This window comes from Oncorhynchus mykiss, chromosome 15, assembly GCF_013265735.2.
Source record: "Oncorhynchus mykiss isolate Arlee chromosome 15, USDA_OmykA_1.1, whole genome shotgun sequence".
In the NCBI taxonomy this organism is placed as follows: domain Eukaryota; kingdom Metazoa; phylum Chordata; class Actinopteri; order Salmoniformes; family Salmonidae; genus Oncorhynchus; species Oncorhynchus mykiss.
In genome coordinates, this window is record NC_048579.1 from 45,839,893 (window position 1) to 45,984,071 (window position 144,179).

At 41.0% G+C, this 144,179-nt stretch overlaps 2 protein-coding genes across 2 annotated transcripts; one reads left to right on the top strand and one right to left on the bottom strand.

Annotated features, from left to right (window-relative positions):
• Window positions 1–228: 228 nt before the first annotated feature.
• Window positions 229–49,497, bottom strand: LOC110490153 (protein phosphatase 1H). Its single transcript, XM_021563362.2, has 10 exons — window positions 48,735–49,497; window positions 26,971–27,139; window positions 23,171–23,527; window positions 19,556–19,668; window positions 15,696–15,780; window positions 15,295–15,413; window positions 5,671–5,734; window positions 5,399–5,506; window positions 2,889–3,040; window positions 229–2,724 (listed from the first exon to the last, which is right to left on the bottom strand). The coding sequence occupies exons 1-10, from the start codon at window positions 48,962–48,964 to the stop codon at window positions 2,577–2,579; spliced, it is 1,545 nt and encodes a 514-aa protein (XP_021419037.2). The 5' UTR covers window positions 48,965–49,497; the 3' UTR covers window positions 229–2,576.
• Window positions 49,498–62,190: 12,693 nt separating this feature from the next.
• il17rel (interleukin 17 receptor E-like) lies at window positions 62,191–98,913 on the top strand. The gene is made up of 18 exons (XM_036944446.1): window positions 62,191–62,511; window positions 68,608–68,635; window positions 69,150–69,296; window positions 71,898–72,007; window positions 72,287–72,401; window positions 73,041–73,085; window positions 73,336–73,478; window positions 75,567–75,638; window positions 77,476–77,530; window positions 77,640–77,803; window positions 77,989–78,033; window positions 78,171–78,228; window positions 79,298–79,428; window positions 92,578–92,637; window positions 92,734–92,791; window positions 94,663–94,827; window positions 95,483–95,542; window positions 97,113–98,913. Exons 1-18 carry the CDS (start codon window positions 62,359–62,361, stop codon window positions 97,241–97,243), a joined length of 1,740 nt encoding a protein of 579 aa, XP_036800341.1. The 5' UTR covers window positions 62,191–62,358; the 3' UTR covers window positions 97,244–98,913.
• The last annotated feature ends 45,266 nt before the right edge of the window (window positions 98,914–144,179 follow it).

The following is a 144,179-nucleotide window of genomic DNA, read 5'->3' on the forward strand; positions in this document are numbered from 1 at the left end:
GAACAGCACAGCGTATCTGAACATTGTCACTGACCAAACCTGTTCACAGCATGAACGTACCACACGTGCCCACGTCCAATCTGCTGCAACTGCGTGGTGCTGTCGCGTCAGCATGGACCAACATCCCTGTGGAACATTTCCGACACCTTGTGGAATCCATGCCCTAAGGAATTCAAACTTCTGGAGGCAAAGGGTGGTCTGACCCGGGACTAGATGAGTGTATCTTTTTTCTTTTTACTGTCCGGGGAGTCAGGCAATGTCCATATAGCATGACTATTAACGATAGTTAGTTAACGATAGTTAGTTAATAGAGATGAATCTCCCGTTTGACATGTGTAATTACTTGAGTTTTGGGGAACCCTTCCCCCGCTTTTGTTCCATGCTAGCTGAAGACCGAGCTAGCCAGTTCCTAGCTAACACCAGACACAGATGAAAGTACAAACCGAAGTATATTTGCCTTAGATGAATAGGGGAAACCTCATTGTATTTGCAGACATGCTGCAGTCAAATTGTAGCACCACTAGACTAGCTACCTAAACCACTCCCCTCTGCGATATTGGTTACAAGGCGATACATATTTAAATTGGTGTATTAAAATGAGAGGATTTTGTAATGTCACAAAAAGCCCTTAATGATCCGCCTCCTGAATCCAAACGGGGGAATGGACCAGTAACTATATGATCAAACTTTTCATCAATGTAGAAGCAATAGTCATTTTTCATACTTTGGTCATCCTACTTTGATCTGGTTTCATCCAAATATCATCAAATTTCATAAACATGATTTTGACTGTGCAAGACCTTTCAGGCCTATTCAATCCGTTTCAGCGTAAACCTGCCATGACCGACAACTGCATAGCAATTTCCTTGCTTTTGTTTAGGTGATGTCAGAGGTGTAACTGCGTTGGAGCAGCTCTTCTCATCATGTCACCAAACCACACCTGTCTATACACCCCACCCGCATTAGAAGTTCAGAATGAGAAAGTGTAGGCTATATAGAAAGTGACACTCAAATTGAAACTCATTAAACAAATTAATAAGGCTTGATTTCAGCCTAATTGGGGTGTAGATTACAGCACACATTCCAATGTTTGAGCTTGAAACAACAAGGCTGCATGGGATTTATACTAATGCGACTTGTGCGTCCAATGGCAATGTCTGCGATAGGTATAATGCCGAGAGTCACTTGCTGATTTGACAGCTCCAACGATGTTACACCTCAAAAATAATCTAAATCTAAATAAAAACACAAACTGCTATGCAGTTGTCAGCTATCGTGGGTTAAGGCAGATCTGATTGGAAATAGCCCTAAACGTAGCACATTGTCTGATGGGTAGATAGCAGAGTCAAGAGCCAGAACTTAGTATCTTATGTTAGGAAACCATCTTCGAGCACGGCATCTGTGAAAACTTCATCCAGAACTTCAGCCACCATCAACAATACATCAAAGCTGACAATGTCACCAAAATGTAACATGTCGGAAATTATAGGGTATGTTTACATCAATTCATATGTTTTATCATGGTATGAGTGAAAAATAATAAAACAAAGGTGCAGTATGACGTAAGTGGATTACTGGCACTGAATTCAAGGATCAAGTGTGACAATACATCAGTCAGTATAAATAAATCCTCTTACAATATTGAAAAGTAAAATACGCATAGACTGGCACAAACTGAAGTGGCAATGGTGTAGGCCAACATACTTAATATTCCATTGAGTATATGAAACCCCAAAACGTCCTTCAGCAAAGACATCTCTTTTCTTTGGGCTCAGTCTGAACCACTATATCTCCATCAATTTCCCAAAGCAAGCAGCATTACATGCAAATAAACATCTTGAACATTATCAGCCTAAAATAATGATCTAACAGAAATAAATATACAGCTACATCATAAGATTTGTAACAGAACGTGGGTCTTGGTCTATGAATACATTATAAGATAGAACTCTTTAACTTATTGTTTTTTGAATGACTATGACCATTTTTACACCAATGAGAAAAAACAAGATCAAGTCATACACAAACAGTACCATAGTAAACTATTGCACCTTGCTCAGTCAGATTATGGTGAAGGATACAGAATCTTCATTATATAAGCTACATCAAGTCAAAAAATGTGATCTTCACTAAGTTCAGCCTCCCTTTCCAGTTGAGACGAGTGAGATGTTTTAGAAAACTACATACTACAAAACAACATACTTTTAGTAAAAACCACTTTCTGCCAGACAAACACCTGTCTGTACTCAACCTTGGTAGGTCTGAAAGAAACACTGTGCTTCAGGAAGTGACTCCTCTGAAGCCACACTGTGGCAAAGCAGGAAACAAAGCTGCACAGGTCAGCATCACATGACTGGGATCTCAGGTCACATACCACAATCTGAAGCTCATACCTGTTTAGGGAAGAAGGGAACATTGTAACATCTTGAAGGATTATCACTTATAGTACAGCACTGAGAGGCGGGTGACACAGAGAGAGAGAGAGAGTCAAAAAGAGAGGGGTACAGTACTGCTGGTTGAGGAGGGAGCCTGCCATAGAGATATGAGTCTGCTCCATTCATGGCCTGTAGGTGGTTCTAGGGTTGGCGGTTTCCGTACATCAGAGGGATGATGTAACAGGAGATGTCGTCTCCAGATCCCAGTCGTTCATTAGTGATCCGCCAGCCTCGGTCCTTCAGTACTCCCCGCGCTCTCATCACCAGATCCTGAGCAGCCATCGTGTACCTGGTCACAGACATGAAGTGGAGGGGTGTGTTGGCAAAAATGGTCCACTGTCAATAGTTGTATTTACTTTGTAAGATATTGGATGTTTACTCAATTTACAAAATTGCATAATACAAAAAAATGTACTTTTACACGCACGCAGGTCCACTTGCACACAGACACACCTGTATAAGTCGTCAGGGTCACAGTTGGCCAAGAAGGTGGAGACTGATTCGTTGACTTCCTTGTTGGAGAGGACGTCCCAAAGACCATCTGTTCCCATCACCAGGACGTCGTCAGCACCGTGCTCGTATTGGTTTAGGTTGTACACCGTCACCTAGAAAGAATAACAACAAAATGGGCCAGGTTGTGCACAATAACAACAATAGCAGACTGAGTTAGCACCATGCTCGTACTGAGACAGGTTGTACACCAGGGATCATCAACTAGATTCAGCCGTGGCCCGACTGCAAGAAGCCCGAACATTTATAAAACATAATCATTTCAAAACTTGCTTAAATTTGTATACAATCATGTGTATCTCTATTATACTTGGGAACACATTTCCCAAATTAAATCATCTGGAGCTAATTTCCTGGTGTTTTTGAAAGTCTTATGTCCAACAATAAAAATGGGAAAACTTGGCGGTGCCAGATAAAACCACCTGCGGCCTGCCCACCAGTTAGGGAACCCTATTGTACACCTTCACCTGTAACAAACAACAGGGTCTTATTCAGGAGAGAACACCAATTACATATATAATCGAATAGGATCTGTCTGATGTCAGACAACCTTGGTTTGACCATGACAGAGGAACTGTGGTACTGTATACCCTGAACCCGTAGTGTATGTGCTTTAGCCAACTCTTCTATCATCATACCATACAACTGTGTGGGAGCAGGCTACTGTAGCTATTCTCTCTACCTTTGATTTAAAGACGATAACACTATAATAATGGCACCATAATATGAGAGAGAGAGGTAGAGAGACCCTGGTTGAACTGCCTGTGTAATGAATAAAGAGCTTCAAATAATCAGACTGAATGAGACGGACTCAATGGATGGACTATGAGTGAGATGAAGAGCTGTGAAACTACCAGAGTCAGGTGGGCAAAAGTACTCCAGGAACCAAGCAAGGCCCAAAATATTATGCATCGCTCTTTCCTTCCTTGAACTATTTACGAGTCTGATAACTTTTGTCTTTACTCGCTGTTACAAACCCAGTTAGCCAATCCACTGAAAAAAACAACACTTTCACTCGGTCGAGCTACTTGGATCATAAACTGAGCTATAATGTGTGCACAAGGCGTGAGCTGGATAAAGTGGCTTGCAAAAGTATTCACCCCCCATGGAATTTTTCCTATTTCGTTGCCTTACAAACCCCCCAAAAATCTATTTTAATTCCAGGTTGTATCATTTGATTTACACAACATTCCTATCACTTTGAAGATTGTTTCACTCAAACAAGAAATAAGACCAAAAAAAATCTAACTTGAGCATGCATAACTATTCACCCCCCCAAAGTCAATACTTTGTAGAGCCACCTCTTGCAGCAATTACAGCTGCAAGTCTCTTGGGGTATGTCTCTATAAGCTTGGCACATCTAGCCACTGGGATTTTTGCCCATTCTACAAGGCAAAACTGCTCCAGCTCCTTCAAGTTGGATGGGTTCCGCTGGTGTACAGCAATCTTTAAGTCATACCACAGATTCTCAATTGGATTGAGGTCTGGGCTTTGACTAGGCCATTCCAAGACATTTAAATGTTTCCCCTTAAACCACTCGAGTGTTGCTTTAGCAGGATGCTTAGGATCATTGTCCTGCTAGAAGGTGAATCTCCGTCCCAGTCTCAAATCTCTGGAAGGCTGAAACAGGTTTCCCTCAAGAATATGCCTTTATTTAGCGCCATCCATCATTCCTTCAATTCTAACCAGTTTACCAGCCCCTGCCGATGAAAAACATCCCCACAGCATGATGCTGCCACCACTATGCTTTACTGTGGGGATGGTGTTCTCGGGGTGATGAGAGGTGTTGGGTTTGTGCCAGACATAGTGTTTTCCTTGATGGCCAAAAATGTTAGTCTCATCTGACCAGATACCTTCTTCCATGCGTTTGGGGAGTCTCACACATGCCTTTTGGAGAACATCAAATGTGTTTGCTTATTTTTTTCTTTAAGCAATGGCTTTTCTGGCCACTCTTTCTTAAAGCCCAGTTCTGTGGAGTGTACGGCTTAAAGTGGTCCTATGGACAGATACTCCAATCTCCTCTGGGGCCTTTCATAACAGGTGTATATATACTGAAATCATGTGACAGATCATGTGACACATATTGCACACAGGTGGACTTTATTTAACTAAAAATGTGACTTCTGAAGGTAATTTGTTGCACCAGATCTTATGTAGGGGCTTCATAGCAAAGGGGGTGAATACATATGCTCGCACCACTTTCCAGGCTTTTATTTTTTTGAGTTTTTTGAAACAAGTATTTTTTTTCATTTCACTTCACCAATTTGGACTATTTTGTGTATGTCCATTACATGAAATCCAAATAAAAATCAATTTAAATTACAGGTTGTAATGCAACAAAATAGTAAAAACGCCAAGGGGGATGAATACTTTTGCAAGGCACTGTACAAGATTGTGTGTGTGTGTGGAATGGTGCCAGGATGCTACACACAGTGCATCATAATTGGATTTACCTCTGGACAGCAGGACAGGAAAGGCTTGATGTAGATGTTGGAATCATGGACTTTAAGATCATGGTCACCCAGACCTCTGGTCACGCCTATGGTGGCCATTACTCTGGCCTGAGGAAGAGTTTTAAAGACACCAGTTAGTGTACTATTAAACTAAGATATACATACTTTTTTCCTATGTAATAAACTCTGTTATAAATTCTGTTCACATCCACATTTAAACACAGACACACACACTCTCTCGCATTCACGCACGTTACACACACACAAACAACCTTTTTCCCTTCGCCGTAGACAAGTGGGAACCTCAGGTCCTCATCTTCTATGGTTTTATATGCCCTGTGTGGAAAGAGGAGACAATGGGTTTGTATTTCAGCGTTTATAGCGCTGAGCATTACACACACTGTATTTGATGGTCCTCATTATACCTGTCGCTGAAGGGAGGAGAGGGAGAGCGAGGTGGAGAGAGAAAGCGAGAGATGGAGCGAGATGACGGAGAAAGAAACAGTAAAAATCAGCTGAGAACGAGGGAAGCAGATGGAGACCTCAGAGAGATATTTCAATTATGTTAGAGTTCATGTAGTTTTTCCTTCTTTGCTTTATAACAGGCCAGGGAGCCATTATGGTTCTTCAGAGCCACAGTCAGCAAGTTTAATCATGACCCTTCCTCTAGTTTCACATACACACACTGTGGTCTAAGGCACTGCATCTCAGTGCAAGAGGCATCACTACAGTCCCTGGTTCGTTTCCAGGCTGTATCACATCCGGCCATGATTGGGAGTCCCATAGGGCGGCGCACAATTGGCCCAGCGTCGTCCGGGTTTGTTCAGGGTAGGCCGTCATTGTAAATAAGAATTAGTTCTTCACTGACTTGCCTAGTTAAATAAAAGGTTAAAAAGGAGTTTCCGTGAATTTCACAGTAATTTCCAGGCGGCTCACTAGCAAGTAAGTTACTGTATTTCATATTGCAGTACACGTATTGTAATCTAAATACACTCAATGCAAGCACTGTGTAATGACACACATTACAATACCGTAGAATTGACTGTATTATGCTGTAAAAAGTAAATGTTACCATAATCCTACTAAATAAATGGATGAAATTGATAATACCCCAAACCAAATTGCGGGTAAAACATTTGATAATACCCCAAACCAAATCGCGTTTTTTTTTTCTTTTGTGATAAATGACAAACTTGCCCAAACTGGTTTTCGCACATGCTCTCTAGACAACAGTTCGCTGATAAAGTGGACATGGGATGGATAATTGTTTGTTAATGGCAGCTAAGCATCGATCATCATACAAATTAAGACCCTTGATATTTATTGGAAAGGAGCATTGAGCTCATCACCGTGCACTTTCACCAACCTGTAGCCTAAACTGTGCATGCTTTTTCAATTCGCACACAAAGGAATATCGCGTGACTGCAAATTTACCTTGAAATGATTGTGATTCTATGTACATTTCCTTATATTATTCATTTTACCTACACAAAAATATAATGTCGAACGAACAAATTGTCTGTCAACATTTATGAAATTGTACCGACACTTCCTGTTTCCATTACACGTCTTGTTTTTTTCTCTTATGTGCCAGGAATTTACTAGCATAAAAACTGTGGAGGAAATGTGGTTAGTGACTGGGAGACTGTTATGAAGGCTTGTTTACTACTGTGACTGGGACACAAAGAACATTGCAGTAGTACACAATACCAAAGATGGAATAGAAATAAAGAGAATCTCATTCTATTCCTCTATTCCTACACTGGAAGGGCAGATCATGTTGACTACTCTAATAATAACAATATAATAACAATAACAATATAATAAAATGTATTGTACAGTTTCTCTATGGGTCACAATGCAGAGCAATAGCTTCAAAAAATACCAGTACACATCCATATAATGGAGAGTGATACTGAACAAGTTCCCCCTCCTCGTCTAGCCAAAAAACTTAACTGTTGAGTTAAGGCATTCGTTCCGACTGGTTAATGTAAAGGTTAAGGTTTGGGATAGGGTTAAAACAGAAAAAATACAAACGAGGGCCTCGCACTGGGATTGAACCCGCAATCCTCTGAGCTGTAGCTCATGGTTTAGAGACGGTTAAAAGGGGGATTTCACCCTGGGGGACCATGGGTTTGTTTTGATCATGTCCGAGGGATTTCTAGGTCAGTGAGATGTTTCACAAATAAGTGTCCACAAACAATGCACCCTATGACAACTTTCAGTGTATTGGAAGGGGAGGTGCAAGATCTGAAAAATCTAGTCATGCTTGTGGCTATTTTATACTGATCGCACTGATTGCATGGTCATGTTAATGATATGAGAACTGAGGATGGATGAACAACATTGTAATTACTCCACAATACTAACCTAAATGACAGAGTGAAAAAAAGGAAGTCCATACCGAATAAAGATATTCCAAAACATGTATTCTGTTTGCAACAAGTCACTTAAGAAATACTGCAAAAAATATAAAACAAGTTGTCCACTATCGGCATTGTAAGTGACTGCGTAACTGGCGGCAGGGAAGTCAGGCACAGGAGAGAAACTGGGTAATCATCAGAGCAGTTTTATACATAAAACCACCGGAAACCAGAACAATAAACAAATGGGTACAAAACCCGTTGCGTACCAGAGAAAATGTGCACATGCACTTACAATAAACAATTCCGCACAAAGACATGGGGGGAACAGACGTTTAAATACACAACATGTAATGAGGGAAATAAAGACCAGGTGTGTGAGAAGACAAGACAAAACAAATGGAAAATGAAAAGTGGATAGGTGATGGCTAGGAGACCGGCGACACCGACTGCCGAGCACCGCCCGAACAAGGAGAGGAACCGACTTCGGCGGAAGTCGTGACAGGCATATTATTTATTATCGGCATCAAAATGTTAGCTGTTAAAATTAGATCCAACAATAATATTAAGAGATTAGAAAACTGTGGCTGTACGCTGATGATTCATGTTTTCTTTTAAAACCACAATTAGAATCCCTCCACAGCCTCAGAGGATCTAGATTATTTTGATAACCTCTCTGGATTAAAAGTGTACTATATTACTTATTAGATCACAAAAAAATTCAACTTTTACATTACTGTGTAGTTTACCAATAAAATGGTCTGACGGGGATGTGGACATACTCAGAAAGAAAGAAATGATCTCACTCCAATACATTTTTATAGAAAGTTAACAAAAATAGATAAGATCTTGCTACCATGGAAAGGAAAATACCTACAGTGCCTTGCGAAAGTATTCGGCCCCCTTGAACTTTGCGACCTTTTGCCACATTTCAGGCTTCAAACATAAAGATATAAAACTGTATTTTTTTGTGAAGAATCAACAACAAGTGGGACACAATTATGAAGTGGAACGACATTTATTGGATATTTCGAACTTTTTTAACAAATCAAAAACTGAAAAATTGGGCGTGCAAAATTATTCAGCCACCTTAAGTTAATACTTTGTAGCGCCACCTTTTGCTGAGATTACAGCTGTAAGTCGCTTGGGGTATGTTTCTATCAGTTTTGCACATCGAGAGACTGACATTTTTTCCCATTCCTCCTTGCAAAACAGCTCGAGCTCAGTGAGGTTGGATGGAGAGCATTTGTGAACAGCAGTTTTCAGTTCTTTCCACAGATTCTCGATTGGATTCAAGTCTGGACTTTGACTTGGCCATTCTAACACCTGGATATGTTTATTTTTGAACCATTCCATTGTAGATTTTGCTTTATGTTTTGGATCATTGTCTTGTTGGAAGACAAATCTCCGTCCCAGTCTCAGGTCTTTTGCAGACTCCATCAGGTTTTCTTCCAGACTGGTCCTGTATTTGGCTCCATCCATCTTCCCATCAATTTTAACCATCTTCCCTGTCCCTGCTGAAGAAAAGCAGGCCCAAACCATGATGCTGCCACCACCATGTTTGACAGTGGGAATGGTGTGTTCAGGGTGATGAGCTGTGTTGCTTTTACGCCAAACATAACGTTTTGCATTGTTGCCAAAAAGTTCAATTTTGGTTTCATCTGACCAGAGCACCTTCTTCCACATGTTTGGTGTGTCTCCCAGGTGGCTTGTGGCAAACTTTAAACGACACTTTTTATGGATATGTTTAAGAAATGGCTTTCTTCTTGCCACTCTTCCATAAAGGCCAGATTTGTGCAATATACGACTGATTGTTGTCCTATGGACAGAGTCTCCCACCTCAGCTGTAGATCTCTGCAGTTCATCCAGAGTGATCATGGGCCTCTTGGCTGTCTTCTCCTTGTATGAGCTGAAAGTTTAAAGGGACGGCCAGGTCTTGGTAGATTTGCAGTGGTCTGATACTCCTTCCATTTCAATATTATCGCTTGCACAGTGCTCCTTGGGATGTTTAAAGCTTGGGAAATCTTTTTGTATCCAAATCCGGCTTTAAACTTCTTCACAACAGTATCTCGGACCTGCCTGGTGTGTTCCTTGTTCTTCATGATGCTCTCTGCGCTTTTAACGGACCTCTGAGACTATCACAGTGCAGGTGCATTTATACGGAGACTTGATTACACACAGGTGGATTGTATTTATCATCATTAGTCATTTAGGTCAACATTGGATCATTCAGAGATCCTCACTGAACTTCTGGAGAGAGTTTGCTGCACTGAAAGTAAAGAGGCTGAATAATTTTGCACGCCCAATTTTTCAGTTTTTGATTTGTTAAAAAAGTTTGAAATATCCAATAAATGTCGTTCCACTTCATGATTGTGTCCCACTTGTTGTTGATTCTTCACAAAAAAATACAGTTTTATATCTTTATGTTTGAAGCCTGAAATGTGGCAAAAGGTCGCAAAGTTCAAGGGGGCCGAATACTTTCGCAAGGCACTGTATTTGTGGAAAAATCACCCTGATTAACTCTTTAGTCATATCACAGTTTACCTATTTGCGGATGGTTTTGCCTACACCTAAGTGACCTGCTTTTTAAATTATATGAACAAAAAATATCCAACTTTATTTGGAATGGCAAGCCAGACAAAATGAAAAGGGCCTATTCATATAACGAATATGAATTCGGAGGGCATAAATCATTAAATATTAAAGCATCTCACTAAAGGCATCAATCAAACAAAAGTTCTACTTAAATCTGAAATAGTTCTCTAGTAAATTAGTAAGAATGTCTCACCCCATGTTCAAGAATGGCCTCTTTCCTTTTGTTCAGATTACAACTGCTCACTTTCGGTTATTAGAAAACGAAATCTACAAAATATCGTTATTTTTAAACAAGCCTTAGAAAGTTGGTTGCAATTTCAATTTAATCCACCTGAAAAGACAGAACAAATATTACAACAAATATTGTGGGTAAACTCAAATATGCTAATTGATTTAAAAAAAAAGTATTTTTCAATCAAATTTTTTAAAAAGGTATCATTTTTGTAAATTTGATCATAAATAGGACTGGTGGAGTTATGCCACACATGCAGGTAACACAGACATATGGAAATGTCTGCTCTACCCAAAATTACAACCAATTAATTGCAGCATTACCACAAAAATGGAGGAGGCAAGTAGAAGGGGGAAAAGTAAGGAACTTGTCTGTCGGCCCTGCATTAAAGAAGATAAATGGTTAAAGAAAATTGTGATGAATAAAAATATATACCAATTTCATTTAAGGACCAAAAAATTGACAGCTGTGCCATATAAATTGCAAAACAGTTGGGAAGAGATTTTCAATGTACCGATTCCATGGCACATGGTTTATGAATTGACACGCAAAACAACAGCTGATTCAGAACTTCTTGCAACCAATAGAATGTTATATATATGGAGGATACAATCTTCCCAGCTCTGCAGATTTTGCTGCGAGGAGGCAGAGTCATTAGATCATTTATTTTGGTACTGTCCATATGTAGCTTGTTTTTCGTCACAGGTTCAGGAATGGCTGAAGAATTGCAACATTTACCTGGAGCTAACTCTGCAAATAGCACTGCTGGGTAATTTAAAAAGTCATAGTCAATCGATCAATAATATAATAATACTCTTAGCAAAACATTTTATTTTATTTACAATATGTAAAATCTGAGAATAGAAAGGTTCAGAACTTTTGTGAAACATCACAGAGCGGTTGAAAAATATATGGAAAATAGAAATCAAACATGAATGGTGTTCAGATATAGATGGGAGGGGGGTTGAATGGAGCTAAATGATGGCGCCGAAGGAGATGGTAGCATCGCGACTAGCTCTTAGGAAACTCTGCAGTATTTTGTTTGTTTATGTACTATTTTTACGTTCTTAGCTCAGGAATTGTTTTGTGTCATTACATACAGCCGGGAAGAACTATTGGACATTAGAACGGCTGTAACTCACCAGAACAAATGCTGGCATTACGACTTCCCTGCAGCAGATCATTTGATGCTCTCCCCAAAGCAATTTATCTTATTCCAGAGGCTGACCCAAAACAACACCGGCGGAGGAGAGATACTCGGGTCTTCTGGTCCAATTTAGGAAGCGTGCACATCACCCACCTAATATCCAATCTCTGGATAATAAAGTTGATAAGCTCAAGGTGAGTGTTGCTTTTCAGAGAGAAACCAGAGATTGTAACATACTCTGCTTCACGGAAACATGGCTCTCTCGAGACATACTGTCTGACTCTGTAAAGCCAGTTGGATTCTCAGTACATCGCGCCGACAGGAACAAACATCTCCCCGGGAAGCAGAAGGGTAGAGGTATGATTAATGACTTATGGTGTAACTGTGATAACATACAGGAACTCAAGTCCTTCTGTTCATCCGACCTAGAATATCTTCACAATCAAATGCCGACTTTACTATCTCCCGAGATAATTTTAGTCAATAATAGCCACAGTGGTCTATCTCCCCTCAAGCCGATACCACGGCGGCCTTCAAAGAACTTCACTGGACTTTATGCAAACTGGAAACCACATATCCTGAGGCTGCATGTATTATAGCTGGGGATTTTAACAATGCAAATTTGAGGAAAAGGCTCCCGAAATTCTATCAACATATCGATTGTTGTACTCACACTGCTAAAACTCTCAACCATTGTTATACTACCTTCCAGAATGCATATAAGGCCCTCCCCCACCCTCCATTCGGGAAATTGGACCACAATTCCATCTTGCTCCTCCCCTACTATAGGCAGAAACTCAAACAGGAAGCACCCATGGTAAGGACTATTCAACGCTGGTCTGACCAATCGGAATCCACGCTTCTAGATTGCGGACTGGGATTAGTTCAGAGTAGCTTCAGAAAATAATATATACCGATACAGTGAATGAGTTTATCAGGAAGTACATGGGAGATGTTGGGGGGACCTAGTGAATGACCTGCAGAGAGCTGGGACCAAAGTAACAAAGCCTACCTTCAGTAAACACACTACGCCGCCAGGGACTCAAATCCTGCAGTGCCAGACGTGTCCCCCTGCTTAAGCCAGTACATGTCCAGGCCCGTCTGAAGTTTGCTAGAGAGCATTTGGATGATCCAGAAGAAGATTGGGAGAATGTCATTTGGTCAGATGAAACCAAATTATAACTTTTTGGTAAAAACTCAACTTGTCGTGTTTGGAGGACAAAGAATGCTGAGTTGCATCCAAAGAACACCATACCTACTGTGAAGCATGGGGGTGGAAACATGCTTTGGGGCTGTTTTTCTGCAAAGGGACCAGGACGACTGATCCGTGTAAAGGAAAGAATGAATGGGGCCATGTATCGTGAGATTTTAAGGGAACACCTCCTTCCATCAGCAAGGGCATTGAGGATGAAACGTGGCTGGGTCTTTCAGCATGACAATGATCCCAAACACACCGCCCGGGCAACGAAGGAGTGGCTTCGTAAGAAGCATTTCAAGGTCCTGGAGTGGCCTAGCCAGTCTCCAGATCTCAACCCCATAGAAAATCTTTGGAGGGAGTTGAAAGTCCGTGTTGCCCAGCAACAGCCCCAAAACATCACTGCTCTAGAGGAGATCTGCATGGAGGAATGGGCCAAAATACCAGGAAGTGTGTGAAAACCTTGTGAAGACTTACAGAAAACGTTTTACCTCTGTCATTGCCAACAAAGGGTATATAACAAAGTATTGAGAAACTTTTGTTATTGACCAAATACTTATTTTCCACCATAATTTCCCAAAACATTCATAAAAAATCCTACAATGTGATTTTCTGGATTTTTTTTCTTCTCATTTTGTCGTCTGTCATAGTTGAAGTGTACCTATGATGAAAATTACAGGCCTCTCTCATCTTTTTAAGTGGGAGAACTTGCACAATTGGTGGCTGACTAAATACTTTTTTGCCCCACTGTATGTATCCAAAAGATAGCTATGCGATTTAACTGATGGCTTTCAGAGTTCAATATAGTACTGTAGCGAGCTAGCTAATTTAGTCCAGCTAGGCTAGCAAGCTAGCTAATCGTAGGTTACCATAAATTGAGAATCTTCTGTTTTGTTGTGAAGGAAAAAAAGTTGGCGTCGAAATGAATTCCCCATCAATTCAGCCTAAAAAAATCCCTCTGATAATCTTTGGTCACCGTAAACATCATTCCTCATAGCCACAAGCCACTGGAAGCATCAGGGTAAATCTCTGGTAGGTAGAACGGTGAAAGATAACTCATTTTTAATTAGCACAGAACACCACACTGGCATGATGACAAACGTTATCAAACGTTTCCCCAAGAAATCTGGTATAGAGAAGTACTGAGATTACTGTGTGTTCTTTCGAAGTAACAACACCATCTAAATCCAAGTTTGTGGCACGCCCCATCTACCTAGCGGAGCGGTATCTGCATTCGCTATGAATGTCGGACTTTGTGGTTCCATATGAGCAGACAAATACACAGGAAGTCAAAACTTCCTGACTACCAGTGAAATGCTTGTGGTATGGATCATTGTTTATGTTTATGACAAAAACTTAATGTTGTTAACATAGTAATGACTATATGCAGAGCCAGGGTGAAATGTCCCTTTTACGTTAAACATGAATTCAAACTGGATAAGGTAAGGGACAGGGTTAAAACAGAAAACATTTAAACGAGTGCCTAGCACCGGGATTGAACCCGCGATCCTCGGAGTCGTAGCGTGGTTTAAGCCATTCCTCCATGGTAATAGGTGCTTACGTTGCCCCTAGTGACCGGTATTGAAGGCATCTCCTGACATCCTGGGGACCCCGACACATGTTGAATACTGAAGTGGATTTGGTGTGACGCATTATGAGACATGGCCTGCTTCCCCACAGTGAGTTGTCTTGTCCATCCTGGTCCAAACTGAGCTGCATGCTGTGTCCCAGGAGAGCAGAGCTTCACCACTGTATAAAGGAGCTCCACACTGTAGCACCAGCCACATGCAGCCTCTCTCATCCTCTCCCCTACCCATGCATCTCTTTACCTCCCTCTGTCTCTCCCCCTGTTTCTCTCTTACCCCTTCCTCCACGGTTCATCTAAAGAACAAGGAGGAAGGGTGTCTGTACACGCACTAGGCACACACCATCCATCCCTTTAACACACTGCAGAGACACAAAACAGAGAGAGCACCGCCCATCCTGCCTGGTGGGCCTAGCAACCATGCTAGTACTGCACACAGCACCGTGCCTGACACACACACCAGGGGAGTAAAGGGGGGGATAGAGGGAGAGATACTTAGGGTGAATTACGATGGAGTGAAAAAGGGGAGCAATAGTGATAGATACTTGGTATGAATAAAGATGGAGAGGGAGAGAAAAAAGGAGGGTGATAAGTATGGCTATATAGGGTAGAGAGAACAGGCGCACAATAACTATAGGTAGGCCTACATACAGTACAGTGGATAAAGATGATGTAAAGATACCCATACAGAGACTGCTTTTAGAAGGCTGTATTGTTGAGTTTACATGTGTTTTGTAACAAATTGGGAGGATTCAATCTGGTAGATGAAGTGTACTGACCATCCATTCATTGTGAAGTCTCTGTAGAGCATCCTCTTGCCCACCTCCTTCCTCTGTACTCTCCTGGGGAACTCCAGATGGGTGAACTCTCCTCCCAATAGGTGAGGCTGCATGAAGCCCTGCACACAGACAGAAAAGGTTAAATTACATTAGGTAGGCTATGTTCAGACAGGGCCATCTATGCCCTGACAGCCAAGGCAATCTGTCAGACATTTCTAAAATATCCTTGAAGCTCTAAAGAAAAATCAACAAGGGAGTCTCATGATATTGTATAGAATCACACACTGTAACCTTTCATGCAGAGTCCAAGGTATCCTGACTTATAATCATAGCTAGCTATATATTATAAATGTAAATGACTGGTGTCCATGAAAAAAAGTGAGCCACGGTTCTCTTCTCACCAGGAACTGTAGCCGTTGTCTCTCTGACTCTGGAGTGAACTCTGTGGACATGGGTATGACCTTCCCGTCCCTTATAATGATCGCCCTGGGGATACACGCAAACGCATGAGCACACACACACACACACACACACACACACACACACACACACACACACACACAAAATAAAGATAACAATAAAAAATACAAGCAGAATGGTGAAAATCCACCAATTGGGGTACATTCTACCAGAATATAAACATCAAAAGAAAATACGGATTGTGCACATTTCCTTTCATTTTTTTATATGATTTTATTTAACGTTTATTTAACTAGGCAAGTCAGTTTCCCTAGCAGCCAACCTGCTTGAACCAAACCCTTGTAATCATAGTAAAATACAGAAATACAAACCCCTCTTCTCTTAAGGAAGCATTGACTTTTTTTTTTACAGTATAATAAAGTCAATTTTATGGTATTGTACTGTGTCATTACCCAGTACTTGCTTTGATACCGTATTTATATTACAGTAGGTGTACTGTAATATTAAATACTTAATTTTCCTTGCCACTGAGCTGCCTGTAAATTGCTGTCAAATTTGTGGTAACCCCTTTACAGTGTGCATGTAGGCAGTATATAGTACAGTATATACCTGGATTTGACTGGTTTCACTGAGCATAATATTATGTTCACTCCTGGGTGCGTACAGTACAGTGTCAGTGGACCCGAGGTATTTAGACATCCTGTAACTGCCAGGCTTCTCCACACATATATTATACTCTTTCATTTACAACACAATATATTATGGTGCCTTCAGCACTTAAGGGTACAATTAATAATGTACACACAGATATTCTTTCAGCAGGGGATGGCAAATGTAGCCAAAATGCATGAAAATGTAATTATGTAGGACCACCTGAAATAAAACGGATGAATGCCTCTGCACTGTAGGGCACTCATTCGCGCCACTGTTCACTCTGTTTGCTAAACATATACAGTACTAGTCAAAAGTTTGGACACACCTACTCATTCAAGGGTTTTCCTTTATTTTTACTATTTTCTAAATTGTAGAATAATAGTGAAGACATCAAAACTATGAAATAACACATATGGAATCATGTAGTAACCAAAAAAGTGTTAAAAAAAATCAAAATATATATTATATTTGAGAATCTTCAAAGTAGCCACCCTTTGCCTTGATGACAGCTTTGCACTAAGTCTTGTCATTATCTCCACCAGCTTCATGAGCTAGTCACCTGGAATACATTTCAATTAACAGGTGTGGCATGTTAAAAGTTAATTTGTGGAATTACTTTCCTTCTTAATGCGTTTGAGCCAATCAATTGTGTTGTGACAAGGTAGGGGTGGTATACAGAAGATAGCCCTATTTGGTAAATGACCAAGTCCATATTATGGCAAGAACAGCTCAAATAAGCAAAGAGTTACTTTAAGACATGAAGGTCAGTCAATTCTGGAAAATTTCAAGATCTTTCAAAGTTTCTTCAAGTGCAAAAACCATCAAGCACTATGATGAAACTGGCTCTCATGAAGACCGCCACAGGAAAGGAGTGTTAACTGCACCTCAGATTGCAGCCCAAATAAAATGCTTTACAGAGTTCAAGTAACAGACACATCTCAAGATCAACTGTCCAGAGGAGACTGAGTGAATCAGGTCTTCATGTTTGAATTGCTGCAAAGAAACCATTACTAAAGGACACCAATAATAATAAGAGATTTGCTTGGGCCAAGAAACACGAGCAATGGACATTAGACTGGTGAAAATCTGTAATTTGGTCTGATGAGTACAAATTTGAGATTTTTGGTTCCAACCAACGTTTCTTTGTGAGATCCAGAGAAGGTGAACGGATGATCTCCGCATGTGCGGTTCCCACTGTGAAGCATGGAGGAGGAGGTGTGATAGTGTCATCAGCAAAGCACCATCTGTGATTTATTTAGAATTCAAAGCACACTTAAACAGCACTGCTACTACAGCATTCTGCAGTGATACGCCATTTCATCTGGTTTGCGCTTAGTAGGACTATAATTAGTTTTTCAACAGGACAATGACCCAACACACCTCCAGGCTGTGTAAGGACTATTTGACCAAGAAGGAGAGTGATGGAGTGCCGCATCAGATGACCTGGTCTCCATAATCACCCGACCTCAACCCAATTGAGATGGTTTGAGATGAGTTGGACTGCAGAGTGAAGGAAAAACAGCGAACAAGTGCTCAGCATATGTGGAAACTCCTTCAAGACTGTTGGAAAAGCATTCCAGATGAAGCTGGTTGAGAGAATGCCAAGAGTGTGCAAAGCTTTCATCAAGGCAAAGGGTGGCTACTTTGAAGAATCTCCAATATAAAATATATTTTGATTTGTTTAACACTTTTTTGGTTGCTACATGATTCCATATGTGTTGTTTCAAAGTTTTGATGCCTTCAATATTTTTCTACAATGAAGAAAATAGTAAAAATAAATAAAAACTCTAGAATGAGTAGGTGTGTCTAAACTTTTGACTGGTACAGTATGTTGTAACCTGTCACTATGAATTTCCAAATTCATAGATAATTGCCAAAATCTTGCACTAAGTCGAGAGCTTGATCCTGAACTGCCTTGGCCCAAAAATACACAAACCTACTCATAACATACTGGCGGTACACTAGGCTAGTCTAAGATGTCAGTGTTTCCCTTACATTCACTTTTTCCTATATTTTAAAGGGATAGCACAATACTTTGTTTCTACTTACCAAGAGTCAGATTAACTCATGGATATCATTTTTATGTCTCTGTGTGCAGTTTGAAGGAAGTTGAAGGTAGTTTTGCGAGCCAATGCTACATAGCATTGGAAAAATGACTGGAAGTCTACAGAAACAGCTAACTTCCTTCAAAATGCATGCAGAAAGACATGAAAATGGTATCCATGAATTAATCTGACTCTGGGTAAGTAGAAACAAAATATTGTACTAACCCATTCAAGTCTAAGGCCTATCTAAACTGGGGTAGGGGGTTCTACTAAGCTACATGGAAGGTCATACCAAGGATCCTTTTGCTATTTGATTTTGAAGACTGCTTGAAGTATAAAAAAAAAGATACCAACAATTAGTTGCTGAATTTTTTGTATTAGCCCATACAAATGCAATTGCATAACAGATTCCATACATGGAACAACAGACAGTCCCCCCCCAAAAAAAATCTAGAGGACGTTTGTTCTGAAGTGTCTGTCCTATATCTGGAGTATATAAGATATATATATATATTTTTTTTCATGTATCCAACCGCTTATTTTGGCACTAAACTGTCTCCATATATACTTTCATAGATTTTTTTAACAGGTAGTGAGGACCTTCAGATGAGTCTTGTGAGGCCTGTGGGCATTAGCGTGTAGCCCAAACTGTTTTGGACCCAAGACGCTTGTGGGGGTGAGATTCTCACCTTTACATAGAGGGGTCATAATAGTTCGTAGTCCAAACCGTTCGGACACAACAGACGATTTTGTAAGAAGACAGATTTTTGGGATGTCTCATGGTCTGACAAACACTGCTCTAGCACTGTCACAGATCCATGGATTGAGACTCATCCAATCTGAAAAAAATCCAATATCTCCAGTTTAAACTGAGGGATTTTTATGTGGATTTTTGTATTGTGCTAATTCGATTTCCATGGGGGCGAGTACATTGACCTTAATTGCCAAAATCTCACACTTATCCCTTTAAAAAGAGCCTCTTGGAAGAAATATTAACAAAATGAAAAAAATGAATATAGGGGAAACACTGACATGTTAGATTAGCCTAGCATACCACCAATATGTTAAGAGTAGTTTTGCGTATTTTTGGGACAAAGCAGTTCAGGATCAAATCAGGATAGATACAACACACACACACTAACCTGCTGTCTCCTGCGTTTCCCACATATAGCTTTCCAAGCAGATAAACAACACACAGTGCTGTGCATCCTCCAGTGATGTTATACACCTGCTTCTCCCTCTCTATCTGGGCATCCTGAAAACACACGCACACACACATTAGTCAACCTGAAATTAGATGTGAATACAGTTAATAACATGTTGGCTTTTAATTTGACCCCCCAAAAAATCTTTGAAACTAATAGGTGACATAATACAAATATAACATGCAATTAACACCTAGTTAAAGCAATAAGACTTCCTTCAGAGGTTTCTAAGGAAGATAATAAACTAAAAGGCAAGAAACAGTGATCTGGGGCTAAGCAGATGCACTGAACTGTGAAAGGTGTGTGTGTTTGCTGTGTGTGCCGTCTGTGCAGAAGGTGTCTGGGCGGGAGAGAGGAGCTAGGTAGGGGTTTCTCTCCTACGCATTCTGCTTGGATGCTGATCGGCCATCTGATGACTCTGAACAGCACAGACGGGGCAGCTAAGGGCACTGCCATGATAATGCTCTCCCCGCCCACCAGACCGGAGTTCAAAGAGTACATAAATTTTTTGCTGGGAAATGCAGGACATTCTGAGACAAAGTAAAGATATGCAACAATAAATAGATCCTTTCAAACTCTGTGGGGGTTGGAAGTAGAGGTCGACCGATTAATCGGAATGGCCGATTAATCAGGGCCGATTTCAAGTTTTCATAACAATCGGAAATCGGTATTTTTGGGCACCGATACGCAGATTTTTATTTTATTTTAATTATTTTTTATACCTTTATTTAACTAGGCAAGTCAGTTAAGAACTCATTCTTATTTTCAATGACGGTCTAGGAACAGTGGGTTAACTGCCTCGTTCAGGGGCAGAACGACAGAGTTTCACTTTGTCAGCTCGGGGGATCCAATCTTGCAACCTTACAGTTAACTAGTCCAACGCAATAACGACCTGCCTCTCTCTCGTTGCACTCCACAAGGAGACTGCCTCTTACGTGAATGCAGTAAGCCAAGGTAAGTTGCTAGCTAGCATTAAACTTATCTTATAAAAAACAATCAATCATAATCACTAGTTAACTAGTACACATGGTTGATGATATTACTAGATATTATCTAACGTGTCCTGCGTTGCATATAATCTGACTGAGCATACAAGCATACAAGTATCTGACTGAGCGGTGGTAGGCAGAAGCAGGCGCGTAAACATGAATTCAAACAGCACTTTTGTGCGTTTTGCCAGCAGCTCTTCGTTGTGTGTCGAGCATTGCGCTCTTTATGACTTCAAGCCTATCAACTCCCGAGATGAGACTGGTGTAACCGAAGTGAAATGGCTAGCTAGTTAGCGTGTGCTAATAGTGTTTCAAACGTCACTCGCTCTGAGCCTTCTAGTAGTTGTTCCCCTTGCTCTGCATGGGTAATGCTGCTTCGATGGTGGCTGTTGTCATTGTGTTGCTGGTTCGAGCCCAGGGAGGAACGGAAGCTATATTGTTACACTGGCAATACTAAAGTGCCTATAAGAACATCCATTAGTCAAAGGTTAATGAAATACAAATGGTATAGAGAGAAATAGTCCTATAATTCCTATAATAACTACAACCTAAAACTTCTTACCTGGGAATATTGAAGACTCATGTTAAAAGGAAACACCAGCTTTCATATGTTCTCATGTTCTGAGCAAGGAACTGAAACGTTAGCTTTCTTACATAGCACATATTGCACTTTTACTTTCTTCTCCAACACTTTGTTTTTGCATTATTTAAACCAAATTGAACATGTTTCATTATTTATTTGAGGCTAAATTGATTTTATTGATGTATTATATTAAGTTAAAATAAGTGGTAATTCTGTATTGTTGTGATTGTCATTATTACAAATACATTTGAAAAAAATTGGCCGATTAATCCGTATCGGCTTTTTTGGCCCTCCAATAATCGGTATCGGCGGTGAAAAATCATAATTGGTCGACCTCTAGTTGGAAGACAGTTTAAGTCGGTATGAGTTTTTTTTTTAAACAGCCAACGCATACAGTAAGGTCAGCCGGAGTAAGCCTACCAGTGTACTCAGTCTAGAGAAAGGATATGTTCATATATTCATCTCCCATACTACTGTACTATACATCCTTTCTGCCCTGATGGATAGTTTAACTGAGCCCTGCAGCAGGTAATGCTCTTTAAAGGTTACAGTATCTTGCTCCTGGGTGATTGAGCCTCAGGCTCTTCAAAATGCAGGCAGTTTCACTGGCCTTAGCCTTACTAAATGTTAGGGGAACATGAGATGGGATAAGCTTGAGTAAGGCAGATTAAATTTACATGGGAAGAAGCTCAGGGTGGGAGACTTGAGAGCATCCTATATTAACTTATATTGCCATCTAGAGGCCATATACAGTATACCATTTCTGAGCGATGAGGAGCGTTGAGTCTGAATATAAAAAATACTATGAGTAAAGCCTAGCTTTACTATGAGGAAGCTGCCTAAAAAACAGCTGTTGGTAACTGACTGTAATCAGGGCTGGGTAAAAATTACAAAATACAATGACAAAATACCATTAAGATCATAGTCTCAAAATAAACTACAAAATACTTGTATTTTAAAATCTATTTAATAAAAAAATTAGGCAGCGTTGTGGACAGGAGCTGACGTGTGTCTAGAAATAGGGGTGGGGACAGGTAAATGTCACATGACAGGTAAATAACTATATACAAAACAAATCTACAACATTATCATGTCATGAAAAACATTAAAAATGAAGGCAACACGAAAAATAGCACACAGGAATGTATACAAAGGACATGGGTAAAAGATACTCTATCAGAGTTGCGTGCGTAAAAGACAGACTATGCACTGGTGCGTAAAATAAATTGTATAAAAACACACAGAAAGCACACCGTGGCGATAATCAGAAACTCAGCAGAACAAGGAATTACACAAAAGTGGTCAGTATAGGAAAAACGATGTATACTAGAAAAAACTGTTCAGCTCTAGTTGTTTGTTTAATCCGTAACGGTTACAGAAACGTCTTACTTGCTAGGACTGTGATATGTTGTTGTTTATCTACCTTAGTTGAATGTACTCTGGATAAGAGTGTCTGCTAAATGAACAAAATGTAAATGTGAAAATAAACATACTTCTATTGGCCACGTTTCAGGCGGTGTAATTCTGTGTGATTCTGTGTGTATTTCTGATTCAACTAGGGTTCATGCAGATAACCAAGTACTTACGACAATCAGAATGAGACCGATCGAGGTGACGATTAATAATTGACTGCTATTGATACAAAAGATCTTCAGAACTTTAAGAGAGTGGAATCAGGAGATAACAGCTCTATATAAATGAATGCTTCCGTGGTGCCCCAGGTTATTAATGGTTTAATTGTTGCAAGGTTTAATTAAATCACGTAATCAATTAAACGTTAGGTAAAGAAATGGGTGAAGGTGGTGGTGGGATGACGGGTCGGGGCTGAGGTGGAAGGGAGAGGTCTGTGAGGAAAAATACCTACAAGGTATCTAACCAGGACAGAGGCAACATCTCCACAACTCTGATATTCTCCCTCAAACAATAGCGTCTCACTGAGATGCACACAACGCAACAACAACAGCCATGGCAGATACTCACCATTTCCTTGAAGGCGTTCTCCATGGCTCCCATCACCAGGCTATCGTGCTGGATCTTCTTCTCTGTGAAGAACCTCTGTGGTGGAGGGGTGCAAGGGGAGCTGGGGGCGCCAGCGGCTCCACGGAGTGACGCGGCCCGAGTCAGGGTGGCCCGGTGGATCCCGGGGGTCATGTGGTGGTTAGACTCCTCACCGAAGATGGTGGGCGGTAAAACGGCATGGTTCCTTAGGACCTCGAGAACAGACTGGAGATGCTCGACGATGTGGTGTTGGAGGAGCTTGGAGGCTGCTACTGCAGCCCCGGAGCCGGCGTGGCCGTCAAACAATGCCCAGTAGTAGAATACCAGACTCTCTGAGTCCTGTAGTGTGTGTGGGTGGGGGACAATATAAATATGTTTGCTTAGAAATAGAATAGAATGGATACTTTGTAGTCTGTTTTTCAATAGCATTGATTTGCTATCAGAAAAAGAAATAAAAAATGTAACCTTTATTTAACTAGGCAAGTCAATTACAGTGATGGCCTACACTGGCCAAACCTGGACGACGCTGGGCCAATTGTGCGGCCACCCTATGGGACTCCCAATCACGGCCGGTTATGATACAGCCTGGATTCAAACCAGGGTGTATGTAGTGATGCGATGCAGTGCTTTAGACAGTGTCTTAGACCACTGCGCCACTCAGGAGGCTATTGCGTGTTTAATTTCATCAAATATTTTCCTGGAGGTGGCCGGCGGGAGCATATCAGATTAATATGCTTAATCTAATTTAAACTGATTATTTTCATGGTGTTTAATCACAGTTCATCCTTCATTTGGGAGGATTTCTAAATGGGTAATCAAACTACCGTAGTTATAACTGGCCAACTGTTGCTTTAATACAGTATGTACAAAATCTATCGTGCCAGTCAATGTAGTACCAGGCCCATGTGTTTCTGGCCAAGAGCCAAACCTGTCTGTTTGGCCCTAGAAGGGGATCAGAGGATAAGTGTATACACATTAAACTCTACATAATAAACCATCCCCACTCATTCACCCACACTAGTGTTTCAATGGACTTGCCTGCTATTATTAGATATATCAGCACAGCTTCTCAGAGAACTAAGTAATCAAATGGGAGAGAAAGAGTTGCTTGAATGACAAATTACCCCTGTTGAACATTCAGTACATAAGGGTTATTGAGTTCTGCTCTCTCGCTCTCTCGCTCTCTGTGTGTGTGTGTGTGTGTGTGCACACTGTGGGTTTGCAACAAGCCCCATTCAACAGCTGCGAAAAAAAGGTGAGGCAATTATATCAGAGTGGAGACAATTATGGCATCAAACAACTGGAGGTTACATGTGTACCCTGCTGCTTCAAATACAAAAGCATTGAAACTATGGCAGAAAAGATGAAGGGAATGTATTGCATGAGTGGATAAGAGCAATGAAAAACAAAGCTGAAATGTTGGTGTTAAGACATTTCGGTTTGTTTTGTAATTTTGTAGGAGTCATGTAACGAACTCGCTCTATAAGACAGCAATACTGGAGTAACGCATCATGACTCACTCTGACCAACCACATGTGTACGCTACAGAGGTCAAACCAATCACTGAGCAGCGCTGTGATGTGCCTGCTGGCACTGGATGAGTGACAGTCACCCCCGGCCTGCTCAGGGCAATAGGCAACACAGGAAGCAGTAGACCAGAGACCACTGACATCGTCTCTAGACAAGGTATAGGATTCTGAGAAAAAGAAAGGCCAGTGGATGTGCATGGCCTATTGGTTAAATCTCAACAGTATCATGGATTAAGGGAAAGAGACAACTGTGTCTATGTGCTTACGCATAGATAGAGAGAATGTGTGGAAGAGAGAGAGAGTGTCATGCCCTGACCTTAGAGAGCCTTTTTATTTCTCTATTTGGTTAGGTCAGGGTGTGATTAGGGTGGGCATTCTAGGTTTTCTGTTTCTATGTTGGTGTGTTTGTTTCCCAAGATATTAGTTGTCAGTTTCCTTTTGAGTTTTGTGGGATCATGTCTTTGTTTGTTGCTTTATGCACAACTAGTTTTACGTTCGGTTTGTGTTCATTGTTTTTTCCCGGTGTTACGTTTTCAAATAAAGAGAGAATGTGTGCCTACCACGCTGCACCTTGGTCTCCTTCTAACAACGGACGTAACAGAGTGTGTGTGTGTGTTTGTACACTGCATTCGGAAAGTATTCAGACCACTTGACTTTTTCAATATTTTGTTACGTTACAGCCTTATTTTAAAATTGACTAAATTGTTTCCCCCCCTTATTCTACACACAATGCCCCATAATGACAAAGCAAAAAAATGTTTTTTAGAAATGTCACATTTACATAAGTATTCAGACCCTTTACGCAGTACTTCAGTACTTTGTAATCGCTGCCAAAGGTGCTTCAACAATCTCGAGTCTTCTTGGATATGACGCTACAAACTTGGCACACCTGTATTTGAGGAGTTTCTCAAATGATTATCTGCAAATCCTCTCAAGCTCTGTCAGCTTGGATGGGGAGCGTCACAGCACAGCTATTTTCAGGTCTTTCCAAAGACGTTTGATCGTGGTTCAAGTCCGGGCTCTGGCTGGGCCACTCAAGGACATTAAGAGACTTGTCCCGAAGCCACTCCTGCATTGACTTGGCTTTGTTCTTAGGGTCTTTGGCTGTTGGAAGGTGAACCTTTGCCCCAGTCTTAGGTTCTGAGCACTCTGGAGCAAGTTTTCATCAAGGATCTCGCTGTACTATGCTCATCTTTCCCTCGATTCTGACTAGTCACAGAGTCCTTGTCGCTGAAAAACATCCCTTAAGCATAATGCTGCAGCCACCATTCTTCACAGTAGGGTTGGTGAAGACGTGGCGCTTGGCATTCAGGCCAAAGAGTTCAATCTTGGTTTCATCAGACCAGAGAATCTTGTTTCTCATGGTGATGAGAGTATTTAGGTGCCTTTTGGCAAACTCCAAGCAGGCTGTCATGTGCCTTTTACTGATGAGTTGCTTCTGTCTGACCACTCTACCATAAAGGCCTGATTGGTGGAGTGCTGCAGAGATTGTTGTCCTTCTGGAAGGTTCTCCAATCTCCACAGAGGAACTCTGGAGCTCTGTCAGAGTGACCATCGGGTTCTTGATCACCTCCCTGACCAAGGCCCTTCTCCCCCGATTGCTCAGTTTGGCCTGGCGGCCAGCTCTACGAAGAGTCTTGGTCGTTCCAAACTTCTTCCATTTAAGAATGATGGAAGATACTGTGTTCTTTGAGACCTTCTTTTGGACCTGCAGAAATGTTTTGGTACCCTTCCCCAGATCTGTTCCTCAACACAATCCTGTCTCTGAGCTCTACGGACAATTCCTTTGACCTCATGGCTTGGTTACTGCTTTGACATGCACTGTCAACTGTGGGACCTTATATAGACAGGTGTGTGCCTTTCCAAATCATGTCCAATCAATTGAATTTACCACAGGTGGACTCCAATCAAGTTGTAGAAACATCGTAAGGATGATCAATGGAAACAGTAGGTGCCAGAGCTCAGGTTTGAGTCTCATGGCAAAGGCCCTAAATACTTATGCAAATAAGGTATCTGTTTAAAAAATATATATACATTTGCAAAATTTTTAAAAACCTGTTTTGGTTTTTTCATTATGGGGTATTGTGTGTTGATTAATGGGGGCATTTTTTTATTTATTCAATTTTAGAATACGGCTGTTACGTAACAAAATGTGGAAAAAGTAATTGGGGTCTGACTACTTTCCGAATGCACTGTACATGTATGGGCACCCATGTGTGTGTGTGCCTGTGTGTGTTTGCCTCTGTCTCTCACAGCGCTGTTCTCCTTCAACCCCAGGCCTTCTCCGTTGGGCAGCGAGGATCTTCTCTTGGCGGTGGGGGTCTTAATGGGGGTGGTGGAGTCTCCTGGTCTCTTTCTCACCACCACCACCTCACAACACGCCTGGTCCTCATTCAGGGAACTCTTACCTGCGTTGATCACCCTGGAGGAGAGGGGAGCACATACCAAACACACAGGATTAGCTACTTACACTCTTAGAAATAAGGGTAAGGGTTCATTCTATTTGATTTTAATCACTTTTTGACCGCACCCCATTTGATTTGAACATGCAAAGAAATGGTCAGAAAGTTACATTTTTTAACTGAATGCCAAAAACATTAAGGATATAGAGGTGCTCAAAGTTGAACCCTTTTGCATACCCCACCCTACCATTAGACAGATTGACTTTGCTATAATTTAAAAAGCTTACATACAGTGTTTTCAAACAATTGAATAATTTATTGAAAAAAAGGGTTTTAATAAACATGCCATTTTTAAACCTTTAACATCAATTATCAAAAAACGCTTCAACTCAACTCAACTCAACTACAAATAGTTCCCTGGGCCCAGTTTTCCAAAGAATTAAGTTTTCTGATTTGGATTTCAGGAATCGGATAGGATTAAGTGCATATAAATAGAATTAATAGAATGGGAGTCCCAATTATAGTCAATGATACGCCCATTCTATTCATTGTATTTCTATGCATTTAATCCTATCCAAGTGCCAACATTTGATTAGATAACATTTTAAAGACTGGGCCCTGAGGTACAAAAAGATCAAAATACACATAATGTATCTTCAGAGGCACACAATGATCTCACATGGTTCTGTTTGGTACCTTTTTGGGTACTTGTATGGATAATCTAGTATAAATGGTTCATTTCTGTGACCAATATTTTTAATACAAAAATGGAACAATCACACTCCAAGGTGAAGGTACATTTCTGTTTCCCAGGGTACAAACATATTTTGTGAACCCTCAATACCCACCATAAAGTACAGTGAGGACTTTATTCCACTTAAAAGGAACTAACGGCTTTGTCACTGTGGCGGTATCTTAAATGGCAAATATGTATTTCCCAGCATGCTCTATATAAAGTCGATTTTTGTTGTTGTTGAATATCTGTGCTTTTGCATATACATTGATTGATTGATTGATTAATCTTATGCTACACAAAGATAAATAACATATATTTTTCTAAACTAATCCAATCAGTTAGTTGGATATTTTGCACCAGTTACTGAAATAGTTCCAGTTTAAATGGCTTAGGTAATATCCTGTATATTTCTAACGCTGGCAGACATACAAATTCCAACTGTTGGATAGCCTAACTCTGGCTGGAGTCCAATAGGAATTACACATAACTTTGTTAGCAGTATAATGTGACTTGCAGGTAGGGTAACTACTTACAAGCCTGATATGACCTGTAAACCATGAGTTTCAGGCCACTGAATTAGGGTAAATCTAGGCCTCAAAATAAGGCCTTATGCGCTATGTAATTTGTCATAAAGAGTTACATCTGAATGATGTTTGCCTAGGAACTCACTTGGTGAAGGCCACAGGACTGAAAATGAACGAATTAAGAACCTTCACAAAAAACAGTCATGAGTGGTAATTAACAATTCACTTAAAAAGGCAAGGCACACTGGGAAATTATTTTGGAGGCGTGGCTTTCAGTCAGTTATTTTTAGCCAACCGTTAGTGGAAGTGTTGTACCAGTTTAAGTGGGCTATGGTAGAGTGGTCACAGGTACATTTTTGCCATTTACAATAAATAAATGGCTCTTTCACTGTGGTGGTACCCTACAAAGGCTAAATGTACCTATTATAAAGGCATTCTTCTGTACCTGTGGCCTATATGTAAGAAAGGTCAAATCTGAAGTATTATGTACCTATAACTAAAAGGTACAAAGGTGTATCTTACATGGTACCACTACAGTGACTAGTGTTTGTACCCCTTTAAGAACAAATCTAAACCTTCGTTTCTAGGAGTGTAGCAGGAAAAAAAATTCACTGGTCTTGTAAAAGCATCCAGAAGAAGTTACAGCCGTACAGGCAACAAATGATAAACATGAGGGCGCAAACGCACAGCTCTGACTCATATTTCCCCTATAAGGAGATACCATCTAAGAGTTTTTTCATGAGTTTTCATCCTTTTACCTTAAGCACATTTAATTTCAACTATGATGGTGATACAATATTGATTACAATTATCATCATGAATATTAAGGCTATACGCACTACATGTTACACACATAGACACTCAACCATGCAAATTGGCGGGGTTATTATTTATTTGGACAGCACGCATTATAGTCTTACTCTTATACAGACATCGTACACACTCTCACTAAATCACATCCAATATCATTCACTTCAACTTACTCAGATTTACTACACACAATATTTTGTCTCACTTTTCTAACATCTGTGGCATTGGCTCACAGGCAAACAGGCAAGAGAATAAAACATATATTGCTAGAACCTATTTCTTGAATTCTAAATATCAGACATTTTAAAGCTCTAGTTGACATAATACCTCTGATGGCAGTAACTTTACAAGCACTAATTATGGTCAATTTAGACTGAGACTAGTATCTATTTATGGTAAGGGGTGAAATAAGTATAGCTACTTATAATTGTAACGGTTTAGCAGATTATAAAAAAGAAGATCAGTCTTTACGTGGCTAAAAGAAAAGGAATATAACATATACTGTTTACAGGAAACTATATCACATCCTTAGATGAAGTTGTGTGGAAAAAGGAATGGGGTGGTGAAATAATTTTATGTCATGGACAAAGGAACTCAAAAGGTGTGATATTAATTAACATAAATTTTGATCTGAATGTGCAAATAGTTAGGAATGATCTTTTTGAATATGAAAGTCGATGAAAAAGAGATTTGGCTCATTAATCTATAGGGTCAAAATCAGGATGACCCATACTTCTTCGAACAGTTAGGGGTGTACTCACTTTTGTTGCCAGCGGTTTAGACATGAATTAACTCTTGTAACAACCAATCCCGGATCCGGGAGCTTAATCATCAACTGACACAGCATAACGCTGTGTGTTGAGTTATTTTGAGGGGACAGCAAATTTACACTGTTATACAAGCTGTACACTCACTACTTTACATTGTAGCAAAGTGTAATTTCTTCAGTGTCACATGAAAAGATATACTCAAATATTTACAAAAATGTGAAGGGGTGTACTCACTTTTGTGATATTCTGTGTTTATATATATATATATATATATATATATATATATATATATATATATATATATATATATATATATATATATATATATATATATATATATATATATATATATATATATATATATATATGTGTGTGAATTTGACCAAATACTTTTGGTTCCCTAAAATGGGGGAATATGGATGGAAATACCTCAAATTAAAGCCGACAGTCTGCACTTATAGTTATAGTCATTGTATAATTTCAAAAACAAAGTGCTGGGGTAGAAAGCCAAAACAACAACAAAAAACTGTCACTGTTCAAATACTTTTGAACCTCACTGTAGCACCAGTCTGTGGGTGTCTGCTCTGCAAATGTAGCAGCATCACCCATACTCAATATCTACTGCTCAGAGCAGAAACCTTGTTTCTGAAACCTTGTGTGTGAGTGTGTGTGTGTGTGTGTGTGTGTGTGAGTGTGTGTGTGTGTGTGTCTTTGTGTGTGTGAAAATCACCCAAGGGTCAGACAGAGCGAGAGAGATAGTGTCACCTCTGTCAGTCAAACACTTCTCTCCTCTTCACTGATAGCTCAATGAGTCTCAGGGATGCTAGGCCACAATGTGATTACTCTTGTGGCTGTTCTCCAAGGATTGTGTGAGGTTATGATTGAGAAAACAGCCAGAAGGTCACAAGGAGAAAAACAATGGTATGGAGTAGTCTGGATGAACCCCACAGTTTCTTCCAGATCAGACAGTCAAATTGTCAGATTACTCATTACTGCCGATTATCAGCCCTCCTACCATTACATAATTTAGCAGACGCTCTTGTCCAAATCAATATACAATCAGTGCATTAAACTAAGGTTGATTAAAAGGACATCACAATAGTGTAAAATTATCCTACTATACTTGTAGAAATTAAATGCTACTGTAAACTTAATATTAGTGTTTAACAGTAGTTGACTGTAATTGCATGGGATTGGTGCAAGCAGGTCGGCTATTAGGCATTTGTATATTACAGAATATTTGGTTTTACTATCACTTGCAGTTATAGAGGCCTAAACAAAGGCTCCCAAACTGGCAGTGATTACAGCGCAAACCACTCAACCTAAAGGTTTAAACCTTGCTGACATTTCAATCTGTCCCCTATAACCATACAAAAGTGTTAGGGCACTGCTACTATATATAATTAAAATTGGTACATGATTCTTACTAATGGTTGCAACAAATAGCGCCACTTACAAGGCATGCCTCGAAATTGGTTAATGAGCCAGCAACTCTTTACCCTCCCACAAAATGTGTCCACTGTGCACGGTAATTTACAGAATGCTGCAGTAAATAATACAGTACTTTGTTAAATAGTAATGTAATAAAATTACAGCAATTGCTAACAGTGAATATGTAATCATATATTACAGCATACCAATAATATGTGGTGCTTTATATCACTTGCACTTGTAAAGGTCTTAACAAAGGCTTCTAAAGTGTCAGGGACTAAACACTCAACCATTTACGGTTTGAGTCTTGCCGCCACTCTGATATGTTCCTTATACACATTACATTGTTGGAGAACTACTACCACATTTCCGTTAAATTGGTACAACACTCTCACTAACAGCACAACAAATATAGCCCCTCACAAGGCACGCCTCAAAACATATTAATGAGACAGAAACAACAATATCATCCACCCACTAATGTTCAAAATGTTTTTGGCACTCCAAAAAATACCGTTTGGTACTTACTATATTCTGTGTGGTGCTATTGAGTTACAGCAAATTACTGGTAGCACAGTAGCCAGTAAATCACAGTAGATTTAGAGAAAAAGGTTTTCAGATACCAAAAATACAGCATGGTACTGTAGTCTGTGGGGTAGTGCTGAATTACAGTAAATTACTGGCAGCACAGTAGCCAGGAAGTTACTGTAGATTTACAGATCAAAGATTTTAGATTAAAAAAAATATGGTATTGCACTGTATTCTGTGGGGTACAGCAGTCACACTAATGGGTACAACAAATATAGCCTCATACAAAGCACGCCTCAAAATATGTTACAGAGGAGTAGCGGAATGCCAATGGTTTCTACTGACAATTGAGATGTACAAACTACGGCATAAGGGGGAAACAAGCGAATAAGAGGCAATCCGTAATTTTGATTAAGACATTAATGAACGAGCTAGGACAGACGGAGTCAATATAACTATTTGTTCAGCACTTTTGAAATGTACAGGGACAGAATTCAGAACATGGGCCAATCTTACAGTGTTCTCTCTGTACATTAAGTCAAAAATGTAGGATAACTAAAAAGGGCATATGTGACTGACCGGCTCAAATTAGTCTTATGTAGCAACATTTGAAATGTTTTTTGTTTGTTGTTGCATTGGATAAAAGTAGAGACTCCGAGCTACAAAATGCTATATCATACACTGCATTTTTGAGGAACAATGGGAAAGTAATTCTGCTTTGAAAGTTGATAAACTTATAAACTCACTTTTGAGAAAAGGGCATTTTAATGTTTTGGTACCTATGGGAGAGCTCACCTTTGTCAACACCCATTCAGCATAGTTCACACCCTCTTAAGCCAGCTCCACCCATCTCTTTAAGGATTCACATGTGAGGTCATGTGCTAAACAGTGAGTAGTGTAGGAAAGATTAAGACTAAAAGTGGTTGTAGTCTACAATAAGGAAAAATTCCAGGCAAACAGAAAATGTCCGGATAAAAATATTTTCTAAATATTAGATGACACTTACCCAGACACACTTGTCTAAATTTATGGATCATGTGAAAGAAACACTATAACCCCCAGCCACATCCAGTCGTGGAAAAAGTACTAAATTGTCGTACTTGAGTAAAAGTATAAATCATTTCAAATTCCTTATATAAAACCAGACGGTAGAGTTTTTAGTTATTTTTATTGATGGATAGCCAGGGGCACACTCCAACACTCAGACATAATTTACAAACAAAGCATTTGTGTTTAGTGAGTCTGCCAGATCAGATGCAGTAGGGATGACCAGGGATGTTCTCTTGATAAGTGTGTGAATTTGACAATTTTCTTGTCAAAATGTATACGAGTACTTTTGGGTGTAAGGGAAAATGTATGGAGTAAAAAGTACATTATTTTCTTTCAGAATGTAGTAAAAGTTGCCAAAAGTATAAATAGTAAAGTAATTTACCGATATCCCCCCCCCAAAAAAAATAATAATTAAGTAGTACTTTACACCACTTCCCAAATGCCTTCTGTCGTGGAAATGTCCTGTATTACCAAATCATGAGAGAGCAAACCACACACAAGTCAGAGTTATATCATAAAGTCCATATTTCATTATATGAGCTTCACCATAGCCCTGTGACTCTCAGATCAATTCAGTGTCTATAAATGAATTCTCTGAGAGTGCTTACAAAACAGTTCTTAGTATAATTTATAGCCAAGACACACCCATCTCAACTCACATGACGAATAACAGATCTTAAGAACATTACAAAGGAAGACTTTACTTGAGAGAGGAGTATCCCATAGCCAGACAGCATTAGCTATAAATTATCGTTCAGTTTGCTCTCCTAAAACGAGGTTCTAGTTCTCGTTCTTGGTACACCATAGTACCAAAACATTACCTCGTCCAATGGCATATATCAATTGTCAATTCTAGATACCCCCATCTCAAATACAATCCCTCCTGGACAAGCTCACGGAGAGGAGTGACTGGCACACAGACATTGTGGAGACAACTAACTGGTTCCCCTTTAATCACGCCATCCCTTCACATGATTTAAGAATAGTTACAGACACATCCACAGATAAGACTAACCTGACCTCTCCCCTCTCTGGGCCCCAAGTAACTGAGCCCTAGCAGAGAAGGGATAACTGCAAACTGCCAACAGTATCATCCAAAAAGAAGACATCCTAATGACAAATATCTCACATAAGCATTATTATGTAAATAAAACATCTTATTTATCAATGTTATCTAACTAATTCTGATTTGTCTATCACAATTCACACCAAACATTAGCATACTTTATATACGGTTACACACATAGGTGCTATCACATAGTATTCCATACATAAGTTAAGGCCATGCAACCTGAGTTGAAAGCTGAGTGAGGTACACATGTACAATACATAAACAGATGCATGTTCCATATACAATACCTTTCAAAAGTTTGGGGTCACTTAGAAATGTCCTTGTTGTCCATGAAAACATACATGAAATTAGTTGCAAAACCAATAGGAAATATAGTCAAGACGTTGATGTTAGGAATATTATGAATAAATGACTAAACAATATTCTAATTTTAAATGGATCTGTAGCTAAGTAAACTTATACTCTGTTTTATTATATCTGATTAACAATATGAGCTCATAAGAAGGGATTGTGCGACACAAACAAGGAGTAATTAAAGTTAATGAACACCATTCCAACTAGGCAGAGAGGAATGGGTTGTGGATTAAGTAAGCAGATAAGGTAGTTAAAATATGGTTGAACCGACGAAACTTAGCTCTGGGGTGTTTTAGATAAGGCAGTGAGTGCATTCCTAGGTTTTCTGTTAATTAGAACTGTCAGCTAAGTGGTGATCAATAATGGTGAGGGGTCAAGAGTTAATTCAGTTATGTTGTGTGTCCTCTGTGTGTGTGTTAGTGAATTGGAATTAACTTTTAAACTCACTTAATTCTAGGTCGGGAGGAGGGGATTCATTCTAGCAATGAAATGACGTCATGTTATTGTATATAAACTGTTGCTCGTGGTAACGTGCAGCGCGCTCCGATAATAAATTCTATTATCTATTATTGATAAGACTGGTCTCGGTCTATTTTATGCAAACAAAAATCTTACAAATTCTCATAAAATAGATTAAGGGAATTCAATTAATGAAAACATATTGGAATAACTAAATTACAGTAACAATTGGTCCTACGAGCAGATTCCACAAACTTGCCTCTGTCGTCCGAAGGGAGAGCCGAAAGCCGTGCACAGACGGGTCTGGACTCGTTATTTAAAGACCTGGCCTCTGAATTCAGGTTTAAAAGAACAGGCCGGTATTAGATCTAAGGGCGACAGAGAAGGTGACGGAATCGAACCGGCATTGCTTTTCCCAGTCTACAGGACGACGGTAAATAGTCTTTATTCTCGAATTTGGGAGGAATGATGAAAGTTATCTTTGATTTGTTGTTCTAAAAAGGTTTAGAATTGATCAATAATAGTAGCTTCGCTATTCCAAACAGATGTGTTGGGTTACTTGTATGACCAATATACAAGGATTGTGTGTGACAGGTCTGAAATTACCTGTGGTAAAGGTGCACTACCGTAACTAAAATAGAACTTAATAGATCCTGGTTTTGCAAGCCGAAGGGTTATTAAGGGTGGGATATAGTAAGTTTTGTTAGATAGGACGGTTGTTTTGTACAAATAGGATAACCATTAATTCAAAAGACATACCTAAATGAGGATAAATTAGGCTTGTTGAGAAGGCAGGGTAATCCTAGGCGAACGGAATAACTGAACCTATTCAATACTGAAAAAAATAATATCCAAAGGAGTGGGAGGGAAACTCAAAATAGCGAAGTGAGATTGGATAAATACAACCGGAGTTTAACCAGGGATGTGTGTCCCCTGGGTAATAACTGATAGATGTGGAAGTGAGATCTAATGTCCGGTCGATAGCAACGCTATGGATAAGTTTCCAGGGAAGAGAATCATAGAAATACATACACATAGATTGTAACTAGGTAACGGTATATAGCACATTTATAGATCATAGTAATACACACACATATAGAAGGTAAAAAATAGAAAGGCATAGATAAGTGATTAAATACCATAGCTACTAGTAAAGGCAAGGATTTATCAAACATGGGAAGTAAATCCTCAAAGGAGGTCCCGGTGTTAACAGGGGACCAACGGTGGATGGAGCAGAAAGATAAGAGAAACATAGAATTCTGTCCAAAATGGAGTAAGCGGTATGAATTTGATGGGAGTCTGAATGTTGAAAATTAGAGTTGCTTATAAAGCAGATACATAAGGAATGTGGAAACAATGTGAAGAAGCAGAATAAACAGGGGTTATACACAGCCGGAGTTTGGCTTTCAGAAGCAAAAAAGAGAGTTGAGGGTGAAAATAGGAGGAAACCCCAAAAAGAGCCAAGATGCACTGCCCTCCGCTCCCGATGATGAAAAAGTTAGCCAATTGGGCGGGGGTGAGGGTAACAAACTATATCCTTCTCGAGTATACCAAGAACACAGAGGTAATCTTATCGATGAAACAGTGGTTGTGAGAATACGGCTGCAGGAGCTACCTGCAATATCACCACCGATATATGTGAAGCCTGCTGAAGCCGAGCGAGGGATAATAGAAATAGACAAAGGAAAAAAGTCGAGAAAAGTGGATAAGGTGAGTCAAAAGAGAAATATGAAATGTTTTAATTGTAACGAAACTGGACATTTCGCCCGGGAGTGTAACACTCCCTGCAAACGTCACCACCAAGATTGTAATTTAATTAACTGAGGGGAAGATCAGAGGTGACAATCGGAGGAAAAAAAGGGGTCAGATACAAAGAGAGCGAGATTAATGATAATCCTCGTTGAAGAAAACTTTGGGCTTTTAAATTAGGGCTATTTTCTGTTGTCCCGATGCCGGCGTTACGAATACAGACAATTGTAAAATGGGTCTCTTTGCGGATAATCTTAGTCATTTACATAGCGTTGGTGGTATAGTGGTGAGCATAGCTGCCTTCCAAGCTGGAGTCCCGGGTTCGGTTCCCAGCCAAGGCGTTGACTAAATTCAGAGTTTTTGATTGTAATTTAACTAATTGTATGTTTTGCCGAGAAAGATATGGTCGCTAGTGTTTGTATAAGATATAAAATGAACGTTTTAATAGCTTGTTTGGTTCAAATTGATAGAAGGGATAAATTGAACGTTAATAGATTGTTTAGGTTAAATTAATAGACTAATTCATTCAGTTTAAAATAATAACGAAGTGAATTGTGATACAAGACGATGTCTGTTCACTAAATGATCTGTTTGAATAATGTATTGGGAATAGAGTCGTAATTAAAATGCTGAATCAAAGACGAGACAGTTACTTAAATCTAATGAATTCTAAATAATAATGAAGAGACAATTACGATAGATTTGTGCCCATCGAAATGTTCTTATAAATTACCTTCTTGTGACTCTCTAACCCGGATCCGGGAGCGTAATCATCGCCTCAAACTAATTAGCATAACGCAGCGGACATAAATCTTCCTAGAAAATCTTCCTATTCATGAAAATCACAAATGAAATATATTGAGACACAGCTTAGCCTTTTGTTAATCACACTGTCATCTCAGATTTTCAAAATATGCTTTACAGCCAACGCTAGACAAGCATTTGTGTAGGTTTATCATGGCATAATGCTATGCTAGGCTCTGCTGGCAGCAGGCAACATTTTCACGAAAATAAGAAAAGCAATCCAATTAAATCATTTACCTTTGAAGAACTTCGGATGTTTTCACTCAGGAGACTCCCAGTTAGATAGCAAATGTTCATTTTTTCCCAAAATAATATTTTTGTAGGCGAAATAGCTTCGTTTGTTCTTCATATTTGGATGAGAAATCGACCGGAAAATGCGGTCACTACAACGCCAAACTTTTTTCCAAATTAGCTCCATAATATCGACAGAAACATGGCAAACGTTGTTTAGAATCAATCCTCAAGGTGTTTATCCCATATCTATTTGATAATATATCCGTCGGGACAATTAGTTTCTCATAAGAAGCGATTGGAAAAATGGCTACCTCAGTACTTTACGCAAGATTTTCTGAGGGAGCCATCACCACTTGCTCAATGTGGTCCCTTGCGGCTATTCTTCAACATAAATGCGTAAAGATACGTCACAATGCTGGGGAATACGTAGAAAGCGTAAGCTCATTCGTAGCCCATTCACAGCCATATAAGGAGTCATTGACGTGAAGCGGTTTCAAAAAATGCGGCACTTCCTGATTGGATTTTTATCTGGGTTTCGCCTGTAACATCAGTTCTGTTGCACTCACAGACAATATCTTTGCAGTTTTGGAAACGTTAGAGTGTTTTCTATCCAAAGCTGTCAAGTATATGCATAGTCGAGCATCTTGTCGTGACAAAATATCCCGTTTAAAACGGGAACGTTTTTTATCCAAAAATGAAATACCGCCCCCAGAGTTTCAAGAAGTTAAAGTAGATAAGACACTTGACAGAGAATTGGTACAGGATTGATATGAATGGATGCCCAAGGGAGAATTGGACACGTGGAGAATGAAAGGGGCGCTCCTACATGATGATGTCAGACATAAGGATAATTTACTAATCTTACCTAAGTCATTGTTTAGAGCAGGCAAGGTTGTTACCTGGGCAGAGCCAGGTATCAAAGGGGGGATGGGTAAGTTGTGGTCTAGCATAGGATGTGGCCTACTGGATAATAAACTAATAAAACATTTTTTTAGCTAACAAGTAGGTATAGAAGTTGAAGATAGAACAAATGAGAAACTGTTTGTTAACCCAACCTGTATGTCCAAGATTTTATGCACTACAGGTGAATTACAGGTGAAGTCACTCAATCCAGTCCCTGAGGCCTGTTGGGGGAACCATACCAAGGACTCCTGGTGACAGCTAGCTGAAAGAGCTACCCGGATTCATATCACACTGTGGGAGGATAAGACACAATGACACGGTCGAACAATAACAGTGTTCGAGAGGAGAACTGGAATTAACAGAATTCCGGGGGCCATCTCTCGAATGAAGATGTCATTCCATCCCTGTGTTTGTTCATAGAAGTGAAAGTGTGTCTGGCTCTAGCTGATGATGTGTTCTCTGGGAGAGGGTGGGGCTTTATAGGTGGGCTGGCCATCCTGAGCTGTCTGGTTGTGGGAGCCTTATTCCTGGTACACCATGAACCCCGAGAAGGCCAGAGGGTAATATTGACAGGTAGTTAGACAATGAGGATTTAGTATTAACCAAGCATAAGAGATCACTTGATCTGGATATACAGGAAGTGAGAATGAGACTGGGAAGGATGTCTCAGAGGAGTTCTATGTAGACCAAATGGGGCCTCTGACTCCTTGGCAGTTCAGGACTAAGAGCAGCTATTATGGAAGACATCTATGCAAGTCCCTGTGTAGTTCATGGAAACAGGTTATAGCTCACATCATGTGAGAGGGCTACATAAATCTACATACCCAGTATGGAAGAAGATGGAGTGTAGTGAAAGTAAGGGTTTCAGTTGATAATCTAGTGCATTCTGGGTAGAAAAAGTTAGAGCAGATAATTGCTCTATAGTCAGCAGAATACAAGCAGAGTCCCCTTGACAAAGCAGATACTGACTGTGGAGTTGTCCAGAGCCAAGAGCCGGTGTGGATAGTTCAGATGAAAGATCTTAAGGAAGTAATTGAGATGGAAACTGGTTATGGGGATTCTAACCTCTGGTTAGAGTGGATTAAATATACGGCCAGATCAGTAGCTAAAGAAGAATTCTATGCTTGTGTCACAGCAAAACCTCAGTTGACAACCATCCCTTTTCCATTAAATGGAATTAATTCACCTAAGGGAATGGCCTGTATGGTAAAGTTATTCATGGAAGCAGGAAAGCCAGATAATAACAGTTATATGGATTTGCACTATTTATATCCACATGTTCCTCTGAAATCTAAGCTTCCTCCTTTCACAGAGGCAAGGGGAGACTGTGGAGACTGTGGGAGAAATATGTGGGGGAAATCAGTACCTGCAATAGGACAGATAATGTTACTTCTGATGCGATAAATGAGTGATTTGGCAGGCTGGTTGAGTTCTGGGGATTTCAGTAAGATAAGGAGGCCCAGGGCTGACATCTGGTGGTTGTGTGGGGGAATGACGTTATGGCCGAGTATTACTGGCTAATTGGACAGGGGTATGTGTACTGGTACATTTGAGAATGCCTTTCACACTCATTCAACATCATGACATAAAGTTGACCAAACGGGAGAAAATAAGTACTCCGCCTCCGTGGTTCCACGGGGGGTGCCAGACGAGTTCAAAGCTAGAAATCAGATCTTGGCAGGATTAGAGTCAAGTATTTTTTGGTGGTCCACTCTCAATGAGAATGTGGATTGGATCAATTATATCTATTAAAATCCACAGTGCTTCATCAATTATATCATAGATGTAATGAATGGCTTGGCAGAATAGAACAGTCTTGGATATGTTTACAGGCTGAAAAGGGTGGAAGTGTATGGAGGTAGATTGGAAGCCGATGACACAGCACCGGATGGATCAGTTGCCTATGCCTTGGCTGGTTTACACACCCTGGCTCACGAGTTGGCAGTGAACTCAGGGGTGGATACTTCTCTGACTAATTGGGTTGACAGTGTGTTTGGAAGATGGAAAAATGTTATGATTACTGTGTTATGGGCTACCTTCACCTGTGTGACTGTGTTAGTTTTGTGTGGATGTGTTTTGATTCCGTGTGTGAAAGTTCTCATTTCCAGGACTCTGGAGAAATCAATGACACTTCAGATGGTGAAATATGGACCCATTCTAAGCTCTGACCCGTGGAATGATGAATGCATGGCTCCGGACATAATAGAAAAATCCGGATCCTTTCACTCGCGAGGAGACCATATTTGATGTTTAGGGAATTTAGATGGTTTCTTGTTTCAATGTATAGACTGTTTTTTCATGAAGATTGTAACAGAAAATCCTAATAAGTAGAGTTAAGATTCTGATGTAGGTTAGAACAGTCATTGAAGTTGATCGTGTGTACATACATGTATTGGTTTGTCTTATTCTAGTATATAATTGATATTTTCATGTAGTGTTTAAAACCTCTAGTGACTCCCCATCCCGCATGAGGGAGCGTAATCATCGACTGACACTAATTAGCATAACGCAACGGACATATATTCTTATTCATGAAAATCACAAGTGAAATATATTGAGACACAGCTTAGCCTTTTGTTAATCACCCTGTCATCTCAGATTTTCAAAATATGCTTTACAGCCAAAGCTAGACAAGCATTTGTGTAAGTTTATCGATAGCCTAGCATAGCATAATCAAATTAAATAGTTTACCTTTGATGAGCTTCGGATGTTTTCACTCACGAGACTCCCAGTTAGATAGCCAATGTTCCTTTTTTCCAAAAATATTATTTTTGTAGGCGAAATAGCTTCGTTTGTTCTTGTTTGGCTGAGAAATCGCCCGGAAATTGCAGTCACGAAAACGCCGAAAAATATTCCAAATTAGCTCCATAATATCGACAGAAACATGGCAAACGTTGTTTACAATCAATCCTCAAGGTGTTTTTCAAATATCTAATAATATATCAACCGGGACTGGTGGCTTCTTAGTATGATAGAAACAATGGCCGCATTTGTCCTTTACTTTGCAAAACACTGAGAGACTTCAGCTGACCACTGACGCAATGTTGACGTTCAGGCTCATTTTTCAAAATAAAAACCTGAAACTATGTATTGTGACTCTATACATATTAGGGAAGCCATAGAAAAGGAATCTGGTTGATATCTCATTCACTGCTCAATAGGGACGCATAGGAACACAGAGCCTTCTAAATAAGAGTCCCTTCCTGTTTGGATTTTTCTGAGGCTTTCGCCTGCAACATCAGTTCTGTTATACTCACAGACAATAGTTTTACAGTTTTGGAAACTTTAGAGTGTGTTCTATCCTAAGCTGTCAATTATATGCATATTCTAGCATCTTGTCCTGACAAAATATCCTGTTTACTACGGGAACGTTATTTTTCCAAAAATGAAAATACTGCCCCCTAGTCACAAAAGGTTAATGAAAACATATTGGAATAACTAAATTACAGTAACAGTTGTAGGTTGTAAAATAATGATTTTCAATTGCGATAATAATTGTGTCCTTGTAACTTTTCTTTCGTCAAAGAATCCTCCACTTGCCACAATTACAGCCTTGCAGACGTTTGGCATTCTAGTTGTCAATTTGTTTAGGTAATCTGAGGACATTTCAACACATGCTTCCTGAAGCACCTCCCACAAGTTGGATTGGCTTGATGGGCATGTCTTACTAACATACGGTCAAGCTGCTCCCACAACAACTCAATATGGTTGAGATTTGGTGACTGTGCTGTCCAGTCCAGAATACCAGCTGACTACTTCTTCCCTAAATAGTTATTGCATAGTTTCGAGCTGTGCTTTTGGTCATTGTCCTGTTGTAGGAGGAAATTGGCTCCAATTAAGCACCGTCCACAGGGTATGGCATGGCGTTGCAAAATGGAGTGATAGCCTTCCTTCTTCAAGATCCCTTTAACCCTGTACAAATCTCCCACTTTACCAGCACCAAAGCACCCCCAGACAAACACATTGCCTCCACCATGCTTGACAGATGGCGTCAAGCACTACTACAGCATCTATTCATTTTTTCTGCATCTTGTGTTCGGATCTTCTCTGTGATCTCAAACTTAGATTTGTCTGACCATAACACTTTTTTTCTTATCTTCCTCTGTCCAGTGTCTGTGTTCTTTTGCACATCTTAATCTTTTATTTTTATTGGCCAGCCTGAGATATGGTTTGTGCTGTTCTGTGAAGGGGGTAGTACACAGCGTTGTACAAGATTTTCAGTTTCTTGGCAATTTCTTCTTCATTTCTCAGAACAAGAATAGACTGACGAGTTTCAGAAGTTAGTTATTTGTTTCTGGCCATTTTGAGCCTAATCGAACCCACAAATGCTGACGCTCCAGATACTCAACTAGTCTAAAGAAGGCCAGTTTTACTGCTTCTTTAAATCAGAACAACAGATTTCAGCTATGCTAACATAACTGCAAAAGGGTTTTCTAATGATCAATTAGCATTTTAAAAGGATAAACTTGGATTAGCTAACACAACGTGCCATTTGAACACAGGAGTGATGGTTGTTTATAATGGCCCTCTATACGCCTATGTAGATATTCCATTAAAAATCTGCCGTTTCCAGCTACAATAGTCATTTACAACATTAACAATGTTTACACTGTATTTCTGATTCTTTCTGATTTACAGTTGAAGTCGGAAGTTTACGTACACCTTAGCCAAATACATTTAATCTCAATTTTTCACAATTCCTGACATTCAATCCTAATAATAATTCCCTGTCTTAGGTCAGTTAGGATCACCACTTTATATTAAGAATGTGAAATGTCAGAATAATAGTAGAGAGAATTATTTATTTCATCTTTTATTTCTTTCATCACATTCCCAGTGGGTCAGAAGAATTTGGTAGCATTGCCTTTAAATTGTTGAACTTGGGTCAAACGTTTCAGGAAGCCTTCCACAAGCTTCCCACAATTATTTGGGTGAATTAGGTCCCATTCCTACTGACAGAGCTGGTGTAACTGAGTCAGCTTTGTAGGCCTCCTTGCTCCCACACGCTTTTTTGAGGTAAGGGCTTTGTGATGGTCATTCCAATACCTTGACTTTGCTGTCCTTAAAACCTCTTGAAGCTGGGGGGCACTATTTTTATTTTTGTGAAAAATAACGTTCCCAAAGTAAACTGCCTATTTCTCAGGACCAGATGCTAGAATATGCATATAATTGACAGCTTAGGATAGAAAACACCAAAGTCTCCAAAACTGTAAAAATATTGTCTGTGAGTATAACAGAACTGATATTGCAGGCAAAAGCCTGAGAAAAATCCAATCAGGAAGTGACTCTTATTTTGAAACCCCTGTCTTTCTATGCATCCCTATTGCCCATTGAAAGGGATATCAACCAGATTCCTTTTTCTGTGGATTCCTTAAGGTGTCTACAGCCTTTAGACATAGTTTTAGGCCTTTATTTTGAAGAATGAGCGTAAACGTCCACAATGCGTAAGTGGTCTGTTGTTGGCTCTCAGTGTGATTTTTGCGCAAAACAGAGAGGTAGCCATTTTTCCTCCCGGTCCTAGTGAAAAGCCAACTGTCCCGGTTGATATGTTATCGAATAGATATTTGAAAAACACCTTGAGTATTGATTATAAAAAACGTTTGCCATGTTTCTGTCGATATTATGGATATAATTTGGAATTTTTGTCTGCGTTGTCGTGACCGCTATTTCCGGTGGATTCTAGGTATAACGCATCAAACTAACGGAGGTATTTGGATATAAAAAATATCTTTATGGAACAAAAGGAACATTTGCTGTCTAACTGGGAGTCTTGTGAGTGAAAACATCCACTTGCTTTTCTGATTTTCGTGACCAAGTTATCTGCCGCTATGTGTACATAATGTTTTGCTTATATATCGATAAACTTACACAAATGCTTGTATTGTTTGCTGTAAAGCATAATTTCAAAATCTGAGGCGACAGGGTGATTAACAAAAGGCTAAGCTGTGTTTCGCTATATTTCACTTGTGATTTCATGAATATTTTCTTGTAAGATTATTTGACCGTTGCGCTATGCTATTTAGCGTAGTTGATGACAATTATCCCGGATACGGGATGGGTGGTTCAAAGAGTTAAAGCCCTTTTGCCACAATTTTGGAAGTATGCTTGGGGTCATTGTCCATTCGGAAGACCCATTTGCGACCAAGCTTTAACTTGCTTCAATATATCCACATAATTTTCAATCCTCATGATGCCATCTTTTTGTGAAGTGCACCAGTCCCTCCTGCAGCAAAGCACCCCCACAACATGATGCTGCTACCCCCGTGCTTCACGTTTGGGATGGTGTTCTTCGGCTTGCAAGCCTCTCCCGTTGTCCTCTAAACATAATGATTGTCATTATGCCCAAACAGTTCTATTTTTGTTTCATCAGACCAGAGGACATTTCTCTAAAAAGTACGATTTTGTCCCCATGTGCAGTTACACACCGTAGTCTGGCTTTTTTTATGCGGATTTGGAGCAGTGGCATCTTCCTTGCTGAGTGGCCTTTCAGGTTATGTCGATATAGGACTCGTTTTACTGTGGATGTAGATACGTTTGTACCCGTTTCCTCCAGCATCTTCACAAGGTCCTTTCTGTTGTTCTGGGATTGATTTGCACTTTTCGCACCAGAGTATGTTAATCTCTAGGAGACAGAACGCGTCTCCTTCCTGAGCGGTATGACAGCTGCGTGGTCCCATGGTGTTTATACTTACGTACTATTGTTTGAACAGATGAACGTGGTACCTTCAGGCATTTGGAAATTGCTCCCAAGGATGAACCAGACTTGTGGAGGTCCACAATTTTTTTCTGAGGTCTTGGCTGATTTCTTTAGATTTTCCCATGACGTCAAGCAAAGAGGCACTTAGTTTGTAGGTAGACCTTGAAATACTTCCAAAGGTACACCTCCAATTGACTCAAATGATGTCAATTAGCCTGCCAGAAGATTCTAAAGCCATGACATAATTTTCTGGAATTTTCCAAGCTGTTAAAGGCAGAGTCAACTTAGTGTATGTGAACCTCTGACCCAATGGAATTGTGATACAGTGAATTATAAGTGAAATAATCTGTCTGTAAACAATTGTTGGAAAAATTACTTGTGTCATACACAAAGTAGATGTCCTAACAGACTTGCCAAAACTATAGTTTGTTAAGAAGACATTTGTGGAGTGGTTGAAAAATTTGTTTTAATGACTCCAACCTAAGTGTATGTAAACTTCCGACTTCAACGGTATATATATATATATAATTCTCCATGGTTCTAAATCAATAGATGTTTTGTAGTCTGTAAATTTCAGGAAACATGAACTTGCTTGTCCATTCTATAGGTCATGTAACTGTTTGCTACATGCAATATGGTTGGTGGATTTCACCAACTATGCTCTCCAGTTTTGTGATGAAACAAAGGTGTGGTTGAATTTATTCTGCAACTGTATCTTCTTCTTGTCTTTTTTTATTTAACTAGGCAAGTCATTTAAGAACAAATTCAATTTTACAATGACAGCCTACCCCGGCCAAACCCAGACGACGTTCTGCTAATTGTGCGCCGCCCTAAGGGACTCCCAATCACGGCCAGATGTTATACAGCCTGGATTCAAACCAGGGACTGTAGTGACGCCTCTTGCATGGAGATGCTGTGCCTTAGACCGCTGCGCCACTCGGGAGACCAATATGATATATATATATACACACACACAGTGGGGCAAAAAAGTATTTAGTCAGCCACCAATTGTGCAAGTTCTCCCACTTAAAAAGATGAGAGAGGTCTGTAATTTTCATCATAGGTACACTTCAACTATGATAGACAAAAAAAAAAGAAATCCAGAAAAAAAATCCAGAAAATCACATTGTAGGATTTTTAATGAATTTATTTGCAAATTATGGTGGAAAATAAGTATTTGGTCAATAACAAAAGTTGATCTCAATACTTTGTTATATACCCCGTGTTGGCAATGACAGAGGTCAAACGTTTTCTGTAAGTCTTCACAAGGTTTTCACACACTGTTGCTGGTATTTTGGCCCATTCATCCATGCAGATCTCCTCTAGAGCAGTGATGTTTTGGGGCTGTTGCTGGGCAACACAGACTTTCAACTCCTTCCAAAGATTTTCTATGGGGTTGAGATCTGGAGACTGGCTAGGCCACTCCAGGACCTTGAAATGCTTCTTACGAAGCCACTCCTTCGTTGCCCGGGTGGTGTGTTTGGGATCATTGTCATGCTGAAAGACCCAGACACGTTTCATCTTCAATGCCCTTGCTGATGGAAGGAGGTTTTCACTCAAAATCTCACGATACATGGCCCCATTCATTCTTTCCTTTACACGGATCAGTCGTCCTGGTCCCTTTGCAGAAAAACAGCCCCAAAGCATGATGTTTCCACCCCCATGCTTCACAGTAGGTATGGTGTTCTTTGGATGCAACTCAGCATTCTTTGTCCTCCAAACACGACGAGTTGAGTTCTTACCAAAAAGTTATATTTTGGTTTTATCTGACCATATGACATTCTCCCAATCTTCTTCTGGATCATCCAAATGCTCTCTAGCAAACTTCAGACGGGCCTGGACATGTACTGGCTTAAGCAGGGGGACACGTCTGGCACTGCAGGATTTGAGTCCCTGGCGGCGTAGTGTGTTACTGATGGTAGGCTTTGTTACTTTGGTCCCAGCTCTCTGCAGGTCATTCACTAGGTCCCCCCGTGTGGTTCTGGGATTTTTGCTCACCGTTCTTGTGATCATTTTGACCCCAATGGGGTGAGATCTTGCGTGGAGCCCCAGATCGAGGGGGATTATCAGTGGTCTTGTATGTCTTCCATTTCCTAATAATTGCTCCCACAGTTGATTTCTTCAAACCAAGCTGCTTACCTATTGCAGATTCAGTCTTCCCAGCCTGGTGCAGGTCTACAATTTTGTTTCTGGTGTCCTTTGACAGCTCTTTGGTCTTGGCCATAGTGGAGTTTGGAGTGTGACTGTTTGAGGTTGTGGACAGGTGTCTTTTATACTGATAACAAGTTCAAACAGATGCCATTAATACAGGTAACGAGTGGAGGACAGAGGAGCCTCTTAAAGAAGAAGTTACAGGTCTGTGAGAGCCAGAAATCTTGTTTGTTTGTAGGTGACCAAATACTTATTTTCCACCATAATTTGCAAATAAATTCATTAAAAATCCTACAAGTGATTTTCTGGATTTTCTTTCCTCATTTTGTCTGTCATAGTTGAAGTGTACCTATTATGACAATTACAGGCCTCTCTCATCTTAAGTGGGAGAACTTGCACAATTGGTGGCTGACTAAATACTTTTTTGCCCCACTGTGTGTATATATATATATCAAGGTCACAAGGCATATGAACTAACAATTTATAAAGCAAACAATGCAATTGTCACAACACATAGGTTGTTTGGCTACCCCAGTGATTTTACTCACACACCGCTACTGGTAAAGACCCAGCTCCCAGGGCTGATGAGAGCTAGCCCCCTTTTCTGAAGTGGAAAACTGCTGCATATTGGATGATGTAACTGAGTGAGATCTGATGGAATTTCGCCCTGTTGATGTTGACTTGCGGAGAACAGGCGATAAATGGGAGAATGAAACATGTGGGCCATTAAAATCAGCATAATAGTGTGCAGTATAAAATAACTGCATAAAGACAAAGGATTAGCCTATTTCAATGAGCTATTGTGGCAAACACTTCGCTATTATCACACATTTAAGTTTGGACTTCAGGATTGTTTTCGTTTCCAATAAATGCATGGGTCTACACAAGGAATTTATATTAGGCCTACATCTATCTACAGATGAGCAGGCTACATTGGAAGGTTTATTCTCATGCGTCTGAGCTGAGCTGTGCGTGGGAGCAGGCAGGCAAGGAGCTGTCAGTGGCACGCAAACTCCATGGCCATAAATAACATGATAATTCCCAGATGCTGTCTTCTCTCCTCCATCCTCATACATGCATACACTCTCTCTCTGTTTCATGCGAATAACATATTGGACTGTGACACACAACACATCTACGATAGGCAATAGCCAACGTGTTTCATTCTATTACGTGGCACGCATTTGAATCTAGTTCCAAAACCGTTATCTGTAAAAGGCAGCGGATGCTGAGGCAGAGATGGGCTATGGGTGCAGCCTTGCAATGAAACTAAAGAAAGGGTTGACAAATCTTGGAAGATGGACGTATCTATAGGGTACATCAGTTTAGGCTAATGTACTTACTCTGCGTAACCAGTGGCCCATGGCAATCTCTTCGTCTCTTTGAGGATGAGAATCGGCCGCCCTATGTGATCTGCGGAGCACTCGATTTCATCCTGGGTCAGTCCTAGGAACTCGGGTCTCGTGTATGGGAATTTCAGCGGCAGTTCTGATCCGGAATAGTCACCTTCAGCGCCACCAGCCACAACGCCTCCCATGAAATTGGCCACCGCAGATTTAACCCGAGTGAGCATGTTCGTGCCGCGTCGTGTGTCGGTGCTGTGCGGTGCTCCAGCGCGGCTCCCCTTTCCCGAATTTCCCCCCAGCTCGGCGACACGTTTCGACGACAGCGCGAAGGATGCAAAAAATACCTTCTCCTATTCAGGATTTTATTCAAAGCCGCTGGAGAGAGAGCTAAAGTCCTCTTGTGGACGCGGAAATACACTCGCGATTAACAGAGTCATGTGATTCCAGCCTATCAAGCTGCTGGATTTGGTCGCCAGGGCCACCGCACGAGCACTGAGCTATAGGGTTGACTAACAGTTGAGGGTCAAAAGTATCACTTATCCTGGGATCTTGAGCATTGTAGACAACGTCTACAACCTGTCAGAGACAACCCCACAGCATACAGAAATATACTCTATACAGATACATACTGCACCTTACATGCACCCACCTGTATGTTTTACAGTAAAATGTGTGTTCGCATAGTTTTTGTCTATGTGAAAGTGTGCGATGCATCACTGCATTTTCCCCCACATAGGACTGCAAGATTACCTCAAACCGGTGGCAGAGGATGCCTTTTCACACCTCAACAGGAGGAGGCTATTTGCACCATGGTCCTAGCAAACAATGCCATGAGACTCAGGGAAATACAAAGGACCATTATAGAAGACAACGATGTCTTTGAAAACATCCATACGGTTAGCATCTCAACCATCGACAGGGTGCTGCATAGAAACCAGATGAGTACGAAACAGCTGTACCGTGTACCATTCCTAAGGAGCTACGGTACCAGTATGTACAGGTAAAACATATATCTATGTAACTACTTTACAGCAACATTTTATAGTGATACATAGTACAGTAAGCATAAACGGCACACATTTCCATTGCTGTGGAAGGAACATGCAATATATGTACATTTTATGTCACTCTTCCTTACCAAAACAAATTCAACTGTGTGTTCTGGGATATAGCGTATAATGGAGTTGGAATCAAGTGAACCCTCTCACAACTTTGTATACGTGGATGAGGCTGGCTTCAACCTGACCAAATGCAGAAGGCGGGGTCGGAATATCATCGGTCACAGAGCTACTGTGGATTTGCCAGGCCAAAGGGGAGGAAATATCACCATGTATGCTGCTATTTCGGAGCATGATGTCCTAACCCATATCCCCCTTTTAGGGCCATACAACACCCAGCATCTACTCAACCTTTTAGAGACTCTCTACAGGGCTCTCATCCCTGATGATGAGAGGGGTCTGTTTAGAGAGGATTTGCCAAAGTATGTGGTCATTTGTGATAATGTGAGTTTCCATCGATCAAACATCATAAGGCAATGGTTTGTGACCCACCCGAGGATGCTCATAGGATTCCTCCCACCTTATTCACCATTCCTTAACCCAATTGAGGAGTTATTTTCAGCATGGAGGTGGAAGGTGTACGATCGTCAGCCACACACACATATGACCCTGCTGGCTGCAATGGATGCAGCATGAGAGGACATCACAGTAGACACCTGCAGAGGATGGATAAGGCATTCCAAAAATATTATTTCCACGTTGCATTGGAAGGGAAAATATCCGGTGTGATGTGGATGAGAATATGTGGGCCGACAGACAGGAACGTCTGGATGTGTAGAGACAGCACAACAGTGCTGCGGGCAAAGTTGTGCCTTAGGGGTGGTTTCCTGTGTTTCTTTCTAATTTAGTTTTTTTTCCTTTGTGCCCCTTGGGTTGTCCAGTCTCTTTCAATCAATAACCCACATACAGTAATATGTAAATAGTACTGTTGAAATTGATATATGCCATAGAAGTGCAGCCTTGTGCATTTTCAATACAGTAACTGTCATCCAAACTGTAGCCTAAGTTTACATCAGGTAATACTGTCAAAGTACACAGTTACCTTGACAACATGCCTAAACATTTTGACGACCTTGTCCGTGAACAATGACTCAATGACTTATCATTCTGATGACACTGACATGATCATTGGCATGAATATTTACTGTTGAGAGATGTACTAAGGATTTTTAGTGACTGACTAGCTTTAGAAACATTTCTATTGTATATTGCAGTTTGTACAAATTGTTCTGAGAAATGCACTTATTATTTTGCACATGTAAGGGATGATGTGAAAAATGTACCAAAGCGACTGAGAAACTGTAAAACCCCTTCCAAATATCTTTAGAGTATGTCGATTTTGTGTATAAAGCACACTTCTGACAAAACAGATTTAAGTTTTTCCTCCAGGTTCTCCATTTTCTGCAATGTTGCAAACCAGCATATGGAACAACTCTCTGCAAAATGTGTCCTTCCTAGTCTGAAAACAGTGACGAACATAGAACCAACAGGCATGTTCTTGAAATGTAACATCCAAACAAAATCTTGGCCCATATTTAAACTGTTTTTTGCAATACAAAATTCTCCAGACCTCCAAGGTCCGTGTACGTTTTGTTATTTTGATTGTCGAGTCAAAAATGGAAAAACAGAAAACAGCTCATTTTCTTTTTTGGTTTCTGAATTTGAAAAATGAAAATCGGATAGGACTTGCTTTCTCATTTATATTGTTGAAATTGGTTGGACATGGAATAATGAAAAACAAATAGCAAGTACACAAGTACACGCCCCCTCATAGAATATTCAAATGGCTTAGGGTGTGTGTTTACAGTCTGGGTTGACAGCACAAAGAAATGATTAGACTGTGTGAGTGTGACAGGAAGATAAACATACTTATGTTAGCTAAAATGCAGAACTTAAGATTAAGTTAGCATGCCAATATAACAAACTCAACAACAGCTGATCAAAGTTGGTGTCATGGATCCCTCTGGAACCTTCATTGTGCACACCTGGCCCCTATTCCCACTGATTAGTATGTTATATGTGTGCTCTGTTCCCTCTGTCTTTGTCGGTTATTGTTCCCATGTCTGTTGGTGGTGTGAGTACCTATACGTTGGTGCAGCTGTTATGCTGCGTGCTATATATATTGTGTATTACGGGTATCGTCCCATGGCGTTCAACGAGGTTTACCCTCACTCTTTTGTTTGGGTACAGCCCAGTGTTTTTGTATACATGTTTGTTATGGGTGTATTAAAAACCCCTATTGTGTATTCCTGCATCTGTCTCCAAAATTCTTTATACCAGCGTGACAGTTGGCTTGCTCTAGCTAGCAGGTTGCTAGCTAGCCCCACCTGGTTACTGACTATAGACATGCTAGCTAGTAATAGCTAGTGGAAGTGAGTTAGTCCCTCAACATGCTACAAGATGAAGCTGCCCGGCCAGAGCTACCTGCTGCAGAAAGGCCAGATTTCTCCATTACTTTCTGAAGCCAATTTAGCTAGATCTTCTGTCAGCTGCTGGTGTTTATTGACTGAATAATAATGAACAGCAGATATTATAAATGGTTACCTATCTGGCACTTTGCTTAGCTAACTTAGCTATTGCTTACACATACAACAATATCCAATCAAGCAATAGTCAGAGCTGATCTGTGCGTGTGTGTTTGTGGTGTGAGAGAGTTCTGAATGTTCCCGCAGCAGGAAATCACAGTGGCATCTCATGTGATCATCATGAACTTCATGTAATTACATCAGGCAATACAATAAGTTAAAATAAGCCTTTTTATTGGTATGTGTATACATCACCTACATCCTTTCCTGCTCACTGAAAGGCAGACATAGGCTATACTCTTCAGTTGTGAATACAACTATTGTTTCAACAATACCAAACATTAGGAAAACCTCAGAACAGCCTCAATTCATGGCACATGGACTCTATAAGGTGTCAAAATCGTTCCGCACGGATGCTGGCCCATGTTGACTCCAATGCTTCCCACAGGTGTGTCTAGTTGGCTGGATGTCCATTCTGACCATTCTTGATACACATGAGATACTTAAGCATAAGAATCCTAGCAGCGTTGCTGTTCCTGACACAAACTGGTGCCCCTGGCACCTACTACCATACCCCGTTCAAAGGCACTTAAATGTTTTTTCTTGCCCATTCACCCTCTGAATGGCATACATACACAATCCATGTCTCAAGACTTAAAAAAAACACTATTTAACCTGTCTCTGGTCCTTCATCTACACTGATTGAAGTACATTTAACAGGTGACATCAATATAGGATCATAGCTTTGACCTGGATTCACCTGGTCAGTCTATTTCATGGAAAGAGCATGTGTTCCTAATGTTTTGTATACTCAGTGTATACAGGTGTCGGATCGTAATTTGATCACCCTGTTGCTGGAAATTGAGACGCAGACCATTTAATGAGAGACTTTGTGAATACACACAGATCTTTCTTGAATTGTATGTGTGCAAGTAAGTGGGGACGGGGAAAATAGTGTACTGGAGGAGTGTGGGGTATCCTGTCTGGTCATTTGTTCGTGGGCTATAGCCTCAAGCCTGATATGCATAATAATACAGCCAGTGTCACATTTTGGATACTTCATTCAAAGTGCTTTACCTTAAAATGTGCAAACAGGCTTAAAAACAGGAAGCGCTAGTAAATAGATGTGTAAAGACAAAGTAATATCATGAAATATAATTTTGTCTTAGCTTGTAACGTAGAAAATATTTGATTTGATTTTGGATCACAGGATATATGCAGCAATTTCATTCACTTGTATTACTTATCAAGAGAAGGAAGGGAGGTAGGGGGAAAGGGAGTTTCTTCAACCAATCCCATCTACACCCATCTATCCACCTCTTATGGGTGTTTTCTGTTAAGAGGCTAAATAGCACTAAAGGAAGTAAGCAAAGGCACTATATGTAATCCTGGGATTAAGTATACTTATTGGTATAATTCTATAATAGCCTATAGTTAGGCTGTACTTAATCCTATAATGGCCCGTAGTAATATTATAGTCTGATAATGGCATGTAGCAATCTTATAATTGCTTGTAGTAATCTGCACTTATTACTTTCTGGAAATAATGTATAGGTGTGCCACCATTATAATTGATCCAAGGAACTAGAGGGGAGGGGAAACCCCGCCTAGAGGAAAGAACTTCGATTTGGAAACAATAGTGGAGTAAAGCCAAGGGGATATGGTTATTAGCATAAAGTGGAGGGACTATGAAACTTGTATAAGCAAGAAACTGTATAAAAGGAGTGGACAGACTGAGTCCGGTAGTTGGTTCGTTTGCCAGCTCGGCTTGTTACTTTGTAATAAAGTCTATTTGAATTTACAAGTTCCGGTATCGGAGAAATATGATTGAGCGAATATTTCCACAACACTCTCTCCCCCCACACCCATATCCCTCTATCTGTCAACGGTCAGTAAAAATCACACTTGAACATTGAATTTAACTGATTTAATCAAAGGGCAGTTGAACAAGAGTGAGCAAAGTTTAGTATGAGGGGGATAAAGTAGTTGACTTGGCAGCCTGTCAGCATGGGATTGGTGCCAACAGAAAAAAAACTTCCCCTGATGTATCCTGGAGAGAAAGAGAGAGTGAGCTAAAACCACACGACATGAGAGAAATGGAGAGACACACTTTGAGAGCATCATGCTTAACAGAAAATGTAAATTGGGGTATTTCTTTGAAGGGTGGGGAAGGAGAGGAGGGTCTCAGCTGAAGTCCAAGAATAGTGATATATTTAAAGTGGAAATTTCAGCCTTTTTAAACCTTGAATACAGTACAAGTTTGCATTTCCTGCTGTGCATGACATTTCCTGCAACAACAGGGTGATCCTACACCTGTATACAGTACATTCAGAGAAGTAGGCCAATTATCACAGCAATAGTCGTGTTCACAACTGAAGGGTATAGCCTACATCTGCCTTCAGTGAGTAGGAAAAGACGTTGGTTTAGTATACCCATACCAATTAAAAGTGTTATTTTAACTTACTGTATTGGCTGATGACTACATGACATTCATGATGATCAGCTCAGATGCCATACTGTGCTTTTCTCCTGCGGGAACATTCAGAATATATACACACACACACACACACACACACACACACACACACACACACACACACACACACACACACACACACACACACACACACACACACACACACACACACACACACACACACACACACACACACACACACAATTGAACTTGATTGATGAATTAAGGTCACTAATTATTAAAGAACTCCCCTCACCCCTCCCCTCCCCTGGTTGTCTAGGTCTTAATTGTCCAGGTCTTAATAGTGCAGACACTATGCCCTCCACGGTATGAGTTTGACACCCCTGGTCTGTAGCTTGACTGGATATTGTTATATGTGTAAGCAATTGCTAAGTTAGTTATGCAAACTTCCAGATATGTAACCATTTACAGTAACATTGGTTCATTATTTCTCAGTCAATTCACACCATCAGCCGACAGAAGATCTAGCTAAGTATTCTACATAAAGTGATGGACAAATCTTACCTTTCTGCAGCAGGTAGCTCTAGTCGGGCAGCTTCATCAAGTCCATATGATATAGATTTGATGTTTAACTTTAAGAAGCTAGGATTTAAAGTTGTCTTTTTCTACGGAACCAGATAGTGCCTTTCTCTAAGCAGTAGGAAGCAGATTATTCAGTGAACCTTTATCTGTTCTTGATTATGGTGATATTATTTATCAAAGTGCTTCTGATGCTCCTCTTAAACCTTTGGATGCCATCTACCATCGTGCCCTTCATTTTGTTACAGGAGACACTTTTGATATTCATCACTGCATCTTGTATCGAAAGGTTGGCTGGACTTCGCTAAAGACCCGTAGAGCTCTATATTACTCATTTTATGTTTACAAGGCCCTACTTCATAAACTTCCATCTTATCTAACTTTGCAGTTGAAGTATAGGCACCTGAGTTGCCTAACCCGTTAACGGGATTGGTTAACTCTTGAGTTTCCTAGGGTCTCCACTGAGCGAGGTAAATCTGCTTTTAGTTTTAATGCACCGTATTGCTGGAACAAAATTCAAAATATATTTCATCTTGATATTCTGATGCCCCTCGGGCAATTTAAAGTATTATTGGGTGACTTATTTGTGGAAGAATGTAACTGTTTTTCTGGGTAATTTGGGATGTTTTATTTGTGCTTCCCATGGCTGTGTTTTTGTATTTTAATGTGTGTATATATTTACTGTAAGTCACAGGAGGCTGGTGGCACCTTAATTGGAGAGAACAGGCTCGTGGTAACGGCTGGAGAGGAATTGGTGGAATGTTTTCAAATACTTCAAACACATGGTTCCAAAGGTGCTTTTCTTTCAAAAGCAAGGACATTTGTGTGACCCCAAACTTTTTATTATATTTTTTGCATTGTTGTCAAACTGATATTTGACACTTATTAATGCCAAAATAATATGCAAAATGGTGAGGCTTTTTTCCTAAACAGGTGGGGCTCAAAACAGCCTTTGCCCCACCTGCCCTGAATGACAGGTTGATGCTGACCAACACACTGTACCTCTTACTGTACCTTTCTAGAAACACAATGTAATACACAGCCATATCCAGTAGATGGAGTCATTACACAGAGAGATAAGACTGATTAAGGTACTTTTCAAGATGTTTACAAAATACTTACATCACTACAAATCATTTTGTGTACCCTAGGGGATGATATTGCACCAAGCACCATAACCAAACATGCTTAAATCTATAGAAAATATGTGCAACTTCCAGTAAGACATCCTTTACGCCTGAAGAATTTCCCCTTGTCCCTTGCAGCCTTCAGATAATAATGGGTTCAATGGTCTCACACATGCAATTTTCCCATTCACAGTCACGGAACCATAATTATATGAGATCATAAAACAAGGACCTGTCTGACAACCTATTATCTGTCTCTCTTCCCAACATCATTACATGCTATTAATTACATCACTTACATGCTATTGACGAATTTAGGGCAAGGGTTGCTTTGCAGAGAGACATCCGGGATTGAAACATACTCTGTTTCACGGAAACATGGCTCTCTGGGGACATGCTGTTGGAGTCGATACAGCCACCGGGATTCTTTGTTCGTCGTGCCGACAGGAATAAACATCTGTCTGGGAAGAAGAAGAAGGGGGTGTATGTTTCATGAGTAATGGCTCATGGTGTAATTGTAACAACATACAGGAACTCAAGTCATTCTGTTCACCTGACCTAGAATTCCTTACAATCAAATGCTGACCGTATTATCTCCCAATATAATTATTGTCGGTTATTGTCACAGCCGTGTATATCTCCCCTCAAGCTGATATCACAACGACCCTCAAGGAACTACACTGGACTTTATGAAAACTGGAAACCATATATCCTGAGGCTACATTTATTGTAGCTGGGGATTTTAACAATGCAGATTTGAGAACAAAGCTACCTAAATTCGATTAGCATATTAATTGTAGTACCCGGGCTGGCAAACACTGGATCACTGCTACTCTATCTTTCGCAATGCATACAAGGCCCTCCCCACCCTCCATTCAGCAAATCTGACCACTACTCCATTTTGCTTCTCCACTCCTATAGGCAGAAACTCAAACAGGATGTACCAGTGACAATGACCATTCAACGCTGGTCTGACCAATCAGAATCCATGCTTCAAGATTGTTTTGATCATTCGGACTGGGAAATGTTCAGGGTAGCCTCAGAGAATAATATAGATTTATATGCTGATTCGGTGAGTGAGTTGATAAGGATGTGCATAGGAAATGTTGTACCCACTGTGACTATTAAAACCTACCCTAACCAGAAACCGTGGATATATGGCACCATTCGCGCAAAACTGAAAGCGCGAACCAGTGTAGTTATTCCCTCCGCAAGGCAATCAAACAATCGAAATGTCAGTACATGGAGAAGGTGGAGCCGCAATTCAATGGCTCAGACACAAGACGTATGGTGGCAGGTTCTACAGACAATCACGGACTACAAAAAGAAAATCAGTCACAGACTCCGACGTCTTGCTTCGAGACAAACTAAACACCTACTTGCCCGCTTTGAGGATAGCACTGTGCCACCGACGCGGCCCACTACCAAGGACTGTGGGCTTCCCTCCTTCCTGGCCGTCGTCAGTAAGACATTTAAAAGTGTTTACTCTCGCAAGGCTGCAGGCCCAGACGGCATCCCTAGCCGCATCCTCAGAGCATGCGCAGACCAGCTGGCTGGTGTGTTTACGGACATATTCAATCTCTCCCTATCCTGGTCTTCTGTCCCTACATGCTTCGAAATGGCCACCATTGTTCTTGTACCTAAGAAGGCATAGGTAACTGAACTGAATGACTATCGCCCCGTAGCACTCACCTCTGTCATCATGAGGTGCTTTGAGAGACTAGTGAAGGATCATATCACCTCCACCTGACCTGTCACACTAGACACACCGCAATTTGCATACCGCCCCAATAGGTCCACAGATGATGCAATCGCCATCACACTGCCCTATCCCATCTGGACAAGAGGAATACCTACATAAGAAAGCTGTTTATTGACTACAGCTCAGTATTCAACACCATAGTACACTGCAACCTCATCATCAAGCTTGAGGCCCTGGGTCTCAAACCTGCCCTGCGCGATTGGGTCCTGGACCTCCTGACAGGCCGCCACCCGGTGGTGAAGGTAGGAAACAACATCCCCACCTTGCTGATCCTCAACATTCGGGCCCCACAAGGGTGCATGCTCAGCCCCTTCCTGTACTCCTCCAACTCGATCATCAAGTTTGCAGACGACACAACAGTAATAGGCTTGATCACCAACAATGACAAGACAGCCTATAGCGAGGAGGTGAGGTCACTCAGAGTGTGGTGTCAGGAAAACAACCTCTCACTCATTGTCAACAAAACAAAGAAGATGATCGTGGACTTCAGGAAACAGGAGAGGGAGCACACCCCTATCCACATCGTCGGGACAGCAGTGGAGAAGGTGGAAAGATTTAAGTTCCTCAGTGTACACATCATGGACAAACTGAAATGGTCCACCCACACAGACAGTGTGGTGAAGAAGGCGCAACAGGAGACTGTTCAACCTCAGGAGGCTTAAAATCCTCACAAACCTTTACAGACGCACAATTGAGAGCATCCTGTCGGGCTGTATCACCGCCTGGTATGGCAACTGCACCGCCCACAACCACAGGGCTCTCCAGCGAGTAGTGTGGTGGGCACAACGCATCACCGTGGGCAAACTACCTGCCCTACAGGACAGCTACAGCACTCGATATCACAGGAAGGCCAAAAAGATCATCAAGGGCAACAACCACCTCAGCCACTGCCTGTTCACCCCACTACAATCCAGAAGGCAAGGTCAGTACAGGTGCATCAAAGCTGGGACAGAGAGATTGAAAAATAGCTTCTATCTCAAGGCCATCAGACTGTTAAACAGCCATCACTAACAGAGAGAGGCTGCTGCCTACATACATTGCCCACTCTAACAAATTGATCACTTGTCACTTTATTTAATGCCACTTTAATAATGATGTCAGAGGAAGGCCCTAAAAATTGTCAAAAACTCCAGCCACCCTAGTCATAGACTGTTCTCTCTGCTACCACATGGCAAGCGGCTTCTTAACAGCTTCTACCCCCAAACCATAAGACTCCGGAACAGCAAATCAAAGGGCTACGCAGACCATTCTTTTACGCTGCTGCTACTCTCTGTTTATAATCTATACATAGTCACTCTAACTCTACCCACCTCTACCCTACCTCAATTACCTCGACCTACCGGTGCCCCTGCATATTGACTCTGTACTGGTACTGCCTGCGTATAGCCTCGCTTGTTATTTTACTGCTGCGGTTTAATTATTTGTTACTTTTATTTTCTATTTTCTACTTATTTATTTTCTTTTTTTCGGAACATCTTAAATCATTGTTGGTTAAGGGCTTGTAAGTGAGCATTTGACTGTAAGGTCATAGGTCGAATACCTGTTGTATTCGGCGCAAGTGACAAATCAAATTTGATTTGCTTTGTATTTCATACCATCTATTGCATCTTGCCTATGCCGCTCTGTCATTGCTCATTCATATATTTATATGTACATATTCCTATTCCATCCCTTTACTTAGATTTCTGTGTATTAGGTAGTTGTTGTGGAATTGTTAGATTACTTGTTGATATTGCTGCACTGTCGGAACTAGAAGCACAAGCATTTCACTACCTTCGCAATAACACCTGCTAACCATGTGTACGTGACCAATAAAATTTGATTCGATTTTAAGGCTAGAGAAGAACATCAACTTCCAGTAATATATTGCTCCTGGGTACATGGGGATAGCCCATACAACTACACCTGTGAGGACATGTCAACATCTTATCTCTTTTCCAAGCATCAGAAACATGGGATTTCCTTCAGAAGTTCAAAGAGGGTCCCGTCTTTCTTTTTCTCTTTCGCTTTCGTTTTTTTCCTTCTTTCTTCCATTTTTACCTGTATGGCTGCACTATGCTACAGATGTTTGAATATAGCCCGGGTGCATCTTCTGCAGGTATTTCGAGATGTTTTCATTTCTGTCAGCAGCTGCCATGGGGGCTTTATGGTTGAAAAAAGAAAATGCGTCATTCTCACCATGGTTACAGGCACACATCGACATGTTGTTTATTGAAAAATGTTCCTTTTTTAAATGGTTTGATTGTGAATGCGTTATGACAACATTTGTATGACTGCAATCACTGTCTGAGATAAACAGGGGAACATGTCTGTGTTTCCTTTTCCAGTTTATCTCATCAAAGCCTTCCATGACGATGAAACTTCAGATGTAAATCAATGGTAGCCAGAGCCATATATCTCTGTATATGGTTCTGATTGATGGTGGCATTTCAATAATGGAAGATAATTGGTTTGCCCTTTAGAAACTTCAGTTTTTCAGTGGTCTTTCCTGTCAAGTTGTACACAGCAACCAATACAGTCCTGTGTACTAGGACCATAATTTCCTCTCTTTTCTTTCATACATGTTTACATTTAATTTACCCCTTTTTCTCCCCAATTGGTAGTTACGGTCTTGTCCCATCGCTGCAACTCCCGTCTGGACTCAGGAGAGATGAAGGTCGAGAGTCATGCATCCTCCGAAACACAACCCTGCCAAGCCACACTGCTTCTTGACACACTGCTCGCTTAACCCGGAAGTCAGCTGCACCAATGTGTCGGAGGAAACACTGTACCACTGGTGACCATGTCAGCATGCGCCCGGCCCACCACAGGAGTTGCTAGAGCACAATGGGACAAGGACATCCCAGCTGGCCAAACCCTCCCCTAACCCGGACGACGCTGGGCCAATTTTGCACCGCTTCATGGGTCTCCCGGTCTCGACCAGCTACGACCCAGCCCAGGATCGAACCAGGGTCTGTAGTGACGCCTCAAGCACTGCGATGCAGTGGTAGTTACGGTCTGCGCCACTCAGGAGGACCTTTTCGTGCTCTTTTCTATAAACATGCTCTATACTAAACCTACAGGTAATACAGGTGTCTCAGGATGTAACAGGCATTTTCCTCTATGATGCAAACATTTGTCGTGAAATGGCAAAATGGCACTGCAGACAATCTCTCGTGGACAGAATACGTAAACGTAAAAGGTACAAATTACGCAAAATGTTAGTTCTGGGTTAACTGAGATTACTGTGGACATAGCAACATTGATACAGTGCAGTGTAGGTACTGTGTGTGTACTGTAAGGATGTTTTCACACTCCACAGATCACTTCCTTCACAAACATGACAAATTCCTCACGTGCAGATTATGTCTATTCATAATCTGCATAATCTGCACCAGTCTATTCATAACGGCAATGCATAAACATTACATTTCATGGACAAATTACAATCTATATTTTTGTTGTATGATGAGTTACTGGTTTGATTTTCTTACAATAGCAATACTGTAACATATTTTGGACTAAGTACCCATAGCAGTAGTAATACTAGCTACTGCATGTAGCCCATAAAATATCTGACTCTAAAGGCAATACTTTCTTTAGGAACCTGAAGGAAATAATTCTGCTGACAGAAAATAAATACTAAAAGCTGCCCCACCTTGATACATTGCACAATATTGTCGCCAATATACCTGGGCAATGTCTAGTGTCTTGAAATGTTTAGAAGAAATCAGATTTCAAACAATTAAGTGGTTAAGAATAACTGAAAGATATATATATATATATATATATATATATATATATATATAGAGAGAAAGAGAGAGAGAGAGAGAGAGAGAGAGAGAGAGAGAGAGAGAGAGAGAGAGAGAGAGAGAGAGAGAGAGAGAGAGAGAGAGAGAGGGATAGGGAGAGGGAGAGAGCCTTGTGGGCAGGCTCTAGATTTCCCTCTATTTAAAATGCAATCATCGCCCTACTTGTCATCTGTGGGGCTTCTGTCTCTCTTGTCTGTGAACCATCTACTACACTACAACCATCCCTTACTGGAACAGGCACAGTGACAGACAGGGTTAGCTACAGACCAGCCGCCTGCCTCACACAGCTAGAGTACAATACCAAACCAGCATACCTGAAAGAAGACTTCTCCCAACCAAACTATGAACAGACTTCAGCACTATAGTGAGGTCGCAGGACTGGGAGTGAAGAAGATGATTTTAACTACTATATTGATGGTGTCTCTCTATGGGCTCTCTCTGGCCCAAGGGGAAGGAATGGAGAGGATCCAGGAATGTAAAACCAGATGCTCCAAGGTAGGAAATCACCCTTCCTGTATCTTTCTGAGGAAACACTGTTTCTGTTTCAAACACTTCTCAAGTGTCTATGAGCAGCATAGCTGCTTTCACTTTGAATACTACTGCTAATATTATTACTATTGCTTCTAAAAACAGACTATAGCTTAACTACAAACAGAGCATACTGTACTGTTATCAGTAATCAGAAGTGAGAGTCGTGTTTGTCATATGGCCAATGGCCAATGACCAATAGGTTGTAGTATCAGTGTATCATATTTTCCCTCTTGCACGTAATAGAACCTTGATATCATAATCCCCATATATTCTGAGCAACCATGGCAACCAAACAAAGTAAAGGATTATAATGATTCTGTAGAGTTGCTACACCATTAGAGTTCATCACTTCATTTGGAAGTGGCTCTGACTATACTCTGACTTTTACATTTAATACAGTGAAACACAGTGGCTGAGTGTAGGACATGAAGAGTTATCACTTAGGTGTGTTGACCATTTGAAACTTCAATATTGTGATGTAGTTTAACGATTACAAAACGACCCTATATCACGCACTGGATAGATTCTTAACTGGTGGTTGGAGACCCAAATTGGGTCGCAGGAGGCTTTGAAAGGGTAGCTGTGTTATTTAAAATCTTGATATAATATATTTATATGAAATATATACTCCATTCTGAACTTTAATGACGAATCCCAGAATCAGATATAAAGTGTGTAAAATTATATTTAAAAAAAAATAATCACATGCAGTATTTTAAGAGCTACAAAATGTAGGATCTTAATTGGATCCCTCTTCTGTTGCCTTTCCATGAAATGCAGACTTGTACTGTATTCAAGGTTTGAAAAGGCTCCTACATTTCAGAATTTCCACTTTAAAATGTCAGACTGGTTTTGCCCAAACAAAAAATGTATCAACCGCTACAAAAAATGTCCATGAATTACAATCCATATAATAATTTCAAGTTCCTGTTGCTGCAGGACTATTTTCCTGCTGTACTGTAGCTGTAAACTGGATCAAATTTAGATCCTACATCTGCATTAGCACCGCTAGCAAATTTGGTGGATTTTGTGATCCCAACATTCATCATCAAGAATATGAGCTATAAAATAGTTATTTCCGGTTGCTTGTCAATGTTATCTGGCTAGCTCATTGATCCTGCTTTGTAGTATACTCCTCTGTTAGCCTTGATACTTTCTGCCTGTGTTCGCATCAGAGGCTGATGGGAGGAGCTATAGGAGGACAGGCTCATTGTAATGTCTTGAATGGAATAAATGGAACACTATCAAACACATCAAACATATGGAAACCACATTTGACTCCGTTCCATTAATTCCATTCCATCCGTTACAATGAGCCCCTCCTCCTATATCCCCTCCCACCAGCCTCCTCTGGAACCCCTTAAGCTATTAAAAAAGATCGAAAACAATAATCCGATGAAATATTGAATTTGACCAGCTACCTTCAGACTAGTCTCGAAGCGAAACAACCGACATGTATGTGTTCGTGAGAGACTCACCTTTCAATAGAGGGGTCATATTAGTGTGTTCGGACGCTACAGACAGAAGTATGCAGATAGGCTGTACGGACTTCAGACGAGTCCCGTGATGCTTGTGGGAGTTGTAGACCAAAACTGAGAACACCGTGTTCGTGAGAGTCTTGTTGTTCCATAGAGGGGTATTTCCATTCGGATGCTACAGACGTTTTCGTGAGAAGACCGAGTTTCGGGATGTCTCATGGTCTGAAAAACACCACTTTACCTCTGCCAACTTTCACAGCAGATGCTGGTTTCTGAGCATTTCGTATTATTATATTATGTAAATCTGAGCGACCTCATTTAGTATGATATGTTACATTTAAAATGTTATGTATTAATTAGCAAATGTCCATCAACCAATTTGTATTATATGTTACGAATTACAATTTGCAAAATGTACAATACTTTACGAATTAGCAAAAGTTCCATATGTTACTAATTTGCAAAACGTATGATATGTTACGAATTCTAGCTAGATGGATAAAGTTAGCTAGTTGGCTCACGTTAGCTAGGCTAGGGTTGAGGGTTGTGGTTAGAGTTTAGAAGTTTGGTTAAAGGGTAAAAAAAATAAACGTCCTCTCACTGTCAACTGCATTTATTTTCAGCAAACTTAACATGTGTAAATATTTGTATGAACATAACAAGATTCAACAACTGAGACATAAACTGAACAAGTTCCACAGACATGTGACTAACAGAAATGGAATAATGTGTCCCTGAAAAAAGGAGGGGTCAAAATCAAAAGTAACAGTCAGTATCTGGTGTGGCCACCAGCTACATTAAGTACTGCAGTGCATCTCCTCCTCGTGGATTTACCAGTTCTTGCTGTGAGATGTTACCCCACTCTTCCACCAAGGCACCTACAAGTTCCCGGACATTTCTGGGGGGGAATGGCCCTAGCCCTCACCCTCCGATCCAACAGGTCCCAGACATGCTCAATGGGATTGAGATCCGGGCTCTTCGCTGGCCGTGGCAGAACACTGACATTCCTGTCTTGCAGGAAATCACACACCGAACGAGCAGTATGGCTGGTGGCATTGTCATGCTGGAGGGTCATGTCAGGATGAGCCTGCAAGAAGGGTACCACATGAGGGAGGAGGATGTCTTCCCTGTAACGCACAGCGTTGAGATTGCCTGCAATGACAACAAGCTCACTCAGATGCTGTGACACACCACCCCAGACCATGACGGCCACTCCACCTCCAAATTGATCCCGCTCCAGAGTACAGGCCTCGGTGTAACGTTCATTCCTTCAACGATAAGCGCGAATCCGAGACAAAATTGCGACTCATCAGTGAAGGGCGCTTTTTGCCAGTCCAGTCTGGTCCAGCGACGAGGGGTTTGTGCCCATAGGTGATGTTGTTGCCGGTGATGTCTGGTGAGGACCTGCCTTACAACAAGCCTACAAGCCCTCAGTCCAGCCTCTCTCAGCCTATTGCGGTTAGTCTGAGCACTGATGGAGGGATTGTGCGTTATTGGTGTAACTCGGGAAGTTGTTGATGCCATCCTGTACCTGTCCCACAGGTGTGATGTTCGGATGTACAGATCCTGTCCAGGTGATGTTACATGTGGTCTGCCACTGCTAGGACAATCAGCTGTCCGGTCCTGTCTCCCTGTAACGCTGTCTTAGGCATCTCACAGTACGGACATTGCAATTTATTGCCCTGGCCACATCTGCAGTCATCATGCCTCCTTGCATAATGCCTAAGGCACATTCACGCAGATGAGCAGGGACCCTGGGCATCTTTCTTTTGGTGTTCTTCAGAGTCAGTAGAAAGGCCTCTTTAGTGTCTTAAGTTTTCATAACTGTGACCTTAATTGCCTACTATCTGTAAGCTGTTAGTGTCTTAACGACCGTTCCACAGGTGCATGTTCATTAATTTGAATTAATTAATTGATTAATGTTTATGGTTCATTGAACAAGCATGGGAAACAGTGTTTAAAACCTTTACAATGAAGATCTTTGAAGTTATTTGGATTTTTACGAATTATCTTTGAAAAACAGGGTCCTGAAAAAGATGGTTGCAATGTAGCTAAAAAGTAGTAAGTAGTTGCAAAGTTGCTAATGACCTAAAATGCAAAAGTAATCTGTGATCAGATTTGAACTCACAACCTTTGTGTTGCTAGACGTTCCCGTTATACACACACCCATCCATCCTACTTTCGTTTTTGCCTTAAGTAACCACCTGTCTTATGTGACCATACCAAATGTAACGTATCATACTAATTTGAGTGTCCCGGATTTTACGTCTAGTTTATGAGACCGGGCTATTGGCAGGGGTTATAGATTGAGATGCAGCCCATGCAACAAAAACATATCTGTAGCTTAAACTGACCGATTTTGATGGGGATTTTTTATTATTGTGCCAATTGGATTTACATAAGTATTCAGACCTTTTGCTATGAGACTCGAAATTGAGCTCAGGTGCATCCTGTTTCCATTGATAATCCTTGAGATGTGTCTACAACTTGATTGGAGAACACGTGGCAAATTCAATTGATTGGACATGATTTGGAAATGCACACACCTATCTATATAAGGTCCCAGTTGACAGTCCATGTCAGAGCAAAAACCAAGCCCCAATGTCGAAGGTATATTCCATAGACACGACTGTGTCGAGGCACAGATCTGAGGAAGGGTACCAAAACATTTCTGCATCATTGAAGGTCCCCAACAACACAGTGGCCTCCATCATTCTTAAATGGAAAAAGTTTAGAACCATCAAGACTCCACCAAGAGCTGGCTGCCCAGCCAAACTGAACAATCGGAGGAGAAGGGCTTCGGTTAGGGAGGTGACCAAGAACCTGATGGTCACTGACAGAGCTCCAGAGTTCCTCTGTCTAGATGGGAGAACCTTCCAGAAGGACAACCATTTCTGCAACACTCCACCAATCAGGCTTTTATGGTAGAGTGGCCAGACGGAAGCCACTCCTCAGTAAAAGGCATATGACAGCCACGTCTGAAACCCAAAATGTCAATTTATTTGGCGCGTTTGATCCAGAAAAACACTGGTTCCAACTCGCACTACATGACTACAAAATATCTCATAAGTTACCTGTAATCTTTGTCCAAACATTTCAAACAACTTTCCTAATACAACTTTAGGTATTTTTTTACGTAAATAAAATCGATAAAATAAACTGCGTTCAATACCGGACGAAAACAAAGTGAAGCACGTTCCAGGTCGCACGCACCAAAACATTAGAGTGCACCTGGAGTGACGCAGGAAAATAACAGGGCTACTTCATCATTTCTCAAAAGAAAAACATCAACCAATTTCTAAAGACTGTTGACATCTAGTGGAAGCTATAGGAACTGCAAGCATATTTCTATTAAAATGGGCTTGCCATAGAAAACCAATGGAAAACAGATTAACCTCAAGAAATGTTTTCCCTGGATGGATTGTGCTCGGGGTTTCACCTGCCAAATCAGTTCTGTTATACTCACAGACTTTATTCAAACAGTTTTAGAAACTTCAGAGTGTTCCCTATCCAAATCTACTAATAATATGCACATCCTAGCTTCTGGTTCTGAGTAGCAGGCAGTTTACTTTGGGCACACTTTTCATCTGGACGTGATAATACCACCCCCTATCCCAGAGAGGCTAAGCACACAGCCAAAACAACGCAGGAGTGGCTTCGGGACAATGTCAGGAAACAAAATACCACATTTATCAGATAATATACTGTACCTGGCCTATACAACAGATCAAAGATTTTAAAACCAAATTCCTATTTACTGCATTTTGTCTTTGTTGGAAATAAGTAAAAGATGAGAGAATAGTCAAATGAACTGATAACCGACAGGCATGGTGGCGTAAAAAGATGTGAATGGTGTGAACTGATAAGTTATGAGTTCAAATCCCAGGTGAGAACATATTGAATAATAATGACTGTAGAAATGAACATGCACAATGTAATCATGTTTGTCAAATATGTAAGTGAAAAGCATTGTGTGTGTCAGTATCCATAACCTTGCCAACAGACAAAAAAGATCAGTGGTTCACCAATCAGGGCCTTGATGGACTTGGCAATAGCAACAATGTGTAATTACATTTTTTGGGGGGAGAACTTTTCTTTGGGACAATCAGGCGATGTCCTGACAACTGATACACAAATGTTCCTGCAATATTCTCCTAACCCTTAGAAAACTGGACGCAAATGTTCTTGAAACTTCCCATGAAACGCGTCTAGAACATTGTTGTATATTCTGAGAACATTGTAACCACATTCTAGATATGTTCTGTTTGAGGGAATGTTCACACAAACACAAACATGCTGAAAAAGGTTCTCAGACGGTTTTTGCTTACATAATGTACCTCTAACTAATGGAAAACTGGACAATCAAACATTAGGGGAACATTACGGGTAATGTTACAAAAACGTACTCTCTCCCTAGAATTGTTAGCCGGAATAGTGGCCAGCTGGGCTTGTTTTTTGTTGTTGTACTGCACAGCTGGGGTTGTGAGTACTCTCTTAAGTGTATAATGTGTATAAGTAGTATAAAGAGTATATCAAGTGCATAAATAAATATCTTACATTGTCTTTCATCTTCTCTCTGCAGGGCCTCCATTGCAAAAGTAAAACCCACTGTGAGTGCATTACAATATACCCATTACAAACAATGTTGTTATACTCTGTGTGTGTGCTTGATTGTGTTGACAATGACACTATGGTAAATCTCTGATGGGTCCTGTGATCAGATATAAATTGAGGTCTGAAATACATTTACAATACAAGGATCCAGTTCCAATGTTTGAGGTATGGGTGGTCTGAGTGATACAACTTTTGCAGGTTTGTTCATTGAAGCATGGACCCCCCATACAGTACAATAGTCATAGTCCAAGTAGACTACAATTTGATTTGATATCTATCATCTGATAAGGTAGTAGTCAGGGCTTTCACATGAAGTATGAGTAGAGTTGACTCCTTTCTTGTCACTACATTGCTGGCTGTTAGATATTGCTGGTTGTTGTATATTTGTATACATTTGTCCTGAAAGTTTAGCTATTTTGAATGTGAGTAAGATTTCCAATGAATTTATTATGGAAAAAAGCTTGAACTTGAATACATCCACTGACTTTAACCTCCTGTTTCCCCATACAGATTCCTTTGCCCCATGCAGGACCCAGAAAGCAGGCCTCAACACCAGTGTTGTCTTCCACAACGTCAGCCTGTCCACAGTGATGAGGTGTGAGGGGAAACAGAAGTGCTCTCTTCACTTTCGAGTTCACACTGCTCTTCAGCTCAGTGGTAGGTTGGGCTCTCTGTTTTGAGATTTCATGTTGAAATATTTTCTGCCTTGTCAACGTCAAGAATTTACGGGAAGTCCAGAGAGGACATATTCAAAAAAATTGGTCCCTCGTTATGTCAAGATAACTTATTTATCTCATTATCACTACACACTCATTATCACTACATGTCGAGGTCACGAGATAATCAAAAGTATCATGCATTACCCATGAATTTGTTCAGGTGCACGATAACCACTTAATCAACGAGCCCTGTGGCTGCATTGATCGCAATGCGGGGCATGTAAGCCCTGAACAATGCCTGAGCCAGCACTGTCTCCCGGGCTGCATGCTGCCCCAAAGACCAGAGCCATTGCATGCAAAGAACCACGCAGCTAACTTGGCTAGTCTTGTGAGTTAGCTCGGTAGTCTTGTTAGCTAGGAAGCTAGCTTGTTATCTATGCTGGTTGTTAGCTTGCATAACAGATATGTGTATTTTAAGGGACACCGTGTTTAGTGGATCATTTGCATTTACAGTGGGTGAGCTCCATTCCTGATAGGCTGATCAGGTTAAATTTTAGCCTTAAAGGCTAACAAATCAGGATGCTGCCTTGTAGGCTGTTTCATAGGTAATGCTCATTGCAGGCAGATTAGCTGTCAAAGTAATTTATAGTTAGATGCACATCTAATCCAGGGGGAGAGCGCTATTCCTTGCAGGGTGATCAGACTCAATAGTAGCCTCTGAGGCTGATATCAGAATGCTGCCTTGAAGGCTGTCGGCAGAGCCTTACATATGAAACAGCCTACAAGGCAGCATCCTGATTGGCTGATTTCCACCATAATTTGCAAATAAATTCATAAAAAATCCTACAATGTGATTTTCTGGATTTATTTTTCTAATTTTGTCTGTCATAGTTGAAGTGATGAATGATGAAAATTACAGGCATCTCTCATATTTTTAAGTGGGAGAACTTTTGGTGGCTGACTAAATACTTTTTTGCCCCACTGTACATGTGCTAACGTGGGCTATTTTTAGCAGTTTTCTGGGATGCTTGATTGTTTTTATTGCCTACTGGGAAGCTTAGCAGAGGTAGACATGCTCATGTTATTTGTGTTAGTGCTGCACACAGTGGACTTCCTACTAGGGCACACCGCCTCAGTGCTAACAGTATCACTCTGGTTCATAGGCACATGATTACCGCATACAAAGGCTGTGGGATCAGCAGAGGCATTCAGAGCAGTAAGAGGGACATCAATTAGGTTACTTACATTGTGCCTTCCAACACCGCTGGCATAATGTACATTTGCTGAAACATTATGACAACTCAGCGGCACAATGGTAGGGATAAATGAGCTGGGCTTGGATCATTGATAAGTAATTGTCTCAACGCAGCCTTAAAATGCTGTGGAAGGATCTGGGATCTGAATGATTTGGGTGGATCCCATCCTATTTACAACATGAGCTTTGTTTCCAGAAGGTATCAAAATTGTCAATAAATGTTACACCCACTGAGCTGCAATAGTCTTGTAGACAGTTATGGAGGGTTAAAAGTCTGCCCCATAATTCAAACCGCGATGTTTGTACATCCGCTAATTAAAGTCAGACAAAACGTAAAATCTCAATGTCAATATGGAGTCAACATTCAAGTGTAAGTTAAAAACAAATGTAAATAAGTTAGAAATTGTGCTACTAATGCACAAACACTTATCGTAAAAGTAATCATGTTTTTGTTTGGTTAGCTTTTGGAAATTGTAGAAATAAAACATTTTCCTTCTTCAGAGGTTCCAGCTAGGCAGGCTAACGTTAGTCAGCTAATTCATTTTCTAGCTATCATACAGTAGGCATATATTAATAATGATATAGTTAATACAAGTAGACATGCAATCATTATTGACTGTAGCGCATAAAAAGCACCCACAAGCTACCGGTGGCTGAAAACACAATCGTCGCGGGACGAACGAGTGACACATTTCCTGACGAAGGTGGTCCATTTAAAAAAAAAACATTCCTTCCTCCCTTGCCCTGCAAGTGTAAGCTCGTCAGACGTCATAGCATGTCATCAGAAGTGTCCACTTAATTTGAGAGCTGAGGGGAGAGGGTGTTTCTGTTAAGTTTTTGGAATGCAACCTATGTTGTGAAAACAGCATACCACTGAAACCAGATAGACTACTATGAAAGGAGCCATAGTAGGTACTTCCATAGTCAGTTCTGTACAGCTGAGAGCGAGATGGTGGCCTGAGGGGGGAAACCCCTGCGATAATATCTTATCTGGCCCTTTGATTCAGGGTCACGCTGCTTCCTGTAGCGCATGTGACATGCACGTACGCTCACACACACACAGGTTGAAGGCAGCCAATTCAGGAAGTGCTCAAATTTAAATATAAAAAAATTCTGACATTTAAAAAGTTTTTAAATAAATAATTTCTACTTTTCAATTTATTGAGAATAACTTTTTTTGGTTATTGAAATGTCATATTTGTTTACTTCCTGAATTGACTGCATTCTATTTGAATAGAGCTCAACCCTGACACACACACACACATATACACTGTAATTACGGTACTTGTACTGACCCTGTATAGCTTGTTTTCTCGTGATTTTTTTAATGGTACTTTTCCTCAGAGCACATCCATGGCGTCTCCATATGCACTGTCACCGCAGGGATGATGTTGGAAATCTGTAGGCTCGTCAGCTTCCCCAGAGTAGCCAGAGAGAGACTGGAGGGACAGCAGGTACAGTAGTACACTACCACACCATGCACCCTACCACACTACAAACTACTACACACTACTACAGAGAGACTGGAGGGACAACAGGTACAGTCAGATATTTTTTTTTTGTGAACATTACACTTTGTTAATCAAAGCCAAGCAAAACATTTCTGTACATTAATGTGTGCTTGTGGCAACAAAAACACTTCTCTATTGATAGGAACAGATATGGATCTGGCTTAAGAACACTTGTAATGGCTGGTATGTTTATTTGTTTCTTTTCCTTCTCTCTTTCTCAAGTTGGAGGTTCAGAATGACTGCTCTGAGGTGTGGCCAGGTCAATACGTTCACGTCTCTCTAAAGACAAATCCAAGCTACTGTGGAGTCACCTGGACAAGCACTTACCAAGTCCCAGGTGAGGATGAGGACCGTGATCAATGGTGAATAAAAATAATACTAATAATGGATTGGATTTATATAGAGCCTTTCTACTAACTGAGGTACTCAAAGCGCTTTACATAATACAGGGGAAACTTACCTCTTCCAGCAACAATGTGTGGCACTCACAGGTGATTTACTGCAACCATCTTGTGCCAGAACGCTCACTACACATCAGCTAGCATGGTGTAGAGGTGAGGATATATGCCAATTAGGAATGAGGGAGATGATTAGGTGGCCATAATATCAACCGATTGATTGAAATCGCCATTTCAGCATCTTGCACACACAGATTCCCAATGGATCATGTTGGTTAAACCTGACTGTACTTTGATTATTTAAGAGCTATTGAGTTGGGTGAGTAAACTGACACTGCAGGCGTTCATAAGCAAAACTAGTGAGTCAGCAAATGTCTAATGCAGAAACACTTAAATGTCATAAAACCCTCATTTCCTAACCGAAAGTCACACTACCCTGCTGAGCAAAACAGCATAGACCAGCTTGATCAGCAGGGTAGTCATGCTCTTACTCAATGTGCATACACAATGATCATATGTCGAAGCATTGTTTGTTTCACAGAGAACAAACCTTAACTTGGTTTTAAACTATATTTCAGAATGTAGCAGCAGAGATCTTCGGAGTAACATTCCAGAATGCATCAGTAAGTTTGATAGATTTTATTTCTCTATTGTTCTATAGTTCACAACAATTGAATCACTCTAGATATCCCTTAGCATGGGTTACAATGACAGACTATTTCTGCGTTCAACAAGGCTACATTTTTGCCTTGCCAAACCCGACAACAATATACTCATTCTGTATTTCCTTGTGTACAAATCAGCCTACAGATATTGGCAGTGCACTCATTTCCCTTGACTGTGTGATTACTGACTAACTGTGTCCTATGACAGCTGGGAGGCTAGCGTACACTGTGGACTCAGACAGAAAGGAGCTGGCTGTGTCTGTCTCAGACATGCTGGAGGATAAAGACTATCACCTGAGACTGTGTCACAGAAAAGACTACACCTGTAGAGACACAGGGGCCAACGCACTGGTAAGATTCCCGGAGATGGAGACCTTAAAGAGTAAACGTTAATGTTCAAATTGTGAGACCCTGGTTAGCCTGGAATCCATAATGTATATTTCACTATTGTTTCACTCAGTGAAATGAAAGCAGTGTGTGGATTCCAGGCTAGGCACTGATAATGTTGAGGCACTCCTCCCACTGCCAGTAAGTGTTGTAAAAGAGGTGATAGTCAACACTATACTTTGTGCATACTCTGATAGTAACACAGGGAAGAGGAAGGTCATAGAAATGCCTCAACCAGATGGTATGAGACAGGCATCATAAATCAGTTGTGCTATACTCGATCAGACCCTGGATTCCAATGCCATTTGAAATTAAGTACTTTACCTGGGCTTGATTGAGCTTGCCTTGCACAATGGAACCAATATACAGTTGAAATCGGAAGTTTACATACACCTTAGCCAAATACATTTAAACTCAGTTTTTCACAATTTATGACATTTTATCCTAGTAAAAATTCCCTGTCTTAGGTCAGTTAGGATCTCCACCTTATTTTAAGAATGTGAAAATGTCAGAATAATAATAGAGATAATGATTTATTTCAGCTTTTATTTCTTTCATCAGATTTCCAGTGGGTCAGAAGTTTACATACACTCAATTGGTATTTGGTAGCGTTGCCTTTAAATTGTTGAACTTGGGTCAAACGTTTCGGGTAGCCTTCCACAAGCTTCCCACAATAAGTTGGGTGAATTTGAGCTTGGTGTAACTGAGTCAGGTTTTGAGGCCTCCTTGCTCGCACACACTTTTTCAGTTCTGACCACAAATTTTCTATAGGATTGAGGTCAGGGCTTTGTGATGATCACTCCAATAACTTGACTTTGTTGTCCTTAAGCCATTTTGCCACAACTTTGGAAGTATGCTTGGGGTCATTGTCCATTTGGAAGACCCATTTGCGACTAAGCTTTAACTTCCTGACTGATGTCTTGAGATGTTGCTTCAATATATCCTACCTCAAGATGCCATCAATTTTGTGAAGTGCACCAGTCCCTCCTGCAGCAAAGCACCCCCACAACATGATGCTGCCACCCCCTTGCTTCACGGTTGGGATGGTGTTCTTCGGCTTGCAAGCCTCCCCATTTTTCCTCCAAACATAACATTGGTCATTATGGCCAAACAGTTCTATTTTTGTTTCATCAGACCAGAGGACATTTCTCCAAAAAGTACAATCTTTGTCCCCATGTGCAGTTGCAAACCGTAGTCTGGCTTTTTTTATGGCGGTTTTGGAGCAGTGGCTTCTTCCTTGCTGAGCTTTCAGGTTATGTCGATATAGGACTCGTTTTACTGTGGATATAGATACTTTTGTACCTGTTTCCTCCAGCATCTTCACAATATCCTTTGCTGTTGTTTTGGGATTGATTTGCACTTTTCGCACCAAAGTATGTTCATCTCTAGGAGACAGAACGTGTCTCCTTCCTGAGCGGTATGATGGATATGTGGTCCCATGGTGTTTATACTTGCTTGTACTGTTTGTACAGATGAACGTGGTACCTTCAGGCATTTGGAAATTGCTCCCAAGGATGAACCAGACTTTTTGGTTCAACCTATTTTTTTTCTGAGGTCTTTGCTGATTGCTTTTGATTTTCCAATGATGTCAAGCAATGAGGCACTGAGTTTGATGGTAGGCCTTGAAATACATCCACAGGTACACCTCCAATTGACTCAAACAATGTCAAAAGAAGCTTCAAAAGCCATGACATAATTTTCTGGAATTTTCCAAGCTGTTTAAATGCACAGTCAACTTAGTGTATGTAAACGTCTGTCCCACTTGTGATACAGTGAATTATAAGTGAAATAATCTGTCTGGAAACAATTCCTTGTAAAATTACCTGTGTCATGCACAAAGTAGATGTCCTAACCGACTTGCCAAAACTATAGTTTGTTAATAAGACATTTATGGAGTGGTAGAGTTAATGACTCCAACCTAAGTGTATGTAAACTTCCAACTTCATTTGTAATAGTGGCAAATTTGCAAATCAGGCCCATCTGGCACTCCAGGTAGACTAATATGTCAAATAATGTTTGAACCCAGGTCTGACCCTTGTTCCCTCTCCGCAGATCAGAAAGGAGGATGTGCTGAAGAATACTACTCTGCAGTATTCTACACCTTTGCCCTGTCTCTGCATCGAGGTAAAGATGTTTAACTGATCATTATCTAGTTAGGTCAATATTTATCTTCTTGTTAGATAATCTTGTTTGACCTTTATGTAATCAAATGTCTATGACGATCTGGACTGTATTGTGGAAATTGTGGCGTTACAGTGCATTCGAAAGACCCCTGGACTTTTTTCACATTTTGTTACGTTACAGCCTTATTCTAAAATGGATTACATTGATGTTTTCCCTCATCCATCTAGACACAATACCCCATAATGACAAAGCAAAAAAAGGTTTTTAGAAATTGCTGCAATTTTTTTTTCTTTTAACTTAAAAAATATTACATTTAAACAAGTATCCAGACCTTTTACTCAGTACTTTGTTGAAGCACGTTTGGCAGCGATTACAGCCTCGAGTGTTCTTGGGTATGATGCTAATAGCTTGGCACACCTGTATTTGGGGAGTTTCTCCCAATCTTCTCTGCAGATAATCTCAAGCTCTGTCAGGTTGGATGGGGAGCGTTGCTTCACAGCTATTTTCAGGTCTCTTAAGAGATGTTAGATCAGCTTCAAGTCCGGGCTCTGGCTGGGCCACTCAAAGATATTAAGAGACTTGTCCCGAAGCCACTCCTGCATTGCCTTGGCCTTGTGCTTAGGGTCTTTGTCCTGTTGGAAGGTAAACCTTCGCCCGTCTGAGGTCCTGAGCAAGTTTTCATCAAGGATCTTGCTGTACTCTGCTCTGCTCATCTTTCCCTCAATCCTGACTAGTCTCAAAGTCCTTGTTACTGAAAAACATCCCCACAGCATGATGCTGCAACCACCATGCTTCACCGTAGGGATGGTGAAGATGTGACGCTTGGCATTCAGGCCAAAGAGTTCAATCTTGGTTTCATCAGACCAGAGAATCGTGTTTCTCATGGTGATGAGTCTTTTGGTGCCTTTTGGAAAATTTCAAGTGGGCCCTTCATGTGCTTTTTCTTCTGGCCACTCTACCATAAAGGCCTGATTGGTGGAGTGCTGCATAGATTGTTGTCCTTCTGAAAGGTTTTCCCATCTCCACAGAGGCTCTGTCAGAGTGACCATCAGGTTCATGGTCACCTCCCTGACCAAGGCCCTTCTCCCCCGACTGCTCAGTTTGGCTGAGCAGCCAGCTCTAGGAAGAGTATTGGTGGTTCCAAACATCTTACATTTCAGAATGATGGAGGCCACTGTGTTCTCGGGGACCTTCAATGCTGCAGAATATTTTTTATACCTTTCCCCAGATCTGTGCCTCGACACAATCCTGTCTCGGAGCTCTACGGCCATTTCCTTTGACCTCATGCCTTGGTTTTTGCTCTGACATGGACTGTCAACTGTGGGACCTTTTATAGACAGGTGTGTGCCTTTCCAAATCATGTCCAATCAATTGAATTTACCACAGGTGGACTCCAATCAAGTTGTAGAAACATCTCAAGGACGATTTTTAAAATTAAACCCACACTACACTGGGCCAATTGTGCGCCTCCCTATGGGACTCCCAAACACGGCCGGATGTGATGCAGCCTGGAATCGAACCAGGGACTGCAGTAACACCTCTTGCACTGAGATGCGCTGCGCCACTCGGGAGCATTAAAAATGATGCGCCTGAGCTCAATTTCGAGTCTCATAGCAAAGGGTCGGAGGACTTATTCAAATAAGTTTATATTTTTTATACATTTGCAAACATTTCTATAAACCTGTTTACGCTTTGTCATTATGGGGTATTGTGTGTAGATTGATGAGGATGTTTTATTTAATACATTTTATAATAAGGCTGTAACGTAACAATGTGGAAAAAGTCAAGTGGTCTGAATACTTTCTGAATGCACTGTATATATATATTTATCCCACAGGGCTGGTCTGCCACTTCTGATGCACCCAGAGTTCAAGTCTTTCCCTTCAGAGACAGTGAGTGTCCTTCAACTTCTGTTACACTGCATGTTTTATTAATTGGTTGATTGTGAAATTTGCAAGATTGTCAGTGCATTGCTTTTGACCGCGTCTCTTTTCTCCAAAGATCTGAAGGAGTTGTGGTCCGGCATTAACTTTGACCCGGTGGAGGAGTTGTTGTCATGGGAACCGGTGTGTCCTGTTGTTGCGGTGATCTCACTGTGCCAAAAACAAGGGGACGATGAGTGTGACGATCTGGCTGGTTCATCACAGACCCTCAACAGGGAGAAGGTTAGGTGCCTCTCTATCAATCAGCCTCACATCTGTACCTCTGAACTCCTTCACAGTTAAAGGGCTGTTTCAAAGACAAAAGACTGATATGACATAGAAACAGTCAGGCACCAAGGCTATATCACCAGATAACTGTTTTACAAGAACTATTATAGATTCAAGTCCTCATTTAACTTTCCTTTCAGATAACATTCTCCACAGTGGATCCACACCCACAGCTTTGCATGAAGGTAAGACACCACCTTCGCCTGTGGTGTATTCAACAACTGAATGCACTTACTATCTGAACTTTCCTGTACATATCCCCTTTGAGTGTGCAGAACAAATTTATCTAACAAATGCATGCTCCTGGCTGTTTTATGTACAGTTTACAACAGATTCTGGATCCTGGATCCGGTGCCCCTTTGCAGATGGGAATTTCCAAGGTAATAGCTCTCTGTAAATAGTGTGCATATAATTATCATGAGTGATCCGTCTGAAGTTGTGAATGACGGACTTTTAAGTGGAAACGGGCACCACAGTTTGTATATCAGCCAAACCCATAACACCCAAGGATAAGAAACCACACACACTCTAGTATCAGTCTTTACACTAATGCAATATTATGGCACACCTGGAATCAAATAGCATTTTTTGAACTTGTCTGACACAATGGACCAATGGAATAGTACCAGAAGTGCAAACCCCATCCATATGGCACTCCAGGCATGCTGCATCAAACTCTCAAACGTTTTTGAAATAAAAAAAAATACTATTTGAACCCAGGTCTGTTATCTAGTATTACCAATATAGAGTCGTTTTTACACAATTCTTTTTTCCCATAGGGATTTTAGAAACTTAAAATAAGGGCTGCGTTTCGTTTAGGCTTACCCTGGTGTGATGTTTTGATAACCGTGTAAATCTCTCTAGGAGAAGGTGACTTTTTTCAGTATATTTGCCTGTATTGACCATTTACCCCCCTCCCCCCAAATTGAAATGCTCATTTGCTATCATAATGAACTACAAATGCCATGATGATCTGGACGAGCCTGCCAAATTGAGGCAAAGGTAAGAATCTCTCGATGGACAATTCTGTGAACGGTCTTGTGCAAGTTTTAAATTGACACAATACCAAAAGTAAAGGTATCGGCCAGAGATGACGTGCAGGAGCTTGCAGGGATTTGTAGTTTTGCATGTCTACTTTGACGCTAATTACTATTTTCAAGTCTGAGTAAATCGAGTCGAATATATGGATAAAAGTCACTTTGTCCGAGAGAGATTTACATGGTTATCAATACGCCACGCCAGGGTAAGCCTACATGAAGCACAGGCCTTATTTTAAGTGTTTCTAAAATCCCCTATGGGAGAAATTAATGGTGGAAAAGCTATTGAAAGTTTCCCTGTTTGACCACAAGGTTTTATGGGTATTATGACACCTCCACTGTGGGGCTCTATACTGCAGGCACTGTATATACAGTAAGTAATGTTGAATGATGATATTGCCTTGCTCTCCAGCTTGGGACCTGGGTGTCGACCAGCTGGGGCTGGTTTTAACGTCACGGGTCAGAGCACCCCTCTCTCTTCATGTGTGTGTGAAGACGGGGACCTCTGCATGCCACCCAGAACACACACTCCCTGTACATGTGGTAAATACATGTCTATCTGCACCTAATTCTTATCATAGGCAACAGTACTTATTATTTAAAAAAATAAGGGTGTTTGCTTACTATGAAGTCTGCTGTATCAAGGAGCTGTGTTGACTGTACGACTTACTTCCCTAATAACCAACCAAAAATCATTGCTCAACATAAAGGGAACTAACAAACGAGTCACTGACAACCAAAACTAAACCAGGTGGGGTTTTAAAATAGGTTCTGAAAGGCATCAATGGGGGTGCCTACTGAGTGCTGGCCAAGCTAGAGTAGGGTCTTAACACCCACCATGGATGCCCATTAGAGTTGCCTGATACAGTCAAACTAACTTAAGTTGAGAGGAGGAAGGGGGTAGGAAAGAGAAGGAGAGGCTAGGGGAGTGGGAGGGAGAAGGGAGAGGGAGGGGTTAGGAAAGAGAAGGAGAGGCGGGGGGAGTGGGAGGGAGAAGGGAGAGGGAGGGGTTAGGAAAGAGAAGGAGAGGCGGGGGGAGTGGGAGGAGAAGGGAGAGGGAGGGGTTAGGAAAGAGAAGGAGAGGCGGGGGGAGTGGGAGGGAGAAGGGAGAGGGAGGGGTTAGGAAAGAGAAGGAGAGGCGGGGGGAGTGGGAGGAGAAGGGAGAGGGAGGGGTTAGGAAAGAGAAGGAGAGGCGGGGGGAGTGGGAGGGAGAAGGGAGAGGGAGGGGTTAGGAAAGAGAAGGAGAGGTGAGGGGAGTGGGAGGGAGAAGGGAGAGGGAGGGGTTAGGAAAGAGAAGGAGAGGCGGGGGGAGTGGGAGGGAGAAGGGAGAGGGAGGGGTTAGGAAAGAGAAGGAGAGGCGGGGGGAGTGGGAGGGAGAAGGGAGAGGGCGGGGTTAGGAAAGAGAAGGAGAGGCGGGGGGAGTGGGAGGGAGAAGGGAGAGGGAGGGGTTAGGAAAGAGGGAGACAGGGTTAACCTTCTTCTGAACACCTCCAAAACAAAGATCATGTGGTTTGGTAAGAAGAATGCTCCTCTTCCGACAGGTGTTATTACTACCTCTGAGGGTTTAGAGCTTGAGGTAATCACCGCATACAAGTTCTTGGGAGTATGGCTAGACGGTACACGGTCCTTCTCTCAGCACATATCAAAGCTGCAGGCTAAAGTTAAATCTAGACTTGGTTTCCTCTATCATAATCGCTCCTGTTTCACCCCAGCTGCCAAACCAACCCTGATTCAGATGACCATCCTACTCATGCTAGATTATGGAGACAATTTATATATCGGCAGGTAAGGGTGCTCTCGAGTGGTTAGATGTTCTTTACCATTCGGCCATCAGATTTGCCACCAATGCTCCTTATAGGACACATCACTGCACTCTATACTCCTCTGTAAACTGGTCATCTCTGTATACCCATCGCAAGACCCACTGGTTGATGCTTATTTATAAAACCCTCTTAGGCCTCACTCCCCCCTATCTGAGATATCTACCGCAACACTCATCTTTCTAGTCATAGGCTTTTGAGAGTTAAACTGCAGCCTAGCTCTTCCAACATCTCTCATGCCAACTGGAGCATTGGCTCTGCAGCTCTTAAATATCACCTGTGCCAGCACAGGTGAAACTTAACGAAGCGTCAGGTGCAACACATCCTGACCACTGAGGATGACTCCAATCAGCGTGCATAATCAACTTAAAGGGGAACTACACCCGCTGATTTGGCCTCGTTTTTTGGCTTGCTCCTGAAGAAATACTGGCGGCCATGACAGGCCATGCAAAACTCATTTGCTCCGTACCACCACCAAGACACACCCATCTGTCAGAACCTTGCCCACAGCTGTTTCCCCCTACTCAATCACAACAAAGACACATCCTGCAGGTAGAGTTCAATAACTACAGGCAGATGTACAGTATGGTGAGATTCTGGAGGAAGCTTGAATAGGACAGTAGCCTACAGAACAATATGAGAATAATGAAATTGCTGAATTTGTGTAGATATTCTAAACTACATGTTTTGACAACATTCAGGTCCATGTAGAATAAACAACCCTTTCCATAATACAATAGCATCAGTGTTCTGCTAATGTAACAATGTGCACCTTTCATGTCATTCCCAGCTGATACAGATACTGTGCCTATCAACATTTTGTCTGGTGGTAATGGAGCTACCTTGTCATATCTTCCTGTGTGGTGTCCCGTATACACCAGGAGTTCACTGATCCTGCTGGAGAATACACAGGGTTTCTCCCTCCCCATATTGACTGATACATTCAAATCAATAATAAAAAAAGACAATACAGGTAAAACTTGTCTTGTAAAATGCTCATGCCGAGTGCCAGGTCTCTCTCCATTCAGATACATCGGTATCAAGCCCGTTTGTCAGTCTGGACTTAATCTTCAATGTCTCCATAGTCACTCTATTACCAATGGCAGTGAGGATAGGTGATACTGTATCTGACACACAAACAGGTACTATGTTTGAATATGTCAAGTGCCTGAGGCTGCCGTCTGGCAAAATCATATCCAGTCCATCTGTAGAAATAGGCAGAGTTGACACATGGAATGAAAAGGGTGTTGCTATTACAATACCTTTGTGCTGTACTGTATTATCAGTAATCACCTCATGGTGGATGTGTTGAGTGCCAGGTCTCTCTGAATCTCATGCATCTGTCAACACATACACACAGTCACTGTTCTGATAAGACCTATCTCTAACTATGGCAGTTAGAGATAGTTCATATCTGACACAAACATACTATGTTGAAGTCAGACTAAACCTACCAAATTCTGATTTCCCGATCGATGACCGTTGGTGAGCAGGCAAGAGGTGAGGTCTTTGCCAGAGCCCCACTGATTGGCAAAGCAACATAGATCAGCTCCTGATGACCCTTCATCAAAGATACTGGTCGGTCACACACACACACCTACTGGGTTATGATTAGCCTGGTGAAACCAACCTGATCGCTCCATTCCACCTTTCTATTACACTTCAGATATAATTAAAAGCTAAATTGAATGGTGGCCACAGGCTAGGTTATGCCCTGGACATTATATGGACATTTTAAGAAGTAGAAAATAAGCAATAAATAATGTCAGTTTACAGAAATTATGTTTCACAGTTGGGTTACCAAATGTATCAAAGTAATGAAGTGGGTCATTTTGTAAAAATGATGAGCCTGTGAAAACTGGGCGTCTCTCGAACAACTGTAGCAGGCAATCGTATGAGGTGGTATTGACTGGGAGGGCCTGTGACAGTGTGATGTAATAGACAGCCAAGTGGTCAATTGCATTTTGTTCTAAAGAAAGGACAAAACTTTTTGCTAATGCACTTGAAAATCGAAATTACTTTTATTCTGAGGTCTGGAACGCCGTTTGGATCTTTCAGCGTCAAAAAAGTTACACGTCAAATCACACTGTTTGACGCGTCAAATACGCTTGTTGACCAATCAGGACCTGAATATGACTGCATGTCACATAATTTAACACGTTCATACATTTTTTTTTACATAGTTATTACACATTGATTACACTATCACTCGTATTTCATAAGTCACAACGATTCACCGATACGTATGCCAGAATGCTGGTAAAGTTTTGTCTCGCGCAGCTTCCGAAGGAGCGCAGACACACTTCCCCAAGCTCTGGACAGTGCTGGTCATAAAAAAAAGCTAGCTAGCTGAAGGATGCAAACAATGTTATTTCCCAAAAACATAGCAAAACAACTATCTGTTTCAGTAGCTATAGTTAGCTAACTAACTACCTAGCTAGGTGTCATCATCTAAAATACTTCTAATTTACAAGATATTTCTTATTTGATTATTGGTGGTCGGACCCACCTATGTGAAGCTAGCCACAATAAGGAATAGCCACAATAATGGAATTTGCAGTTTGCGTGTCATTGACAGTGATGCAAATGAATATAAATAGTGGAATTATGCCATAATTGAATAGATCATGCAAAACGAGGTTGGAATGTTGTTATATAAATTCAACAAAAGACAATCATTTGTTAATTTGAGAAAAATTTGTTGAAATCACACTGGACGTATTAGACTTTAGAATTGCATTGGGGTCATACTTATTTCACTGTACAGCCTTACCTATGGATTGTGGATCAATGAGATGGGGTATGAGTCTACTCAGTGACACCCAGGGAATATTATTGTCGTAGCTCTTACTGCAGGACTCTAAAACCATTGAATTGAGCCACATTTATTCTACCAGTCAACATACTATGTGTATTGAACACTATTCCAGAGGAAAAATAATACAATGTGGATGTTTTAGAGTGACAACTCTGAAGACGACGTTGGGAAAAAAGCTAGCTAGTTATTTTCATGAACTGGAGTTCAACAACAAGTGGCTATCTAGCTAGTACTTACTCACATGGATTCCTAAACCATTGCTAAAAATATTGAAAATGATTGCAGTTTCTACTGGTCATTGTTTTCAGGCTGGTTGCATTGGTGCTAGCTAGGTACAAAGCTAAAGATTGCTAGCTACCTCAGAAGATGCTAATAACACCTGTATCAAAGATATTTGCAAACATTTTTGATCCTGCTCAATTGATCCTGATCTTATTTCAAATGCTCACACAGACTTTTTCCCATTCGGTCGAACAAATAATGACTTATTACCAACACGGTATTGTAAACACATTCTTCGTGGCCGGTTGTGCTTATTTCCAGACTTTTCTTTGACAGTGCTACTGATCGTAGTGGTGGAGCTTGGCTTGCACAGGAAAATTCAGCACACACAACAGTCTATAATAGAATTGTGTTATTTAAGATGTCAGATAGTGTTATTTGACATGTATTGTCTTTTTGACACTCAAAGTCCCAAACGGCATTCCACAGAAAAGCTGTGAAAATAGCAAGTGAAGAGTGAATGAATTTTTGGGAGGAGGTCACTAAACCACACTGCTGGACATCTTCTGATACATTTGCTCTTTCTGGTAGGTCCCAGCATCCGTTCATAACCAGGGGATCAGTCTGGCACACAACTGTGCACATTGTCAAACAGAAAAACAGTGTCAACAATTGTCATCATGCCTCAATTATAAAACATACTGTATGTAGCTTGAGCAATAATGTAATCTCGTTTGGCAGCTAATTCCATGCTTGACAGATGTAAAAGTAGAGACTGCATTTGAGGAACAATGGGAAAGTAATTCTGAAAGTTGATAAACTTGTAAATTCACTTTTGAGAAAATGGCCTTTGAATGTTTTGGTACCTGGGAAGCTCTCCTTTGTCTACACCCATTCAGCATTGTTCACGCCCTCTTAAGCCAGCTCCACCCATCTCTTTAAGGATTCACATGTGAGGTCATGCGCTAAACCGTGAGTAGTGTAGTAAAGATTAAGACTAAAAGTAGTAGCCTACAATAAGGAAAAATGACAGGTAAACAAAGTGTCCAGATAAAAATATTTTATAAATATTAGATTATGCTTACCCAGACACACCAAATTGATGGGTCATGTGAAAGAAATGCTCTAACCCCAGCCACATATTGCCAAGTGGATGGGTCTCCACAGAAGGTGTAAATGGTACAGCCAAATGGTTACTTGCATAGTAGCAATATTATAAATAGTGTAAATATAAGTATGTACATGAACAATAACAATATCAGTGATAGAGGAGGTAGTTATATGCATACAATCAGGGGTAAAGTGACTGAGCTGCAGGATTAATAAAACAAATAGTTGGAGGAATGAATGACGTGTGTGTTAGGAGAGAATCATTTGAATAGAGGCACCGCAGATAGTGCTGATGACTGGTCTGTCCGAACCACGCATGAACAAGGGAAGCTATATTCGGAGAGTCTGTTTCTGTCCTGCCCTTGACTTTGGTGCAAGGCATGTGATGTCCATAGCCTCTTCGTCGCAAAACTCCCTGATCTTCTCAAAAACATAAGTTTGTCTAGCTGTGTCCAGTCCAGGTGGTGGTTGTACAGGCAGACCATCTATGGGAGGAAGGATGTCAGCATTGCGCAGCAGCTGAAACCTGGTCCCGATAGTCTGAACGCTCCTTGGCGACAACAACACCAGGCTCAAGAGCAATGAAGCTGTAAAACAGGAAATAAAAGAAATTAAGACATTATAACCTTGCACTACATCAATTCACCTCCCAAGTTTAGATAAGAAGAATAACCTCATACAATGCACTGAAAATGATATTCACCTGAAGTGCTGGAACTGCTTGAACTGTGGCAGCGGCCTGAAGTACGGAGTCAGGTGTTGTTGCCAGCCATAGCTTTCCACCAGCACCGTACCATCCTCCAGTCCAACCAGCTGTGGGATGTTGACCCATCACAGTGCTGTCCTTCACAACACCAGCAATCTCAGACAAAGTGTTCACTCTGGTCTTTCTGAAGCGCTGCTTCATGAGGCTGGGCAGGGTAGCCTAGTGGTTAGAGCGTTGGACTAGTAACCGAAAGGTTACAAGTTCATATCCCCGAGCTGACAAGGTACAAATCTGTCGTTCTGCCCCTGAACAGGCAGTTAACCCACTAGGCCGTCATTGAAAATAAGAATTTGTTCTTAACTGACTTGCCTAGAAAGGTAAAATAAATAAAAAATTTAAAAAGGCTGAAGCACCAGTCGGGGGCAAACTTGGTGTTGCCTGCGATCAGGAAGTGAAGGTCCAGACTGTGGTGGACCTTGTGAATGATCCGACCAGGCACAATACCAGAGTTCTTGTTTTGGCCACTGCAGTTATCACAATTCAGGTCCACATGTGTTCATGACTGCACTGCTGCCTTTGCTGGATGACATGCCTTCATCAATCACGTAGTTGACTTGTTGTGACACCAAACAAGCCACACTTACGAGGAGTTAAAAAGTAGATGGGACCTGGCTGCATGGGGTCAGAAGGATAGTGCACATGCAAACAACAAAATAACAATAAGATAAGTTAATGAAAATAAAATGTGACATAATGCCTCATTATCAGGTAAGTTTCACTTACCTACAAATGTGCAGACCAGCAACACTGCATACAGAAACATAATCTTGGAAAGTTTAAAATAAAAAAAGTTAAAATGATAACACACTACACATACCTCTGGAAAATACAGAAGTAATGCGAGATCAATAAAAGTAGTGCCAATCATGTTGGAGGTCAATGAAATAATCAAAACGTGTTGTTTGTGCTTCACATATCAAGTGTTGCCATCGATTCCTAAACAATGAACCATAATCCCAGTCCATTGAGTATTAGCAATAAAAACCGATTGTCATAGCTAGCTAACGTTAACCAAATAGGTTCAATGTTAGCTAGTCAACAATATGCTTTAACTTGCAATGAAAACAACTTTCTGTTGAAAGAAAAGTATAATATCTGAAACTGTAGCTAGACTCTTACCAGTATACATGGGTGAATTTTAAGGCAGAAACCCCTTTCATTAAATAAGATGTCCTGTGTCGTTTCCGTTGCTTGGCTCTTTGCTGTGTCAAGTCACTCTGGTTCACACTGACCGTGTGTAATGCCATAATAATCATCTTAAGCTTCAGCCCCCACCCAAACTCTGACCAATTCACTCGCCCTAGCAGTGCTGGTTTTCATCCCAATGAGGAATCGGCCCAGAAGCGGGTGTCGGACTCGGCCCGGAATCAAAATGAATGACTGCCCAGAATTGGCCTAAGTACAGTGGCTTGCGAAAGTATTCACCTCCCTTCACATTTTTCCTATTTTGTTGCCTTACAACCTGGAATTAAAATAGATTTTTTGGGAAAATTACTGAGGATAATAGCAGATGATTTTGCTACTCATATTTGCCACATATTCAATTTAAGCCTACTAGAGAGCGTGTGCCCTCAGGCCCGGAGGGAAGCTAAATTCATTCCGCTACCTAAGAATAGTAAAGCCCCCTTTACTGGCTCAAATAGCTGACCAATCAGCCTGTTACCAACCCTTAATAAACTTCTGGAAAAAGTTGTGTTCGACCAGATACAATGCTATTTTACAGTAAACAAATTGACAACAGAATTTCAGCATGCTTATAGGGAAGGACAATCAACAAGCACAGCACTTACACACATGACTGATGATTGGCTAAGATAAATTGATGATAACATGATTGTGGGGGCTGTCTTAGTAGACTTCAGTGCAGCTTTTGACATTATTGATCATAGTCTGCTGCTGGAAAAACGTATGTGTTATAGCTTTACACCCCCTGCTATAATGTGGATGAAGAGTTACTTGTCTAACAGAACACAGAGGGTGTTCTTTAACCTCTTGAAGCTATTGGGCACTATTTTTATTTGGAAAAATAACGTTCCCAAAGTAAACGGCCTATTCCTCAGGACCAGATGCTAGAATAAGCATATAATTGACAGATTATGATAGAAAACACTCTAAAGTTTCCAAAACGGTCCAAATTTTGTCTGTGAGTTAAACAGAACTGATATTGCAGGCTAAAACCTGAGGAAAATCCAATCAGGAAGTGCCCCTGTTTTTGAAACCTCTCTGTTGTTATGCATCCCTATTGCCCATTTAAAGGGATATCAACCAGATTCCTTTTTCTATGGCTTTCCTAAGGTGTCAACAGCCTTTAGACATAGTTTCAGGATTTTATTTTGAAGAATAAGCGTGAACGACCACATTGCGTAAGTGGATAGGTGGGGGCTCTCAGAGTGAGTTGAGCGCAAAAGAGAAAGTAGGCCGTTGTTACTCCCGGTCCCAGTGAAAAGCCAACTGTCCCGGTTAATATATTATCGAATAGATATTTGAAAAACACCCTGAGGATTGATTATAAAAAAACGTGTGACATTTTTCCGTGGACATTATGGATATAATTTGGAATTTTTGTCTGCGTTGTCGTGACCGCTCTTTCCGGTGGATTCTAGGTATAACGCATCAAACTAACGGAGGTATTTGGATATAAAAAATATCTTTATGGAACAAAAGGAACATTTGCTGTCTAACTGGGAGTCTTGTGAGTGAAAATATCCGAAGATCATCAAAGGTAAACGATTAATTTGATTGCTCCTCTGATTTTCGTGACCAAGTTACCTGATGCTAAGTGTACTTATTGTTTTGTCGAGCGATCGATAAACTTACACAAACGCTTGTATTGCTTTCGCTGTAAAGCAAAATTTCAAAATCTGAGACGACAGGTGGATTAACAAAAGGCAAAACTGTGTTTTGTAATATTGCACTTGTGATTTCATGAATATGAATATTTTCTAGTAATATTATTTGACTGTGGCGCTATGCTATTCTGCGTTGCTGATGACAATTATACCGGATCCGGGATGGCTGGTTCAGAGAGGTTAATGGAAGCCTATCAAATATAATCCAGTTAGAATCAGGAATTCTCCAGGGTAGCTGTTTAGGCCCCTTTCTTTTTTCAATGTAACTAATGACATGTCACTGACTTTGAGTAAAGCCAGAGTTTCTATGTATGCGGATGACTCAACACAATACACGTCAGCTACTACAGCGACTGAAATGACTGCAACACTCAACAAAGAGCTGCAGTTAGTTTCAGAGTGGGTGGCAAGGAATACGTTGGTCCTAAATATTTCTAAAACTAAAAGTATTGTATTTGGAACAAAACACTAACTAAACCATAAGCCTCAAATAAATCTTGTAATAAATAATGTGGAAATTGAGAGTTAGTTAAGATGACTAAACTGCTTGGAGTAACACTAAATTGTAAACTGTCATTGTCAAAACATATTGATGCAATAGTAGCTAAGATGGGGAGAATCCTGTCTGTAATAAAGCGATGCTCTGCCTTTCTTAACAACACTATCAACAAGGCAGGTTCTACAGGCCCTAGTTTTGTCGCACCTTGACTACTGTTCAGTTGTGTGGTCAGATGCCACATAAAAGGACTTAGAAAAATTGCAATTGGCTGAGAACAGGGCAGCGTGACTGGCCCTTGGATGTACACAGAGAGCTAATATTAATAATATGCATGTCAATCTCTCCTGGCTGAGAGTGGAAGAGAGATTGACTTCATCACTACTTTTATTCATGAGAGGTATTGACATGTTGAATGCACCGAGCTGTCTGTCTAAACTACTGGCACACAGCTCAGACACCCATGCATACCCCACAAGACATGCCACAAGAGGTATCCTCACAGTCCCCAAGTCCAGAACAGACTATGGGAGGCACACAGTACTACATAAAGGCATGACTACATGGAACTCTATTCCACATCAAGTAACTTACGCAAGCAGTAAAATTACATTTAAAAAACACCATATGGAAGAGCGGGGACTGTGAAGCAACACAAACATTGGCACAGACACATGCATACACACACACACACACACACACACACACACACACACACACACACACACACACACACACACACACACACACACACACACACACACACACACACACACACACACACACAGACATGATAACATACACGCTATGTGAAATCTGTGAATGTATTGTAATGTTTCAGAATTGTATAAACTGCCTTAATTTTGCTGGACCCCAGGAACGGTAGCTGCTTTGGCAGCAGCTAATGGGTATTCATAATAAATACAATGCAAAACAAATACAATACAACTTACACTGGCCCGAGCTCAATCCCTGCATCCTAGCCATAAGTAATACTGCGGAAGGCGGAGTCTGACTCTCAGCCGAGTGCTCCGATTCTCAGACGGAATCGTCCCAGATCCACTTTGCTGGCACTGGCATCTGTGTACATAGAGAATGGATGACGGAAATCTGGAGTAGCAGGCACTGGTGCGGAGACCAAAAGGGTTTTTGTCTTCTCAACAGCTGCCTGACAGTCTGGGCTCCAATGGAAAATATCTTTGGGACTGGTAAAATCCTTAAGTGGGGCAACAACCTGTGCAAAGTTCTTGCAAAATGCCTGGTAGTAGCCAGCCATCCTCAAGAATTGGTGCAGTTCCTGGCGAGAAGTTGGCACAGGAAGGCTATTGATGGTCTCCACTTTTGCCATGACCGGTCAGAATTTTCCTTGTTCCGCCACCTTCCAGAAATACTTCATTGTTGCTTGGGCGATTTCACTCTTTGGCAGTTTAACATTCAAGTTGGCAGATGCAGAACTAAACTAAACTAAGGTGTTCTGTCTAGGTGGCATGAATACCACCACATTGTCCAAATATGCCTCAGCATTTTCCAGACCATGTAGCATGATGTGCATGAGCCTTTGAAACGTGGCTCCGGCATTTCGAAACCCGAACAGAAGATGAAGGTAGGAAAACAAACCATCAGGAGTGAGAAAAGCAGACAGCTCTTTTGTACGATCAGTTAGAGGGACCTACCAGTATCCCTTCAGCAGATCGAACTTACTAACGTACTTAGTAGCACCAACACGGTCCACACAATCATCGACCCTGGGAAAAGGGTACAAGTCTGACTTAGTAACAGCAATGAGTTTGAGAAAATTTGAACAAAAGCGCGGAGACCCATCCAGCTGATGTACCAATATGCAGCGTGAACTCCACGGACTGTTGCCATGTTGTGCAATGCAGTGCAATGCCGTGTTCAAGCATGAATTCTACCTCACTACAGAGTTTCTCCCTCTTTTCAGGATTCACTCGAGTCCCCAACGTGTCATGCTCTAGAACATTTGACTGGCACATCTGAAACTAAACCCTGATATTCTAAAAGCAGAACAACAATTTTGCCTTTCAAATCAAAATGTATTGGTCACATACACATGTTTAGCAGATGTTATTGCGGGTATAGCACAATGGGTTCACTTCGCTACACATCCGGAGACAAGTGTGCCAAAAAGCCCTTCAGGTTTTCCAGAATCTCTGCTTTACTCAACCGTCCCACAGGCACAGAGTGTATTAGGCTTTCCTCGTGCTCTCAAGGAAATACTGGGCTTTCCTCATGCTCTTGAGGAAGACTATAGTCCACGGTGTCTACCGGTTTCCACCGACTTCTCCGCCCGATCACAGCAGGAGAAGTATGGTTTCAACATGTTGACATGACACAGTAGTTTTTTTTCCCCTACGCTCGGGTGTGGCGATGAGGTAATCCAGATATTTTTGAAAATATCTTTATAGGGGTAAGGGACTGAAAAGTGAGCTTACAACGGTGACCCCAGATTCTTGAACAACGTTCCGTGCTACAAATAGCACTAGAGGGACCCTTTCATCCCAGTCTTTCTCGAACCCAAAGCCATAAGCTCTCAACATAGACTTCAAAGTCTGATGAAATCTCTCCAGCACCTTGAGACTCTGGGTGATAGGCACAAGAGGGGCAATGGGTAACCCCCAACTGCTGAAGCACTTGCTGGAAGACCTGACATGAAATTAGAACCGTGGTCCGATTGGACTACATGCACCCTCCAAAATGAAGGATAGGCTACCCCAGTGTCTCACAGTATCTTCACAGGCTGTGTAACAGCATCACCACTCAGCATCACCTTTGTTTCAGACATTAACCTGTCTGAAACAAAGGGTTCATACACATCTGATCCAAGACTTAACGGGCTTGAGTGCTCCCACAAAAAGAAAGCTTTTTCTGTGTAATTTTTCTGTTTCAATTCAGGACACAGAGACAGTGGCTGTGTCCGAATACCCATACTAGCATACTACATACTTAAACTGCATACTCTTTACTCATCATTGCATACTATTTAGCATGTACCTTTTAGTAAAAAGTATGCAGTATACCACAGCCACAACGCAGTAGCAGTTCCTGATTGGCTGAGTAGGTGGGGTGGGGCCGATTTTTCCAAATTCAACAGACATGCATCGCATTAACCAGCATGATAATAGCTCATTTCCAATTTGATGAATGTGTACGAATACATGGGTGTAATCATTCAAAAGTGGTCCCTGCAGCGTAGGCTCAAACCGGTGTGATTAAAACACTTCATTAGAATGTCGAGTTATGATTGTCAGCGTTTGAGTAGGCCACACTTTTTTCACAGTAACATTTTGCACAAGCAGTCTTTATAATGTTATGTCCTCACTGTGACCTTTCGGTTACTGGCCCAATGTTCTTAACCGCTAGTCTAATACTGTGAAGAACTGACAAACACAATACCAGGTAGTACATGAAAGATACTCGAGAGAGAGAGAGAGAGAGAGAGGGAGGGGACACACCTGAACAGAAGTACAACAGAAGCCGTAAGGGAATCTGTTTCTTCTTCTAATGCTAACTGACATGTTTTTGTATTCTGTTTCCTTTTACAGGCGAGTGTTTTGAAGTATACTAAAATGTTTTATGTCTTCCTTTTGCAGGAGAAATCCGCTAATCTCAACCTGACTGTGGACGTATGCCTACCAAACACCTGTGTCCAGGTAAGATGAATACTGTCCATGTAAATGTTTTTTTACATGTATAGATTTCACAGGCATTTTGATATTGATTGATAGATGCATATTCTATTTCGACAGGTGAAGAGGCTTAACGTAAAGTATGCTGTCACCATCCTTCATTGCCATATACGATGCTGTGAGTGTTGTGTGACTTTTTGACCTATTGTACAGGGGTTTTTAAGAAGAAGGGAGCTCATTTAAAACTCTTGAGTTCAGCCTTGTGACCATTCAGTCTCGAGTGACCGACTGGGTTCCTACAGGGTCTCCGACAAGACCGTGTTAGCCCACAAAACCATGTTAGCCCATTGAGCTAAAGCCAAGGTATTGGCAATGGTAACTGACGCAAGTAGTCAGGAAATCTAGTAAGCCTCAGGCAAGGTTACTCATCACGCTTGTGTGGTTCCCCTTACCCCTTTCATTGCATTAACTCATTCAAAATTCTCAAGGAGGCAGGTTTTCTCTTATTCAGCTGCGTTCCACCTTCTTTAAACTGTAATCCTGGCATGCACACCTTGCCTTGGCCCCTATCTGATACAAACACTGTTGACTTCACAGCTTAAGTATTTTTTGTTTGAGGCTGTGTGTGTGTGTGTTGAACAAGACTGAACACGCTAAATGTACAGTGCCTTCAGAAAGTATTCATGCCCTTTGACTTATTCCCCATTTTGTTGTTACATCCTGAATTCAATGGATTACAAAAACAAACAAAAAAATCACTAATCTACACACAATACCCCATAATGGGAAAGAGAAAACCTGTTTTTTGACATTTCTGCAAAGTTATTGAAAATGAAATGCAGAAAAATATAATTTACACTAGAATCTACAACCCTGAGCCAATACATGTTAGAATCGCATGTGGCAGTGATTACAGCTGTGAGGGTTTCTGGGTAAGTCTCTAAGAGTTTTAAACACCTGGATTGTACAATATCTGCAGACTGAACCTGTTTTTTATCTAGGAATTTGCCTGCGGTTAGCTCTATTCCATATATTTTAATCGTAAAAATCTCCCTAGTCCATGCTGATGACAAGCATACGCATAACATGAAAGAGCCACCACCATGCTAGAAAATATGAAGAGTGGTACTCAGTAATATGTGGATTGGATTTGCCCCTAACATAATTATTCGTGTTCAGGACATAAAGTTTATTTCTTTACCACATTTTTTGCAATTTTACTTTGGTGTTATTGCAAACAGGATGCATGTTTTGGAATATTTGTATTATGTACAAGCTTCCTTATTTTCACTGTCATTTAGGTTAGTATTGTGGAGTAAATACAATGTCGTTGATCCATTCTCAGTTTTCTACTCTCACAGCCATTAAACTGTTTTAAGGTCACTATTGGACTCATGGTGAAATCCCTGAGTGTTTTCCTTCCTCTCTGTCCATAGTGTAATGAATAACTTCACCATGTTCATGTTTAACACTGTGAAAGTTGTTATCTGACTTGCTAAGCAAAGTTTTGCTTCCCATAATAAAGGGGTTGAATACTTATTGACTCAAGATATTCCACCTTTTAATTTGTAATTAATTTGTAAAAAAGTTGAAAAACATAATTCCACTGACGTTATGGGGTATTGTGTGTAGGCCAGTGACACAAAATCTAAATGTAATAAATTTTAAATTCAGGCTGTAACACAACAACATGTGGAAAAAGTCAATGCTTCCACTCTATTTAACAGGATTTATGGACAGGGCTCAGGAAACACTGCTAACATGATGGAATTCTTCATACCAGCAAAAAATATTTATTTTCAACACATTCACGAACCACTCAGGTTTCAAACGGAAAATAGGTTGTATTAGGAAATATTACACAGAAGGATATAAAGATACAAACATCCTATGGCTTTGAAAAGGTGCTTGAAGTCAAAGTGTACGACCACTGTTTATGTAAAACACACTGAAGTATACATTGAAGAGTCCTCCTTTTCTTTTGTCTGAAATCCACCATGCAAAGAGCTTTGATTCTGACTGCTGCTTCTCTCTCTTTGCTTTTCAAAGCGGACCTAGCTGATGCCCGTGGCCGTGCCCGTGCCCCTGCCATGGTTGGGCAAACTCCGGCCTTGCAAGGCTACTTGGAGCTGATCTGGGTAGTGGTGCCAGCTGTGGCCTGTCTCACTGCTGCTGTCATAGTGGCAGCTCTAGTCATCAAAGCCCTAATAACTGGTATGTATCCACCTCTCCCTAACTGAGTGAATGATAACTACCCCTTTCACAGTCATCTAAAGCAGAGCCAAGATGTTCTGCACTGGCTTGGTTAGGCAGCATCAATCGTAGTTGCTGGAACTGTGCTGAAAATAATCAATTCGAGCTAGCACAGTGCACTAATGTCCCAGGTTTAAATGGGGTGCTGACTGATTGTGTACACGGTCTGTCTGTCTGTCTGTCTGTCTGTCTGTCTGTCTGTCTGTCTGTCTGTCTGTCTGTCTGTCTGTCTGTCTGTCTGTCTGTCTGCCTGCCTGCCTGCCTGCCTGCCTGCCTGCCTGCCTGCCTGTCTGTCTGTCTGTCTGTCTGTCTGTCTGTCTGTCTGTCTGTCTGTCTGTCTGTCTGTCTGTCTGTCTGCCTGCCTGCCTGCCTGCCTGCCTGCCTGCCTGCCTGCCTGCCTGCCTGCCTGCCTGCCTGTCTGTCTGTCTGTCTGTCTGTCTGTCTGTCTGTCTGTCTGTCTGTCTGTCTGTCTGTCTGTCTGTCTGTCTGTCTGTCTGTCTGTCTGTCTGTCTGTCTGTCTGTCTGTCTGTCTGTCTGTCTGTCTGTCTGTCTGTCTGTCTGTCTGTCTGTCTGTCTGTCTGTCTGTCTGTCTGTCTGTCTGTCTGTCTGTCTACAGTTCACCAGAGGAGGCACAGAAAAGGACGGCATGGGGTCTGTACATTGAAACAACAAACAGGTAAGACCATTCTACCGTGCATCCACTAACCATAGCCCCAACTCTAGCTTTATGTCCACATACCGGTTCAACCCACATGAAAAAATACTATAGTATACTATGGTATGAATACTTTAGTATTCACTGAAGTGTTTTTTTTTAGATTTTACTGTAGTATTCACTGCAGTATTTACTGTAGTATTTACTGTTAACTATTGTATAAATACTGTAGTAAAAAACTGGTATTATGTACTATAGTAATGTAGTGTTTTTGCAGACTGTTCTATACTGTAATATTTACTGTAGTGGGGAGAACGCCTCAATCTGGTCCAATTCATCCCCCCCCCCCCCCCCCGCCTTCTAATAATTTGGCCAGGTAAAAAACATTGACGGAGCATTTCACAATCTGACATAATGGTAGCCTACCATTTGAGATTTACAATGTAGATTTGTTTCTTTCTTCCCTGGTTCTAGGCCAATTTAGAAGCATTTTGAATGAAAAGCCATTTGGAAGCCAAATGTGCCGGCTCACAGAATTGAATTTGTAATGCCCACTACTACTAAAAGAGCACATTTTCCACAATCTGTGGGTAGGATTGAGGTCAGATCCAATAGATCAGAGCTTCTATTATATTCTATAAGCTGTAGGGAACAGGGGGTCTATACTTGGCATGTAGGTTTCTCACTCATGGGTGGCACAAATTGCGATATGGGGAGGGGAATGTGTATATGCAAATTAAATAGTATTTACTATAGTATTCTTCAGTATACTAAAACATTCTACTATATTTTATAAGTACTACACGTGATTTAGGGATACTACAGTGTGTAGTATAGTATTTTACAGTATACTTCAGTTTACTATAGAATTAAATAGTATGTACTGTAGGATTCTATAGTAAACTAGTATTTTTTCATGTAGGAACCATTACCTTAGCCTCAAACAAAACCATTACCTTAGCCCTAGCGTCATGTCCACAACCTGGTTCAACCGTAACCCCAATCTTAGCTTTTACCCTAACCCAATATAGACACACAAAGAATTATATTCCGAGTATACAAAACATTAAGACACCTTCTCTTTCCATGACATAGACTGACTAGGTGAATCCAGGTGAAAGCTAAGATCCCTTATTGTCGTCACTTGTTAAATCCACTTAAACCAGTGTAGATTAAAAGGAGGACACTAAAAAAAGATGTTTAAGTCTTGAGACAATTGAAACATGGATTGTGTATGTGTACCATTCAGAGGGCGAATGGGCAGGAAAACATTTTAAGTGACTTTGAACAGGGTATATATTTATAGTAGGTGCCCAGGCGCACCAGTTTGTGTCAAGAACTGCAATGCTGCTAGGTTATTCACACCCAACAGTTTCCTGTGTGCATCAGCAATGGTCCACCACCAAAAGGACATCCAGACAACTTGACACAACAGTGGGGAGCACCCCTGTGGAACACTTTCGACACATTGTAGAGTCCATGCCCTGGCGAGGTGAGGATGTGGGGTTAAACTCAATATTAGGAAGGTGTTCCTAATGTTTGGTATACTCAGTGTATGTCGCCATGGTTAATAATACCGCATGCTTTTCAGAATCTCATGCTGTTGCTGTTGACCGCGCCACCCCAGGACTCCAAGACCAGACTACTCTCCATAAAGAGATGCCCATACCTTACACTCTTCCGTTTGAAAATTGCGAAAGGGCTAACTTACTGCAGTTTTAATTTAGTCTTAGATTTAGTCTTAAATTAGATTTGAGCTTCGTTACATTTTTGTCATTTAATCTTTCGTTAATTTTTGTTATTTTCAGTCGACGAAAACCCGGAACAATTTCAGTCTAGTTTTAGTCACATTTTAGTCTGCACATTTTTTTCTACATTTAAACAACTCATATTTACCTCTTACTTGCATCATGTGCACACTTAGCTCTGAAAAGCCCTTCTCTGTAGGATATTCAGCTGTTAACTTCGGTCACGACTGGCTCCATGGGAACTACAATCCTATCGCTGTGTTTTAGCTTTTAGAAACGTCAATAATCATCAGATTCATATCTGAGAGAATGAATCTTTCAAATAAAAAAGATACACTTACTTAACCAGATTTGCACAGATCCATAAGCTGTGTGTCTCCATTCGGCAAACTACACTTCCGCTACACTTCCCCCCCCCAGTTATTCTTACACACAAGTGTTCGGAGCATGCTAGATAGCTAATGAGCACAGATGTTTTCCTAAGTCTTCCGTAAAACAAGTGCTGTAACTTTGAGATATGGCCGTGTGGGAGCACCAATCTTAACCCTATAAAGGTGTAGTAATTTAACCTTCACTTTAAAAAAAAAAATCTCACTGATATGAAAGATTCCTCATGTTTCTAAAACATTACCGCAAGCGATGCGTGTTGACGTTCAGAGCGAGCGTCGGGTCCCCAGGAAAAATGCAGATCCGATTTTCTCCATATAATAACCATCAGAGTTGGTTAAATAACAGTGCTTTCCTTCAAAATAAGAGAATCTGAGCTTTCCCACAATGCCAGAAGATTTACTATACTCCTAATATTCAGCAAAAATCATTTGTTTTCCCAATTGGAAAAAGCAACTGCACTTCGCTATTGCCAACACAGATGAATAAAAGTGCACATGGCACAATAGAGCTTCTGATGTGATCAGAGCAAAAATGACCAAAATTAAAGCAAAGATTTAAAATACATTATTGTTTCTAATTGAGGTTAGTTTGTTACAATTTAAGTATCCTGTCTGCGCATCAGCTCAAAAGAGAGACCGAGATTAGTGATTAAAGTGACTGGGAGCTGTTTTTGTGGGAGAGCCAGATCAATACAACCAGCCCATGCAACAGAAAGATGTTATCGGCTAATGAGAGGATTGCATTATATATTCTGCACAGGGATGCATGCTTATAATTGGACAAAACAGATTTAAAGGAGTTTCATGTGAAATTGAATGTCCATTTGTCTCACGTGGAATTCTCGCCTCGTTACATTTTACAATTAAAAGTAATTGGTAATAGTTATAGTTTTTTCCAGAGCATTTCATCTCATCATTAGTTTCATCAGGAAAAATAGGTTGTTGACTACAGAGAGCTCAAACACGAGATGTATGTGGCAGTGTCTACAGTCAATCATGGATTTCAAAAAGAAAACCAGCCCCGTCATGGACATCAACATCTTGCTCCCAGACAAATTAAACAACTTCTTTGCTCGCTTTGAGGAAAATACAGTGCCACTGACACGGCCCGCTACCAAAGCCTGTGGGCCCCCCTTCATTATGGCCAACTTGAGTAAAACATTTAAGCGTGATAGCCCTCGCAAGACTGCCGGCCCAGACGGCATCCCTAGCCGCATCCTTACTGACATATTCAATCAATCCCTATCCCAGTCTGCTGTTCCCACATGCTTCAAGATGGCCACCATTGTTCCTGTTCACAAGAAAGCTAAGGTAACTGAACTAAATTACTATCGCCCCGTAGCACTCACTTCTGTCATCATGAAGTGATTTGAGAGACTAGTCAAGGATCATATCACCTCCACCCTACCTGATACCCTAGACCCACTCCAATTTGCTTACCACCCCAATAGGTCCACAAACGACGCAATCTTACACTGCACACTGCCCTATCCCATCTGGACAAGAGGAATACCTATGTAAAAATGTTTTTACAGCTCAGCATTTAACACCATAGTACCCTTCAAACTCGTCATTAAGCTCGAGATCCTGGGTCTTGACCCCGCCCTGTGCAACTGGGTCCAGGACTTTGATGGGCAACCCACAGGGGGTGAGGGTAGGAAACAACATCACCATCCTGCCGATCCTCAACACTGGGGTCCCAAAAGGGTGCGTTCTCAGCCCTCTCCTCTACTCCCTGTTCACCCATGACTGCATGGCCATGCATGCCTCCAACTCAATCATCAGCAGACGACACTACAGTGGTAGGCTTGATTACCAACAACGACAAGACGGCCGACAAGAAGGAGGTGAGGGCCCTCGGAGTGTGGTGTCAGGAAAATAACCTTTCACTCAATGTCAACAAAACAAAGGAGATGATCGTGAACTTCAGGAAACAGCAGAGGGAAGAGCCCCCTATCCATATCGACGGGACAGTAGTGGAGAAGGTGGAAAGTTTTAAGTTACTCAGCGTACACATCATGGACAAACTGAAATGGTCCACCCACACAGACAGCGTGGTGAAGAAGACGCAACAGCGCCTCTTCAACCTCAGGAGGCTGAAGAAATTTGTCTTGTCACCTAAAACACTCACAAACTTTTACAGATGCACAATCGAGAGCATCCTGTCTGGCTGTATCACCGCCAGGTACGAAAACTGCTCCGCCCACAACCGCAAGGCTCTTCAGAGGGTAGTGTGGTCTGCACAATTCATCACCGGGGGCAATATACCTGCCCTCCAGGACACCTACAGCACACGATGTCACAGGAAGGCCAAAAAGATCCTCAAGGACAACAACCACCAGAGCCACTGCCGGTTCACCCCGCTATCATCCAGAAGGCAAGGTCAGTACAGGTGCATCAGCTGGGACCGAGAGACTGAAAAACAGCTTCTATTTCAAGGCCATCAGACTGTTAAACAGCCATCACAAACATAGAGTGGCTGCTGCCAACATACAGACTCAAATCTCTTGCCACTTTAATACATTTAATAATGGATTTAATAATGGTATCACTCTTCACTTTACAAACAGTCACTTTAATAATGTCTACATATCCTACATTACTCATCTCTTATGTATATACTGTATTCTATACCATCTACTGCATCTTGCCTATGCCACACGGCCATTGGTCATCCATATATTTACATGTACTTTTTCTTATTCATCCCTTTACATTAGTGTGCATAAGGTAGTCATTGTGAATTTGTTATATTACTTGTTAGATATTACTGCACTGTCGGAACTAGAAGCACAAGCATTTCACTACACTTGCTAACCATGTGTATGTGACCGATAAAATTTTATTTGGTTTGATTAGTCCGCTAAACCAAAGTCTGGTTCCCCAAGCTACATTGCCTAAGCTTTGCCTTAGCAGGCTAAGATGTTATTTTTGTTTACAAGACACCAGGTTTGAATCCCATCGTTAACAGAGCGCATGACATGTCAAAAATGTACAACTGCAGGTGGTGTTGTGTTTCTTTCCTGGTCCAAACCTCCAAGGAGCAATTTGCATACAGGTTGAAAATGAAGAAAGAAAAGACAATAGAACATGCTAAATGGGCAGTTGTAAAATAAAAAAAAAACCACTTTCTACATTGCATTGACCATTTTCTGTTAATCATTTTAGAATTTCTGTTTACCGTTTCCAATTTTCAATAAACCATTTTCAATTTTCATTTTAACATTGCAATTTTATCGTGACATGAATCATGTGCACCTATATGAAAATATAAATGCATTTATAATGTTTGCGTATCAATTGAGCATTTTAAGCATTGCATTTTCGAATTGATCACCCTAGTAATTAGTTGTTGACAAAATTAACACTGACTTACTGACATGATTCACAGGCTGAACATTGCACTTAGGCCTAAGCCTAAATAGATAGACTTGTTACAAGAAGCCAATAAAAAGTTATAAAGCTAAAATAAGTTATCGGTTTATTGTGGTGGGACTGCCTACAGGAGTTGACTATGACTGACATTTCAGACGCTTTTGTGTTGTGTGTACAGTATGTTTAACTTGAACTTTATGAGGAAAAATGTTACTGTATGTGATGTATGTGATGGTTGTAATACATGTTTTGTAATATTTAGCATTTATATTCTAGAAAAACTCATATTGCTGCCATTTCTGTGTTTCTGTGCATTTGAAGAACTGTAATAAAAGCCCTCCAGCACTAGTTATTTTATGCTGTCCTGAGCAAACCTGCCTCAGTGTTAAATTAAGAAAACCAATACATTATCTTTCTTGCATAATTATTTCTTGGATTTTTAACCTACACAATGGAGTCTACCTTGTAAAAATAAAAAGTCTCAAAACACCATGATTGTGTAATGAAATCATGAAAAGTAGTCCACCCAAGCTGAGATCTGGTGTTTGGGGAGTGTTTGAATGTAAACCCAATGTAAGTGTTTTAATACAGAGTATGTGAAACACCCAAATTGGTTCTTCAACCTGAATATTGGTGTTTTTAAGAGAGCGTGGTGAAAAAACGTTACGGTTTCAGTGCATGTAAAAAGCAGCATCAAAACACATACATTGTTTCTCATGAAATGAATAGTTTAGAAATTCTAATTCGTTATAGCCTAGATATTGATTGACAAAGGCCTATGGGAAATATTTTTTTGTGGAATTCCACCTTTATTTTTTTGAGCTTTATTTGGACAGTTTAGAAAGGAGGGGTAAGATGGTACATTTCGTTGAAATTGCACCCGCTCAACCACACAGTAGGAAATTATTCTGGGGTGAATTGAAATTGACTCAAAAAAACAACCAACAAAATATGTCAATTTCAATTCAACCCAGAAAAATGTCTTAATGAACATGCTTTTAATAAACTTAATTTTAATAAATGATCTAATAGGGAATGAATGCAAGTCGTGCAGAGCCTTAGTCTAGCGGTGTCGCACCTGACTTAGACAGGTCACAACTCTCCCCAAAGAACATTTCCCCACTCCAACCCTTCTACCACCCATCTGTAATCCCTCTGTCATTTCATAACAGTCTCAGTAAAGTGTTAAAAATAACCCCAAAATGTATTTTAAAAAATGTATGCACGTGGTTTCAATGATTTGTTCATTTCATTTGACCAAGATAATGTAAATCCATCTTAATTAAAGCTGCAATATATACCTTTTTGGGTGACCTGACCAAATTCACATAGAAATGTGTGATATAGATATGTCATTATCATTGAACGCAAGTCTAAGAAGCGGTAGATTTCTTCTAAAAGGGGTATTTCTATGCTACCCGTTCTTAAGTTTAGCTTTTGTCTTTTACTTTCGATTTAGCACAACACCAAACTATATTTTTGGTTATTGTGCAATGATTCTCTACACAATACTTGCTTGTTTTGTCACATAAACTGAAATTAGGAGAGCTGTTAGAATTTTAGCAAACCAGGAAATGGCAGAGTGATTTCTGTGTAGTGCATCTTTAACATGTTGCTCAAAATGTAAGCATCTTTCATGAGGATAACCAAAGCTAGAGACAATAGAGTGATTGAACTCATTGGAAGTCTTTGGTTTTAATCGCCTTGCATTCACTATCTTGCCACGTGACTCTGTTTTTATAGGATTGTGGGTAATTCCAAATGTTTTGACTTCATGATTCTTTCACACAATGTTCTATGCATGTTTGAAGAAAGAAAAGTATATTTCTATATTAGTATTAAGCTTGCTGTGCCATGAGGTGAAATGGATCATGAGGAACGAATATCGAAACCGTTAGAAAAATGTACGCTCAATGTGGACAGCAACAGTTCCCACATTGTTGATTGGCAGTGGATGAGTATCATTTTCAATTAATACAGATCCATTGCCAGCTCCTGCTGGTAGATTGAAAACTGTGCTTGGCAATGCCTGCCAAAATTGTATATAAAGGCAAACAATGAAATAATGTTAAACATTAAGACGCTTCAGAAAAAAATATCTAATTATGCACTAGACAAGATTCAAAACATCATAATGGTGTTTAGAAGCTTTAATGAGTGGAAACACCACCAACATAGGGGGTATTTAATGCTGCACTGAACAGGACTCGAAACACCAAAATAGGGTTTCAACCTTTTCTGTTAGTGCTCCCAGTCCCTGGCAAGGTGTTGCACAACAGTTGATTCAGTGGTGTTACAATGTTTTAAAACATCTCAAGATGATGTGTTTCAAAACTCCAGCAAAGTTCAAGTTTTGTCTCCTTCAAGTTGGTGGCAGCTCAGTTGCAGCTAGTTTTGGTACAAAGCACTTCATTTTAACAGTGTAGTTGACACGTGTGGGGAAATGTTTACACTAAGGTAAGGGTTTGGATTGAGCCTAGGGCTAGGGTTGAGCCACCATGTGGGCATGAAGTAGAATGATGAAGCATTTAATTCCAGTATAGTAAATGAGCTTCCTGGTCAGATTGACCAGAATTCTGTGTTGTCTTTGTGTACTCAGCATTGGGATTTCCTTGAGTTGAGCTGTGATGGAGTTCCTTTACCACAGTTTAAACATTGGTAAACATACACAAAGTGGAGGAGGTTGAAATTCCAGTCCTCTGAATGGTCTTTCTATACCTACAAACATGACTTTGCTAAATCCAAGAGTACTTCTCAATAGTCCAACATGACTATATCATCTCCTTTCCTTCAGTGAAGGAAAAGGTGACAGCAGATGCCCAGTCAGCAACCAACTTGTTGCCTTCACCTGTGATTTCAGATCTGTGTAGATGGAGAAGAGATGACGAAGGAAGCTGATTTAGACTATCGAGATAGATCCAACTGTCAAAGACAGACAAAAATACCACACATCCTCTCCTCCCCCACATTGCTCATCCTCTCCCACTGTTGACCACAGCATCAGACAGACTTCTATTGTATAAATGGAGCCAGGTCATGGGAGTCTTATCGCCTATTCTCTGAAAAAAAGGAAGTTAATTGATTCAGAATTACTGTACCTCATTTGTTTCTACAACTTCCCTGAGAATATCATAGGCAAATGAATGACACACGCAAACTAGGGTCCACCTAACTAGGATACCAGGAAGAGAGCAGTGTTCCGTCTGCGTTACTGGTGACGTGCAGTGTTGTCTGACGTGCACATTGGCAGAAACCAACCCTGTGAACTACTTCCTGAAAGCAGTGAATTGATTCTATTTCTAGGTTGTGGGATGGATTATTTCCTTGTTTGTGGGATGAAGTGTATGTAGTTAATTGTGATGTGCAAATAACTGTCTGGTAAGGTAGATAAAAAATAAAAATAACATTATTTCTTGAATCAACATGCATACACAGATCACTTCAGCACGTAAGAGATTATCAGGAATTAAGCAGGAAATTCAAATACGGCTGATTTGTTTTGACGTACGTGCCCCCTATAATAGGCCATAGATTCTCACTGATGGTTAAATAAAGGTTACATAAATAACATGGTAAAACATGACTACTCATGTGATTGGGAAATTCATTTTGACAGAATGCAATTATCAGAGTGACTTATCAACGATAACAGAGTTTACATTTAAGTTACTGAATGAATGATTCCGTGACGATTAAAACAGTATCAGAGATATGACAAACTACTACAGTAGGCCTATATACTGTTGGTGGAAGAATGTGAACAACTATTCATTTGTTGCAAAGGAGGAAGAAGTGTACTAAATGTCAGGTTCTGTTTGCTACCTGTTTTTTCAGGAACAGGAAGGGTCAAATGTAAAATAGGGGCGAGAGATAGAGAGAGAGAGAGAGAGAGAGAGAGAGAGATTCTTTAGTGTCTAGAATATTATACTGGTGCTTCATATGTCAGTGAAATGTGAAACACAGTAGTGAAAGGTTTCAGCAATGAAACTTGCAAACAGTTTACATGTTTCCGACACCCTTAAAAAGTGGTGGTTACATCGGATAGAATACTATACTTGAGTGAAGTCATAATATAGATTTTTACTCTTTATTAAGAAATGGTGCAATCTACAGGATATTATGAGAATAGTTCGAATTTTCTTACAACTGCAAAGATCTACCACAAGGTGGCAGTGTTGATTACTATTGACAGAGAGAAAACAGTACACAAATGCCATGCCTTCTGTGTTTTTTTTCTGTCAAAAAAAATACTCTTCTAGCCATTTATGTTTGTATAGCACATGTCAGTGGTTAATCGAATGGAAACGTACAGGCTGGAACAAATAAGATGTAATGGAAAAGTAATCAACGACAGGAAGGCACTTAAGACTGTTGACATGTAGTCGTTGAATCATCTTTGTGGGTTCAGTCAGATGACAAGAAGACACACTTTACATATTGAAATATTGTTTGGATTGAGGCTGGTCAGTGGGCAGAGTTCAGGGTTTAGTGTTTTGTGTTTATGGGCTGTGGGCTCTCAGTTGGCCATGATGTCCTAAGCCCCAAAGAAACTCTACATATTGAAATTAACACTATGTATGGGATATGATCAATGGTCTATGGTTTAGTGCTTAGGGTTTAGGTCCTGTGGCCCCACACTCCGGGGCCCTGAGTTCAGCCGCTGATGTCCTAAGCCCTGAGCACCACACAATAGAGTTTAGAATCACAAGCCCATCCACTCCAGTCCAGAGACAACAGAACAGGAATGAGCTAATCTGTGTTTTTCAGCATTCCAGGCATTCTGCCCCCTGTCATGTTGTTCCAGCCTGAAAAGTCTGGAATCTGTTCTGATGCTAACCGCTAGCGCTAACAGGAGAGCTGTACTCAAAAACAATCAAACAAACAAGGAGATCGGATAGATAACTGATAGCATAGCGGGTTGTCACTCATGTTGCTGCATGGGGACATTGATGTCACACAGCAGGAATTTAGCAGATGAGGAAATTAAGGCAGTGGTGAAGGGTTGAGGAGAGGGTGATTAGGGCTGAAGGGGTGAGAGTTGACAGGGGTGAGGTGCTGGAGGAAGAGAGTTGACATGCTTATTGAGATTGGAGGAAGTGTGAGGGTTGAGAAGGGGTGAGGCAGTGGTGGTGAAGGTGTGTGAGGGGCTGTTGACAGGGATGGGAATGTTCCACAAAGCAAAGCTTTGTGTTACTGTCTTACTTAGTGTGAGGCACTCAATCAATAAACCACATCACAACAGGCAAATTGAGTGAGTTGGCCCATAGGTAAATCCTATTACTGTATATCTGAACAAATGGAGCTAAAGGAACCTCTGAGTCATCCCCATGTAAACAGTGCAGCCAGATCAGTGTGTGTGTGTGTGTGTGTGTGTGTGTGTGTGTGTGTGTGTGTGTGTGTGTGTGTGTGTGTGTGTGTGTGTGTGTGTGTGTGTGTGTGTATGTGTGTGTGTGTATGTGTGTGAATATGTGTGTGTGTATATGTGTATATGTGTATATGTGTATGTGTGTGTGTGGCTGTGTGCATATGTGTATATGTGTGTGTGTGTGTGTGTGTGTGTGTGCGTGCGTGCGTGCGTGCGTGTGTGCATGTGTCATCAGTGGATATCATAAAAGAGATATGGCTACAGATGTATTCAGGCACGGGGGGGGGGGGCTTGAACAATACGTGGGGGTGCTAAGAAAATAGTTTATTTTTATGACTTGACTAGTTTTTTCAATAAAAGCAGATATGGCACACAGCACATTCTATATAAATGTAGTTTTTAATTGAATTTGGCCAAAGAATATTCAACAAAATAGCTGTAATCCTAATACAAGTGACCACAACGACAAAAACGTCTTTCACGTGGCAAAGGTGAATGACTTCAGCACATGCGTCCTGCTGTGCATTGGTTATAATGTTACGGATGAAATGTCTATCACAACGTCAGAAATGAAAGTAATAATATCCACAGTGCAGCCACATGAAAAGTGCATTTACCCTATGCTTGTCCACTGGTGTAGAACGAGGTGGCTACCACCACAATCTAAGGGATTTTTATTTATATTGCAAAAATACTTGTAGGCCGACTGGTCGACAATATGCATGTGTCTTCTTGTTCCATCCAGATCCAGATCTGTGCAACTGTTTTGTCGAATTTGTCTATGACCTGTAAAAGTTCAAGGAAGTTTCCCCTGGTTGACGGCCATGTCGTTTTCTATGTCTCCTCTCTGTGAAAGTCCCTGGTATGCAGAGTAACGCAATGACTCCACGACTGCTCTCATATACCCCCTTTCGAATGTCCATCACTCAGAGCATTGCATATTGTTGAGCTAGACTCTTTCTGAATAGTCCACTCATTCCACGCTGCCATTGCATATTCATGCTCCACACTAACATTGTGTGTCTTGAACAAACGTGTGTGGCCTTCTTCCAGTTCTGGTAGCCATTGTGGGTAAATGCCCCCTTCTCTCCACCATGGTTTCCTGGACGTTGAAAGTGGAGGCATGCAAAGCAGAAAACACGGTCCTTTGAAATAGAATATTCCAGCCATTTATAATCCTCATATCATCTACGATTGAAGTAGCGATCCTGCTGTCCAACTTTTGTGGCTGGATAATGCTGAAAAAGAGGGTGCCTTGGTTCTTCAACAGGTGACTGGCTTAAATCAGGTGGCTGTGCTACCAGTGCAGCTAACAGTGGCTGTGGAGCAGCTAGCAGTGACGAACTGCTCTGGTGCTCCCTCACGTCGTGGCTCACGAGTTTCTCTCTCCGACTCATCTTTCTTATCTCCCTCTTCTTCTTTGGCCCCCTCGGGTCTGGTTTTTCAATTTCTACCCGCGCTCTTCTCTTGATCAGAAAATGTCCCATTGCAATGGGGCAAGATGGACGACTAGCTAGCTAGCAGTTAGCTCACATAACATAGCCTAACCTGCATGAGCACACACACCAGACTCCCCCCCCCCCCAACACACACACACATGTCATAGGGTACACTCGCGGCACGAGTACGCAGCCAGTTGTTGTTTATTTTAAACAAAGCTGAGATTCAGTCCAAAGTGTAGGAATACAGGCGAAATCAGCTATTAAGTGTGGTGGCATAGCAGAAAGATTGGAATGCTGTTAACCAGGAGGTTATGTGTTCAAATCCTAGGTGAGGATAAGTTGAATAACAATTACTGTATAAATAAACATACATCATGTGTGTCAAATATGTACGTTGAAAACAATGTAAAAAAAAAAATATACATATGAACTCGCTTGTTGCGAGCAGGGTTTAAACCAACGGTCGATTTAATGTTGTTTGCCACCTAGCATTATGGAGAAATCTGCACTTAACAGCTATTTTACAAGTTTATAAAGTTCTTAGACTATTTTTGTTACAATGTACAATAAACTTACATGTTGTAAGGATCTCATTTCTCTTCTCTCCATAAAAACACATGGATGTGCGTGAAATGGAAAAGCAAAAACACAGGATTTTGTCATATATGTTGTTACCCTTTTGAGTACAATACTGGCACTCCGCACCTGAGACAGACCAAGTGAAGGGAAACAAAGTCATCCTTGAATTTGGAGGTTTAAAATATCTCCCTGGTGGCCAGATTGACCTATTTTAAGTAATGCCATTTGTTACAGGAAATATTCACTACCACCTGGTTAGGTTAGGATGAGGCAGCTAACGTGTACCATTTTATCACGTGTATGAGGGGAGCAGTTGGGAAAGTCGCAGGGGGAGCGGAGGTTGCCAGTTATCATTGTGCGTTCACATGGCTAACGTGACAACAAACACAGCTCAAGGATCAGGAGTGTGTGGCATGTGCCGGGGTTACACAAAGGTCAGGGGTCACTGTGGCCACAATGTTGAGCTCCGCTGAGGTCAGCTGCCTAGAGGGGCTAATGCTCTTTCATGGCCTTTTGTTGATCAGCATGCGTGTAACCTGTAATTTATTTGTTAATCCCTGAAGATTTGACTGACTGACTAACTCAGTGGGCTGACTGAGGGGATAAATAAGATGATAATTATAAACCAAACCCTGGGCCAACATAAGAAGGTTAGCTTTTCTCTAGCAAGAAGGTAGATAGGCTTTGACTGAGGAGGTTATAGTGTGTGCGTATATGTTTCAATGTGTGTATTTGAATGAGTGTGAGCGCAACTATGCATGTGTGTGTGTGTACCTATGGTAAGAAAGAGGATAAGAGGGAGTATAATATGAGGTGATTATGCTGCTGAGGGAGGCTGACAGCGGGCAGAGTAAGACGAGCTGGCTATAAGAAGCCTTCGGCTGGGGCCTAGCTGGGGGTGTAGTGGGTATCAGAGCCAGCTCTTTGCCAGCCAACACTCCATAAGCCCCATAGTTATCATCAGGGCTGGGCTCTGGTCAAAAGTAGTGCACTATACAGGGAAGAGGGTGCAATTTGGGATGCATCCCAGGCCCTGTGCCAGCTCTCTACAAGCCCTATGGTTATCATCAGACCCAGGGTGATAATGACTGCTTGGTGCTTTGGTGGTGGGCTTGGCATAGCTTCACACAGCTCCGTGAGCCCTCCTAGCGCAGGCAGCACAATGGCATTCCGTGCCAGGACACACTGCTAGGCTACTGCATCAACACACACAAAGGGGTGGAGAGAGAGAGACAGAGAGGGGAGAAGGAGAGGGGGAAGGAGAGGAGAAAGAAAGAGAAAGAGAGGGGAGAGGAGAAGATAAGAGGAGAAAAAAGAAGAGAAGAAACAAGTTGATTTTAAAAAATTGCCATTTGGACTTAGAGGAAGTATTCGAGTATATGGAGACACATGCAGCTCAGATATTTCATTACAGCCGTATACACTTTTAGAAAAAAGGGTTCCAAAAGGGTTATTCAGCTGTCCCCATTGGAGAACCCTTTTTGATTCCAGGTACAACCCATTTGGGTTCCAGGTAGAACCCTCTGTGGAAAAGGTTTTACATGAAACCAAAAGGGTTCTTTCTACCTGGAATCAAAAAGCGTTCTCCAAAGGGTTCTTCGATGGGGACAGCCAAAGAACCATTTTAGGTTCTATATAGCACTTCTTTTTTTTTTTTTTTACATACATCATTGACTATTTTCATCGTAATGGTATTTATGGTATTTATGATGTAGTATTTCTCACAGGCTCTGTCCCAAATGGCACCCTATTCTCTATATAGTACAAACGTGCCCTGGTCAGAATTAGTGCACTATGTAGGGAATAGGGTGCCATTTGAGATCCGGCCATATGACAGTAGGAGTACCAGCAGCAGGAGGAGTAGGATGAAGATGAAGCTTGGCAGCAGATACAGTACTGAGGATGGAGAACAGAACAGCAGTAGCAGCACAATCTTATAGTAGCTGAACTCAACTCAACTCAACTTGCTGCAAAACCGGCTGCCAAGAATCATCTGAAGGTGTGATGCTGCACATAGTAATGCTTCCTCCAATATCCGCATACACCTGCCTTGTATGGGCCTTCTTCTCGTGCGATATTCATGTCATTGCTTTGAGGATCACAATGTATGAAAAGTACTAAAATAAAGCTGTCATTATTATTATCTCAATTGATTATCACAAAAAAAACTAGCTAATTCAATTAATAAAAGTATCATAAGAAAATATGAACATCATTTGGGCATCAAAGCCTCTGTGATAGTGGTTGATTGTAAAACCCTTTCCCCTCCTGCTTTTGATTGTCATCCCTACATTCTCCTGTCACATTTGGGACATTGTTGTGGCCCTTGGACTTTACGAGGAGCACGACCCCGGGGACACCTGTAGGCGTTGGACATTTCAGTAGTAGTCCCTCTGGGGAAATATTTTGAAATTATCCTACAACTCCCATGGGGCCGGGCCATTAATGCCTGCTTGCTGATGGATTGCTGGTAATTGCTGTGGAAACTGGGGCTTGAACCATTATGGGATGGAGGAAAAGGAGGAAGAAGAGGAGGAGGAGGGGGTTCTGTTTGGGTTTATAGTAATATACAATAATCACCTTCAGGTGTTGTGCCGCTGTACCTGTTATGTGGCTTCACTATAGTAGAGCTTTTTTTCCAATATTCACACTATTGCATCCTCTCCTCTCCTCTCCTCTCCTCTCCTCTCCTCTCCTCTCCTCTCCTCTCCTCTCCTCTCCTCTCCTCACCTCTCCTCACCTCTCCTGTCACTAGCAGAGTATATAGGAGGTTATGGAGGGCTGCGTCTTGTCATCATCAGGGTGGCAGAAGGGGGGTGAGGAGGGGATGAGGGTAGGTTAGAGGAAAGGGGGGGCAGTGAGTGAAGGATAAGAAGTGCTATAGGGTGAGGAGGGTGGGGGAGGTTTGAGTGACAGGTGACACCTTGCACCTGTCTCTGGTGGGCTAATGGAGCTGTGAGCACCACTGGAGACAGGGAGGGGGAGGGAGGTGCTCTATAGCCCCATTGAGGGGGGGATGATGGAGTGGCCCTCTGTGACTGTAATGCCTGTTGCTAATATGCCATTGTGTGTGTGTGTGTGTGTGTGTGTGTACTGTATCTGTGCCTCCCCCTCCCCTGCCTTTTCTGCCACTAATTGCCCCTGCTCAACATTTCTAAGTTTTCCAGGAGGGGGAAAGGTGGGGGAGGCGGCCTGGCCTGCCATCTGTTCCGACTCCTGAACCCCTCCCCCTTCACCTCACCATCTTCTCAAGGTCCATTGGGGATTTTCCCTTCACTTCATTCTTTCCCTCCTTTTCTTTCTTTTGCAGTGAAAAGGATCCCATGTGTCACGGCCTGCCGCCTCCCTTCTAGGAACACACCCCTCATTATATTCACCTCCCAAATGATGCATGCCACATGCACTTGACACACACATACACGCAGGCATGCACACCCTTACTTCTAGTAAGAAGTGTCTGCTTCTTCTTTGTGTGCCTGTGCATTGTTCTTCTATCTGAAGTGAGACAGGCAGCCTCTCCCACTCTGGCCTGTATGATTGACAGATGGATTGAGTTTGTATGAGCTTCAGGACCACAGTGACACAGAGCCTGTCCAGTAGGGCGACAGGGTCACACCCATTTACTCCCAAAATCATCTGTCCCCCATCACTCAACCCTTTTCAGACCTCTGTCAGTCAAAAGTGAGTCGTTTCAAATGTAGGCCTATCTTACACATATGTAGGCTACATTTACACATTTGATAAACCACATCAAGTAACCAAAAAAGTTGAGCATTTTACTACAAAGAAGGTAGTTATCATTCTTTACAACCCAAACAGAGATAGGACAACCCCCCTCCTCTCGTTACTATGCATCTCTAGTCTACAGGGTCATGTCGCGTCACACTACACTAGCTGTCATGGTTCATGTGACACCCACACATATCCCTCAGAGCAATAATGGATGAATCATAATGGATTAGATTCATATGGCGCTGTTCACTAGGTCTCAGAGCCCCTTGTACATGGTACAGGGGCGTAACACACTCCATTCATTCTCCAATAATCATCCTCTCCTTCCTGAGTAGCTTCTTCAGGGGGACTGAGATAGGAGGAATCAAGAAATTGATTTCTTATGCATCAAAGCTGATTGATAATAAGTCCTTTGTTCATTGGAAGCCAAACCACTCTCGCTGCTCTACTTCTCTCTCCCCCCTTTTTCCCCCTCCTAATTTATTCTCTTGTCGTCCTTTCTCTGCTTCCCCTCTGCTCTCTGTGGTCCTCCAGCGCAGTCTGTCATGTAGAGATTATGATTAGGATAATAGGGCTAATTTAATCCATATTGCCTGGCTTCTCTCTCTCTCTCTCTCTCTCTCTCTCTAGGAACACAGAAGCATGTGTTAGTGTTGAAATTTTCCATCCAGCACGTGGGACTGACACAGTAGTAACACAGGGGCTGCCCTTCCCAGGGGCGTCTGTTGGGTATGGCAGGGTATTGCAGTTGCCATAACCTAGCTCAAGACCCACAATTTAAAGTAGACAAAAAAAGTAGACTAGATTCAAATGCAACAGCAAAAATGCAACAACAAATGTAGGCTATAACAAATGTAAATTGTCATGCAGTGACAGAATGAGATAATGTAAATCATGAACAATTACTTGCTTAGGCTAACTTTTTTAAACTTCCCAGCTCTGCAGATTTTGCTGCGAAGAGACAGAATCATTAGATCATTTGTTGTAGTACTGTCCATATGTACAGTTGAAGTCGGAAGTTTACATACACTTAGGTTGGAGTCATTAACTTGTTTTTCAACCACTCCACAAATGTATTGTTAACAAACTATAGTTTTGACAATCGGTTAGGACATCTACTTTGTGCATGATACAAGTAATTTTTCAAACAATTGTTTACAAACAGATTATTTCACTTATAATTCACTGTATCACAATTCCCGTGGGTCAGAAGTTTACATACACTAAGTTGACTGTGCCTTTAAACAGCTTGGAAAATTCCAGAAAATGTCATGGCTTTAGAAGCTTCTGATAGGCTAATTGACATAATTTGAGTCAATTGGAGGTGTACCTGTGGATTTATTTCAAGGCCTACCTTCAAACTCAGTGCCCCTTTGCTTGACTTCATGGGAAAATCTAAAGAAATCAGACCTTGTAGACCTCCACATTTCTGGTTCATCCTTGGGAGCAGTTTCCAAATGCCTGAAGGTACCACATTCATCTGTATAAACAATAGTACACAAGTATAAACACCATGGGACGACACAGCTGTCATACCGCTCAGGAAGGAGACGCGTTCTGTCTCCTAGAGATAAATGTACTTTGGTGCGAAAATTGCAAATCAATCCCAAAACAACAGCTAAGGACCTTGTGAAGATAATGGAGGAAACAGGTACAAAAGTATCTATATCCACAGAAAACGAGTACTTTATCGACATAACGTGAAAGGCCGCTCAGCAAGGAAGAAGCCACTGCTCCAAAACCGCCATAAAAAAGCCAGACTACGGTGTGCAACTGCACAAGGGGACAAAGATCGTACTTTTTGAAGAAATGTATTGGTATTGGAGTGGCCATCACAAAGCCGTGACCTGAATCCCATTGAACATTTGTGAGCAGAACTGAAAAAGTGTGTGCGAGCAAGGAGGCCTACAAACCTAACTCAGTTACACCAGCTCTGTCAGGAGGAATGGGCCAAATTCACCCAACTTATTGTGGGAAGCTTGTGGAAGACAATATAAAGGCAATGCTACCAAATACTAGTTGAGTGTATGTAAACTTCTGACACATTGGGAATGTGATGAAAGAAATAAAAGATGAAATAAATAATTCTCTCTACTATTATTCTGACTTTTCACATTCTTAAAATTAAGTTGTGATCCTAACTGACAAAAGACAGGGTATTTTTATGAGGCTAAAATGTCAGGAATTGTGAAAAACTGAGTTTAAATGTATTTGGCTAATGTGTATGTAAACTTCCCACTTCCGCGTTAGCTTTTTTTTGGTCACAGGTTCAGGAATGGCTGAAGAATTGCAATATTTACCTGGAGCGAACTCTGCAAAGAGCAGTGCTGGGTGATTTTAAAAAGTCATTGTCGATCGACTAATAATAAAATAATATACTTATCAATTTTTTTTATCTTTCATTTACAATCTGTAGAAACTATGAGAATAGAAAGGTTCAGAACTTTGGTGAAACATCACAGCACTGTTGAAAAATATATGGCAAATAGAAATCAAAACGCTATGGTGTTTAGAGATGGGAGGGTTTGAGTGGAGCTGAAGGATGGGACTTAAAATAAACAAAAGATAACACCAGTTTCAACGTCAACAGTGAAGAGGCGACTAAGGGATGCTGGCCTTCTAGGCAGAGTTCCTCTGTTCAGTGTCTGTCTTCTGTTGCCAATCTTAATATTTTATTTTTATTGGGCAGTCTGAGATATGGCTTTTTCTTTGCAACTTTGCCTAGAAGGCCAGCATCCCGGAGTCGCCTCTTCACTGTCGATGTTGAGACTGGTGTTTTGCGGGTACTATCTAATGAAGCTGCCAGTGGAGGACTTGTGAGGCGTCTGTTTCTCAAACTAGACACTCTAATGTATTGTTCCTCTTGCCCAGTTGTGCACCGGGGCCTCCCACTCCTCTTTCTATTCTGGTTAGAGCCAGTTTGCGCTGTTCTGTGAAGGGATTAGTACACAGCGTTGTACGAGATCTTCAGTTTCTTGGAAATTTCTCACATGGAATAGCCTTCATTTCTCAGAACAAGAATAGACTGATGAGTTTCAGAAGAAAGGTCTTTGTTTCTGGTCATTTTGAGCCTGTAATCAAAACCCACAAATGCTGAAGCTCCAGATACTCAACTAGTCTAAAGGCCAGTTTTATTGCTTCTTTAATTAGCACAACAGTTTTCAGCTGTGCTAACATAATTTCAAAAGGGTTTTCTAAGGAGAAATTTGCCCTTTATTATGATAAACTTGGATTAGCTAACACAACGTGCCATTGGAACACAGGAGTGATGGTTGCTGATAATGGGCCTCTGTACGCCTATTTAGATTAAACAAATCAGCCGTTTACAATCGTCATTTACATCATGAACAATGTCTACACTATATTTCGGATCCATTTGATGTTATTTTAATGTACAGAAAATGTGCTTTTCTTTCCAAAACAAGGAACTGTAGTGTATATATTATCTATTATGTACCAGTCAAAAGTTTGGACAAACCTACTCATCCCAGTGTTTTTCTGTATTTTTACATTTATCTTCATGGTTGAATAATAGTGAAGACTATCAAGGCACAAGGCGAGACCCAGATGCAGACACAGGAGGCAGATGGTTGGAGTCTTACAATGTTTAATTATCCAAAGGGGTAGGAAAAAGAATGGTCGTGGACAGGTAAAAAGGTCAAAACCAGATCATAGTCCAGAAGGTCAAAGTGTGGCAGACAGGCTTGTGATCAAGGCAGGCAGAATGGTCAGGCAGGTCGGTAAAAAGTCAGGCAAAAGTCAAAACCAGGAGGACTAGAAAAGGGAGAATGCAAAAATCAGGAGAACAGGGAAACCGCTAGTTGACTTGGAAACATACAAGATGAACTGGCACAGAGAGACAGGAAACACAGGGATAATGCACTGGGAAAAATCAGCGACACCTGGAGGGGGTGGAGACAATCACAGGAACAGATGAAACTGATCAGGGCTTGACAAAAGACATCAAAACTATGAAATAACATACAGTGCATTGCGAAAGTATTCGGCCCCCTTGAACTTTGCGACCTTTTGCCACATTTCAGGCTTCAAACATAAAGATATAAAACTGTATTCTTTTGTGAAGAATCAACAACAAGTGGGACACAATCATGAAGTGGAACGACATTTATTGGATATTTCAAACTTTTTTAACAAATCAAAAACTGAAAAATTGGGCGTGCAAAATTATTCAGCCCCTTTACTTTCAGTGCAGCAAACTCTCTCCAGAAGTTCAGTGAGGATCTCTGAATGATCCAATGTTGACCTAAATGACTAATGATGATAAATACAATCCACCTGTGTGTAATCAAGTCTCCGTATAAATGCACCTGCACTGTGATAGTCTCAGAGGTCCGTTAAAAGCGCAGAGAGCATCATGAAGAACAAGGAACACACCAGGCAGGTCCGAGATACTGTTGTGAAGAAGTTTAAAGCCGGATTTGGATACAAAAAGATTTCCCAAGCTTTAAACATCCCAAGGAGCACTGTGCAAGCGATAATATTGAAATGGAAGGAGTATCAGACCACTGCAAATCTACCAAGACCTGGCCATCCCTCTAAACTTTCAGCTCATACAAGGAGAAGACTGATCAGAGATGCAGCCAAGAGGCCCATGATCACTCTGGATGAACTGCAGAGATCTACAGCTGAGGTGGGAGACTCTGTCCATAGGACAACAATCAGTCGTATATTGCACAAATCTGGCCTTTATGGAAGAGTGGCAAGAAGAAAGCCATTTCTTAAAGATATCCATAAAAAGTGTCGTTTAAAGTTTGCCACAAGCCACCTGGGAGACACACCAAACATGTGGAAGAAGGTGCTCTGGTCAGATGAAACCAAAATTGAACATTTTGGCAACAATGCAAAACGTTATGTTTGGTGTAAAAGCAACACAGCTCATCACCCTGAACACACCATCCCCACTGTCAAACATGGTGGTGGCAGCATCATGGTTTGGGCCTGCTTTTCTTCAGCAGGGACAGGGAAGATGGTTAAAATTGATGGGAAGATGGTTGGAGCCAAATACAGGACCATTCTGGAAGAAAACCTGATGGAGTCTGCAAAAGACCTGAGACTGGGGCGGAGATTTGTCTTCCAACAAGACAATGATCCAAAACATAAAGCAAAATCTACAATGAAATGGTTCAAAAATAAACATATCCAGGTGTTAGAATGGCCAAGTCAAAGTCCAGACCTGAATCCAATCGAGAATCTGTGGAAAGAACTGAAAACTGCTGTTCACAAATGCTCTCCATCCAACCTCACTGAGCTCGAGCTGTTTTGCAAGGAGGAATGGGAAAAAATGTCAGTCTCTCGATGTGAAAACTGATAGAGACATACCCCAAGCGACTTACAGCTGTAATCGCAGCAAAAGGTGGCGCTACAAAGTATTAATTTAAGGGGGCTGAATAATTTTGCACGCCCAATTTTTCAGTTTTTGATTTGTTAAAAAGTTTGAAATATCCAATAAATGTCGTTCCACTTCATGATTGTGTCCCACTTGTTGTTGATTCTTCACAAAAAAATACAGTTTTATGTCTTTATGTTTGAAGCCTGAAATGTGGCAAAAGGTCGCAAAGTTCAAGGGGGCCAAATACTTTCGCAATGCACTGTATATGGAGTCATGTAGTAACCAAAAATGTGTTAAGAAAATCTAAATATATTTCAAATTCTTCAAATTAGCCACCCTTTGCCTTGATGAAAGCTTTGCACAGTCTTGGAATTCTCTCAACCAACATCATGAGGAATTCCTTTCTAACAGTCTTGAAGGAGTTCCCACATATGCTGAGCACTTGTTGACTGCATTTCCTTCACTCTACAGTCCAACTCATCTCAAACCGTCTCAATCAGGTCACGTGATTGTGGAGGCCATGTCATCGAATGCAGCACTCCATCACTCTTCTTCTTGTTGCAGGGAAGAGCAGGAGACAATGACACTGTCATAGTACACTGTATGCTCTGTTCCACAAAGGGTGGCTTCATATACAGTGGTTCCTCCTTTAAAAGTTGCGTCATACTGCGGCACAACTTGCAAGCTGCAGCAGCATTCTATGGCAGGTCATTTAATTGTAAGCCATTTTTTCTGTTACTGCAAGTTAGTGCTAGGTGACTACCAGAGGGCATCTTTGATCTTCCATATTGGCATGACCAGAGATGGGGAGGGCACGCAGGAGACCGGGGTTCAATTCCCCTAACTGGGGAGAAATGAGTAGACTGTCCTTGTAAATAGGTATTTGTTCTTAACTGATTCCATATGTGTTATGTCATAGTGGTGATGTCTTCACTATTATTCCACAATGTAGAAAATAATTAAAATATAGAAAAATCCTGGAATAAATAGGTGTGTCCAAACCTTTGACTGGTACTTGCTTAATTAATTAGAAAATATTATGGTGTTTCTATTCCATGAAAAATGAGAAACCCTCTGGGTTTCTGTTAGGATGGAATGGAAAACATGGCACTGTACAACGTGACGGTCGGTAGTACAGTACTGGGCTATTTAGCTAAAGAATCCCTGCGTCTTGCGAACTGAATGGGGGACTGGGGATCAATCCTCCGACAGGGAGGAAGGAGTAGGCTGTCCTTGTAAATAAGAATTTGTTCTTAACTGATTCCATATGTGTTGTTTCAAAGTTGTGATGTCTTCACTCTTATTCTACAATGTAGAAAATAGTAAAAATATAGAAAATCCTGGCATGAGTAGGTGTGTCCAAACTTTTGACTGGTACTTGTTTAATTAATTTGATTAATATTATGGTGTTTCTATTCCATGAAAAACCAAAAACACTCTGATTAAATTTCACTCTCGGAGCGCACACTGGACGTTTGGGCCGAGGAGTAGTGTTGATTTGAGCTTTCTGGTCTTACTACGGCAGTGAAGCACCCAAGCTGACGTTGGCTAGCTTGCTAGCTACTTCCAGACACAAATTAGACACTTTTACTCACCCTTTTTTGGTGTTAAAAAGAGCGTTGGTGACTGTAACTGTGCTGCTGGAAACTATTTAATTACGCTTTTTTGCCGAAATTTAGTGACACTTGCCATATTCAACGGGTGTTTAGCGGTCGTAAATTAATTATTCTGCGCTATGGTACACTCAGACAAGAGTGCTCTGATATTGGAGTAAATAGCCACAGCGAATTTACGAAGCACTCGAATGTCCATTGAGAACACACATCAACTATACCATTTAGCTAAGCTTAGAATGATGGGAATAATCAAGTCAATAAACGTTGGATAGTTAGATAGCCTATAGTTAATATACTGTCAAGTTTGATGTATAACTACTAACGTTAGGTAGATAGCTAACATACCGGTACACACAGCAGTAATGATATGCTATGTGGTTCGTAAGGACAGCGTAGCTAACAAATTGTCAGCCAACATAACGTGTAAGGTAACTTATTTGAAAAGGCATTACTTTCTTACATTGAGTAGCAAGCTACCGCAAGGACGCGCTCTATCGATTGCGGCTTGAGCATGCTTATGGTGCACAGTCGATAAAGCCCTGGTCTTTGGGCAAGAAGGTTGAGGGTTCGAAACCTGCTCCCTGCTTGTTTCATTTGAAGTTGAGCACAATTAACAGTTTATTATTTGATTTATATTGTCAGTTAGAAACACAGTAGTGCATTGGGACCCAAAAGCATAATCAGTGCTTTAGCCTCCCCCTTGGTCATTAGGGCAAATCTGGTCTGTGATAGGACAGGGTTTTTTCACACCTAGCTCAGCTATTAGACTATTCTTTAGTAAAGGTTGAATAGTATATTGTTCAGCTATTATCCCCCCTCCCCAACTTGCAACAAATGGATGTATTTTGTCGAGAGCAAAACGTTTTTTATTTTCAATCAAAAATAATTGTTTTGAAAGCAAAAACAATGCTTCAAAGTAAAAAAACAAACATTTTGCAATCAAATGTTTTGTAATAGAGCGCAAAACTTTATGCATTTTATTCCCCCACAATATTTAGAGAACAAAAAATGTATTTGAAAACAAAACTCCAATTTAATTTCGCTATCAACCACCCTCCATTTTGGCCATTTCAGCCTTTCTTTCCGACACAAAGGAAGTCATAGCGAACACCTACGAAGAAGGACAGTGTGATGAAGGCATCTCAGGTAAGTGGCACTGGGCGTTCTTCCGTCCAACTTTTACATAGCCTGTGTCAGTTCACAACATTGCACTATATTACATACATACATACATACATACAGTACATGCCGTAGAATGATAAATCATGCAGTTATTATTCTCAAGCTAACCAAAAGCATTTAGCTACGAACGCCTGTTCTTGCCATTTTCAGTTGAATTAATCTAAATGTCTTTCGTGGAAACTCATAAGCAGACCATGTCCTATTTGTTTCATAGTCAATATATAATCCTATTTCATGACAGTGTAACGCTTAGCTTTTTTTATTTTACAGAAGGATGAAAGAACACTTTAAGTCTGTCAGGGAATACTATTCTGATATGTCAGATGAAGAGTTTGACCAGAAAGTCAGCGCCATTAAGGCAAAGATGCCCCCATGCGGGCTTTAGAATGGTCAAAGGAAGTCTCAGAGCAATGGGCCATTGCGTACAATAGCGAAGAGTTAGGGAGTCTTGGTGCAGGAATCATTTCCAGAATGATCCAGCTTCGTTGCATTGCTCGGCAAAAATACTCTGTTCCTGCTCCCCTGTCTCTCGTCCACATTGATACAAATCATACATTGATAAGGTACTAAGATGTATAATGTCTCCATCAAATCTAAGAAGTTATTTTAACTTTTTTATTCTTACTTATTCCTAGACACATTTTCAATGATGTATGAAATTGGAGTTGTTCCTCAACTGGTAATACATAAATAATGCAGCAGGTTAATAGGTTAAACATTTCACTTTAAATTCCAATGCTTTTTTTCAAGATACAACAGGCAAGTATATTATTTTGTACAATACCAGTCTGGTGTTAAGCTTTCTGTGCTGTATTGACGCATCCTGAAAATGACATCTGCTGCATTAGGTTTGAACGGTCATATCTCAGTTATTGTTTTCTACAAAAAAATAAGCTACTTTCTTTACTTTCAGAGTGCGAGCTGATCAAGGGGTCGAAAATGTAGATATTGACAGATGTTCACTATCCGAGGAACAGGCCGTGGAAGCTTTATTGCTGGCAAAAGTGTCCATAACCAGAGGTAATTAAACTGTTCTGTGTTCTTTTTCTCTCTTCCTCTCTGCCTGTCTTGTTGTACATGGAACCTGTCTCACCTGCACAGTTCGGATGAAGAAGGATACTTTGACCTGTCGAATTCTAACCACCTCTTCTGTGTGGGATATGTGTTCCTACCTCATCTGCAGCATTTCACAGAGAGTTGGAATAATCACCGCCGTACAGAGGCGAACCTGACACCTCACCAGCTGTGGCATATCGGAATGCTCCAAACACCTGTGAACATTTCTGTTTTTGCCTTAGCACTACACAACTGATTCAAATGATCAAGTAATCATCAAGTTTCAAGTGGTATTTATGTCTAATAATGACATTATCTTGTATTGCTTGTCCTCATGTGTCTGTTATTCAGCCTAAATTACTCTGTAACCACTTAGTGTGGACACCAGGTGAGACCACACACACACACACACACACACACACACACACACACACACACACACACACACACACACACACACACACACACACACACACACACACACACACACCTTCACTTCATCCCTCTCCCCCTTCTCCCTAAATCCTTTAGGTTAAATCAGCTGTGTTGGTGAACCCCTCCCACATCTGAATTGGCTGACACAGAGGGCACAGCATGATCATAAGTGAGAGGTCACTTGGTTGGGTCAACAGGAAGTATTATTAAAGAGATACTTTACATTGAAATGCAGATAGAGATGTAGTAGTCCCAGAGTTAATGATCCAAGGTCAGTTTTGCATTTCACCTGATGATTATGATGACGGACTGTGTTAGAATAAAACAAACAAGGCTTAATCATGCTCTCTATTCATCTGTCTCTCATCTGCAGGTATGTTTTGATGTGAGAGAGGAAGCCAGTCCCGTCATCGCCACCTCACCCGCTCTTAAGATAACCTTCAGGCCAACTTGGGGCCCAAGGCTGGTAAGGAGACACCGCTAGAGACACTGTACTTGTGATGAACTGAGAGAATATTAGGGTAGCACTATAATTTATTAATCATATGCTGTCTGCCTCTGTTCTTACCTCTTTCCCTTTCTGTCTTCTACACCTCTCTCCCCACCTCGTCTTTCTTCCCTGTTTTATAATGCACACCATATGTGCATTGAAGTACAGATTGAACTTGTATTTATAATATAATATTACAATTATCATAATTATAATGCATTTATTATGTATTTATAACACCTGGATAATGAACTTCTTTCAATAAAGCATTTCACATTCTCCACTGGTCGAAATTAAGTATCTCATTGAAATATTATCCTGTGTCCTCAGATTAATGCAAATGAAGGGAGTTAGATGTGCATAGTTTTTTTCTGTATATGTGAATTACAAATCAGCCTTTACTTAAATCCTGTTTCTAGTCTATTGCATAGTTACAATGTGTAATCATTGATGTCCCAGGAGTAGGAGTGGTAAACACTGTTGACTGTTGAAGTGTATAATTGTAATACATACATGCAGACACAGCAGACACAGCATCACTCAACGAATGGAGTTTGATACACCTGGTATTGGATATGACTGAAAAAGATTCTCACAGAGATTCATACCTGAACCACACCTTTATTTTCTAAGGAAGAGTACATGATCAGTGAATATATTCAATGTACAGGCTACAATGTGGGAATCTCATGCGTGGTAATAACTACAGTATGTGTATATAGGACTTGCATCTTTGGCACAATAAAGTTATTATATTCTACTCAATCCATAGGTTTCATTAATGCCATTCAGACGTGAAGTTGATGCAACAACTACGATAGCTGAGGTTCATAAGTTCATAACCTAACAAATATTAGTTCAGAACCTAATGTTTTAGGGTCCATACACAGATCGGCTACATACTGTAGCTAGCTACACATCTATAGGCATACAGTTATTTTTATCCTCCACTACACAATAAGCAAGTAAATCGTTAGCTAGCTATGTTGCTTCAGCTGCATTGCACGGCAAGGCAAGCTTACACAAAATGAACCAATATATTCCTTTTTTTTTTTTGCTTGACTCATTATGACATTATAATTACTTACATTTGCATCCCCCGTAATGTTTTGTCAGCCATCTTTACTGAAGAAAGTTACCAGGGACTGGTGGCTCACATCAAATTCATCATTGGGACCACTCAATATGATTGGTCAAATAAAAACCCTGGGACCCAAATGCATAATGTGTGCTCTAAGTCCCCCTTGTGGTGGTCAGGAGCAATGAAGCTGTGATGCTGGGTACCTCTAAGTCCCGCGGTGTAAGCTCACAACTTTTAATGGAGGAACCACTGTAGCCTTCAGCAGGGGGTCGGCAACCTTTTTCATGTGGATTGCCAATTTACAATTTAACCTACCATTTAAAAAAATCTGTGTGACAATATGATTTTCATATAGGCATTGTAGGCTATCTAACTGTGCCCAAAACATTTCTAAATGCCCACAAACAAAACAATTATATAGCTGGCTACTAGACAGAGGTGCTGTCCATTCAGCAAAACAACACAGAGCTCCACTATTCCTACCTATAGGCCACGGTGTCCCCAACTCAGTCATTGGGCCCTCCCTAGGTGTACTTTTTGATTTTTGCCCGCACTATACAGCTGATGCAAATAACCAACTCATCATCAAACTTGGATTATTTGAATCAGCTGTGTAGTGCTAGGAAAAAAAAAAAAAGGTACAGCCTGGAGGGTCCCAGGACCAAGTTTGGTAAACCCTGCTGTAGGCTACCGAGGCGGTTTCCATTCAACAGCTCTGAATCATGGGCTCGGCCTTAATGTCCTTTTAAAAAGGAATGTGTAGATTTTCCTTTCGTACTTCGTGATTTTTGTCATTTTTGGGTCTTGTTTGTTTGTCTTCTTGCATCCTTATCGATTGTAGGCCCAAGTAAGTCCTTTGATATGAGCTTAGCTTTTTAGTTTCAATGCATGTGTAGAATTTATCTGGCATTTCTTGTTGTAATGTATCATCCGGATGTATCATCCGTTCCAGTCAATGAGTCACTTTACGATGACGTTGAATAGTGGTTAGTGGTTGACACTGTACACACAGTTGCACCGACCTTTAAACCTAATATTGCGGTGATAATTAATGCCTGGGGTCATTTTTTGTTAAAAATGCTATTTGGAGAACAGCAGAAAGAGAGTTTTTTTAATTGTGTAGAAATGCAACAAATGAGAAATGCAATAAATAATTCAGGGCAACCGGAGTCCCTGTGTTTACAGACCCATATTTGTATTGAGTGGTCAATGTCTAGCTGTAGGCCAGTAAACACTGCTTCTCTGCTCTGTGGGCCCGTGTGAGAGGCAGTGTGTGTATGTGTGAGTGTCTGAGACACGCACACACACAGAGAGAATGTATACAACCTTGAGGAATGACTTTCGTCTAGACTCTAGAGCTATACATAGAGGGAGTTATGTTAGGTAATTGCAAATACCGAACAATATTTTAAACCGAAGAACGTGGGGAATGGTCAGTGGGTAGATGTACAAAACGAATGTTATCCACCACATATATATTCTCTCTCTCTCTCTCTCTCTCTCTCTCTCTCTCTCTCTCTCTCTCTCTCTCTCTCTCTCTCTCTCTCTCTCTCTCTCTCTCTCTCTCGCTCTCTCATATATATATATATATACAGTGCATTGCGAAAGTATTCGGCCCCCTTGAACTTTGCGACCTTCTGCCACATTTCAGGCTTCAAACATAAAGATATAAAACTGTATTTTTTGTGAAGAATCAACAACAAGTTGGACACAATCATGAAGTGGAATGACATTTATTGGATATTTCAAACTTTTTTAACAAATCAAAAACGGAAAAATTGGGCGTGCAAAATTATTCAGCCCCCTTAAGTTAATACTTTGTAGCGCCACCTTTTGCTGCGATTACAGCTGTAAGTCGCTTGGGGTATGTCTCTATCAGTTTTTACATCGAGAGACTGACATTTTTTCCCATTCCTCCTTGCAAAACAGCTCGAGCTCAGTGAGGTTGGATGGAGAGCATTTATGAACAGCAGTTTTCAGTTCTTTCCACAGATTCTCGATTGGATTCAGGTCTGGACTTTGACTTGGCCATTCTAACACCTGGATATGTTTATTTTTGAACCATTCCATTGTAGATTTTGCTTTATGTTTTGGATCATTGTCTTGTTGGAAGACAAATCTCCGTCCCAGTCTCAGGTCTTTTGCAGACTCCATCAGGTTTTCTTCCAGAATGGTCCTGTATTTGGCTCCAACCATCTTCCCATCAATTTTAACCATCTTCCCTGTCCCTGCTGAAGAAAAGCAGGCCCAAACCATGATGCTGCCACCACCATGTTTGACAGTGGGGATGGTGTGTTCAGGGTGATGAGATGTGTTGCTTTTACGCCAAACATAACGTTTTGCATTGTTGCCAAAAAGTTCAATTTTGGTTTCATCTGACCAGAGCACCTTCTTCCACATGTTTGGTGTGTCTCCCAGGTGGCTTGTGGCAAACTTTAAACGACACTTTTTATGGATATCTTTAAGAAATGGCTTTCTTCTTGCCACTCTTCCATAAAGGCCAGATTTGTGCAATATACGACTGATTGTTGTCCTATGGACAGAGTCTCCCACCTCAGCTGTAGATCTCTGCAGTTCATCCAGAGTGATCATGGGCCTCTTGGCTGCATCTCTGATCAGTCTTCTCCTTGTATGAGCTGAAAGTTTAGAGGGACGGCCAGGTCTTGGTAGATTTGCAGTGGTCTGATACTCCTTCCATTTCAGTATTATCGCTTGCACAGTGCTCCTTGGGATGTTTAAAGCTTGGGAAATCTTTTTGTATCCAAATCCGGCTTTAAACTTCTTCACAACAGTATCTCGGACCTGCCTGGTGTGTTCCTTGTTCTTCATGATGCTCTCTGCACTTTTAACGGACCTCTGAGACTATCGCAGTGCAGGTGCATTTATACGGAGACTTGATTACACACAGGTGGATTGTATTTATCATCATTAGTCATTTAGGTCAACATTGGATCATTCAGAGATCCTCACTGAACTTCTGGAGAGAGTTTGCTGCACTGAAAGTAAATGGGCTGAATAATTTTGCACGCCCAATTTTTCAGTTTTTGATTTGTTAAAAAAAGTTTGAAATATCCAATAAATGTCGTTCCACTTCATGATTGTGTCCCACTTGTTGTTGATTCTTCACAAAAAAATACAGTTTTATATCTTTATGTTTGAAGCCTGAAATGTGGCAAAAGGTCGCAAAGTTCAAGAGGGCAAAATACTTTCGCAATGCACTGTATATATATTTTGTTAGTCCATTAGGGACCTTTGTTGTGTGTGTTTTCTGTGTTATTATTTAGTTAGCTCGTAAATAAATGATTCAACCAATTTGTGCATTACTGAATAATGCGCAAGGCTGGGGTTTTTGCAGATCCAAGAAGGTTACGACTGTTCAGAATGATGATATTATAATAGGTAATGATTAATAAGATGACTTTATCAATTAAATAGTTAAAGAGTTTAAATCGAGAGAGAGTTTAAAGAGTTTAAAAACTTATTCCGTGGTGCCCCAAATTCTAATGAGTTAATTGTTACATTATCAATTTAATTGGGTAACAAATAAACATAGTTAGTGGATGAAATATTTAACAATCAAATTAATGAAAGTAAAGTCACGACAGTTGACAATGTATGTCAGAGCAAAAACCAAGCCATATGAGATAGGAATTGCTCCGAGACGTATCTGGCAAAGTGTTGTTAGCTATTTAACAGTCTTATGGCAGGCATAGAAGGAGCTTGTTGGTGTCAGACTTGATGCACCGGTATCGCTTGCCGTGCGAAGCAGAGAGAACATTCTATTGCTTGGGTGGTTGGAGTCTAACCATTTTCTATGCTTTCCTTTCACACTGCCTGATATAGAGGTCCTGGAAGGCAGTTAGCTGGCCAGACTGATGTCCTGGGCTGTCCGCATCAACCTTTGTAGCACTATGCGATCATGGGCAGTGCTATTGCCATACCAAGCAGTGATGCAGCCAGTCAAGAAGCTCTCAATGGTACAGCTGTTGAACTTTTTGAGGATTTGAGGGTCCATGACAAACTTTTTCAAATGCAAAACTTGCCCCCCACTAGCAGGTGCAAATAACTCTAACTAACTGATAGGATTAGTTTAGATAAATATATGTTATTTATCTTTGTGTAGCATAATATTAATCAGTCAATCAATGTGCATGTAAAAACATGGCTAAAATGTTGCCATGTCGGCTCCGCTTTAGCCTCAAATGGTCACCTCATTTAGATAACGAGTAAATGTACCTTGTTTCTTATTCCTCCAGCTGGCTGGCTGAGGCTCACTCCAGGCTGTCAGTTGTCACTTCATTTTTCAGAGCTTGAGGGTCAGGGTGTGGGGCTGCGACGGAGATGCATGAAAACTTCGGATCCACAATGTGATTGGTCAATAATCGAACACATCTAGGGTGTGTTGTGTGATTTTCAGCTTTTAAGATATAAATTACAGGAATTGACACAAAATGTGTTGAAACATTTATACAAATCATGTTGTGCCAACACAGTGATTGTGTTAAAAGTCACACAACATGTCATCCCTAACTATACACATGGATGGGTTAGTTGGTCGAAGTGTAGTCATTGGTCAACAATCAAGATGCGCAGCTGTGTTTGAGACAATAATTTAGTAGCCAATTAAAATATGTATGAAAACATGTATTCTAGGGTCGTGACCCCCACTTGAGAACCACTGATGTAGTGTAGGGGTGAAGTGAGGTAAAGGGTGGCGGGGGTAGGCCATGATTTGGTGTTTGATGGGAGATTTTGATTGACATGGTTGGTATGTGTGTGCGTGTGCGTGTGTGTGTGTGAGTGTTTTGTAGGAGGGTCAATTTATTTTTGTGGGTTTGGTGTGTATATGCTGGTGCACTTCAGCTCTCCAACTCAAACCCCAACAAAGGAAAAAGGAGCCATCTGTAGCCTTTGTCTTAGCTGGGAGCTAAGCTTCTCCAACCCTCTAACTCTGTGTATGAGTGTGTATGTGTGTGAGTGCATGTGCGTGTGTGTGTGTCATACAGCATTGCTCTGCCTTTCAGAAGGCATCCTAGAATCCTGTTACAAGTCGTAATTCTTTCTCCACAATGTTCTGCTAGAGCAGCTAGTAGCTATCGTGTAGTTGCAGAAGCCTGCTGCTGCTCAGTAGTCAGGAGATATTGTTATTGTCATGATTCTCCAAACATCTTGTCACATGGCTCTTCATGTGTTCAGTGTTTCCATGACATCTTATTGTGTGTGTGTGTTTTCGTGTGTTCCTGTGTGTGTAGTCACATGCTGCCTTCCTTATTCTCCTAGCTGTGCTGTTTCTAAGAATTGGGGGAAATGGGAGAAGTGGAGAACATAATAATAACTGAATTAATTACAAATCCCTTGGCTGATGGTGGCCTGGCCTGCCATTACCATAATGATCTGGTTTCCCCCTAGAGAATATTTACCAGAGTAGTATCTACAGTGGTTCCTTCTTTAAAAGTTGTGTCAAACTGAGGCACACCTTGCGTACTGCCTCAGCATTCTGTGGCACGTAATTTAATTGTAAGCCATTTTTTTCTGTTACTGCAAGTTATTGCTAGTTTGACCACCAGCGGGCATCTTTGAGAAGCATTTAATAGTATTCTGTATTGGCATTACCAGAGAATTTAAAAACTTTTTTTTGTAACAACATAGTATATGGGATTAATTAATAGTATGGTGTTTCTTTTCAGAGATAAACAAAACAGTCAGGGTTTCCATTAGGATGGAATGTAAAATAGGGAGCTGTACAACGTGACGGTCGGGAGTAAGCTACCGGATTGGAGGATTGTAAATAGTTTGCCTTCATTAGACAACTTTGTTCCAATATTTATGTAAATCACTGATATTTATTCCCATAGTAATTTGTTATGGATCCATAACTAAATCAACATCTGCATTTTGAATAAGTATTTTTTATAATTTTTTTATTAACCTTTCTAGCGACAACATTCCACTGAAAAGGCAGCGTGCAAAATTCAGAAATATGTTTTTGAAATATGTAACTTTCACACATTAACAAGTCCAATACAGCAAATGTGTCACGTTCTGACCTTTATTTCCTTTGTTTTTGTATTTAGTTAGTATGGTCAGGGCGTGAGTTGGGTGGGCAGTCTATGTTTGATTTTCTATGATTTGGGGATTTCTATGTTTCGGCCTAGTATGGTTCTCAATCAGAGGCAGGTGTCATTAGTTGTCTCTGATTGAGAATCATACTTAGGTAGCCTGGGTTGCACTGTTTGTTTGTGGGTGATTGTCTATGTTAGTGGCTTGTGTCAGCACAGGTCTAATTTGTAGCTTCACAGTCGTCATTTGTTTATTGTTTTGTATGCAGTGTCAGTACTTTCTTTATTAAAGATTTACCATGGACACTTACCACGCCGCATATTGGTCCTCTGATCCGTTTCGCCTCTCCTCTTCAGATGAAGAGGAGGACGACTGTGACAAAATGAAAGATAAACATCTTGTTAATCTACACATCGTGTCCAATTTAAAAAATGCTTTACACCTAAAGCACAACATATGATTATGTTAGATCACTGCCAAGTCGAAAAAACACAGCCATTTCTCCAGCCAAAGATAGGAGTCACAAAAAGCAGAAATATAGATAAAATGAACCACTAAACTTTGATGATCTTCATCAGATGACACTCATAGGACATCATGTTACACAATACATGTATGTTTTGTTCGATAATGTGCATATTTATATCCAAAAATCTCAGTTTACATTGGCGCCTTACGTGCAGTAATGTTTTGATTCCAAAACATCCGGTGATTTTGCAGAAATACTCATAATAAACATTGATAAAAGATACTAGTGTTGTTCAAATAATTAAAGATAGACTTCTCCTTAACCTTTTTGGGATAGGGGGCAGCATTTTCACTTTTAGATGAATAGCGTGCCCAGAATGAACTGCCTCCTACTCTGTCCCAGATGCTAATATATGCATATTATTATTAGTATTGGATCATAAACACGCTGAAGTTTCTAAAACTGCTTGAATGATGTCTGTGAGTATAACAGAACTCACATGGCAGGCGAAAACCTGAGAAAAATACAACCAGGAAGTGGGACATCTGAGGTTTGTGGTTTTTCAAAGCTTGGCCTACCGAGTACACATTGAGATATGGATAAGGTTGCACTTCCTAGGGCTTCCACTAGATGTCAACCGTCTTTTGAAACTTGAATGAGGATTCTACTATGAGACCTGTTTGAGTCAGTGGTCTCGCTGAGAGCCTCGGTCTCAAGACGCGCGCTCCCGACAGAGTTACCTCTCGTTCCAGTGCCTTTCTGAAGACAAAGGAATTCTCCGGTTGGAACATTATTGATGTTTTATGTTAAAAACATCCTAACCATTGATTGCATACATCGTTTGACATGTTTCTAAAGGACTGTAACAAAACTTTTTGAGTTTTTGTCTGGATGAAATGCTCACGCCTCATGAAAATGGATTACTGGGCTGAACACGCTAACAACAAGTGGCTATTTGGACATAAATTATGGAACTTTATGGAACAAATCAGTCATTAATTGTCGAACTGGGATTCCTGGGAGTCCCTTCCAAACTATTGAATGGTACTGGCTTAATTCATTTGATTCATAGTATGATATTCTATTCCAAGAAAAATGAAAAAACCTCAGGGTTTCCATTAGGATGGAATGGAAAATATTGCGCTGTACAACATGATGGTCGGCAGTACAGTATTGGGCTATTTAGCTAAAGAATCCCCACAGAGCACGAGGAAGGAGTAGGCTGTCCTTGTAAATAAGAATTTGTTCTTAACTGACTTGCCTAGTTAAATAAAGGTTACACTAAGGCCCATACTTTATTTTTGATGGTAAGTTTGGCTGTTTACAAAGCAAAAGGTATGTAGTAAAATAAAGGTTAAATAAAAATAAATAAAAGACCTACAACACCTTTGGTAGGCCTACAGAATATAATAATAATAAAAAAATCTCTACATATAGGTCTACTGATTTAAATCCGATCAAACTTGTTTGGCATCAACTGAGAACAGTAATCTGTAACTGCCAAGCTGACAGGCAAAGACGAACTGGTCAAGGCCATCAAGATGTTTTGGCAAGAGAAATTGATGATACAACAAATACATTGATCATCTTAGTAAGGTTGTAGTTTATATAAAAAATGTAGTTTATATAAACTTCCGCATTTGAATGTCTTTTTGTCATGAATTTATTTTATTTATGAAAGCATAAAGATGTTGATGAAAAAAATACTGTACGGCTGTTTTGAGTAATGTAACACAAATACATGAGGGATTTTCACAACAGTAGCCGGGCTATAAAAAGTCTATTGTCTATATTGTCACTGCAGTGACTACTACAGTAAAGTTAGCAAAACACTACAGTGAATACTATATTATTCATACCATGGTATACTATAGTATTTCTTCATGTGGGCAGCGCCATATTTGGTCATCCACAGCTGAAGCACTTCAGTCAGTTCCCGTTACCATTCTAAGATGAGAGGCATGGAGGGTGAGAGGAGAGGAAAAGGAACATGTCCATTCTTGGCCATGAGGGATGGAAACTTGTACACCAGCTAAATGTCACCAGAGCCAGGCTGTCACCACCAGGCAGTGTGTGTGTGTGTGTGTGTGTGTGTGTGTGTGTGTGTGTGTGTGTGTGTGTGTGTGTGTGTGTGTGTGTGTGTGTGTGTGTGTGTGTGTGTGTGTGTGTGTGTGTGTGTGTGTCTGTGTGTGTGTGTGTGTGAGACCGCCAGGCTGAATGGAGAGGGACAACTTCTAGGCTTGTGAGTCATACTTGATACAATGTCACAAAGGATAGAGGAGAGCAGAGGAGAGTTCCTCATCTGGATAATAGCACTCTTCTCCCTTTTTCTCGTACATACCATATATACAAAAGCATGTGGACACCGCTTCAAATGAGTGGATTCGGCTATTCAGCCACGCCCGTTGCTAACAGTTGTATAAAATAAAGGCACAAAGCCATGCAATCTCCATAGACAAACATAGGCAGTAGAATGGCCTTACTGAAGAGCTCAGTGACTTTCAACGTTGCACCGTCATAGGAGGCTACCTTGTCAACAAGTCAGCTTGTCAAATTTCTGCCCTGCTAGATCTTCCCTGGTCAACTGTAAGTGCTGTTATTGTGAAGTGGAAAAGTCTAAGACAAACAACGGCTCAGCCGCGAAGGGGTAGGCCACACAAGCTCACAGAACGGGACCGCCGAGTGCTGAGATCACCATGCGCAATGCCAAGTGCCGGCTGGAGTGGTGTAAAGCTCTCCGCCATTGGACTCCTGGCATCCGCTAAAAACCTGTTCACTGGAATGATGACTCACGCTTCACCATCTGGCAGTCCGACGGACGAATCTCGGTTTGGCAGATACCAGGAGCACACTACCTGGCCGAATGCATAGTTTGGTGGAGGAGGAATAATGGTCTGGGGCGGTTTTTCATGGTTCGAAATCTTAACGTTCAAGCATACAATTACATTGTAGACGATTCTGCGCTTCCAACAGTTTGGGGAAGGCCTTTTCCTATTTCAGCATGACAATGCCCCCATGCACAAAGCGAGGTCTATACAGAAATAGTTTGTTGAGATCAGTGAGGAAGAACTTGACTGGCCTGCACAGAGCCCCGACCTCAACCCCATCGAACACCTTTGGGATTAATTCGATTAACGATTGCGAGCCAGGCCTAATCGCCCTATAACAATGCCCGACATCACTAATGCTCTTGTGGCTGAATGGAAGCAAGTCCCTGCAACAATGTCCAACATCTAGTGGAAAGCCTTCCCAGTCTCTGTGTCTGCGACTCTGCCGCTTAGGCTGCTTTATTTCTAATACTGTGGGTATGATGATGTGTGTGATGCTGTGCAGACCTGTGTGTCTGTTAAGCTGTGTCTGCTTGCGTATGTGTAATGCTGATACAGATGGTGCACAGTATGTTTGAAGCATGGATGCTGATATCAATCTGATCCTGATGTTAATCTTTATCACACAGATAGATTTCAAAAGATGCCATTTGGTCTCCAGTATGGCTCAGTTCCTCCGGGAAAGTGTGTGTGCATGTGTCTCATTGTATGTGTGTGTGTGTGTGTGTGTGTGTGTGTGTGTGTGTGTGTGTGTGTGTGTGTGTGTGTGTGTGTGTGTGTGTGTGTGTGTGTGTGTGTGTGTGTGTGTGTGTGTGTGTGTGTGTGTTTCTCTGTGTGTGTGTGTGAGTCTCCCGCAGTGCTCTGGGGGGAGACGTAGAGGAAATGAGACAGTGTGAACGTGATGAGACTCGGGGACAGAGAGTTCAGACTACTGCAGACTAGTACTGTCTCACTCTCTAGCTCTGTCTCTCTCTCACTCTCTCTCTCTCTCTCTGATGCTGCAGTCTCTCGCTCTGTCTTCACCTCCTTCCATCTCTCTCTCTCTCTCTCTCTCTCTCTAGTCAGACACCCATTAATTATTCACAGTGTTGCACTGCAGGTTTCCCTCCTCTCCACCTGGCACCTCTACTCTCCTCTCTGCACCACTGCCAACCCATCCGTACTGCTGCTCACATTTCCTACACCTCAATATCTTAATTCATCATCTTTTTTTCAAAAGTCTTTCTTTATTTTATTCCTTACTCTCTTTTCTATTTTTCTTTGTCTTTAATATTTGATTCTTAGTTTAGTTTTACTGGTGTGTTTGTGTGTGTGGGAGGGGTCCCCTCCTGCTTAGTATTCACCGGGTGTTTCTACAGGGTGCTTCTGTGGGTGTGGTGTCTCCTCGCGCACACACACGCACACATGCAAGTCAGCAGCAGGGCTTTCCCGCTCACATTCCAGCCCCACCTACTCACACACCCCGCCATAATCATCATGTCAGCCCCACCCCCGCACCTCCTTTCCACAGCTCCTTTGCCTCTTCTCTCCTGCTTTCTCTTTCCTCCTACAAGTCCTGAAGTCCATCCTTTTCCAACCCTGATGCAACCACAATCCTAAGCAGCTATTCACTGTGCAGCATCAGAGCCAGAAAGAGTAATGACGCAGGCATGTACGCAGGCAGGCACACAGGCACGCAGGCAGTTAGGTACGCAGGCAGGCCAGCACATAGGCAGGCATGCAGGCAGGGGAGGTGATACTACGGTAGAGGAGGGATGGGAGGGGGCAGTACCATGATAACTGTGGTGTCACATTTCCCTGTACGCAAAGGCGAGGTGGTGGGAAGAAAGGTGTGGAAACCGGTAGAAGAAGTGAGTCACATATAGTTCAGGGTCAGCCAAGCATCTGGTAAATCATCATAATCTTCATCATCACAACGTTTCTAAGAATATTATCGTGGCATTTGCTTTTCCTGGAAGAGGAGTGAGACAGTGTGTGGGAAGCTATCAACCAATGTCCCAGTGGTTGTTCGATCAGGATTGAGCTGATTTTGATGGTTTCTGACCAACCTTGTTGGGACTAGGGCTGTGGCAGTCATGACATTTTGTCAGCTGGTGATTGTCAAGCAAATAACTGCCGGTCTCACGTCAATTTACCATTAATTAACATAAACACATTTAGCATCTCCTGGCTTCCACACGTAGCCTACAAGCCACTGATGCAGACCTTTGGAACATCTACATTTTAAAAAGTCTAATAAATCCATGTAATATAGCCTACACCATCATAAATAGCTCAATTCTTATTAGCCAATGCCCGTCACGTCATCGGGTCTTTCTCACAGGCGACAAGGCGCATATTGAAGATGTTGGAAGAACTGTCCGCATTTACTTTTCGTTAGCCAACAACATGAGTAGGCCTAACGAACCGCAAAAGTACTAGCCTATTGACTTTGGTACTAGCAGTGGTGGAAAAAGTACCCAGATGTTATCTTGAGTAAAAGTAAAGATACGTTAATAGAAAATGTCTCAAGTAAAAGTCACCAAGTAAAATACTACTTGAGTAAGAGTCTAAATGTATTTGGTTTTAAATATACTTAAGTATCAAAAGTAAATGTAATTGCTAAAATATACTTAAGTATTTAAATAAAACTTTAAATCGTTTCAAATTCCTAATATTGAGCAAACCAGACGTACATTTATTTTTGATGTTTTTTATTTATTTTTGCCAATCCAGACAGGAAGATCACATCAGTGACTCAACCCACTCAAGTGACGCACCCCTCCTAGGGACGGCATCTTAAAAGGTTTTTAATATTAAAGAAGACAAGACCTTGAGACCTGATACCCAGACAGCACTCCCTACAGTAGCTAAAGATACTTTTTAAAACCTTTATTTCAATCAAGAAGTCCAATTGAGGTTAAAATACCTATTTTTCAAAGGCGAACAATAAAGCAGCTGTAATAGTATAAATGTATACAGCACATGGACACAGTGCATATAGGAAACAGCCAAATTTAAGTGCATATAAACAGCTAAATATTGAATGAAATATCGTAGAATAGCTATTCTGTTAGACAGGTCTAGTTTATAAACTAGTTTATAGTTTATAGAGGGAGGTATCCTCTAGACCAGACAGGTGGTTCCTAGTGTAGAGTGTGGGAAGAGAGTAGAGGAGAGGAGATGAGAGGAGGAGGAGGAGGGAAGGAGAGCGGAGCTCTTGCTGGAGTGTTCCAGAAGCGGAACACTGTGGTGGCGACGGAGAGGGAGCAGCAGTTTCCATGGTGATCCCGCCTCTGAGTATCTGAGTATCCCTGGCTAGGGAGGAGAGGGGGCTCCGAAGGGGGAGTGCTCCATGAGAGCCAATCAGAATGCTTGGTTTTTAGCTCACACAAGCAGCGCCAAAACTCTGACATTAACGAGGTTACACAACATGTTCCTAAAAGAAAATCCAAAGCAGGAAGCATAACACACACATCTCAAATACCCGACACACACACACACACACACACACACACACACACACACACACACACACACACACACACACACACACACACACACACACACACACACACACACACACACACACACTTACCCTCGAGACAAGAGCAACCCTTACTTCACACATTACATAATGTCAGTGGCTGAGTGCAGAGCAGAGAGGCATCACTTGATGTTGGGTACACAGAGTACCGGAATGTTCCCTCACGGTCACTGCACCACTATCACACACACTGGTCTTAAAATACATAGCCTCCGTCCCAAATAACACCCTAATATGTATTTAGTGCAGTACTTTGTCAAAAGTAGTGCATTATATAGGGAATTTGGTGCCGTTTGGGACACAGACATATGAAGTGCTTTCCTCAAGAGTGTGTTTGTAGAATTACATCACATAGCATTAAAGATTGATACAGTTTTATGTAACTTAGATCCTGAGATATCTTTGTATTCTTTAAAAGTGGAATGCATCCAGTCAATATCCCATTCAGGGCAATGCACAGTGCAGTATGTCTGTAGGACACTAGGTTCATACAGTGGGCAGAGATCACATTTTATTCTTAAAAGTCTAAGCCAGGGAGGGGATAGGGGGGGGGGGGGGGGATCTTAAGATGTTTGTCTTAAGATGGTCATAAAAGGGATAATTTTGTTATTTGATTTAGAACTGTTGGACCCCATTATGTATAAAGACCATATAAAAAAAGTATTTGATAAAATTATGGATTTGGCCTTGACTTCTATAGCCCAGAGAAACCACTGAATAGCACATTCATACAAAACATTAATAATACAAAACAAGGTTTTGAAGTGTGTCTCCGGTCCAAAGTTTTAGAACACCTACTCATTCAAGGGTTTTTCTTACATTTTTACTATTTTCTACATTGTAGAATAGTAGTGAACACATCAACACTATGAAATAACACATATGGAATCATCAGTCGGAACCAGATGTTCAACCTTTCAGGGGGTCATCTTTCTCTTGCAGGGTAATGCCGACATATACAGTGCCTTGCGAAAGTATTCGGCCCCCTTAAACTTTGCGACCTTTTGCCACATTTCAGGCTTCAAACATAAAGATATAAAACTGTATTTTTTTGTGAAGAATCAACAACAAGTGGGACACAATCATGAAGTGGAACGACATTTATTGGATATTTCAAACTTTTTTAACAAATTAAAAACTGAAAAATTGGGCGTGCAAAATTATTCAGCCCCCTTAAGTTAATACTTTGTAGCGCCACCTTTTGCTGCGATTACAGCTGTAAGTCGCTTGGGGTATGTCTCTATCAGTTTTGCACATCGAGAGACTGAAAATTTTTCCCATTCCTCTTTGCAAAACAGCTCGAGCTCAGTGAGGTTGGATGGAGAGCATTTGTGAACAGCAGTTTTCAGTTCTTTCCACAGATTCTCGATTGGATTCAGGTCTGGACTTTGACTTGGCCATTCTAACACCTGGATATGTTTATTTTTGAACCATTCCATTGTAGATTTTGCTTTATGTTTTGGATCATTGTCTTGATGGAAGACAAATCTCCGTCCCAGTCTCAGGTCTTTTGCAGACTCCATCAGGTTTTCTTCCAGAATGGTCCTGTATTTGGCTCCATCCATCTTCCCATCAATTTTAACCATCTTCCCTGTCCCTGCTGAAGAAAAGCAGGCCCAAACCATGATGCTGCCACCACCATGTTTGACAGTGGGGATGGTGTGTTCAGGGTGATGAGCTGTGTTGCTTTTACGCCAAACATAACGTTTTGCATTGTTGCCAAAAAGTTCAATTTTGGTTTCATCTGACCAGAGCACCTTCTTCCACATGTTTGGTGTGTCTCCCAGGTGGCTTGTGGAAAACTTTAAACAACACTTTTTATGGATATCTTTAAGAAATGGCTTTCTTCTTGCCACTCTTCCATAAAGGCCAGATTTGTGCAATATACGACTGATTGTTGTCCTATGGACAGAGTCTCCCACCTCAGCTGTAGATCTCTGCAGTTCATCCAGAGTGATCATGGGCCTCTTGGCTGCATCTCTGATCAGTCTTCTCCTTGTATGAGCTGAAAGTTTAGAGGGACGGCCAGGTGTTGGTAGATTTGCAGTGGTCTGATACTCCTTCCATTTCAGTATTATCGCTTGCACAGTGCTCCTTGGGATGTTTAAAGCTTGGGAAATCTTTTTGTATCCAAATCCGGCTTTAAACTTCTTCACAACAGTATCTCGGACCTGCCTGGTGTGTTCCTTGTTCTTCATGATGCTCTCTGCACTTTTAACGGACCTCTGAGACTATCACAGTGCAGGTGCATTTATACGGAGACTTGATTACACACAGGTGGATTGTATTTATCATCATTAGTCATTTAGGTCAACATTGGATCATTCAGAGATCCTCACTGAACTTCTGGAGAGAGTTTGCTGCACTGAAAGTAAAGGGGCTGAATAATTTTGCACGCCCAATTTTTCAGTTTTTGATTTGTTAAAAAAGTTTGAAATATCCAATAAATGTCGTTCCACTTCATGATTGTGTCCCACTTGTTGTTGATTCTTCACAAAAAAATACAGTTTTATATCTTTATGTTTGAAGCCTGAAATGTGGCAAAAGGTCGCAAAGTTCAAGGGGGCCGAATACTTTCGCAAGGCACTGTACACGTGAGTCTACAGTCACATTGTCTCTGAGTCTGAGTGGTGATGGTGTATGCCCAGACTATGGTGCAACAGCAATCTGAGTAGGCACTCTGGCTGGCTCAGGTGGGTCTGGAACATTTTCCAAATTTGTAGGTTGCTGCATTGTAGGTTTCAGGTGATGCCTCGTAGTCATGGTAGGTCTCCAGTAGCTGATCTTAGTTTGTCACTTGACATGAGTCATCTCTGAGGTTGGTTCCTGGCAACAGTTGATTCACGTGTCTCCTCCAGATGATGTTCTCTGGTGTGTGAACGGTGTAGGACACAGGGTCTGTTTGTGCGACCACTGTTGCTGGTATCCACTTTGGACCTTTGCAGTAGTTCCGGGCAAGAACTCTCCCTCCAGCTCTGAAGATTTTGCTTTGCTCCGTCTCTCCACCTGTGCTCTCTGTTGTGTCTGTACGAAACTTCCTTTTCATCATGGCTGACGTGGGTGCCACTTTGGTTGTAGCATGGGGGGGGTTCTGTAGGTCGACAGGAAGGTGTTTAGGTGCCTATTGAGGAACAACTCGTATGTGTCCTTTCGGACCCTCAGACCGTACTCCTTCAGTCTCTGTTGTGTGACCCTTTTTTCCACAACTTCTGCACTCGAAGTCTTTGCACCAACACTCCTCTGCTTGGTGACCTGGTTTCCCACAGTGATAGCATGGCTTGCGACCTACTGCCTTGTTTTTTTAAATCCATAGACATCTTATGCATTTGGGTCGATCCACTTAGCTGCTGTGTGTCTTGATTTGCCATTTCCATTTCAATTGACATATTCACTTCTATTGCTCTCTGCATTGTTAAGTTACTTTCAGTCAAAAGGCGTTTCTGAATTGCCTCGCTGTGCACGCCACACACTAACATGTCACGTATCGTGTCAGTCAGTGAACCCCCAAATTCCCAGTGTTCAGATAACTGTTTCAATACAGCCACAAACTGTGAGATTGACTCCCCCTCTTGATTTATCTTATGAAACCTGAATCTCTCTGCGATGATCAGTGGTTTGGGGAAAAAAAAATCCTTTTAAGGTAGCCACAATTTCATCGTATAATTTATCACCAGGTTTTTCAAGCATTATTAGGCTGCGGAGTAGATTTCATTTTTTTCCTCGCATAACAGTCAAAAATGTTGTTACAACTATTTCTGCTTTAATTCCATTTGCCACCAACACAAAGTACTCAAAACGTTACGTGTAAGAACTCCCATTGTTCCACAGATTCATCAAATGTTCCTTTTTTTCCAACCAGTGCAGACATATTCAGTTAATTATCTTTCTTTCTCACACTTTTTAGACAGTCCCTTACTCCCAGACTTTTTTTTACTCAGTGATTCCACTTTCTCCAGCAACAAAACTCTTCCCTCAGTGCTCTTGTTGTTGTGACATCGGAAGCTAGCTATCATCACTGTTGACCGGCTAGCTCAACGTTTTCATTGGGTCTTTCTACAGCTAAATGTTTTTAGTGTTTTTACTCAGTTTTTAATGCTTTTAATGTTTTTAGTCCTATACAACAAAACTGGCGAGGAGGAAGAAACATTCTCACGTTTGTTTTCATTATTTTCAGTAGACAGGACACTGTATTACTTAAACAACTAGCTAATATAAGGACAGAACATAAGACAGGAGTTGAAACTAAGGTGGGCATTGTTTTATGCATTTCACAGAACAAAACATTCCAATCTACGTAAGCAAGTGGGGGGTTACAGGTGACCTAAAGAGACAAACTAGAATATCAATGCACAACAACCACTATGCTTGAAAATATAGAGTTTTACCCAGTATTGTGTTGCATTGGATTTGCTCCGTAAAAGTGAATTTTATTCTGTACAGGCTTCCTTCATTTCAATAAAGTTAGTATTGTTTAGGAACTATAATGTTGTTGTTCCATCCCAACATTTCTCCTATCACTGCTATTTAACTGTGTAACTGTTTTAAAGTCACCATTGGCCCCATGGTGAAATCTCTGAGCGGATTCCTTCCTCTCCGGCAAATGTCCAATGTATTAGGAAGGACGCCTGTATCTTTGTCGTGGCAGGGTGTATTGATACATCATCCAAAGTGTAATTTATAACTTCACCATGCTAAAAGGGATATTCAAAGTTATCATCTTTTTTTTTACCCATCTACCAATAGGTACAGTTGAAGTCGGAAGTTTACATACACTTCAGTTGGAGTCATTAAAACTCGTTTTTCAACCACTCCACAAATTTCTCGTTAACAAACTATAGTTTTGGCAAGTCGGTTAGGACATCTCATTTGTGCATGCAATTTTTCCAACAATTGTTTACAGACAGATATTTCACTTATTCCAGTGGGTCAGAAGTTTACATACATTAAGTTGACTGTGCCTTTAAACTACTTCAAAAATTCCAGAAAATGATGTCATGCTTTTAGAAGCTTCTGATAGGCTAATTGACATAATTTGAGTCAATTGGAGGTGTACCTGTGGATGTATTTCAAGGCCTACCTTCAAACTCAGTGCCTCTTTGCTTGACATCATGGGAAAATCAAAAGAAATCAGCCAAGACCTCAGAACAAAATGTGTAGACCTCCACAAGTCTGGTTCATCCTTGGGAGCAATTTCCAAATGCCTGAAAGTACCACGTTCATCTGTAGAAAATAATAGTATAAACACCATGGGACCACGCAGCCGTCATACCGCTCAGGAAGGAGACGCGTTCTGTCTCCTAGAGATGAACGTACTTTGACGCGATAAGTGAAAATCAATCGCAGAACAACAGCAAAGGACCTTGTGAAGATGCTGGAGAAAACCGGTACAACAGTATCTACATTCACAGTAAAACAAGTCCTATATCGACATAACCTGAAAGACCGCTCAGCAAGGAAGAAGCCACTGCTCCAAAATCGCCATAAATAAGCCAGACTACGGTTTGCAACTGCACATGGGACCAAGATCATACTTTTTGGAGAAATGCCATCTGGTCTGATGAAACAAAAATAGAACTGTTTGGCCATAAACATCGTTATGTTTGGAGGAAAAAGGGGGAGGCTTGCAAGCCGAAGAACACCATCCCAACTGTGAAGCACAGGGGTGGCAGCATCATGTTGTGGGGGTGCTTTGATGCAGGAGAGACTGGTGCACTTCACAAAATAGATGGCAACATGAGGAGGGAAGTTATGTAGATATGTTGAAGCAACATCTCAAGACATCAGTTAAAGTTAAAGCTTGGTCGCAAATGGGTCTTCCAAATGAACAATTAACCCAAGCATACTTCCAAAGTTGTCGCAAAATGGCAAGATATTGGATTGGCCATCACAAAGCCCTAACCTCAAACCTATAATACATTTATGGGAAGAACCGAAAAAGCGTGTGCGAGCAAGGAGGCCAACTAACCTGACTCAGTTACACCAGCTCATTCAGGAGGAATGGGCCAAAATTCATCCAACTTAATGTGGGAAGCTTGTGGATGGCTACCCAAAACGTTTGACCCAAGTTAAACAATTTAAAGGCAATGCTACCAAATACTAATTGAGTGTTTGTAAACTTCTGACCCACTGGGAATGTGATGAAAGAAATAAAAGCTGAAATAAATCACTCTCTACTATTATTCTGACATTTCACATTCTTAAAATAAAGTGGTGATCCCAAAGGACATTTTTACTTGGATTACATGTCAGGAATTGTGAAAAACTGAGTTTAAATGTATTTGGCTGAGTTGTATGTAAACTTCCGACTTCAACTGTGTTGCATTTGTATTTATTAGGGATCCCCATTAGCTGCTGCCAAGCTAATGCAGCTACTCTTTCTGTGGTCCAAACACATTAAGGCACTTGATTATTTAATTGTATTTTCATTTAACCTTTATTTAACTAGGTATCACACAAATCATCACACATAAAACAAATCATAAAACAGTACATATCACATTTTTACACCACTACATATTTACAATACAACATTTATAAAACTACCTTACAACAACAATATTACAATGTGTTCCTGTGTTTGTGTGTGTATCTCCTCACAGTTCCCACTTTTCCATAATATGTATTTTTAGCTGTTTTATTTGATCTGATTCTACTGCTTGCATCAGTTACAAATAGCTGACCTTCTTTGCGAAGCATTGTGAAAAAAAATCTGGTGGTTGAATCTGTTTGAAATTCCCTTCCCCGACTGAGATACCTTACAGATAATTAATTGTATGTGTTACGATTGGTAAGCACATTTTTACTCTTGAATTTATTTAGGCTTGCCATATCATAGGGGTTGAACAGTTATTGAACATAAAAAAAACATGATTCCACTTTGTTGTGGGCCTATGTGTGTAGGCTAATGACAAAGACATCTCAATTTATTCAATTTTAAATTCAGGCTGTAAACAACAATATTTGTAAAAGGTAAAGTGGTGTGAATATTTTCAACACACACACACACACACACCTGCTGTGTCCTTCCTGGGCTAATATTCAAATCCTTTGAACACACTTACTCACCTGAAATCAAATTTCAATTCCAATATCTTAAAAAAGGGAAATAAATATATATTAACAAAATTACCATGGTTTTCAAACTACTCCATGAAAGTACAATTTCAGCTCACCACTACAGGTAGGTTAGGCAAGGCTACGGCATTAGGCAAAGTCTTCGTCCCAAATGACATCCTATTCCCTACATAATGCACTATTTTTCAACAGGGACCATAGGGCTCTGTTCTAAAGTAGTGCACTATATAGGGAATGGGGTCCAGTTTGGGACATAAACATATCTTCATGCAGCATAAGTGGGTGTTTGGAACTTAGTACAATTCATAGAATTGCAGCCCATAGATACAGTTTTATCTAGCTAAGTTCCTGAGATATCTTAGAATTTAAAAAAAAGTTGAATTGTTATGACATAGGAGGTCCTTTACTGTTACCACATAGACAGACAGCAGACTACAACTTCCACACCTCATCCCTAGGTGGCAGTAGCAACTGGCTCCAGATGGATCGGCAATCAGTGAGAGAGGGGTGGCCATGAGCCTTATTACGACTATAGTTTTGTGTCTTTCTGTAGTTTCCTTTTTGTATATATTTATTTTCGTCACTACAAACTGAACAACAACAATGCGCTTGGGCTGTCCGACTAAGGAGTCAAGGGCCTAGCCCCCCAAAAATGCTGTGTTAAAAACAATCCCAATTTGGGTAAATATTGGACAGAACACAAGTTGGGTTATTTTGACCTAGCCAGTTGGGTCACTCAGTTGGGTTGTTAGGTTATTGATGGTGGGTTATCGAGCTATGACCCACCGGGTCTTATCAGAAGGCTGAAAGCGTGGGTAGTAGGGGTCTGCCTTTCAGATAGTTGTTTTTGGTCATTCGTGA

What these genes read in the sequence shown, in the direction of transcription:
- LOC110490153 (XM_021563362.2), bottom strand. Translation starts at nt 48,964, where the DNA reads ATGCTCACTCGGGTTAAATCTGCGGTGGCCAATTTCATGGGAGGCGTT. An exon ending in GACAACGGCTACAGTTCCTG is followed by an intron (nt 15,414 to 15,695) that starts GTGAGAAGAGAA and finishes GTCTGTGTGCAG; the next exon opens with GGCTTCATGCAGCCTCACCT. An exon ending in GACCCTGACGACTTATACAG is followed by an intron (nt 2,725 to 2,888) that starts GTGTGTCTGTGT and finishes GTCTGTGACCAG; the next exon opens with GTACACGATGGCTGCTCAGG.
- il17rel (XM_036944446.1), top strand. Translation starts at nt 62,359, where the DNA reads ATGAACAGACTTCAGCACTATAGTGAGGTCGCAGGACTGGGAGTGAAG. An exon ending in AGTCTTTCCCTTCAGAGACA is followed by an intron (nt 77,531 to 77,639) that starts GTGAGTGTCCTT and finishes TTTTCTCCAAAG; the next exon opens with ATCTGAAGGAGTTGTGGTCC. An exon ending in CATCAAAGCCCTAATAACTG is followed by an intron (nt 94,828 to 95,482) that starts GTATGTATCCAC and finishes GTCTGTCTACAG; the next exon opens with TTCACCAGAGGAGGCACAGA.